The sequence below is a fragment of the Pelodiscus sinensis genome, chromosome 21, assembly GCF_049634645.1.
Source record: "Pelodiscus sinensis isolate JC-2024 chromosome 21, ASM4963464v1, whole genome shotgun sequence".
NCBI lineage: Eukaryota > Metazoa > Chordata > Testudines > Trionychidae > Pelodiscus > Pelodiscus sinensis.
Window position 1 is genome coordinate 17148509 of NC_134731.1, and position 142137 is coordinate 17290645.

Below are 142137 nucleotides of genomic sequence, written 5' to 3' on the forward strand. Positions count from 1 at the left end.
AGGACGAGGCTTTGCTGGAGAAGTCCAAGAAGGCTCCTGGTCTCCCAAAAGAGGCACTGACCAAGTCCTGAAGAACTTGACTGGTGAAATGGAGGCCAGGACTCTGGGGTTTGCTTTTGCACAGATCTGCATCTCTTGTGCTCTCTGAGGAGTAGTGCATTTGCTCTAGAACTCCTTTTGTACAGTCCATTGGCTCCAGCTGTCTGTCCAGGGAGGACAAATCAACTCGACAGCCCACGAGGAGTTCATAGAAGGGTTTGCTTACGTTACTGAGAGGCCTGCAGGGTGGTCGCCACCAGTCTGGGGGCAAAGGCTGGATGAGCTGTGGGGCCCCAACAGAAAGTCTGTGCCCAGGGTGAGGGATGTGGCCAGCGATACCTTTTATCCAGGCAGCTAGACACAGGAGGTGGCGGTTTGCCTGTGGGGCTGGGACCGGTTGCTGAATATGAGAATGAGTCTGGGCTGGCTTAGGATACAGGGAGGGGGCCTAGAGGGATTGTATGGACTACTTCTGGTTCCTGTGCTACCAAGTCTGTCCTATGCTGTGTCTCTGTGGACTAATAAACCTTCTGGTCTATCTGCCGGCTGAGTCACATCTGGCTACGGATGGGGGTGCAGGGCCTGGTAGTGACACCCACATTAGGAAAAACAAAAAACATCCCATTCTGGATGCCAGTTCTCACTTTTTCAGCACCTTCCATGGAGGAACTTCAGATTTATCATGCACTGTGCTCACTACTGTACCGAACGGCACTAAAACACTCCAGATTTTCTTTGATGTATTCTTCCATAGTGGAACGCGCAGGTAACCAAGCTCTTCCTTATGGTCTGCCTAGTTCCACAGACTGACATTTTTGTACTGTTAAGGGGTTGCAAAAACACTAGAGGAAGCTTAAGGCCCAGCATTGTAAGGTTTCTTCATCCTGAGGCTCTCCGTCTAGGATTTTAAACGCACTGAACAGGTTGTTTGTGACACTAGCTGAATTGGCTAAGAGACGTCTGTCCATTTGCTGGGCTCTAGCTGGTCAATCATAAAAGTACCTCACATTTGGTTTCTGAAGAGTGAACCTACTACAAAAATGCTAAATGGTAAGACCTGGGCAGCCATCGATAAACAAACACAAGCCATAGCTGGTGCTCTGCACACAGAACTCATGCAATAGAGGTTTGTGTCACAAGCAAGATCTAGGAGTAGAAGTGTTTAAACCAGGTAACCAACCAGTCTTTTGTGTGCATCCTAGAATCCGAGTCTAGACATGGTGCAGTATGGTCAAAACATTAAAACAAAGTAGCAGAGCTAACCACCAGCCATTTCAGAAGCCACATTGCTGCGATATAGCCCATGTAGGATTTATACCATACATATCACTGTAGTATCTAAGCACTTTCCAGTCATGCATTAAGTGGAGCGTTTGCTTTCCTTCACCAGCAGGGAAAAGCGTGTGCAGGGGAATGCTTGTTTTGTATTTTATAGTATATATGCAGTTGTGTGTGGGGTAGTGTGGCCAGACAGCCCGCCTCCATCACATCCATCTTATTTGCCTCTCTGAAGCATACAGGGCAGAGAAGGAGCAGTAAAATCAGCATAGTCTATGCTGGCTCATCTGATCCTGAGGAGCTGAAAACATAGATATGAGGAGAGAGCGATTAAGGCAATAAGCTGGCCTTGAGGCTGCGAGAACTGCCACCGGCTGGCACCTATGTTGATTCGAACACACACACAGTCCCTGGGGCCGTGTCCAGACTCAGGGGTTTTTTCGGGAAAAGTAGCCTTTTCCCGAAAAAACTTCCCCTGCGTCCAGACTCAAGCCGCGTTCTTTCGAAATTATTTCGAAAGAACGCGGCTTTTCTTTCGATGGCGGTAAACCTCGTTTCACGAGGAAGAACGCCTTCTTTCGAAAGTTCCTCTTTCGAAAGAAGGCGTTCTTCAATGTAAAGAGGCCGTCTTCGAAAGAGAGCATCCAGACTCGCTGGGTGCTCTCTTTCAAAAAAGCGGATTTCCTCTATCGAAAGATCCGCCTGCAGTCTAGACACGATCTTTTGAAAGAGGCTCTTTCGAAAGATGCTTTCGAAAGAGCCTCTTTCGAAAGAAGCCTGCAGTCTAGACATAGCCTGGGAGAGGAATTTCCCACTGAGAAAAGAATCCCCAGTAATTCCAATTTAGTTATCTCTCTTACAAGTGTAAATTAAGTTCACAACTCCCTTGTAAGAACTGGTCTCACAAAAGACAGACCAGCCCCATTTGGCATGACAGACAAGAAAGAGAAATACGTGACCCCATGAGTATATAAGATAGGTCCAGCACACACTCACTTTGGGTATGTCTACACTACCCCGCTAGTTCGAACTAGCGGGGTAATGTATGCATACCGCACTTGCTAATGAAGCCCGGGATTTGAATTTCCCGGGCTTCATTAGCATAAGCGGGGAGCCGCCATTTTTAAATCCCCGCTGCTTCGAACCCCGTGTAGCGCGGCTACACGGGGCTCGAACTAGGTAGTTCGGACTAGGGTGCCTATTCCGAACTACCGGTACACCTCGTTTCACGAGGAGTACCGGTAGTTCGGAATAGGACCCTAGTCCGAACTACCTAGTTCGAGCCCCGTGTAGCCGCGCTACACGGGGTTTGAAGCAGCGGGGATTTAAAAATGGCGGCTCCCCGCTTATGCTAATGAAGCCCGGGAAATTCAAATCCCGGGCTTCATTAGCAAGTGCGGTATGCATACATTACCCCGCTAGTTCGAACTAGCGGGGTAGTGTAGACATACCCTTGGAGTGTCATTCTACCCTCTACCTGCTGGTCGGGTTAGGTGTTTGACCTCCCGAGGTTCTATGGGGACGCCCACCTCGTATTTTCGTCTTTCCTAGGAATTGAGGGACCGGCCCTGGCCTGACATGCTGGAGTCGAGAGGCACAGAAGGGGGTAAAAATTGTACCTGGATGTGGTCCTCTGTCTTAAGTGTACACATAGAAAGAGTAAGCTGTTACTTGGTACCATTATTTCTATTTTTCTATCTTTATCTTCTTTGTAACCATTTTTAAGATCTATATTTTGCTAGTAGTTAAGAAATAGAACACTAGCCATTGCAACCATATGATTTATAAGCTTCCTCAAATAAACCTGTAACTGTTTAAGCTTTAACCTGACTCCTTCAGTTGCTGTAACAGAACCAAGCACAATTTAAAAGAACTTCAGCCGGTCTTAAGGGACAGATATAGGGAGCCCTGACCGTCGGCTGACAGGTAGAGATAGCAAGATTACACAAGACCTAAAACCTATCACCTTAATGTGAAAATTTGTGATAGAGCTTGGATTCTGCAGGAACTCATGCCACAGGCCAGGGTCTGTTCCCAAAAACAGAGTCAGTTCTGTAAGAAGGCTTCTTTGTCCTCATGGGACTAGAAAGGGAGAGTAATTCAGAAGCCAATTTAGCGGGTAGTTACAACAGTTATTAGACTGGTCTGAAATTGACCCTTGTGTCATTTCACTTCCCTTCACACAAGCCTGCCTGCTTTTTAAAGAATCAACACCTGGTTAGTATGTCCGAGCCCGGTTGGTACAGGAAATATATCTTTTCCTGCTTTGGGGATTATAGTAGTGTACTCAAGGATGGGACTACTCGATCAAGAGTTTGTAAGGCAATCGAGCAGCAAGTATTACCCATTCAGAAGATATGGCAGTATTTAATGTCTCTAAAGTCCTTGCAAGATTGCCCAGTGATTGCTGCATATTTGTAGAAAACTATTAACTGAACTGGCCCTAGCTTAGAAACTAAACTATTTCAGTAACCCCCTGAACAGCATTTTAGTTACTGCTACTCTGGAACTTTAATCAAAGACTTCAGCTACCTTGCTTTACAAACAGTTTCTTGGTTGCAATGCTCAGGACTAAAAACCTGCAGACCCAGACTTTTATATTTGCTACCTCACTCTGCTGGAGTAGCAAACATGACTGTTAACAACCACAGATTTGTTCAAAGCTGTAAGTCTGCCTCTGAAGGAACCATGCCAGTGACAGCAAGTGATTTTCTGAGCACATTCTTGTTGCCTGCTCCCTTTCAGCAAAGAATTCCGTTTCATTTCAGCCACCTTACTCAACAGATTCTGTTTCCCAGAGACCCTCACGGAAACAGAGAGTTGCATTGAATGAACCTCTCCTAGTTAGCAGTTTATGGATTGAAGAAGACTTCAATCCCAGCTTGCAATCCTGTTTCATATGATATTAGCAATTGTAAGAATGAGTTTTTGCTCTTAATATTCAGCAGGGTTCAGTTCAGAGACAGAGGTTTAGTGATAATTCAGAAAAATCAGTGCCCTGGTATATTTTGCTCTTCACTGCTAAGCCTCTCTCTGCTTTCCTGCTATTTTAATATTAGCTTGCTCTGCTTGCTTCCCCTGCACCAAACTTCCCTCTCAGCACCAGCATCTTCCAACCAGTCCTTCCCTCAGACACTAGTAGCCTCTGCTAATTTAGCAATCAGTCTGCAAGTGGCCTCTTTCCCCTATTTATAGAGCTAGGGAGGCACTGAATTACATTCCCCTGTGCTAATTCTGGATCACAAGGCTATGTCTACACTCGCGGGTTCTTGCACAAGAACACATCCATACGGCCATGTGCTTTTGTGCAAGAGCATCCATGGCAGTGTGGACGCTCTCTTGCACAAGAAAGCTCTGATGGCCATTTAAGCCATAGGGCTTTCTTGAGCAAGAAACTCCTGCCGTGTGTCCACACTTACATTTGTTAGAAAAGAGCGTAGCTCTTGCGCAAGACGCCTTCTCTTCCCACACTTTACTGTAAATCTTCTTGCACAAGAGCGGGTGGGCTGTGTGGACCATCTGCGGGTTCTTGCGCAAGAACAGCCATCAGGGGCGGCCCTAGACTAGCTGCCAGCAACTGGCACCCTAGGCTAACCATGCAATCGGCGCCTCCCCCCCCAACCCCAAGGGCAGATATAGACTGAGGTTTTTGGTTCTGTGGCTGGAGACTGGTGATGGAGTTCTGTGGCTTGGGACGGGGGGGCTGGGGATGGAGTTCTGTGGCTGGAGACGGGGGAGTGGGGGCAGGGGAGAGGGAACAGGGTGCCAGTGGAGGCAGAGAGTCCCCTGCACCCGCCTTCTCCCAGGATTCCCCACCCCAGAGGGAAGCCGGCACACGCCTCTCCCGGGGCGACCCCCCCTCCTGTGGCGCAGGGAAAACCAGCACCTGTCTCCCCTGGGACCGATCCCCCGTGCGCTGCCTCCCCCGGGGCCAACCCCCCCTCCCACGGTCAGAGAACCCCCGCACGTGCCTCTCCCGGGGCCGACTGCCCCGCTCGCAGTGCAGCGGAAGCCAGCACGTGCCTATCCTGGGGCCAACCCTTCTCCTCCCGTGGCGCAGGAAAACCCCTGCACGCCTCCTCCCCTGGGGTCGCCCCCCTCCATGTCCAGAGAACCCCCGCACGTGTCTCTCCCAGGGCCAACCCCCCACTCCCACAGCGCAGGGGAGGCCAGCCCGTGCCTAACCCGGGGCCGACCCCTCTCCTCCCGTGGCGTGGAGAAAGCCCCATGTGCCTGCTCCCCCGGGGCCGATCCCCCGTCCTGCAGCGCAGGGAACCCCCGCGCACTGCCTTCCCTGGGGCCAACTCCCCGCACTCCTCCTCGGGGCCAACTCACCCTCCTGCGGTGCAGGGAAGCTGCCGCACTCCTCCTCCGGGGTTGAAGCCAGGTGTTAGGGGAAGGGGAAGTGGCAGGGAATTTGGCACCCCATTTAACTCAGTGCCCTAGGTGGCTGCTGAGTTTGCCTATAGGCACGAGCTGCCTCTGCTCAGGGGCGGCCCAAGACTAGCTGCCAGTAACTGGCGCCCTAGGCGAACCATGCAATCAGCACCCCTACCTCCAAACCCCTCAGTGATATTGTGCCACCATTTGGTGCCCCATTTAGCTTAGCATCCTAGGTGACTGCCTAGTTCGCCTATATGGGCAGGCCACCCGACAGCCATTCTTGCTCAAGAACCTGCCAGTCCCAAAAGAGCTACATCCTTCCACAAAACAGCGGATTAAAAACACATCCCAGCTGGGAGTAGGCTTGGATTCCCTCCCCCAGTTGACTTGCTAGGGCATAGAAAGGTTGTGCAGCATCTATGTCATACATCAGGTTCAGAACAGTTGGGTAATTGACAAGATTTCTAAAGCTACCTGCTTAGTGCGCTGTGATCTGAAGATGCCTATGTGTTGTATGCTCACCGGTATTCTTGGAATCCAGTGTTCATTTCTAACAGGGGCTCAGGTTAATTTTTTACAAATTTAATTTACATTTTTTTACAAATTGTTATAAAAAAAGCATAGAAAGCTATTTTCTTTCTGCTTTCTCAGTGCCGGGCATTTCAGCAAGGAAGAAAGACCCAGCCTCTCAGAAGTATTTAGGCTGTACATTTCAGTTGAAATCAATGAGAGTTAGGGGGTCTAGATTTAAATGGGAGTTAGGCACTTAAATACCTCTGAAGATCAGGTCTAAATAATTAAAGTCCTGCTCATGCATGGGCTGAGTGAGATGCATACATGTAGCCTCATTGCAGGTGATGGGGTTACTCACTTGAATGAAGTGAGGAGGGCTAACTAAGGCAGAGGTTCTTAAACCTTTGTACTGGTGGCCCCTTTCACACAGCAATCCTCTGAGTGTGACCCGCCTTTATACATTGAAAACTCTTTATAGATTTACCACTGTTATAAATGCTGGAGGTGAAGCGGGGTTTGGGATCACTCCTTGTGATCCTTCCCCTCCTCCCAGGTAATAAACTCACAACCCCCTGACAGGTCCAACTCGCAGTTCCAGAATTTCTGTGCATTACAGGGATGGGACCAAGTGGCTGCACAGAGGAGCAAAGTGGAGGACTGAACCCAATGCTGCTAACCTCAACAACTGACACAAGAGGGTGTGTTGCAGGTGGGGGATCAGTCAGTTGCTAATTTCTTTTCTTACAGGCCTCGATTCTGCAGTTAATCACCGGAGTCCAGCTGTCCCCCTGCATAGATCTGCTTGCAGGGCCAGCTCAGGGGTCCCTGTTGCGCTGGCGGTGCCCTCTGAGCCTGTGGCTCTCGTGAGACCCTGGGCAGACAGGGGCATAGAAGAGCCACGCGCGTGTCGCTCCGCAGGGATTTCACAGGCGCAGGAAGGGGCCCGGGCCCTGGTGCGGCCAAGCGCGCGTGTTCCCGAGCGAGCTGCAGTGGAGCTTCCCCGCTGCCGGCAGGCGCTGGTCTCCGGCCCGGGTGCAGGAAGCGGAGTCAGGCCGGGACGGGAGAGGCGGGGCCGGTCTGTGCGGGGGGGGGGGGTCTGGCTCAGCCGGGGCTTCCGTCGTACGGGAAATGCTGCAGCGCCCCGGGCTTGTTCGGTTTCCATTCGTAATTGAGCGGCCGGGGGGGGGGGCTCTGAGCGGCCAGGCCCGGGGAGGGGCCGGGGGGAGGGGGGGCTCTGAGCGGCCAGGCCCGGGGAGGGGCCGGGGGGGGGGGGGCTCTGAGCGGCCAGGCCCGGGGAGGGGCCGGGGGGGGGGCTCTGAGCGGCCAGGCCCGGGGAGGGGCCGGGGGGGGGGCTCTGAGCGGCCAGGCCCGGAGGGGGGCCGGGGGGAGGGGGGCTCTGAGCGGCCAGGCCCGGAGGGGGGCCGGGGGGAGAGGGGGGCTCTGAGCGGCCAGGCCCGGAGGGGGGCCGGGGGGGGAGGGGGGCTCTGAGCGGCCAGGCCCGGAAGGGGGCCGGGGGGGAGGGGGCTCTGAGCGGCCAGGCCCGGAAGGGGGCCGGGGGGGAGGGGGGCTCTGAGCGGCCAGGCCCGGAAGGGGGCCGGGGGGGAGGGGGCTCTGAGCGGCCAGGCCCGGAAGGGGGCCGGGGGGAGGGGGGCTCTGAGCGGCCAGGCCCGGAAGGGGGCCGGGGGGAGGGGGGCTCTGAGCGGCCAGGCCCGGAAGGGGGCCGGGGGGAGGGGGGCTCTGAGCGGCCAGGCCCGGAAGGGGGCCGGGGGGAGGGGGGCTCTGAGCGGCCAGGCCCGGGGAGGGGCCGGGGGGAGGGGGGCTCTGAGCGGCCAGGCCCGGGGAGGGGCCGGGGGGAGGGGGGCTCTGAGCGGCCAGGCCCGGGGAGGGGCCGGGGGGAGGGGGGCTCTGAGCGGCCAGGCCCGGAAGGGGGCCGGGGGGAGGGGGGCTCTGAGCGGCCAGGCCCGGGGAGGGGCCGGGGGGAGGGGGGCTCTGAGCGGCCAGGCCCGGGGAGGGGCCGGGGGGAGGGGGGCTCTGAGCGGCCAGGCCCGGGGGGGGGGCCGGGGGGCTCTGGGACTCAGCCCGTACAGAGGTGTTGGAGGGGGTTACAGAGCGTTAACCGATGAGCCCAGCGTACCAGTTAGCCGTGTACACATTCCCCTCCCTTGGTCTGAGGGCACCGGGCTCTGCTGGTGGTGGTTGGTCTGACGGGGGTGCCTAGGAGCCCTGCCTAGGAGCCGTCACGCCATGCTGGCTTCCCCTCCACACATGCAGCTGACAAAGTGGGTCTTTGCCCACGAAAGCTCATGCTCCTACACTTCAGTTAGTCTATAAGATGCCACAGGACTCCTCGCCGCTTCTCCACACTAGGAATAAGGTCTCCCCCAGACTCCCCCTGGGGCCCCCCTGCAGTCACAACAGCTGCCTTTGGTCTGACCCAATAGGGCTGTTCTTAGGTACCAGATCCTGAGGGAGGCTTCATGGCATGGCGAGCCCTACAGTAGGCCCTACTCACAGTGCTGTCCTTGGGACGTGACTATAGCTTGGTTCATTAAGCTGGGATGTTTCAGCCAAGAGGCATGTGGTGGTAGGGAGAGTGAAGGGCAATGGCATTTCCGTGTCCCTGGAATATCAGACCCGCCCTCTTCTCTCTTGCACAGGGTCTGTGCCTGTGTGGCGCTCGGCCTCTCTGCGTGTAGCTCCTGTCCTCGTCCCCAGAGGGGCTGTCACGGGGACCCATGGCGATCCTCCGAGCAGGGCTCTGCCCCGGCCTCACAGCAGAGATGATCCAGGTTCTGAAAGCCAACAGCATCACAACAGGTAAAGGGGCAGCCTGGGGTCTTAGCACTGGGTCTCCCCCATTTCTGGGGGGATTTGGGGAGGGGGGTTGCCAGGGGAGGGCACAGAGCTCTCTTGTCTGTGCTGTGCGGCTGTGGGTAGTAGGGATGTTAGCTGTCGGGTAACTGAGTAGTAGTGGAACCGCATGAAATCTTAGCAGTCACATGACTGTTCGATAGTCCCCGGGGGTGGGGCCAGCAGCCAATGCGCTTCTAGCCCCACTGCCGGGGAGCCCCCTGCCACCCTGCACTCCTGCCTGCCACCACGCGTCTCTTGGCTGCTCAGCAGTGTGAGGGGGGATGTACCTGAGTTCCCATCCTGGTAAGGCAGCCACACATCACAGAGCTGCGTCTGCCTTGTCTCCGTGTCTGAGGCTAGGTCTGCACTGCCGTCTGCAGTGTGCATGGAGTACAGAGACCGGGCGGCTGGAAGAAGAATAGCAGTGACACAGCCGTGGCCACTGGAGACCTTCCTCAGGTTCTGACAGGGGATGTGAAATCCCATGTCATTGGTGAACCAGTTAACCAATTAAAGGGGGCACCGGAGGGGGGCAGCTGGAGTAGCCCCTGTCTGCAGCAGGCCCCCTGCGGGGCGAGAACAGTGGATGGATGAGTCCCAAAGGCCCTTCACTTTGCGCTCTGTGTTCTGTGGCAAACCTAGGAGTGAATGTGTCTCAGACTGGGCCTGTGGCATCTTCGATGAACCTTCCTGTGACTCGCCACGGCACTGGGAGTCCTGCCAACCACTGGCTGAGCGCAGTTAATACAGCTCGGTGTGTCTATGTGTACAGCGGTGGGTCAGGTTGCCCAGAGCTGGCGCTGGCTCTGGCTTGTGGCTGGGGGAGGCCAGGGCAGAGGAGCGTCATGGGGAGAGGTACCCGATGGGTTCCCTGGCATGTCAGGGCTGTTACGGTCTGACCTCCAGCTGCTGATCTCTGATTGTTCCTTGCAGTGGTGGACCTTGTCTCCTCGGACCTGGAGGAAGTTGCCCGCAAGTGCTCCCTGTCCTACAAGGTGAGAAGAGATTCCTTGGTCTGATGTTTTACCTGGGTGCTAAAGCTGGAGCCTGCTGGAGAAGAGCTGTGTTTGGCCCAGTGCTCTGGCATACGTTGTCTGTCTGCGGAGACCACTCCCTAATGCACAACTGGGCTAACAATGCATCGCCCACCCCAGTCAGCCTGTACGCTGCAAGCTGTAGACCTGACCCTTTGTTGCCTCGCTCTGTCAGTCCATCTGTAACAATTCCTTCTGTGGGGAAGTCAATATTCTTTGTACTGAGAGCGTCCCCTCATAGCCCCTGTCATGGACCACAACCCCGTTGTGCTTGGTGCTGTACAAAGCCAGTCCTTGTCCCACCATGTGCTCAGAATGCTTCGGTCTCACTGGGGGGGTGTCTCCCCACAGGCTCTGGTTGCCGTGAGACGTGTGCTGCTGGCGCAATTTTCAGCTTTTCCCGTCAACGGAGCGGATCTCTACGAGGAACTCAAGAGCTCTATGGCCATCCTGCCCACAGGGAGCGAGAGGTGAGAACATGTGCGAAGGGGCCCAGGGTTAAAGCGAAAAGGTTTGTCCCTTTGCCAGGAAACTGAGTTGGATTGTAAGTTTCCACCTGGAGATGCTTCAAGCCACTTGGCTGAGATCTGAGCTGACTCTTTGTCTGTCAGGGCTCTGACTGAGCTGGGGACGTTGTACACTGGGAAGCAGCAGGGTTGCCTTGAATAGATGGAGTTTCTGCTTTCCTGGCCATAGCATTAGCATAGTAGCGCTGGTCACCTGTTGCAAGCTGCCAGCCTACGCTCCTGCAGTTGAACCTTGCTCGCATCCCCAGATGTAGCCATTTTGCCCAGCGTCTGCTGGAGATTTGTATCCCCTTCGGCTGCAAAATGTTACGAGCATTTGCACAGGTGGCAACTGGCCCCATTAAGGAGGGTTCCAGCACTGGCACAGCTTGGCTTCAGGACAGCCCTGAGTGAGAGGTCTAGTATAGAAATTAACCACTTGATCCATAGTATCAGCTCCTCCCCCTTTCTCCTTCCCTGCTGGTTATAATAATCAAACGTGACTCTTTGGAGAAGCCCACTGGTCACCTTCATGTTGTATTCAAACCTCCAGAGCTTCCCCTGAGGCAAAGGCTTTCCTGCTGGCTGTTCCTGTACCTGCCCCACTGCGGCGTTTCCTCCCTCACCGGAAATGGAAAGAGGAGTGACGGGAAGGGGCGAATCCCTGGGGGTTAGATTCTGAGGTGGCCTGGCTGAGGACAGCGGAGCTGCTGATTTCCTGCCTTTGGTAAAACAAAAAAAGCAGTCACGTAGCACTTTAAAGGCTAACAGGATAGTTTATTAGGTGATGAGCTTTCGTGGGGCAGATCCACTTCTTCAGATCATATTCTGAAAGGCTGTGTCTAGTCTGCATCCCTTTTCCGTAAAAGGGATGCAAATTAGACACATCGCAATTGCAAATGAAGCGGGGATTTAAATCCCCCCCCGCTTCATTTGCATAAACATGGCTGCCGCTTTTTTCTGGCTCGGAGCTTTGCCAGAAAAAAATGCCAGTCTAGACGGGGATCTTTCAGAAAATAAAGCCTTTTCCGAAAGATCCCTTATTCCTTTTTTAAAGAAGAATAAGGGATCTTTCAGAAAAGGCTTTATTTTCCGAAAGATCTGCATCTAGACTGGTGCTTTTTTCCAGCAAAGCTCTGAGCCGGAAAAAAGCGGCAGCCATGTTTATGCAAATGAAGTGTGGGGGATTTAAATCCCCGCTTCATTTGCAATTGCGATGTGTCTAATTTGCATCCCTTTTACGGAAAAGGGATGCAGTCTAGACACAGCCAAAGTGAATTGGTGTGACCATTATATAACAGAAGGATACAATGAAAAAAGAAAAAAAATACAAACTGACAAATCAGCTACATAGACCAGAAGGTGGAGGGGGTGGGGGGGACAAGGAAAGAGGAAGTTGGTTACTGTAAGAATCAATAAGTGGCTAATCTGGGGTCACTACAAATATCAAAAGGTGGGGAGGCTGTCTTTGTAATGTGGAAGGTAATTATCGTCTAAATTAAAGCCCATTCACAACGTATTGAATTTTAGCATAAATAAAAGTTCTGAGGTCTCCCTCTGTAATCTGGTGTTAAAACTAATCCTGGAACTTTCCCTTGCAACAAACCCCATTGCCAGCTTTGTCCATATATTTACTCTGGAGACACCATCACTGGCCTAATCATGTCAGGGCTCAGATTCCTGTACATCCAGCAATGTGATCTATGCCATTATGTGCCAGCAATGCCCCTCTGCGATGTATATTGGACAGACTGGTCAGTCACTTCACCAAAGAATCAATGCTCACAAATAAGACATCAGAAATATCCACACACACAAACCTGTCGGCCAGAATTTCAATCAAATTGGTCATTCCCTTAAAGACCTGACAACATGCGTCTTACAGCAAAGAGACTTTAACACCATAAGCAATTTCCTCCTTCCTTGTCACTCCCGCTCTGCCACCTTCTGTTCTATGTAGCTGATTTGTTTGTATTTTTTTACTTTTTTCGTTATATCCCTCTGTTATATAATGCCAATTTGCTTTCAGAATATGAACTGAAGAAGTGGGTCTGCCCCACGAAAGCTCATCACCTAATAAACTATCTTGTTAGTCTTTAAAGTGTTACATGACTGCTTTTTTTGTTCAGACTAACACGGCTACCTCTCTGTGCCTTTGTTAGTTTAGTATGGTTGATTCTCTTTGTTGTGTGTTTCTCCTTTAGCCTGGATAAACTGCTGGACTCTGGCCTGTACACGGGGGAAGTCACAGAGCTCACAGGAGCGCCGGCCACTGGCAAGACACAGGTGGGCAGTTCAGGGGCTGACTGGTCTGTGCCGAAAAGAGCTGATGTTCTAATCCCCTCCCCCGCCTCCTGCCGTTTAAGGTGGTCTATCTTTACACCCCATCATCAGTGGCATCCCTGGGGACTGGGAGCGTGGGTCTGGTTTGTTGTTCCACCTTTCATTGTTTGGTGGTTTGTGCTCACTGGGGGATATTTACTACAGTTGAAGACCAATAAACAGCTGTGGCCAGACATCTGGCAAGAATCCAGACGACTCCTCTCTGTGGCCACTGATTTTCTCCAGTTAGTAGGCCCAAACTGATGCATCTTGCACCACGTCTGAAACTTGCTGAGGTGTGACCCAGGCCTTGCCTGGAGCACGTGGTAGTCCCCCAGCATGTCAGGGGCACAGGCCTGGATCTGTTTGGGGAGGTCTGACTGCGTCAGTCTCCTGGCCTGCAGAGGTCAAGGGCCCTGGCGGCTCCAGTGTCCTGTAACAGGACTTGCAGACAACTCCTGAGAGTGGTTCAGGTGTAACCTGGTGGGGGCAGTATGCAAACAAGCCCCTCTCCTAGAAACGAGGACCGGAACAGGGTGAGATCCACCCACCTGCTCTTCCGCCTAGGTGTGCCTCAGCATTGCCATGAGCGCGGCCCATGGCCTCCGGCAGAGTGTCCTTTACGTCGACTCCACGGGCGGGTTCACGGCCTCTCGCCTGCTCCAGCTGGCGCAGACCAGGATGGGAGGTGAGGAGGAGCAGGTCAGTGTGGCTGCATCATTGACCCTGACAGCTGCCGGTGGAGCTTGTGGCTGCTCAGCCGCTGCTGCTGAGAGTGGCCTGCCCTGACCCAGCAGGACGGGTGCCCACGACCCCCAAGAATCCGACTTTTCCTCGGATGGACTTTCAGGCATCCAGCCTTTGTCGTCTTGGGCTTCTCTTGGCTGCCTCCTGCACCCCAAACCTTTCTCTCCTGGCTCAGTGTGAGCTCAGTGTGCCCAGCGTCTCCTGAGAACCAGGCCCCATGTTATAAATGTAAGTTGCCAAACATTGGCCACCTTGGTTCAGTACCTCAGTTTCCCACCTGCGAAGTGAGGATTGTGGCGCTGCTGCATGGGAGCAGTGGGAAGGGATCTTTGGAGTGGATGGGTTGGCGGAGGATGCTGGGCCCCAGGTTTTACCTACCGTAGCCATGCTGGACTTCGCAGTGTCTTGTTCTGTGTGGACGACGATGCTGTTCCTGAAGAGGGTAAGGTTGAGTTTGAACCGGCTGTCTCTGCTGCTCTCTTTCGGCAGGCGGAGGCTCTGCAGCGGATTCAGGTGGCCCGGGTGTTCGATGTCTACGCCATGCTGGATGTGGTACAGGAGCTCCGCTGCAGCATGTCCCAGCAGGTGGGGCTCTGCTCTCGCTGGGACTGGGTAAAGATCCACCCAGTTAGCACGGTGGCCAAACCCTGGGAACCCCCGGGGCTGCTCACGTGAGCACACTCACGGGATTGGTCTGTTCACGTCTGGATCTTCTGGCTCAGTCAGGACTCTGGTCTTGTCCCAAAGCGGCTGGGGACCACGCGTCCTGCGCTGGCACAAACGGTCCTGCTGCCCCTCCGTGCCCTGTGCAGTCCCCTCACCCTCTGTGCTTCGCCCCCCAGGTCCTGAGCTCCTCGGCGCCGGTGAAGGTGCTGGTGGTTGACTCCATCTCTGCTGTGATTTGCCCGCTCCTAGGTGGCTGGCAGGCAGAGGGTGAGTGAGGGGCACCGCTGGGTGAGCAGGGTTGGAGGATTCAAAATTGGGTCTGTGCCGCAAAGAAACACTTGCTGGCCATGGTGTGCACAGAGAGAGGCTTCCATTATCCTGCCGCTTCCCTTTGCTGATGAGAATCCATCACTTACACACACACACAGTTCCCACTGAGGTGTGCGCCTGCGCTGCCGCACACAACAAATTCTCCCCCCACCCACCTCCTCTGGAGAGACAACATGGGCAGGGAGCCGCTGGAGCAGGGGGCCAGGACCTGCCACAACCTCGTGGCGGGCACGGCGGAAGGCCTGCTCTGGTGGCTGGGGCTGCCATGTGGCAGGGGAAGTCGGGGCATGTTCTGGTGGCTGGGACGGCGAGGAAGAGTGTCTGCTCCAGTGCCCGGGAACTCGTGTGTGTTAATAAATTGGGTGCCACTGTGGCACATCCAAACCAGCGCACATGACCTCAACATTGGTGCACAAACCAAAACTCCTTCCGCTCGTGGTTGGAAAATCTTAGCGGGACCCCTGCTTCCATACCATCCCGAGATGGGCGGGGATTGAAACAGACATGCCTTTGGCACAAAGGGCCCCATGCAAGGAGGGAATAGGGAAATCTGCTTCCGGTATTTCTGCTGGATCTGCTCGCTACCTGCAGCGTTTCCAGCTGGCATTCTGGGCTGTCAGTGCCCCCCATGCAGTCTGACCCATGAGGCTCCAGGATGTAGGGATGTGGGCAAGGAAATCTTTGTCGTTTGGTTTTGATGCGGGGCGATATAATGCCCTGTCTGCTTAGGATACAGCAGAGACCGTGCACATCCTGGAGACCACTTAACGATGTACCATTGAGGTACCCACTTATTTACTGCCTCCCAATTAGCCAGAAAGCTGATCTGATTTCTTACTTGGCAAAATGTGGTGGGGCTGCTAGCACAAGTACAGAGTGTTGCTGATTTCTAGTGAGCGGGGGCTGGGAGGGGGGTATCGTGTACGGGCAATTGCTCCTGGAACTGACTGGCCAAGGCTAAAACACTTCACACAGGTCGCTACTGACTTGGGCTGCGTTTGAGTGCACCTAGGGGTGAGGGATTCCCTTGTCGATCCCCGAGCCATGTGGCTTGTGGTTATTGCAAGTCAGTGGAGAAAATGCCGCCAGCAGCTGTCTGGTGGCCTGACGCAAGCAGGGGACGAGCAGTCCAGTTTCTAAGGGACAGGTGTGAATGCTCGGTCAGGCTCACAGTTAGGGCCAAGTGGGCAGTTTCGGCTGAGAGGCAAGGATCGAATGGGTCATGTGGCTTAGGGGAGGAAGACATGGTTACCTGGTGGTCAGAGCACTCGACTGGGACTTGGGAAACCTTGGATCTATTGCTATGTCTCCAACCGGCTGATGGGATGACCTTGTGCTAGTTACTTCCCTTCCCTGTGCCTTCGTTTCCCCATCTGTAAATGGGGACTGTTGGTGTTGACCGTTTTGGTAAAGCAGGGGTGGTGCACATTAATAATGTATGTGTTGGGGTGGAGGAGGGAAAGATGGAACGGCTGCTGCCTATGTAGGTTCATTGGCTGGCTAAGAAAAATCGGAGTCCAGGGACTGACCCAATAGGATGTATGAGCTGCACTAAGTGCACTCTCACCCTCTGTGCTGGGAATGGCTCCCGCTTGATTCTCTCAGGAGAGTCGGGGTCTCTAAGGCACTTGGAATGGAAGCAAGCCCTGAAATCCCCTTGCATTTGTCATCCACAGGCTTGGCCCTCATGATGCAGCTGGCCCGGGAACTGAAGATGCTTGCTAGAGAACTTAGCATGGCCGTGGTGGTGAGTTGGTTGGACTTTGCCTTTCTCTCCTTGGGCTGGGAGCAGGGATCTGGAGTCAAAAACGCATGGGGGGGCAGATGTTTATGGCAGAAGGGAATCCGTTCAAAGCTGCACAGGGGAGGGAAATGGGACTCCTGCCGCTCTGCAGGCATCGGTCACTTGGGAGCATACAATGAATTGAAGCTCAGCTTCCATCCAGCCCCCAAACACTTGTGGCTGCAGGGCAAGAACAGAGCCAGGCCATAGGTGGCTTTTATTAACTCTGCCATGTTGGCTTGCTGATTCAGAAGGAGCTGAGGACCGGTAGATGTTAGGGTGGTTGGCATTGATCTCTGATGCAGTAACTGCTGTTGATTCCTAAATAATTTCGGTGCCTAGAGAGCTGTCAGAGACAGAGTGGTCCTAGAGCCAGTTGTCTTTGGGTAGCTTCAAGGCATTATAAATGGACGGTGACTGGAAAGCCCTTTGTGCATTGTTCTTAGTTAACGCATTACAACAGCAATTTTTCCCTTCTCTTGTTGTTCATGTCTTCACACCAAATACTGTGAATGAGCCACTTTCACCCTGACTTAATTAGAATCATAGAGCTGGAAGAGGCCTAAGGAGTCATCAAATCCAGCCCCCTGCCCAAAGCAGGACCAACACCAACTAAATCAACCCAGCCAGGGATTTGTCACACTGAGACTTAAAAACCTCTAGGAATAGAGATTCCACTCCCTCCCTAGGGAACCCAGCCCAGTGCTTCACCACCCTCCTAGGGAAATAGTTTTTCCTTATCTCCAACCTAGACCTCCCCCACCGCAACTTGAGACCATTGCTCCTTGTTCTGCCATCTGTCATTACTGAGAACAGCCTCTCTTCATCCTCTTTGGAACCTCCTTTCAGGAAGCTGAAGGCTGCTATCAAATCCCCCCTCACTCTTCTCTTCTGCAGACTAAACAGACCCAAATCCCTCAGTCTCTCCTCCTAGATCATGCGCTTCAGCCCCCTAATAATTTTGGACACCCTCCGCTGGACCCTCTCCAATGCGTCCACATCCTTTCTATAGTGAGGGACCCAAAACTGGACACAATACTCCAGATGTGGCCTCACCAGAGCTGAATAAAGGGGAATAATCACTTCTCTACATCTGCTGAAAATGCTCCTCCTAATGCAACCCAATATGCCGTTAGCCTTCTCGGCTACAAGGGTGCCCTGTTGACTCATATCCAGCTTCTCATCCACTATAGTCCCCAGGTCCTTTTCTGCAGAACTGCTACTTAGCCAGTTGGTCCCCAGCCTGTAACAATGCTTGGGATTCTTCCCTCCCAAGTGCAGGACTTGCACTTGTGCTTGTTGAACCTCATCAGATTTTTTTGGGCCAATCCTCTAATTTGTCTAAGTCACTCTGGACCCTATCCCTGCCCTCCAGTGTATCTACCTCTTCCCACCAACTTTGTGTCACCTGCAAACTTGTTCAGGGTGCAATCCATCCCCTCATCCAGGTCATTAATAAAGATGTTGAACTAAACAGGCCCTAGAACCGATCCTTGAGATGCTCCACTAGAAACTGACCGCCAACCTGACATCGAGGCATTGATCACTACCCGTTGGGCCCAACAGTCTAGCCAGCTTTCTGTCCATCTTACAGTCCATTTATCCAATCCATACTCCCTTAACTTGCTGGCAAGAATATTGTGGGAGACCATATCAAAAGCTTTGCTAATGTCAAGTATATCACATCCACTGCTTTCCCCATGTCCAGAGAGCCAGTTACCTCATCATAGAAGGCAATAAGTTTGGTCAGGCAGGACTTGCCCCTGGTGAGTCCATGTTGACTATTCCTGATCACTTTCAACCTCTTCCAAGTGCTTCAGAATGGGTTTCTTGAGGATCTCTTCCAGGATTTTTCCACGGACTGCTGAGGTGAGGCGGACTGGTCTGTAGTTCCCTGGATCGTCCTTCTTCCCTTTTTAAAAGATGGGCCCTACATTTGCCTTTTTCCAATCGTCCAGGATCTCTCCTAATCTCTTGTAAACTTCCTTTTTGCATTTAAGCTCACAAAGGATTAGCTTCATTAACACAAGCAACATCTTCCACATATAGACGCCTGCTTCTGTAACTTCCACTCCAACTCACCTGATGAAGTGAGTTTTACCCACAAAAGCTTATGCCCTAATACATCTGTGAGTCTCTGAGGTGCCACACAACTCATTGTTGTTTTTGCAGACAGACTAACACAGTGACCCTTAGAGATAGAAATGTAGCCATGTTTGTCTGGTGTAGCTGAAACAAAAAAAAGTGCTACATAGTCCTGTTTGTTAGTGACTCTTCTGAGCCTTTTAATCATAGAGTCAAGGTTTAGCTCACCAGGTGGGACACGCTGCAGTCAGTTACACATTGGCCTTGCCTCGCTAGTCTGGGGCCAGCATTCATTTTAAGCCGGGGTGGGGGATCTTCTTTCGGGTCAGGGGCTGCTGACCCACAGAAAAATCAGTTGTCGGGGACTGCACAAAAATGAATGGGGAAAAAATCCCCGCACCTCACTGACATAGCCCCCGACTGCAAAGCAAAAAGATGCTCCCCACGTTCCTCTTGTACACCAGAGCCTAGAGGGGCCGGGGCTAGTAGATTTTGTGGGCCCTCCAGGCTCTGGGGCTGCTGGGAAGCAGGCTTGTGTTGTGAGGTCTGGGAGGTAGGAATGTGTTGGGGGTTGGTGGGTCTGAGAAGGAGCAGGCTGGGAGTGGGGGGTCTGGGAGGATAGTAGGGTGCTGACTCTTCAGCCCCATGGAGGGAGTCACGGGGGGCTGCAGGGTGGGGCGCCAGCGCTAGCTCCTTGATGCTGTGGGGGAGGAGGCCCAAGCCTTGGGAGCCTGATCCGGGCAAGCTGGGGGCCATATTTAGCCCCTGAGATGGAGGTTACTCACCCCATTTAATCCAACGCACGGGTCTTACCTCAACAGTCTGTATCCCAGGCTAACACCTGGGGCTTTTTAACTCCCTCTATTGGGGGGGACCATGTAAAGTGGATTGAGTCTAGTTGGGCTAACAGAATGTGGTGCTTTAGCTCATGTAGTAGATGTTCATGCTTCTAAGACGTAGATCATGGTGGCCATGCAGGGACTGGAGCACATGTGCGGCACACAGAGCCAAACCGTGTTGCATTTAGAGGGGCAGCATGGCCAGTCATGGCAAGGGGCAAAGGCGGAGAAGAATACAATTTGATGGAAGCCACTGGTGCATGCACTAGCTCCCTGATGGGCCCCATGTGTCATTGAAGGAGTAAGGAGTATTGCTGGAATGAGCTGTTTTGTGGCGTTGCAGGTGACTAACCACGTGACCAGAGAGAGCAGCAGTGGGCATCTGAAACCAGCCCTGGGTCGCTCCTGGAGTTTCGTGCCCAGCACCCGGGTGCTGTTAGAGAGCAGAGCAGGGCCAGGGGGAAACGCCAGCACCCATCGTGTTGCTACCTTAACCAAATCGTCCCGGCAGGTGAGGCTTCCCTGGAGAGCCCAGGTGGGACTGGTGAGGGGATTAGGATGCCAGTCAGAGACTGAGTCCTTGAGGGAGGGATGCAGGAGTTCTGACCTCATCCAGGAGTCGCTGGCAGGCCACTGTGATGGATTTGGGGGATGAGAACAAAATGCAATCGATCTATAAATTGTGGGATGTGCATGCATCTCCTCCCCTTTCTAAAGGGCCCATTTAATATTTCCATGTGCAATAAATCAGTTGCACCTTTTCTAACTTGATTGATTTACTGGTTTCACTGATACACTCCTGACTATTCATGATCATTCAAGATCCCGTATCATGTCTTGCAAGAGGAAGAACATTGTCCTGGTTGCTTACTAATGTGGGAGGCTGTCATTTTCTTCTCATGGCCGCTTCAAATTAGATATTGTGGACGAGGCCCTCAGATGGTGTAACCCAGGGCTAATCAACTTTGGAAGCCCCGGGGACCACAATGATACTCACAGCACATGTGGAGAGCTGCAAGATTGCAAATATATGCAAATAGCTTCTTTCACACTGATGGGCATGAATACAAAGCACTTCCCACAATGTCCTGGCACTCCCAGCATCTCATCCCTGGGTGCTAGAAATGCCGACACCCTGTACCTGTACGTTCCAGCCAAGCCGTCTGCTTGCATCTTTCAGTGCTCATGCCACTTGGGAGACACCGCGCCATTGTAGAGTGTGTTCCCAATGGAGGCAATGTTCAAAGGATCACACCAGCGGGCTGCGTGTCGCGCCCCGCATTAACCCAAACCTCACTGCAGGCCACAAACATGTGGGCCTTGGGCCACGTGTTGAGTAGCCCTGGTGTAATCCATGTAACTCCATTGAAGTCACTGGATCTGTGCTGATTTACGCCACCTGAAGATCCGCCCCTATAATCTGTTTCCCTTCTGAGACAAATGGCTGTCGACTGTATTTTGTATTGCAGTAGTATGACAGCAGTTCAAGTACCTAAAAGGGTGCTACAAGGAGGAGGGAGAAAAATGGTCCAGAAGCCCGGGCCTCTGAGGAGAGGACAAGAAGCAAGGGGCTTAAACTGCAGCAAGAGAGGTTTAGGTTGGACATTAGGAAAAACTTCCTGCCTGTCAGGGTGGTCAAACACTGGAATAAATTGCCCAGGGGGGCTGTGGAATCCCCATCTCTGGAGATATTGAAGAGCAGGTTGGACAGAGACCTGTCAGGGATGGTCTAGATCAGTGTTTCGCAATCTTTTTTTATAAAGTGCCCCCTTTAAAAAATGTTTAATAAAGTACCTACAGTTTTCGGACACACACATTTTTCTGCCATTGCAACACATTTGTTTAAACAACTTAATTGTAGCTGGGTGGGCGATGAAATTTTTGGGTGTAAAAAGTACAAAAATAATAACGCGCTGTAAAACTTAAAACAAAAATTTAGTTTTCTCCAAACTTCAGTTGTGTTGACGTACCCCCCAGACTTCTCTCGAGTACCCTGAGGGTACTTGTATCACTGGCTGAGAAACACTGATCTAGATGGGGCTTGGTCCTGCCACGAGGGCAGGAGACTAACTTGATGACCTCTCGAGCTCTCATCTAATTCTAGTATTCTATGATTCTAGTGTCCAGAAGCCCAAATGAAAATCAGGACCGTATTTTACTGGACATTGAATAAAAGAGAGATGATCCCTCAATGTACCCTTAAAGATGCTTAGAGCTTGTCCACATGACATGTCAATCAAATTTTACTAAAGGCATTGAACTGGATTTGTTAAACCACATTAACTTCCTTTGTGGATTTACTTAATTAGCGTTGGAAGTGAATTAAGACAAAATGAATTAAAGCCACTTTAATTCTGAATGAGTGTGTTCACAAAGGGATTTAATATGATTTTGCTCCTCCAGTTCAAATTCACACCTTCAGTTAATTCGGATTAATTTTTCTGGCTGGAATAGACAAGCCCTTAGACATGTGATCTTAATTTCCTCTTGGCTTTCCTTACAGCCAACTGGGATTGAGGTGGAGCTGGACATCGGAAGCTGTGGAGTATTGGAAGAGAGCCCAGCTGCATCTGCAGAGGGACCCTGATGGAGGGTGAAAAGCGGATTACAAGAGCTTCGACGGTGGGCATCTTTGCAGCCAATGTTTCTAAAGATTGCGGAACCAGATCGCGTTTGCCAGCCGGGGCAAGGAGAGATGCTCAGAGTCTCAGTGGAAATGGGGTGGTTTCCTATGGCACCAGCCAAACTCTCATCCTGGACAAAAGAGGGTTGGGGTTCCATAGAGATCTCAGAATAAGGTTTCTGAGTCAGACAGGTGATGTCTGTGGCTGTAGCATTTTTCTGGAGTGCATTGAGACCACAGAATCACAGGCCCTTTCCTGGGGGCTTTGTGGATTGTCAAGGGGAAACGGTCTTGTGGCATCATGAGATCAGAGGGAATTTTGCTGAATTCTTTGATGGGTAAATGTGTTGGCTGTATAAACACCCGACTGTTGGTCACGTGGCTTTTTATAGCCAACTGCTGCCTGCTCCCAGGACCTCCAGCTCTCTAGTGAGGGGCCCCTGGGAGGGACACCATCAAGATCTTCAGGACACTATCTATAGCAGCTGTTAGTCATGGTCCTATTGTACCTTTTAAAGGGTCATCACTACAGTGGTGTTCAGGCCTGGCTCCCATTCTGCTTCCTCCATAGCAGGACTTGAGTGGACACAGGCTGCTAAAAGGAAACCAAGTGGCACATTCTCAGAGAGATTTATCGACATGTGTTTGCTTCCCAGAGTAATCATGGCAATTTGGCAGGGGATTTTGATGTTTACTGCCTGGAAAGTTGTTGCTACCTCATGGAAAAGGATCTTTGGCCAGATCCTTAGCTGGTGCAGATTGGCGTTGTAGGATCTACTTCTGTGTTTATGCACTTTTTGGCTGATGTATTTGGTGTCACTTGCTGTATTTCTCTTCCTTTGCCTTTTAAAACAATATTATAAGGAATATTGTGCTTGGAAACCAGGAACTTTATGTTTTAATGCGGTTATTCTACACCTACTGCTCTGCCTGCAAATGATCACAATTTCAGGTCAGACCAGACGGACACTAAATCCAGGGAACTGTACAGAAAAATACCCACCTTCTTCAGCAGAATCAGTGTTTACATCAATTAGGTCATTAGTGTAGCCAATGCTCCGATGTCGAAATCCATTTTTACCATCAGGTTGGTTAACCTGCTTTTCCTTAATGCTGCTATATGAATGAGTCCAGCTTCATTCTGTATCACAGGTCCCATTTGTGCCAGCACTGTTGCGGTCAAACTGCTGTTGCACACAGTCAGAGTTTTCATCCACTTCTCCAGAGCAGATCTGGGCTTACAGGGTTCCATTTTTGTCTCTAGACAAATGTTCCTGTTAATGAAAGCAGCAAATAAACACACAAAACAGATGTGAAATCGCTGTCTAATCACCCTAAGTTGCAAATATTTCAGAATTTCCAAGGAAACAGCAGGAGATCTCGGTTTGGGTACCAATAGACTTTGTTTCACTCACCTATGTTTTGCTCCAGAACTCGTGAAAACCTGAGGTCTCTATTTTCTTAGGGTATGTCTACACAGCAAAGTTAATTTGAAATAACAGCCGTTATTTCAAATTAACTTTAATAGCGTCTATACATGCAAACTATTTCAAAATTATTTGGAAATAGCAGAGCGCTTATTTCGAATTTGGTAAACCTCATTCTACAAGGAATAATGACAAATTCGAAATAGCTATTTCGAATTAAGTGCTGTGTGGACACTTAATTCGAAATAGGGGGCCTCCAGCCCTTCCCGGGGAGACCTGGTAGCCACTCTGTGCACAACCAGGAAAAGTCCTCTCCCCCAGACCAGGTGCCCTTAGGGTACATCTAGACTACATGCCTCTGGCGACAGAGGCATGTACATTAGACTACCTGGCATAGGAAAATGAAGCGGCGATTTAAATGGCTGCCACGCTGAGCCAATCAGCTGTTTGTTGGCTCAGCATGCTAGTCTGCATGCTCCGCGGTTGACATCAAAGGCATTTGTCGACCTCCCAGGTAAACCTCATCCCAGGAGGCATACCTGGGAGGTCGACAAATGCCTTTGATGGCGACTGCGGAGCGTCCAGACTACCGTGCTGAGCCGACAAACAGCTGATCAGCTCAGCGTGGCAGCCATTTAAATTTAAATGAAGCGGCGATTATTTAAATCATCCTTGCATTTTCCTACACCGGGTAGCCTAATCTACATGCCTCTGTCACCAGAGGCATGTAGCCTAGATGTACCCTTAAAGGGGTAGAGTCTGGCTACTGGGCACGTGCGAGCCAGAGGCCTGCCTGCAGAGAGCCAGCACTGCCAGCCCCGCACCCAGTGGCCCCGTCATGAGCTGGGCAGCCAGTGCCAGCCTGGTGTCCCCCGCCCAGCTCCCGGGGGCCGTAGACAGCGTGTGCCCACCTGGACTGGTGTGGAGATTGTGGACCTCATTGAGGTTTGGGGGGAGGCCCCCAATGTCCATGATCTCCACACCAGGCGGAGGAACGTGGCTGTCTATGGTTGCATAGTGGCCAACATGGCCAGAAAGGGCCACAGGCACACTCAGGAGCAGGTGCGCCTCAAAATAAAGGAGCTGCGTCAGGCGTACGCCAGGGCCACCATGGGCAGCGCCGTAGCAGGGGCTGACACCTGCCCCTACTTGTCTGCCCTCAACCGCATCCTGGGGGGCGGGACGGTCCGCGCTACCCTGGGAGGCAGTGAGCCGGGACAAGAGGGCCCTGACCTGGGGCCAGCATGGAGGGTGCAACGTCAGCGGGACCCCCGAGCTGTCCCGGCACCCGAGTCAGCAGGGTCGTCAGGGGAAGCCACACCAGGTAAGTGCCATCACTGTCCCCTACCCAGGGGGAGGGGAAGTGAGGAGGGAGACCAGGGACCGTGCGCAAGGGCCATGCCTCCCATGGATCACGCAGCCACCTGTGCATGTGCTGGGCAGGTGGCTCCAGCTGCGTGCCACACGGGCTGTGGCCTGATAGCCACATGCATGTGTGAAGAGACCTGACATGCTCCCGACCCTGGGGTGGGACCCAGCAGGATGGCTTCCCTTCACACCCCCCTGTACACCCCTGTCCTCGGCCACACTATGCACAGCACAGAGGCCTGGGTGTGGTCTTGGGGCAGCTCCCACTCCCGGGGAGAGCCAGACATCCCGATCATGGCCTCTGTCCAAGCACGACGGCTCTGATGGTGCAGGGCACGGTTGTCCTCACCTTGCAGGGGGCGCTGGGCATCATTCACTGCCTCCCCAGGGAGAACTGACCACTGCCCTTCTTTCTCCACAGCCGCTCCAGCTGCACGTGCAGGGCACACCACCCCACCTGGGACAGCCTCCTGCACCCAAAGGCTCCTCCGGACCACCAGCACGCAGCAGGGGTACCGGGACCAGCACCTGGGGGCCCTGTGAGCCCTGCACTGCACCATCCAGGGCAGGGTGCAGGAGGACCTGCAGCTCCCCCTTCAGCAGCTTGCTCAGGGCCGTGCCATGTGCTCACACCTGCAGGCCCTGGTGCAGAGCGTGCTGCCCTATGCCGCCCCAGCACCTGCTGCCCCCCCAGCTACTGTTCCTCCTCCCACCTTTCCCTCCTCAACCTCCACACCCCCCACCTCAACCTCCACACCCTCCTCCCCATTCCTCCGCGGATGCCGAGGCCCCCTCCCTCACGGTGCTGGGAGGCAGTTGGCCCAACGAGACCCCCCACCCCTGAGCGCTGAACTTCCCCTCCCCCTTCTTCCCCTCGCTTCCCCCTTCCAGCTCCCTCCAAGTTTTCCTCTCCCCTCTCCCACTACCCTTCCCTGGTCTCCTCAGAGGTTCATCTCCCCCCCCCCCCCCCCCCCCAGTTTTGTATAATAAACCCAGTTCATATTTTTGAACATACGTGTCTTTTATTTGACACCAGGAAGGGGGGGCTAGGGGAGGGGTCAGTGGGAGGACGTGAGGGAGGAATGGGGCACGAGCCCCTGGTGGGGAGGACCGGAGAGGCTCTTAGTGCTCCTTGGTGTGGATGCTCTCCCACAGGGCCTCCTGGACTTTGACAGCCCCCACTGGACTCCCTGCATGGCAGCCTGCAGCGAGTGCAGCCAGGCTGATGGCAACGACTCCACGGGATGCACCGGCGTGCCCAGGGGCAGCTCTGGCTCCATGTGCCTGAGTGCTTTGCTGTCCCTCATCAAGGTAGCAGGAAACCCTGAGAACTGTCTGTCCGTGGTGGGGGTAGGGTCCCTTTAAGCAGAGAGCTCAGTTAGCCTCAGGCAGCAGCCCCACACACTAAGTCCTAACCTGATGCCCTGCCGTCACTGCTTCCGGCCAGCCTTAACTTTGGTTCAGGGTCCACTCGCTATTTTGAAATAGGTTTTGTGTATAGATGCGTTATTTCAAATTAGCTTATTTCGAATTAACTATTTCAAAATAAGATAATTCGAAATAGCACTGTAGTGTAGAGTTATAGAGATATAATTTAAACAAGAAGATGTAGAATACTTCCCATCTAGTCAACCAACAATTGAAGGCATATGCATTGCTGTGTAAGACAAAAATAAGCACAATAGTTAAGGCATCACTATAGCAGGGATGTTAAATTTAGGTTAATTGGCTATTTGAATAGATCATGCAATTTTCATTGACTATTCAATTAGTTGATAAGGGCACCTCCCCAGAGCTGTTGCTACGCTTCAACGGCAAAAGCACTGCGGCAAGCATGGGGCCAGCAAGGGACTCAAGCAGACCCCCACTGGCCCTGTGCGGCCCCTGGCATTTCAAAGTGGCAGCACTGCATGGAGCCCGGAGTCAGCTGGGGACTCTTAAGTAACCCAAATAGCTATTCTGTGTCTTTAAACACTCCCATTATTTCGAAATAAGGGGTGTGCTATTTTGGCATCCCTGGAACGTTCCATGAGGATGAAGGGACTTGTCAGAATAGAGCTTTCTACACAATTGAAATTAACAATTGAACGCAACTTTGGCATTAAACCGTTGACATGTGCCTGCAACTTTAACCTCACCTCACCTCACCAACATTTTGAGAGTGCTCTATTCTGTGTACTTTGAGAGCGACTGTTAGTCTTCTAGGGATCTGTGCGCTGTCACATTTTCCAGGGCTGTAAAAGTCTTTCGGGTAGAGGTGCAAACTTTTAGAGGTGGAGACCAATTTGTTTCTAGGGAATTGCTGTACTTTGCCTAGCCATGCCCAGGCCAATCAGAGGAAGGCATCTGAGGTGTGAGTGGAAGAGGTGAAGTGACTTGGTGGAGGGGAGAGAATTACGGCTAACTGGTGCAAGGCAAGAGAAAGAAGGTTCTACAACTGGAAAGGATCGACAGAGGGGAAGGACTGGGTTGGGAATTAGGGGGAGAATGAGGGTGGACCCAAGGAGCTGTGTGAAAGACCACATCTGAATGTCGGGTAGCTGTTGTCAATGGGTGGAAAGCAGGCAGAGAGCTAAGGGGACTTTGGAAGAGTTCAGTGAGTACCTGTGGGGGTGGGAGTGAGTTTATGGACTGCACTGAAAGTAAGAGTAACTTGAAATATAGACAGCACAGGCACTGAAATTGCTTGCAAACAGCAAAACCGTCTATCGCAAGGCACCAAAGAAATACAGAAGGACAAGTCCTAGTCCTAAGGGTGCAGGAGATATGTGGCCCCTCTCCTTCCTTTCCTGTCTCCTTCCAAACTCCCTACACTCTGTTGTGATAGTTTTATTTCCCAGCGTCTGCGACTGCGCACCACAGATCACTGGAGTGACTCAGCTGGGGTAGAAGGTATGCAGATGTTCAGAAGCAGGGAAATGAAGAACAAACTAGACAACGGCTACTGCTCAGTTTCTGTTTCACAATCCCGGCCTATGATGCAAAAGATTTGGAGGAAATGGCTAAGAAAAGAAGGCTTAAACCCTGCTGAGCCAAGCTTTTCTGCTACAAGCTGTCAGTCCTCATGCTTCAGGGCATAAGCTGCTCACTGGAAGGGGTTAGGGAGAAATTTCTTTCCTGGATTGTGTCCCACACCTATTTGGTGTTTCAGGCTTTCCTCATGCAGGCAGCTGCTGACAGCAGAATACTGGACTAGCTGGATCTTCGCTTGGGTAGGGTAGTTCGTACCTTCCTGATGTTGGCTGTGAGGTACACAAGGCGAGGGAGGAGGTTCATAACACAGATAATGTACCAAATCTGCTGGCTGCATTTCAAGCACTTGGAACAGGGAAAGTGTGATCTAAGGCACCTGCATTGTTGTATCAGTGATGTTATGATGAGAGGGTCTTGCTTGTAGTCAAAAGGTAAAAGCAGGGTAAGAAGCAGGGCACTGAGTTCAGCAGGCAGATCCAGTGTGGCAAAGGATGACTTCCTGCCAAAACTGCTGTTCCCTACCTTTGCAGCGAAATCCTGGTGGAACGTGGCTCATAACCCACATATGATAATCTGGCACGGCTTCCCCTCCATGCTCAAACCAGCCAGTTCTGAGACTTATGCATTGTGTTCCCTGTACACAGTGAGATAAGGCACCTTCCATAGGTTCCCAAATTCAGGAGATGAGATTGAAAAATATCTTCTGAGACGTCTATCAAGTGAAGATGTCCCATTTTAAGAGGGATAAGGGATCTTTCGGAAAAGGCTTTATTTTCTGAAAGATCCGCGTCTAGACTGGCGCTTTTTTCCGGCAAAGCTCTGAGCCGGAAAAAAGCGGCAGCCATTTTTATGCTAATGAAGCGGGGGAGATTTGAATCCCCACTTCATTTGCAATTGCGATATGTCTAATTTGCATCCCTTTTACGGAAAAGGGATGCAGTCTAGACACAGCCGTAGTGTGGTAGTTTCCTTTTTGTGCAAAAACTCCTTTTTGCACAAGATCGGTATACCTCCTTTTTTGAGGCATAAGGATCTTGCGCAAAAAGGAAACGTCCACACTCCCTGTTTTTGCTCAAAACCCCTAGGGAAAAAACGGATTGGAAGAGAATATGCAAATGAAGCGCAAGAAAATGCTAATCCACACTTCATTTGCATTGCCTCTTCCAGCAAAACTTGTAGTGTAGACATAGCCTACATCAGCTGGATCTTGGGGTCAGGACTCTGCTGGGGAGCATTCAGATTTGATCCTGAAAGGGGGCCCTGACCAGAGCTATGAAACTCAAAGTTAGGCTGTGCCTGAGAGTTTGCTCCTGGAGCCTGGGAGGGCAGGGATTCACATGCCATGGTGCACCTAGGAGCACCTGAATACTGGTGCCAGGCCGCTGTACAGGGTGAGGGGATGTTGTGGCAAGGCCCCGTTATGGGGGGAGGGGACACTAGTGCCACGCCCCACCTGGGGTAAGGGCAGGGTGATCAGAGGCTTTGTCTTTCATAAGGAGCTCTATCCCCCCCTTGAACCAAGCTCACACTTGCTACGTGGTCCCCCTACGGAAGGGGACCCTGGGGCACGCCCCTGCAGGTGTCGGGCGGGATTCGAACTCACTGCTCCCAGGGCTAATTAGCCCCATCCTGCTGGTCTATGTACCCCCCCCAGCTGCGCTGTCCCCGCCCCCCCGCCAGAGGGAGCTGTGGCGGCGCGGCCGGTAGGCCCGAGGGACCGCTCTAGCCTTCCTCTCGCTGGCTCCCGCCGCTCTGGCCCGCCCGTCTCTTTGGCTGGCTCCCGCCTGGGGGGGCAGTTGCCATAGCGCCGCGGCCGCGCCGTGCGGGGTTCGGTGCAGCCGCCCCCGCCTCGCCCGAGGGAAGGGCCCGGGCCGGGGGACGCCGGAGACACCCCCCCCGGGAGCGAGGGGCCGCGCAGGTGAGGGGGCGGGGCTAGGAGAAAGAAGGGGGGGCCGGGCTGCCTGGGGGGGGGGGGAGGCAAAGAGGAAGCTGCCAGGAATGGGCAGCCCGAGGCTGTGGGGGCTGGAGGATGGGGGAGATTGCCGGGGGGGGGGGTTGATGGCTTGTTTGGGGGTGTCGCTGGGCTCTGTTCTCTTTGGGGCAGGGAGTGAGAAGAGGCTGTATTGTTGCAGAGCAACTGGGGAGGGGTAGGAGAGCCAGGTAACCAGGTCTGCTGGGCAGGGCAGAGGGCTGCCTGAGATTGTGGGGGCTGGGGTTTAGGAGCTGCTGTATTGCTAACTCTTTCTTAAGTGTAAGTCCTCCCCCCCTCTGTGTGCCTCGCTTTCCCCATCTGACCAATGGGTACAGTGACACGCCCTGCCTCCGCTCAGCTACTTACTATGTGTAAATGCTGAGCGAAGGTATGGTAAGTGTCAATCCTTGTTATTTTGCTTAAGCTGTTTGCTCTCCAGTGTGCTTTAACAGGTCCAAACGGCCTTGCTCAATGTCTGTGGCACCAGGATGCTGTTTTTTGATGTAATGGAGCCAAGCTAGTTTCTCAGTGAATAACTTTACCCTTCCTGTTTCTATGTCATGCATAAACAAAATTGAACAAAAGTGGAAATATTTATCTTAAAGTGTAAATAATGTTGGAAATGTAACAAGAAGGCGAAGGGGCATTATCTGTGAGTCAGGTGACAATAAAAGGTAGTTTGACTCTTCTTCAGAGGCTTTTTCTTGTAAGCTAACCCAGTGTTTCTCAAACAGTGGTAAGGATATGCGAGAGAAGTGTGGGGGGTACCTCAACACAAGTGAAATTTGGCAAACAATGTCCAGGATATTGCCCTGCAAAGGGGGTCGGGGAGGGGGCGGCGACAGCACGTGCCTGTCAAATTGAACATTTGGAGCCGTGCGCCCGGACATTAACAACTGCTCTGCACACATGCCCCTGCGCCTGGTGGGAAAAGCGTGTGGCTGCAGCGGCTCTGGTGAGACTCAGGACAGTTCCAAGATGGGGGTCAGGTTTGGGCGGGGAGGAAAAAAAAATCATTTCCATGGCTGCCTCTCCTAGTTCGTTTCCTCTCTGGCAGGCTCTCTGGGGTGCTCCAGCAGGGAGAACCTGGAGACAGGCATTGCCTCCACCCCCACCCTCACCCCCACCAACAGCTCAGTACAACGCATCCCCATCACTCCTTCCCCATGGTGCTGCAGAGAGGAGCTAAAAGGCGGTGAAGTAGCACAATAAGCTTTGCTCCAAAGGACCCCCCCCCTGCATCAGTGGCATAGTGGGGGGGCTCTGTTGCCCACGGGCGCCATGCTAGGGGGGGTGCCAGGCTGGGGTGGGAGCGCACAGCCCCACGCAGCGAGTTCGGTGCTGGCGAGCCACTTGCTCCCTGTAGACAAGCCACTGACGCAGGGCCAGGCAGTGGGAGTGGGCACTTCAAAGTTAGGGTTACCATACGTCCAGTGCTTGTGGGGGAGGGAAAGGGCATTGGGTTAGAGTCTGGGGGGGGGAGGGACTGGGGGTGCCTGGCTCTGGGGAAGGGGTGGGTGCATTGGGTTAGACCGGGAGCCTGGAGATGCCTGCGGCTTGGGGTGCCTGTGTCTGGGGGAAGGGTGGGTGCATTGAGTTAGAGCTGGGGAGGCCTGGCTCTGAGGAGGGGAAGGGCATTGGGTTAGAGCAGAGGGGCTGGGAGTGCTCGGCTCTGAGGGTACAATAATTTTTTTTAAAGGGTTACTTTATAAAAAAAAAAAAAAGGTTGAGAAACACTGAGCTAGACTAAGTATGTCCTGTGTTGGGGAAATTATAACTTGCCTTGTCAATGTACGCCTTAAACAAACATTGCAGCATTCTGTTTAATTGTAAATAAGTTTGCCACATGGAAAATTCACACATGGTCCAGTCTGCAGTTGTAAAGATCAGGCATGTTTGGGTTGAGAAGAGGCATGTGCAAATACTTTGTGTTTTGATAATGAAAAGGCTCTGTATTTTGTAGCAGTCAGTTCACGTATCTTAATCTTATTCATCCTGATGATAGCAGAAGGCACTCTAGTACTGTAGAGATGAGCATGATAAAATAATTTAGGATTTAGCTTTGCAGTTAATAGATTCTAATAGTGTGCAAGTTGATGTTCTTTAATCTGCTAAGAAATATGGAAATATGTTCATTTATGTAAGACTCTGCATTAGCACTAAGTTTTTTTCACAGAGTATATAATATATATAATGTGTCTTTGAGCATGTTATGCAATTCTTAATTAGATTTTCTCCTTAGAGAACTATTACGCTATTGTGTATTAAGTTGTGTTACTCAGTCTTTCTCACTTGACTGGATAAATAAGGAATTGGACTAAGGAAAATCCTCTAGTTTCAGCACTCCCTTTCATTATGCTGGTGATTGGAAAGTACAGTAATTATGTATTTAGGATTACTTTTCTGTAGGTGTGAAGGCAGTGGGATATCCTTTTCTTTTAATAACTGCAAGTGGATATGGCATAGATGGCTACGTTAATCCTTTTTGGTTTTGTTTGAAATATGCTAGTTGTCATTTTCATTAGTACCATCTTATTTTGCTAAATCCAATTAAATTAAACCCATATAAGTATTAGCAGAAGAGTAGTGGGAGTGAACTATTTGTAAACAGTATTTTTATATTATTTCTTGCATATTCTAGACCAGAGGTTCCCATCTATTTACCATTGTTGGCCACCTATGCAGCTTTCTGTGTTATTTGGGCCACATGCACACAATATATAAACTGCCTGTATGGCCCTGAATGTCACATGGGCTGCAGCTATATACTTGATTATACTATGGGCTGAGAACCTCTGTTTTAGACTCTCGCGTCCCCACATATTCAAAAATATTATGTCCCTGTAACAACACCTGTGTTCACTGTGTTGATGTTAAGAAGTATTTTGTGGTTATAGCAGCAAGCTGCCCTATGGATAAACATAATTGTCTTTAATGGGACAACTTGATCCACCTAAATACATTATCTTACCTACCCATAGGCGAATGCTGGCTGCTTCAGGGTGCATCCTGTGGGAGGTTGGGGAATTATCTAAATATAGGGTAATATGGTTAGGACATTTTCTCTGTCAAAAATAATCCAACTCTAATGAAGGCAAAGATATCTTCCATTGTGACTTATGTCTGTGAATAAATGTTTATTTACTCAAACCTTTGCTGAGGTGAAATAAATTTACAAGAAGTCAGGTTTCCACAGGAGTTACTCCCTTTGAACGGAGTGTCCCTGTACCCTTCCTATATTTGTAGCATTATAAATAAACTTAAGGCAGAAAGCTATGCAATATTTTACAGCAATTTCAGGCTTGTTAACATGCTAGATGCATTTACTGTATTTTGTCAATCTAATTCCTTTCTGCCTTCCCCACCCCAAACCTGTATTCCTTCTTTGTTGTCTGTTTTTAATTTTTATAGGTAAAGATTCCTCGTAATATTGTGGCCTTGTAATGCAATCCACCATTTTTTGTTTTCATTTTCTTACAAGCTATACTAAATTCATGGGGGGGCAGGGACTAATTTAAATGTTTGTTTGGTTTCTAAATATTTTGGAAGGAATATTAAACCTAATGTTTCAAGCCTTAAGCTAGTCTTTGTAGAGATCATAATGAAACCTCATATGGAGGCATGCTGTCCTGTGCAGGGATCATACACTTCTACTCCTGTATCACCTGGTTAGATATACTCAGTTTAGGGTTGCCATCTGGTGGGGAAAGTTGGCAACCTGAAGTCAGGTTCTCTAAACTGGGGGTGAAGCTCATCCATCAGTGATTCCTGGAAACGCCACGTTTTTTTCCCCAGAAGATACATTTCGACATTAGTGATTTTCAAATCTTTAGAAACAATTGTTACTGTAGTGACATGATGCATCTTTTTCAGTATGTCCTAATATCTATTGAGTACATCCCATAATTTAACTGCACTCGGGTTTCTCAATTTGCTCTAGAATACTAATTAGATTTCCTTTTTTGGTAATGTCTCACTGACTTCTGTGTCAGGTAACATGAATGGGAATTGATGTGCCTACAATTTGTTTACCTTGCTCCAAGAGCTTAAACTATGTAAGCTGGGCTGTAACCTATGTAAGCCTGCTCATGCATAAAGATGCATCAATTTAACTACATTAGTGCAATATCACATCTTTAGGTACATGAGTGCAACTTATATGTGTAGACCCAAGCCTAAATTGACACAGATTTTTTCACTGTCAGAACAATCTGACCTAATACCAATAACTTTGTGGCATCAGTAAATCCCTGATTTGAATAGTGGCCATCTTTAAAAAAGGGAAGAAGGACAACCCAGGGAACTACAGATCAGTTAGCCGTACCTCAGTCCCTGGAAAAATCATGGAGGGGATCATCAAGGAATCCATTTTGAAGCACTTGGAAGAGGGGAAAGTGATCAGGAATAGTCAACATGGATTCATCAAGGGTAAGTCGTGCCTGACTAATCTGATTAGCTTCTATGATGAGGTAACTGGCTCTGTGGATATGGGAAAGTCAGTGGATGTGATATACCTTGACTTTAGCAAGGCTTTTGATATGGTCTCCCACAATATTCTTGCCAGCAAGTTAAGGGAGTATGGATTGGACAAATAGACTGTAAAATGGATAGAAAGCTGGCTAGATTGTCGGGCCCAATGGGTAGTGATCAACGGCTCGATATCAGGTTGGCGGTCAGTTTCTCGTGGAGTGTCCCAAGGATCGATTCTAGGGCCGGTTTTATTCAGAATCTTTATTAATGACCTGGATGAGAGGATGGATTGCATCCTCAGCAAATTTGCAGATGACATTAAGCTAGGGGGAGAGGTCGATGTGCTGGAGGGTAGGGATAGGGTTCAGAGTGACCTGGACATATTAGAGGATTGGCCGAAAAGAAATCTGATGAGGTTCAACAAGGACAAGTGTAGAGTCCTGCACGTGGGACGGAAGAATCCCAAGCATTCTTACAGACTGGGGACTGACTGGGTAAGTAGCAGTTCGGCAGAAAAGGGGGATTCCAGTGGATGAGAAGCTGGATATGGGTCAGCAGTGTGCTCTTGTAGCCAAGAAGGCTAATGGCATATTGGGTTGCATTAGGAGGAGCATTTTCAGCAGATGTAGAGAGGTGATTATTCCCCTTTACTTGGCTCTGGTGAGGCCACATCTGGAGTATTGTGTCTAGGTTCTGGGCCTCCCACTATAGAAAGGATGTGAATGCATTGGAGAGGGTCCAGCGGAGGGTGCCCAAAATAATTAGGGAGCTGGAGCGAATGACCTATGAGGAGAGACTGAGGGATTTGGGCTTGTTTAGTCTGCAGAAGAGAAGAGTGAGGGGGGATTTGATAGCAGCCTTCAACTTCCTGAAGGGAGGTTTCAAGGAGGATGGAGACAGGCTGTTCACAGTAGTGACGGATGGCAGAACAGGGAGCAATGGTCTCGAGTTACAGTGGGAGAGGTCTAGGTTGGATATTAGGAAAAATTATTTCACTAGGAGGTGAAGTACAGGAATGGATTACCTAGGGAGGTGGTGGAATCTCCATCCCTAGAAGTTTTGAAGTCTTGGCTTGACAAAGCCCTGACTGGATTGATTTAGAAGCTTCAGGGCGTAGCCAAGTTAGTCTGTACAGGAAAAAAAACAACAAATGGTCTGGTAGCACTTAATAGACTAATAGAAAATGTGTAGACTGTATCATGAGCTTTTGTGGGCACAGCCCACTTCTTGAGATGGTCAGATGAAAGCTTGCTAATGAGAGATTATTTATAGTGCTTCCTATTTATGTGCAATGATGACATGTTTTGTAGCCTTGCATCATGCATTCATAGTTTTGTTACACATTCACATCAATATTTCTTTGGAATGTTTTTCTGTGTAGGTCTCTGGGGCTCAGACTCTGCTGAACAGTGCATTTCTTTGGATGTGGAAAGGGTGGTCCATAGCAAGTTAAAGTTGCATTGTATTGTGCAGTTAGTGAATTCTCATACAACACATCTGATAACCCTGTCCAGTCCTCCTTTCTATAAAGAGTTGGATTGGTGGAACCCTTTGTCCTATAAATGCTTTCCGATTAACTGCTTTTATTCAATGCATATCTAATGGGCTTTTCTCAGGTATCTGGTTTTGTAATTTTGAACACAAAGGGGTATTGGAGTCCCTACATAATTTTAAAAATGATCTGTATCTCTTAATTATACAAAGAAAAATGGCTTCTGTGTTTAGATAATTCGCATTTTTTATGTGAATCCAGTAAACTCTTCCCATACGTACCTGACATTCTAGGCTAATTGCAGAGATGGGTGAAATGTGGAGTGAAGCTTAATAGATTGTTGGAGAGGGGTTTTTGTTTTTGTTTTGTTTTGAGGGGGTTGGTGGTTAACCAATAATCAAACTGTTAGATGCTTGCAGGGAAACACTGCTGCCTGTTTGTGAACTTTGAACTGGAGAAAGTTTCAATTGTTCCAAGCAGAGTTAGCTCTAAAGTGTGGCTGCTGTGACTGCTAGTAGCATAGTTGTCTAAATTACTGGTTCTCCTGAGGCCATTACACAAGCATTGCAAAATATTTTTGGAAACGGTTTTGTTTTTCTCATTGTAAATAAAGCTGTCTAAAATGTCTCTTCCTGCTATATAATCAAAAATCTAGAAATTGAGGCAGATAATTCTTACGTTTTTTAATTCACAGAATACTGCAATTAAAAATTTAGGTCTTTCAAACTGGAGACTGATATTTCCATAGTTCATGCCTTGTAGTTTTAAAAGAAATTTAAAAAATTCTCAGTTGCATGCAATCATTTTTTTCCTTGTAATATCAGTCAGCTTCTGCTCTGTTTTGCTGTTTCATATTCATTTTGTGCACAAGGACCTCCCTTACCAAAAGTAAATCACTTTTGAATGTTCACAGTATACTCCTTATGTCAGTGGTGCACATCCTCACTAGCAGTGCAGAGAGCAGTGTACTATCTGTAGCCACCTCACCTTGCAATTTGTTGCACTCTTGGGCAAGTATTCTGCTATGGTTTGCAGTGCTTCACGTGGGCCATCCAGTCACACAAGGCTGACTGGAACATGGTGCAGTTTTCTCTGTCCCATAATTTTATCTGCATCCCATAATGTTTCACAACTTTTCAGAAGACCCACAAACCTATACACTACATCCAAGAGCTTGCATTGTTGTGGTAAGTGTTGCGAGCACAGTGCACCTGATCCTGCAGTACTTGCAGAACTGTCAGAGGAGCGGTAAGGAGCATGATGACTCCTTGGAAGCTAGACTGCAGTGGGACGTAGAAAGAACCAGTTCAAGATGGTTGTTGGCATTGAGCAGCTGCAGATGGTTTTGGACTTGAGAAACTTTAAGACAGTTTCCCAGGTGCCCCAGGTCCTGGGGAACTCTCGCCCCCCATTCTGCTAATACAGAGACAGAGACTTCTTGGCAACTGGTCAAGGTCTGTGGAATTCCTTTCCCAAGGAACTGTGGATGACTACAAAACTGTTCAGTACTGAATGCAAGCCTCACTCCTTTACCAAAGGCTTCTTGCATATATGTTTTATACACACAGATGCAGAGCAAGGTCACATGCTTACTTCACTGTTTTGCCTTGTTTAGGATTGTCGGTGTATGGGAAAAATACTGCAGTATTCCCAGCAATACTGCCTTCTCCACAGTATTCTCTTCTCTCTGTGCTGCTCTCTTTGTATGCTTATGTGTTTTTGTTGTTATGAGAGGGTGGAATAAATCTCTAGATAGTGTGGTTATATTAGTGCAGGGGTGGGCAATCATTTTTGATATAGCACCACTCCAAGATTTGGTAAATGGTCAAGGGCTGCACTTTTCTATGGTGGGGGTGTGGGAAGGAAGTAAGCAGAAGGGAGCTCCGAGTAGGGGACTAGGGTGCATGAAAGGTCTGAGAGGGAGTTTGGGTGAAGGAGGAGGTTGTGATCTGGGGCAGGGTATTGGGGTGCAGAGTCCAGAAGGGGTATGGGTGCAGGAGAAGATTCTGGTCTGAGGGAGAGGTATAGGAGGAGGAGCAGGGTTTCGAAGGGAGTTGGGTGTGGGAGGAGGTGGGGTGCCAGAGGCAGGTTCGGGCTAGGAGTGCTTTCTTACCAAAGCAGCTCCCGGCCAGCAGCACTCTCAAGGAGGCTTCCTTGCCTGCCCGCTGTGCCATGTGGCTTTCTGCGCTTGAGGGAGAAAGCGGAGGGTGGGAGGGCTTTCCGCGCTGCCCCCGCTCCCATCAAAATCTCTCAGCTGGCCAGTGGGAGCTGAGAAATTGTTACACTGCCCCAGCCCCCAGCAAAATTTCTGGTCCCATTAGGAGCAGAGAGATTTTTGCTGGGCGTGGGGGCAGTACATGAGGCCTTACCTCTTGCCCACAGTGCAGAGAGTCAAAGGGAACATGCAGCTTCCCTCAGTGACACTGCTCTGTACTGCAGGGGTGGACATGCTGGATTAAAAGACTTGGTGGGCCAGATCTGACCTGTGGGTCGTATCTTGTCTGCACCAGTATACTGGTATGACAGGATATTTCAAAGGAACAGTTTGCATGTTTTTAAAATATGAATGATTGAATATTCTCCTTAATATTGTACAAATTTGTGCCGTGGCGCATTCTAGAGGAGAAGAAAGGAAGAAAACATTAGAGGTGATGGTGGTGGAATGAAAGAGTTCAGTGACATAAGGAAAAAGGCAAGACTAAGTGAAATAAGCCAATTTTATTTAAAACTACTCAGATACAGATAATTGCTCATCTTTAGTATTTTTTGTATGTTTGGAATTAACTTGCTCAAAGAACTTCATTGATTTGTAAGAATATGGCAAATTTTCCAGTTTCCGGTATTTGAGATGTCCAGTGACCCTAATAATGACTAATAGCAAGAGGAGTTCTCTAAAGATTTCTCAAGATACAAAACACAACTTCAGTTTAGTAAACAATTATTTGATTCAAATTAGAAAAGTTATTCTTTCTGCTTTTATGCATCTTTTGTTCTTCACTCAGACAAGGCTACAATTTGGGTATTGTCCAATTCCTTCTTGATTTTTTTTTTTTAGACAGATACTGCACAATAGGCAGTTCTTGCAGCTTCTCATTTTTCACTCTTTTTTTTGTACAGATGTTTCAGTGTGTGCCACTTAGGAAAGTGTGCAAACCAAACATTTCAGACATGTGATTTAAATATCAACGCCTACCTTGTTTTCTGCAGAATCTAGCATCAGCTTAAGCCTTCTGTTGTATTTGATTCTCCAATAATTTAAAATTCTTCTTTCACTGAAATGGAGGAGTAGAAGGATCTAAAATATGTCCACCCAAGCAGCTTCTTTATTAATACTTCCAGCTGTTGCTAAAGCCTAGTCTAAGCACAGTGTTATGTTGGTTTAATCAAGGATGTAATTTTAAACCATATTAGTTTAAATGGATTCAGCTGTGTGTGTGAATGCTCAATAAAACTAAATCTGTATATCTAGTTTTAAACTGATATAAATATTTCCACACAGGCATTTTGCACCAGTTTAAATGGGGTTTAAATGTACATTAAACCAGTGCAACTTCTGTGTGTGGTTGCTAAGCCTCACAACTTCATTATTTGCAGTAATATCATGTTTTGAAAATGAAATCAGTAGGAACATAACATTAAAAATCATAGACTCATAGACTTTAAGGTCAGAAGGGACCATTATGATCATCTAGTCTGACCCCCTGCACAGTGCAGACCACAGAATCTCACCCACCCCTCCTAGAATAATCCTCTCACCTATATCTCAGATATTGAAGCCTTCAAATACTTTGAAGACCACAAGATGCAGAGAATCCAGCTGTGATCTGTACACCATGCTACAGAGGAAGGCGAAAAACCTCCAGGGTCTCTGCCAATCTACCCTGGAGGAAAATTCCTTCCCGACCCCAAATATGGTGATCAGCTAAACCCTGAGCATGTGGGCAAGACTCACCAGCCAGACACCCAGAAAGTTCTCTATAGTAACTCCTATCATCACATATGTATTGAAACAAATCTCTCTTACTATTAACATATTATATAATTAAAAATGGAAACATTTTAAAGATCCAGCTTTCTTTTCACAGAGTTTTTTGCTTACTATTTATATTTCATTCAGTTTAGGCTATTTAAAATATTTCTACTAGATTTTGTAAAATCTTTTACAAACAAAAAGCCCTTAATTCAAAACTTGGAGCCTAAACTACATGGTGATGTCCCCTTTTAAAGAAAAGGTTTATCATTTAGTAACTTAGAACTCTGGTTTTGCTTAAAGTCCAGGATGAGATCTACTCCAGGAATTGGTGAATTCCTGCCAAATGGCAAGGGTGTAACCTTTTCTACTGCTAATGTCCTGTAACTGGTTCAAGGAAGTAGGTCAGTATTTTATGAACACTCCTGTGCTTTCCACTTTGTCAAACTGGTGAAACTTGTTTTAAGACATATTACAGGTATAAGAATAACAAGCCATGGAAGCCAAACTGTGAATGTGAGCTACAGATCTTAGGCTAAATAGGATCAAAACCAAATAAAATCAGCTGGTTTACTTAGACCACAAGATTTTTTGACATGGCCTTTATAATTCTACATCTCTCAAATGTTTGACACATCGTTGCTGCTTTGTTTAAAATAATGATGGCTTTGCTTTTCCTGGTAAGCCCTCTAATAGCACAAAAGGTAAGTTGTAAATGCTCCTCTAACAAAGTTAAATTCCGACTTTTAAACACTGGGAGAAATAGTCTCTTCTCTCTCTCCAGCACTGAAGGAAAGGGTTTTGTCAAATGTCATACCCTGTGAGAATGAATAAAGAAAACTGTTTTGTTTCAACTTGGCCTTTAAAAACAAAACCACAAGCTACCCAAAACTCCCAGCTCAGTGTATGTACATAACCTTATGATTGATAAATAGTGGAAAACTTAGGACTGACTTGTTACTCCCATCTAATTCAGTGGGAGCAGTAGTAGACCTCTGGTTTCTCATAGCTATACTCACTCTGAAGTATAACTTTATTCTGGCTACCAAAAGTCCTTTTATGACGTGGCCTTTCTTACAATTGTTGTTTACATATGCATACAGAGCAGGGTGTAACTTAAACCAGTCTGTGTCTCAGTAAACACTTTCAAGTGAGTGCTTTTCCCACTGGTTCTTGCATATCTCACCTACAGTGAAGATTGGGCTGAATATAGAGGATCCTTTAAAAAAATTGTACATAAAATATAGCTTTGAGGTTTTGTCTGTGAAAATTTGTCCATGAGTTTTTCTGGAAGTCATGTTAAACAGAATCTAAGCATACTAAAAATGACTCTGTGTGTGTTTTTTTACAAATCATCATGTGATATTTTATCTAGCTCCTATGATTGCAATGCAATTGTAGCTGTCCCCAAAACATGACAGAACACGGACTGAAAGGGAAAGGACTGTTAGACTTGATCAATATATGAGTGCTTAAATAGTCTTAATACATATTAGTTTCTTTGATTAGAGGTCTAATAGACATTCTGAGATAATATGGCAGTTTCTTATGAAAATAAGCGTTTCTTTTATTTATAGTCTTTGTTTAGCTGATGTAAATAGATATAATACTAATGAAAGTATCTAAAGTCTGTTTTTTGGCTAAAACTGGTTAATTGCCCTTTTAAAGAACTAATCTGATTGGGACAAATGAGTGCATCCCCATGTTACCTGTTCCTGTTTCAGACAATCTGTAAACCTTCAGAAGTTTTTTTTACCAAATCACTAGAACCGTAAGGAAGACACTTCTAATTCATAGTACAGAGGAGAACACTGGAGCCACTTTTCACAATCAATTTGAAAACGTGTACTCACCTTTCAAACTGCTGGGTTATGTTGATGGGAGACGCATTGTTACAAGACAGCATCACAGTAAGAGAGTATGACTTACCTAAGGTTACCATCCAACACTGCAAAACTAAAATTGGAGGGCAAAAATTAATGTCCAGCAGGCGTGGAGAGCTATTCGGGGTATTGTGTAATATATATAAAGTGGAAATCACTGAGTTAACTCTGCACTGTAATTTTAGCATGAGTTCTGAGTCATTGTACTATGCAAACTTTAGTCTGGTGCTGAAATAATATTTGCCAAAGATATGTCACCCAGTCACTCAGCTGGAAAGCAGCTGGATGTTCCTCTCATGATGCAGTAATCTGAAAATGATCCCAGAATTCTTTGTATAGATAATTTAGCAGACGCTTACCCACAACTTGCACATGTTTTGAAATTTAAAATTAACTTAACATATTATATTCTTTATGCCAATTTAATGTACTTTTCTTTCTTTAGTGCTTTTCTTTCCTTCCTTTTGTACTGGTGCCTAGCAGTATATCTAGAATAGCAAATCATGTAAGTTTAGGCAAGTTCACAGAGAAGATACCTGCTACTACAGGGATTTTAAAGGTGGTAAACAAAAGGGATACCAAGATCCAATGGCTGGAAATTGAAGTCAGCAAAGTTTGAACTGGAAGATATTTTTAACAGAGGACAATTAACCACGGAAGAGATTACCAGTGGAAGTAGTAAATTCTCCATCAGTTGGAGTGAAAACCAAATGTTTCTATTAAAAAGTATGTGTTAATTCAATCACAGGTTAATTGAGCTTAATGCAGAAATTATTGGAGGAAATTCTGTGGTTGGTGTTATGCAGAAGGTCAGTCTCTGGAGATTATAATGTGGTGTCTTCTGCCCAGGAATTCCATGAAAAAACATGGGTAACTGGATTCTAAGTTTAGTTACTATACATACGATGAATTATCAAGTTGAAAATTGCACCTTATCTGTGGAACTATTTTAATGCCGGCTGGTTTGTCTGTCAGTGTCCCAGCAAGGGCAAATGTTCTTCACTTCCGTTTTCCCTTCTTTTCTAGTTCACTATTGCTTGGAGTGTCTAGGTGGTGATGTCTTCATCGGCAAGTTATATCTTACTTTATTATCCCTTAGTTCATACACAAAGGGGTTTTGTATTTCAAAAGTTGCATCATGTTTGGATAGCTGCATCATTCCTTTTTGCTACATAAACAATCTTTCTTCTAATTTTTATATCTATTTCAGAGATTTTTCTTCCACCTTTTTCATAACTCTTTGTCTAAGTTCTGAGTGGTTTAAGTTGTATATGCAGAGATATTGAGCATAAAACTAATTTACCCAGAAGATTAAGTTTATAATCTTAGGAATCTGTAGCTATCTGTGTGTGTATTGGAGAGCGTACCCCATTGGGAGTATTTTTTGTTAGTGTATTAATGAAAACTTCAAACTAGGGGCTTGCTCTGTTTCGTGGCTGAATATAGTCTGGAATAGTAAAGTTTACAGAGAAAACCATCATTCTGCCCATTGGAAAAACAGGTTAATTTCATAGTGAGTGATAAGACTGTGCACCAACTGACTTCACCAGTCAAGACTTTTTTCTAGTCTTGAACTTGCTGCCCAGAGCTGCTGCTACTGTTTCAATTTATAAATCAAAATGGAAGGTTCATTAATTTTCCTTAGCTTCTAAACATTTGTGTGGAAATTAATATTCTTTGCAAAATGACTTGGGATGTCTTGGCAGGCAAAGGCACTGTAAAAGCATTTCTTGGGCAGCTATCAAGAGGTTACATGCTACTGAACCTATATTCCACAACTTGCGGCTGAAATATCCACTCTGCTAGCTTAAGTTAATCTCTCTCTATATTTTAGAGTGCATCTGTCTGTGCTTCTGTCTGTGAATCTTTGTTCAAGAACTTCTTCTAAATGGTAAGAGCTAGGACCACCAAATTTGGTATGCAAATTTCCTCTTACGCTAACGTAAAGCAAGGTTAGGGTTTGGTTGTGCCAGGAAAATGGGAAGTGCCAGGAATGGTACAAGCTCCAGGGGGTAGCTGAGTTAGTCTGTATAGGATAAATTTACAAAACAAAAACTGGTAGTGCTACCAGACCAGTTTTTGTTTTTTAAGTTTAGGAGTGGGACTATTTTTCATAATTTGAAAAGGGAGGGGCAGAGAGAGGAGATATGATACTCTGAGTGGCCACTGAGGGCAGCGAACCTGCAGCGGAGAACTATACTGCAGAGTGACCACTGGGGGCAGCTGCACTAATGAGAGACTGGCCAGCTGGGGACAAGACTCTGCCCCAAATCATTGCCTGCACCCCTCAACGCATGCCCTCACTCCTGCACCCCCACCCCATGCTCTGAGTCCCCCCCATCTTCGTTCCCCTGCCATGAGCTCCCCCAGGCACTGAACCCTCTTCCCTGACTCCAGACCCCCATCCAAGCCCCTGCCCTGACTTCTGCACCTTCACTCCCTGTCCTGAGCCACCCCACTTGAACCCTGAGGCTCCCCAGCCTTGGCCCTCACTCCAGTACCATTCACCTCTAGCCTTAATCCCCCACACCTCCTAGCCCCCTGCCCTAACTCCTTAACCCTACTCCTTGCTCTGAGCCCCACATATACCCAACCCTCTATCCTTCCCATCACCTGCCTCTATCCTTCCCGTCACCTGCCGTGACTCCTTCACCCCCTCACCCATGCCCAGAGCCCTCCTAGTCCCCTGTCCTGACTCCTTCACCCCATCCCCTGAGCCCTCTCCCATCCCCTTGTAATCAATCATGTAAATATTGTATGTTCATTTTTCCTTTTAATTAAAAAACCCCAACAAATCCAAAACATTACAACAGTTAAGAACCTGAGCAGCACTGGGATACATGTGCTAGTTGAGTGTAAGTTTGAGTTTTCTGCACATTGTAAGGGTATTGGTCTGCTTTGTTAAATCATAGAATACTAGGACTGGAAGGGACCTCGAGAGGTCATTGAGTCTTGTTCCCTACCCTCATAGCAGGACCCAATACTGTCTAGACCATCCCTGACAGACATTTATCTAACCCACTCTTAAATATCTCCACAGATGGAGATTTCACAAACTCCCTGGGTAATTTATTCCAGTGTTAAGGTTTCCATCTTGGTAGATTCAGAATTCAGAACTACTTTGAATTCTATGGGAGCATCACAGAATCATAGAAAGGCTGGCCTAAAAGGAACCTGAGACGGTCATCAAAGCCAACCTCCCATGCTGAAGCAAAACCAAGTAATTCTAGACCATCTCTCGCAGGCGTTTGTCCAACCAGTTCTTAAAAACCTCTGTGACCTCCATCGTGAAGATTCCATGACCTCCCTTGGAGGCTTATTACTGAGCTTAACTGCCCTTAGAGTGAGAAATGTTTCCACTCTTTAACCTACATTTCCTTTGCTGCTGATTAAGCCTCTTACTTTTAGTCCTGCTTTCAGTGGGCATAGCGAACAGGTGATCACTGTCCTTTTTATAATGGCCCTTAGTATATTTGGAGATTGTTACCAGTCTTCAGTAATCTTTTCTCAAGACTCAATGTGCCCAGTGTTTTTAACCTTTTCTCATAGGTCACATTTTCTAAACTTTTTATCATTTTTGTTGTTCTCCTCTGGGCTTTTTCCATTTTATTCATATTTTTCCTGAAGTGCGGCATCCAGAATTGCATAAGAATCAGCTGAGAGTGTCTGTGTTATTTGGTGGGGTTTACATCTGGCCTGCTGGAGTTTCAGAAGTTGTTTAAAAATAGTCTCCTCTCTTCTCCCTTTCGAGTTTGACAGGTAGGTTCCTGAAGATAATTTTCAAATACTGCATTTTTTCTAATACTTTCCTCCTCTGATCTCCTTTGCAGGGAAGAGAAACGTCTTGCCTTCTTTGAGGGCAGCCTGTCTGTTTCTTTAAAAAGCCAGAATGTTTCTTGCTGCTTATTGTACTCTTAGCTTGCTACTACTAGGGCCTAGGGTTACCAGGTGGCTTCAGAAAAAAAATACTGGACACACTTGATCTTAGATGTGGGGGAGGACACCGGCTGGGAGGAGAGTGGGGCTGGCCAAGAGGATATGTGTGGGGGGGGGGGGGGGGGGGACCAGCTCGCAGGAAGCAGGGCTGGCGGGGGGAGACCGGACAGTGGGAAGCAGGTCTGGCTGGGAGGGGATCAGGGGGAGCGGAGCTGGCCAGGGGAGATCAGGAGGAGGAGAGGGAGGAGAACCGGCTGATGGGAAGCAGGTCTGGCCGGGAGGGAGTCGGGGGCAGTGGGGCTGGCCAGGGGAGATCGTGTGTGTGTGGGGGGTGGGGGGGCGTGACCAGCTAACGGGAAGTGGGGCAGTCCGGGAGGGAGTTAGGAGGAGGGGCTGGCTGGGGGCAGGGAGTGGGGGGAGAGAATCAGCCTGTGGGGAGCGGGACTGACCCAGGCGCTTGCAGATCCCGGGATGCTTCCTGTCCTGTGCACAGTCCTGGCGAAGCACGAGCGAGTCCAGCCCTGGGGATTCCATCCCGGTCCGGGGATTCCAACCTGCCCCTGTCCTCCCCTCCCCTCCCCCCCCCCGCCTTCCCCCCCCAGCTTAGTTGCATACTGCCTGGCTAGTAGTCACACTCACGCAGCATGAGCGTGTCTACCAGCCAGGCAGTTCGCAACTACATACTGATATCCCTAATAATAATAATAATAAAACTTACCTAATTAGAAAATACTGGACATTTTATGTGTCCGGTATTTTCTTAATTTTTTCCCTGGATAGAACTCTCAAATACCAGACTGTCCGGTTCAAAACTGGACACCTGGCAACACTACTAGGGCCAGTGAACTTACCATTTTGCAAACATCTGCGCAGCTGTACCTTCTGGTCAGGATTGGTGTAGGAGTTTTGTAACTCCCTGTCGGGTTATTTTTAGAGGACCCTGGAAGTTTCCTAGTGTTTAATTTACCCAGTAGGCTAGGAAAGCATTGCTCTTTTCTATCCTGTTTAAACTAAAAGCATACTTACATGTTTTTCAGTTTTGATTAATACATGTTTTATAACCTTGAGTTTTTTCTTTAAAAACATAAATCCCCCAAATGACCTTACTGAAGATCAATTAAAACTAAAGACAGCAGAGTTAAGGTTTGCCCTCATTCTGTACATCTCTTTCTAGGATTTTCTTGACATGGTCAAGATCAAACAACATTTAGAGATCTGCAGTGTTCAACAATCTCTTATTCATGCAACGGAGTGTCTTCATTTTATGTTGCAGGGCCGTATTAAAACTGCAAGATTGGTATTGTTTATATATGGACTCTCATATGGTAATTTATAAAAATATTTTTCAGGAATTAATTATGAACATTTAATGAAATAGAGATCGAAATGCAGTATTTGGGGGGGGAGGACCCTTTTATGTGTATTTTGTGCATCTCCCTTATTGGAGAAAATTATATTTTTCTTATGGTAAATTTGCAGCGAAATTAAAACTCTTGTGCTTTCTTATAATATTACTACAATTGATGGAAATCTATAGCCAATTGTCACTATTTGTTATATTAATGGCTGTCATTTAGTCTGGAGTGTTCTTATTCATTTCTCTAAAATCTGGAAATCAGTTTAAGGACCTTGCAGGTCCTACAGACCTACAGTAATTAATTTTTGCTCAGTTTGCAAGAGTAGTTTCTATAGCAGCTAAGCAAGTTTAGGAATCTCCTGAAATCACATCTGAGTCGTCTTGTCAGCATTCTGATAATTCCAGAACAAAATGTAGGCTTCATAATAATGATCTTAGTCTTTGTTTCTTCTGAAGCAAAATGCAGGACAATGTAGCACTTTAAAGACTAACAAGATGGTTTATTAGATGATGAGCTTTCGTGGGCCAGACCCACTTCCTCAGATCAAATAGTGGAAGAAAGTAGTCACAACCATATATACCAAAGGATACAATTTAAAAAAAATGAACAAATATGAAAAGGACAAATCACATGGCAGAACAGAAGGGGGATGCGGGGGGGGGGGGGGGTGGGAAGGGGGAGGAAGGAAGGTAAGTGTCTGTGAATTGCTGATATTAAAGGTAGGGAGAGTGGGATGTTTGTGAGTTAATGGTATTACAGGTGATAATTGGGGAAACTGTCTTGGTAATGGGTGAGAAAGTTCAAAGACTTGTTAAGTCCTTGTTGGTAAGTGTCGAATTTTAACATGAATGACAGTTCAGAGGATTCCCTTTCAAGTGCAGATGTAAAAGGTCTTTGTAGCAGAATGCAGGTGGCTAAGTCATTTAGAGAGTGTCCTTTCTGGTTAAAGTGGCAAGAAACTGTTTTCTCTTTGTGATCTTGTCTGATATCTGTTTTGTGGGCATTAATCCTTTGGCGAAGTGTCTGAGATGTTTGTCCAATGTACATAGCAGACGGACACTTTCGGCACATGATAGCGTAGATTATATTTCTGGATGCGCAGGAATATGTGTTCTTGATCTTATAACTCACTTGGTTAGGTCCAATAATGGTATCAGCAGAATGAATATGTGGACAAAGCTGGCAACGGGGTTTGTTGCAAGGGAAGGTACCAGGGTTGGTATTAGTGTGGTATGTCCTGTGGTGGTTGGTAAGAATCATCTTGAGGTTAGGTGGTTGTCTATAGGAGACTATGGGTCTGTCTCCCAGAGCCTCTTTGAGTATGGTATCCTGTTCCAATATAGGCTGTAGTTTATTGATAATGTGTTGGACAGGTTTAAGTTGGGGATTGTAGGTGATGACAAGTGGTGTTCTATTGTTGGTTTTCTTGGGTCTGTCTTGAAGTAGATGGTTTCTAGGTATTCATCTGGCTCTTTCAATTTGCTTTTTTGTTTCTCTGGGTGGGTAGTTGAGATTTATAAATGCTTGGTAGAGATCCTGAAGCTTCTGGTCTCTGTCAGTGGGGTTAGAGCAGATGCGGTTGTATCGAAGGGCTTGGCTATAGACGATGGATCGTGTGGTGTGTTCTGGATGGGAGCTGGATGCATGTAGGTAACTGTATGAGTCAGTGGGTTTTCTGTAGAGAGTGGTGTCTAATTTTCCATTGTTGATTTGTACGGTGGTGTCCAGGAAGTGGATCTCTCGTGTAGAATGGTCCAGGCTGAGGTTGATGGTGGGGTGTAGGTTGTTGAAATCTCTGTGGAATATCTCCAGTGTTTCTTGGCCATGTGTCCAGATCATAAAGATGTCATCGATGTACCGTAGGTAGAGGAGGGGTGAAAGGGTACGGGAGTTGAGGAAACGTTGTTCTAGGTCAGCCATAAAGATGTTAGCATACTGTGGGGCCATGCGTGTACCCATGGCTGTGCCGCTGATCTGGAGGTATAAGTTGTTCTCAAACCGGAAATAATTGTGGGTGAGAACAAAGTTACATAGGTCTGCTATCAGGTTGGCAGTAGTGTCCTCTGGGATAGTGTTTCTAATTGCTTGTAATCCGTCTTCATGTGGGATGTTGGTATATAGAGCTTCTACATCCATGGTGGCAAGGATGGTATTATTGGGGAGGTTATCGATGTTTTGTAGTTTCCTTAGGAAGTCAGTAGTGTCTCGGAGATAGCTGGGGGTATTGGTTACGAAGGGTTTGAGAAGAGTGTCTACATAGCTGGATAGACCAGTAGTGAGCGTGCCAATACCAGAGATGATGGGACGTCCGGGGTGCCCAGGTTTATGGATCTTGGGAAGTAGATAGAACAATCCTGGTCGGGGGTCAGAAGGTGATTCTGTGAGGATTTGTTTCTTCTGGTTTGTCATTCCTTCTTTGCAGCATCCAAACTGGTGCAAAGTTTGAGTGAGTTAATGGACTACAGCCTCTCCCTGAGTTACGGACCAAACTCTTGGCCGTAACTCAATCTGTTCATAACTCGGACCCCATTGAGTTACATAGCGACTGCGCTGTTCATAAGCGCAGGTCGCGTTTGTAACTCAGAGACCGCCTTTAAGACTGCTCCATGGAAGCTTTGGTCATAAGTGCGAACGGTCAAAACTCGACTGTTCGCAACTCAGGGAGCAGTTGTATTAAAAAAAAATCAGGGCAAACCTTTGTATATGCTGCTCCTGTAGGTGGCCTCCATAAGGCCTCCTGGGAACTGGGCTTAATGTGGATATAGTTTTCATCTCTTGTGAAGGTTGTTGAATGCTTTCCCACTATTCAGCGGCTTCATTTCTTCAGTCTTAAACTTTGGGATCATATAATCTCTCTCAAAGCAGTTTAGTCATTCCTTAAAATAGATAGTGGAAAAATGCTCAATTTCCAAAATACGTCATTTTTAACAGAAATGTAATGCTCTGAAGTTAAAATTTGGAAAAAAGCATAGTTCAGATCCGGTTCTAAGTATTCATAGTATGTACGTTTAGAGCCATTGTCCCAAAATTATTTGCTATCTGGGATATGCCCCCTCTGTTTCCCATTGTACTTTCCCATTTGAAATATCTGGGCAGAAATAAAGCAGACTAGCCACCTCAGCTTGTTTCTGAACAGCTCCAAATGGGGTAGAAATAAAGTCTGTGCACGTACACAAATAGATTTCTGTGGAAGTTAAAAGAACAGGCTTTCAGCACAAGGTAATGTATATAGATGTAAGTGTAATAGGCTATTCAGTTAACCTGAAAAATTAAAAATAGCATGCATTCACTTTCCTTCTAAGGTTAGAAGTCCAATTGCTGCTTGAAATGTGTAATTCACAGTGTGACACACTGTATGAACTGTTTTTCCTGTGTCATCAAGACTCTTATTTCCTATTTGAACATAAAAATTGGCTGAGCCTGCAAGTTTACCATTGTTATGCTCAGGCATGTGTCTACTATAGTGACAGTGGTAACTTTGACAGATTGAATTCATCTAGCTTTGAAAGGACTAAAGAATCCAGTGAATCTGTAGATTAGTGGAACTGTACCAAACTGCAAAAGCCTCCCTGTTTAAGTATATCAACCCATATTCAAATCTATATATTTTAAAAATGTGCATGTCTGTCTGTCTGTCTGTGAGTCCATTTGTTCAAGAACACCTCCTAAACAATAATTTACATTTGAATTGAAACAGACATTCCACAGAGATTTTAACAACCTACACCCTACCATCAATCTCAGCCTGGACCATTCTACACAAGAGATCCATTTCCTGGACACCACAGTACAAATCACCAATGGAAAATTAGACACCACTCTCTACAGAAAACCCACCGACTCATACAGTTACCTACATGCTTCCAGCTCCCATCCAGAACACAACATACGATCCATCGTCTATAGCCAAGCCATTCGATACAACCGCCTCTGCTCTAATCCCACTGACAGAGACCAGAAACTTCAGGATCTCTACCGAGCATTTATAAACCTCAACTACCCACCCGGAGAAATAAAAAAAACAAATTGAAAGAGCCAGACGAATACCTAGAAACCATCTACTTCAAGACAGACTCAAGAAAACCAACAGTAGAACACCACTTGTCATCACCTACAGCCCCCAATTTAAACCTGTCCAACACATTATCAATAAATTACAGCCTATACTGGAACAGGCTGAGAGGCTCCGGGAGACAGACCCATAGTCTCCTAGGGTATGTCTACACTACAAAGTTAATTCGAACTAACAGCCGTTAGTTCGAATTAACTTTCATAGGCGCTACACGTACAAACCGCTAATTCGAACTTAATTCGAACTAGCGGAGTGCTTAATTTGAACTAGATAAACCTCATTCTACGAGGACTAATGCCTAGTTTGAATTAAGTAGTTCGAATTAAGGGCTGTGTAGCCACTTAATTCGAACTAGTGGGAGGCTAGCCCTTCCCAGCTTTCCCTGGTGGCCACTCTGGGCCAAACCAGGGAAACTCTTCTGCCCCCCTCCCGGCCCTGGAGCCCTTAAAAGGGCATGGTCTGGCTACAGTGCTTGTGCCAGGTGCAAGCCTGCCAGCACCTAGCCAGCAGACCCTGCACCTGGCACGGCATGAGCCAGCCACCCGCTGCCACCTAGCCCTCCACCTCTTCCCAGGACCGGGCTGGCAGCTCCCAGGAGCCTGCCCAGGGCCGCAAGAGGTGGGTGCTCGCCTGGTCTAGTGCGGAGATCATGGACCTCATCCAGGTTTGGTGGGAGGCCTCCAACGTCCACGACCTCTGCAATAGGCACAGGAAAGTGGCCATCTAGGGCAGGATAGCTGCCAGCCTGGCCACCAAAAGCCACATGCGAACCCAGGAGCAGGTTTGCATGAAAATCAAGTTGGTCCAGTGAGTCCCCTGAGCTAAGAACATAAGAACGGCTGTACTGGGTCAGACCAAAGGTCCATCTAGCCCAGTAGCCTGTCTGCCGACAGAGGCCAACACCAGTTACCTCGGAGGAGATGGACCGAAGACAATGATCAAGCCATTTGTCTTGTGACATCCGTCTCAGCCTTCCACAAACAGAGGCCAGGGACACCGTTCCTACCCCCTGGCTAATAGCACTCCATGGACACAACCTCCATGACTTTATCTAACTTCTCTTTAAACTCTGTTATAGTTCTAGCCTTCACAGCCTCCTGTGGCAAGGAGTTCCACAGGTTGACTATTTGCTTTGTGAAGAAGAACTTTCTGTTATTAGTTTGAAGCCTGCTACCCATTCATTTCATTTGGTGTCCTCTAGTCCTTCTATTATGGGAACTAATGAAGAATTTTTCTTTATGCACCCTCTCCACACCACTCGTGCTTTTATAGACCTCTATCATATCCCCCCTCAGTCTCCTCTTTTCTAAGCTGAAAAGTCCCAGTCTTTTTAGCCTCTCTTCATATGGGACCAGTTCCAAACCCCTCATCATTTTAGTTGCCCTTTTCTGAACCCTTTCCAAGGCCAAAACTCTCTTTTGAGGTGAGGAGACCACATCTGTACACAGTACTGAATATATGGCATACCATAGTTTTATACTTCCCCTCCTCCTCCTTCCCCTGGCTTCCTCCTTCCAGCTCCCTCCTCCCAGGTTTCCACCTCCCCTCTCCTACCTCCTTTTCCCAGTCTCCCCAGAGGTTAATCCCACCCCCCCAGTTTTGTTAAATAAAGAGAGTTTCTATTTTTTAACACACGTGTCCTTTATTTTTTACATCAGGAAGGGGGGCTAGGGAGGGGTGAGTGGAAGGAGGTGAGGGAGGAATGGGGTACGAGCCCCCGATGGGGAGGACTGGGGTGGCTCTGCGGGCTCCTCGGGGTGGAAGCTCTCCTGCAGGGTCTCCTGGATGCTGACAGCCCCCTGATTGACCCTCCCGGATGGCAACCTGTGGCAAGTGCAGCCGGGCTGATGGCAGAGTGCTGTGATGTGCCGAGTGTGGGCACTCAGGGCACTCCAAGACAGGACTGCTTTGCTGTCCCTCATCGAGGTAGACAAGCAAGCGGGGAACCCTGAAAACTGTCTGTCCGGGGTGGGGGTCAGGTCCCTTTAAGCACAGCCCTTGGCTAGCCTGAGGCAGCAGCTCCACGCTCTAAGTCTTAACCTGATGCCCTGCCGGCACCTGTTCCGGCCAGGCTTAACTTCGGTTCAGGGTCCACTCAATGTGGACATGCTAGTTCGAATTAGCAAAATGCTAGTTCGAATTAGTTTTTAGGTCTAGATGCAGTAGTTTGAATTAGCTTAGTTGGCATTAACTAATTCGAATTAAGTTAGTTTGAATTAGTGCTGTAGTGTAGACATACCCCTATAGACAACCACCTAGCCTCAAGATGATTCTTACCAACAACTACAGGACACAGCACACTAATACCAACCCTGGAACTTTCCCTTGCAACAAACCCCGTTGCCAGCTTTGTCCACATATTCACTCTGCTGATACCATTATTGGACCTAACCAATTGAGTTATAAGATCAAGAACACATATTCCTGCTCACCCAGAAATATAATTTATGCTATCATGTGCCGAAAGTGTCCATCTGCTATGTACATTGGACAAATGTCTGACACTTCACCAAAGAATCAATGCCCACAAAAGAGATATTAGACAGGATCACAAAGAAAAAAGTTTCTTGCCATTTCAACCAGAAAGGGCATTGTCTCAACGACTTGATTAACTGCATCCTGCTTCAAAGACATTTTAATACCAGACTTGAAAGAGAATCCTCTGACTCATTCATGCTTAAATTTGACACTTTACACGTAGGTCTTAACAAAGACACTAATTACCTTATCCATTACAAAGATAGCTTCTCCAATTATTACCTCTAATAGCATTAGCTCACAGACATTTACCTCCCCCTTCCATCCCCCTTCTGTTCTGAAATTTGATTTGTCATTTTCATATGTGTTCATTTTTTTGATTGTATCCTTTGGTATATGTGGTTGTGCCAATTTTCTTCCACTATTTGATCTGAGGAAGTGGGTCTAGGCCATGAAAGCTCATCACCTAATAAACCATTTTGTTAGTATTTAAAGTGCTACATAGTCCTGTTTTTTGTTTTAATAAGAACTAAGAACACCAAATTTAGTATGCGGGTTTCTCTTATCCTAACTTAAAGGAAGGTCAGGGTTTGGTTGTGCCAGAGCAATGGGATGTACCTGGAGTTCGATTGTTTCTCATAAAATGGAAAGGGGTGGGGCTCTAATAGAAGGAGTTGTAGTGTGGAATGACCTCAGGGGGGCAGCAAACGTACCAGCAGGAAGCCACTGGCGTTGGTGAAAAGCCTTCATGTTCTCTCCCCACTCCACCCCAGGGGTGAAGCCAGCAGAAGGCTGGTGCCTGTCCCTGGGTCAGCCTCTCCGTTCCCAGGCCTGCCTTGGGGTGAAGCTGGTGGCCAAGGTGTGCAGCGCCTCCCCCCCCCCTTCCTCTGGGCCTTTTCTCTGGGCCAACCTGGGGAGAAGCCAGAAGCTAGGGTGCACAGCCCCACCCCAGGCTGGACCTGAGCTATGCCAGGTAAATCTTCCAGAAGTGCATATTTTCTCAGCGCTTTTATTGATGGATAGGTTTCCAAAGTATGGTTTAGTCATGTTGTAGAAGGTTACGTAGTGAACATGCATGAACAGCCTTGCTGAGAAGAAAAAGGCTGACACCATTGATTTGGAAGATCTGAGCAATATGGATACCAATGGTGAGGGGCGGAAGCTCACTGTTCCTACTGTTCCTACAGTTCCTACTGCCATTTCTCTTGTGATGTGTTCCCTTTGCCTCTTGGTGGCTGGCAAAGTGATGCCTCTTTGTCACCAGTCCCAGTGGTTGGAACACATGCTCCTGCCCCTCTCCATGGGCTAGGTGCCTATGCCAGAACCTCTGGTGGCTGGTAGGAGGGGAGAAAAGAGCAGTTCTACTTGCTCCCTGGCAGCTGGCCTAGTTCTCTTTGGTCTGTTCACCAGGTTCTTCTCTTGCCTTTATATATTGGGGCAGAAGTATACCTCCCCCTTCCCCCCCAGTATTTCCATCGTGGCCCCCCTGCTCTGTCCCTGGCTTTCTCCGTCCTGCCGCCTCTGGACAGAAGAGACCAAAAGATTTGTAAAAGCGTTTAACTGCAACATGAATGCCCTGTGTTAGTTAAGCGATGACACCTAGCACAGGCTTTGAGTGCCCAGGGAATGTATTCATACCTGTGTGCATAGTAGATTACTGTGGTGTTTTAGATGTTGCTTGTAATTATTAGAACTGGGAGCACTGGCTGTTGGGAATCTGGAAGCACAGGAGACAGAAAGGAGGAGGGAGGAGATGGGCCAGGCCTGAGTGAGAGCTATAGAGGGGAGCAGCAGCAGCTTTGTAAAGAGGTTTCACCTTTGTTAAATAAAGATCTGTTGAAGTTTGTTACTACCTTGCTTGCATGATACAACATTTTGGCGACGAGGATGGATCTTCTGCCTCTGAATCCACCTGCACCCTTTCTGCAAAGGCCAGGTGAGCCTCCAATTGCTTTTACTGCCTGGATCCTTATGTTTGAGACTTATCTGCTTGCATTCAGTGCTACAGAGATGTCTGAAGTAAGAAAGCGTGCTCTGCTAATCCATTGCCTTGGAGCAGAAGGGCAGTGTGTATTTTACACTTTTCCCCTTGCAGATGATAAATATGAGACTGCATTAAAGAACTTTTTTGTGCCAAAAGTGAATGTAGTAGCTAATCGCTACAGATTTTGCCAGCGTGAGCAGAAACCAGGGGAGACTAGAAGGCAGTATATTGCTTCTCTGAGAAGTCTGATGTTACTTGTGACTTTGGGAATATGGCAGATGAGATGATTAGAGACCAGCTCATTGAGAAGACAACCATGCTTCGTGTAAGGGAACGCTTGCTTCTAGAACCACAACTTACACTGGAAAAAGCAATAACCATTGCTACCCAGACTGAGTCAGCTATATCAGAAGCCAAAATAATGAGCATGGATACAGGAGGCCCAGTCCAGGCTGTGACTCCTTTGCAGAAAAGTCCACTATTGCTGCAGACAAACAATCATAAGGGGAAAACTAATGAAAAACCTCAGAATCAGCAAATTCAAAGCACAGCAAAAGCATGCTTTCGTTGTGGATCACCACAACACCTTGCAAGCTACACAAGATATCCTGCAAAAGAAGCTCAGTGCAATCATTGCAAAAAGATTGGGCATTTTGCTAAGGTATGCTGCAGTAGCCAGTCTAATCAACAGGTGCATGCAGTTACAATACCAGATGTTACTGTGCTGAGTGTTGACAAATTCACTACAGGCAGTCCCCAGGTTACGTACAAGATAGGGACTGTAGGTTTGTTCTTAAGTTGAATTTGTACGTAAGTCAGAACTGGTACATATTGTACCCCAGGTGTCCCCGATTCAGCCGCTGCTGAAACTGACCAGCGGCTGACTACAGGAAGCCCGAGGCAGAGCTGCTTTGCCCCAGGCTTCCTGGAATCAGTCGCTGATCAGTTTCAGCAGCAGCTGACTTGGGGACACCTGGGGTAGAGCAGCTGGGGTGCTGCCAGGTTGGTCCCCGCAGCGCCGAGGTGCGGCGCTATGAGGACCAACCCGGCAGCGCCCCAGCTGCTCTGTCCCAGACGTCCAGATTCAGCTGCTGTTGAAACTGACCAGCAGCGGCTGAATCAGACACGCCTGGGGCAGAGCAGCTGGAGTGCTGCTGGGTTGGTCTGATAGCGCTGACCCTTGGCGCGGCAGGACCAGCCCGGCAGCACCCCAGCTGCTGTACCCCAGGCGTCGGCGAGAAAAGCCTGGTCGGCTGGGGGGGGGGGGCACACTAGCTGTGCACCCCCCAGCAGACCAGGGAGACGCGGAGCGGCTTTTTTGCCGCGGAGGACGCGGGCGGCGGGACCGCGGCGCGTCTCGGCAGTCCCGCCGCCCGCGTCCTCCGCGGCGAGAAAAGCCGCTCCGCGTCTCCCTGGTCTGCTGGGGGAAGCGCCCCCCGTGCCACCGGAGGCTGCGACAATGGGGGAGGCACACCGCACTAGCTGCGCCCCCTCCCTCCGTTGGTAACTAGGGGTCCGACTTACGTCGGGTTGATATAACCTGGGGACTTACTGTAGTGCACATATTCCAGAACAGATAAGATGCACTGTAAATGTTTCTGGCACACCTTCACATCCTATTCAGCTAATGTTGGACACTGGTTCATCAGTATCTATACTACCTGATTCTGTCTATTTGCATTACTGTAAAGATGTGCCTCTTACTGAACCCAAACTTAACTTGGTGTGCTATTTGAAAAACCAAATTCCAGTGCATGGCTGCCTGCCAGCAACAGTGACTTTTGGTGATTGCTGTGTAAATGCAGAGTTCTAAATTGTTCACAAAGGCACTCCTATCCTTGGCAGAGATTTATTGGCTGCTTTAAACCTCAGGGAAGTTAATGGACAAATTGATCTTCCTCAGCAAAGCACTTTTGCAGTACACACACCGGTTTCAGCTGGGACCCAAGACCAGGTTGAAGAGAAACTTGGCTGTGCTTATGGGTTTGTGCGTAAAGTTAAAATGCGACATAATGTGATGCCTGTACGACAGAAGTTATGGCGCTTACCATTTTCAGTCAGGGAAGCTGTGTCAGAGGAACTTAAAAGACTTGTTCAAAAAGACATTATTGAAGAGATTGACTCCTCGGAATGGGTTTTACCTATAGTAGTGACAGAAGAAGGATGGAGGCATTTGCCTTTGTGTGGACTTAAGGGAGCCAAATAAAGTTATTGTGATTGACAGCCACCCTCTTCCTCACATTGAAGAAGTATTTGCAGAGCTCCTTGGAGCAAAGAAGTTTTCTACTCTTGACTTGCAGAGTGCAAACCACCAGGTTATGTTGCATGAAGATAGCAGAAACCTCACAGCATTTATTACACGAGAGACTATTTTGTTTTAAACGGGTTCCATACGGTCTTGCATCTGCCCCAAGTGTTTTCCAAAAAATGACATCATTGATTCTGAAGAATCAACATGGATTTCAGTGCTATCTGGATGATATTATCGTGTTTGGAAATACTTCTGAGGAGCATGACAATAATCTGCAATCTGTACTAAACTGCATCAGCACAGCAGGCCTCAAGCTCAATATGTCTAAATGCAAATTTAGACAAACAGAACTCTCCTTTCTGGGGCATACAATTTCACCGGCTGGACTAAAACCTGATCCAGATCATATCCTAGCAATTTCAAATGCTCCTCCTCCATCAGATTTGCAAACCTTATGTTCCTTCTTGGGTCTAACCTCCTGGTATGCAAAATTAATTCCCAATTATGCTTCTGTCATTGAACCGTTACGAGAATTACTACGGAGAAGTTCAACATTGGTGTGGACAATGGATGTACAAGCTAGTTTGGAAACTGTGGAAGACTTGATTGTACATAGTCCAGTACTTGCACTATTCAGTCCTGCATTGCCCACAATTGTGACTACTGATGCTTCTGATTATGGACTTGGGGCTGTCCTCACACAACTTCAGGAGGACAACACAGAGAGGACTGTTGCATTTGCTTCAAGGCCACTGAGTAATGCTGAGAGAAAATATTCTACAGTTGAAAAAGAAGCACTTGCTTGTGTCTGGGCTACTGAAAAATGGAGAACTTACCTGTGGGACCGCACGTTCAAGTTGTGCACAGACCACAGCCCTTTGACAACTTTGCTAAGCATGAAAGGACTGGGAAGAGCAGGGAATCGTATTGTTAGATGGTCTGCAAGACTACTCTCTTTCAATTATGAACTGGAATATAAGCCTGGAAACCAAAATGTGATAGCTGATTGCCTTTCTCACCTGCCTTTGTCTTCATCAGATGGTCCACCACTGCACTCTTACTGCAGTAATGAGAGCAATTCCAAGCTGCTTGTTCAGCATGTCCAATTCAACAAAAGCTACGGGAATCTCTGACAAAGAGATGGCCCAGTAACCCTAAAAACCTTGACCCAGGTTTGCTGCCTTATTTTAGAATTCGGGATGAACTTTCTTTGCTTGATGGCTGGGTGCTACGAGGTACACGCCTGCTACTTGTGCCAGAAGAATTACAGCCAAAACTCATGCAACTGGCACATGATACTCATCAAGGTATTGTCAGAACCAAACAACGACTATGAGATCTGTATTGGTGGCCAGGGATGGACTCTCACACTGAAGCAATCATAAAATCTGGTGTCACTTGCCAAATGCATGATAAGACAGCAGTGACATGTATCCCACCATTACAGCCTGTTCCTCTTCCAGATTCTGCATTGGAAAAAGTTGTGATTGACATCGTAGGACCCTTTGATACTGCTCCAATTGACTGTCGTTATGCCATCACTTTAATAGACTATTTCAGTAAATGGCCTGAAGTGGCGTTTATATTGCATATTTCTTCTGCTACAGTAATTAAGTTTCTCTCTACAGTTTTTAGCAGGGAAGGTAACCCCAAAGAACTGGTTTCAGATAATGGTAGTCAATTTACTTCTGTGAAATTTGAAACTTTTGTAGTAGAGAGAAACATTTTACATAGAAGATCGTCCCTGTAATTACCCTCAAGCCAATGGAGAAATCGAAAGGTTTAACAGAAGTTTGAAAGAGAGTTTGCAAATGGCTAAACTGGAAGGGCGCTCATGGATAACCTTCCCTATTGACTTCTTGCAAGCTTACAGGGCTACATGACATGCCACAACGCAAAGATCACCCACAGCATTACTGCATGGAAAACCGATGAATACTAAACTGAACATTGCTGGATTGTTAAAGACAAGATCTGATGCACCAAATGAGGATGCTGTGAGAAAAACAGTTGAACAGAAGCAAAGTATAAAGCTTTCACAGACAAATGGCGGGGTGCTAAGGAACCTAAGTTTGAGTGTAGTTCCTTCGTTAGAGTAAGAAAACCTGGAATTTTACACAAAGGGGACCATAAATTCACATCTCATCTTAAAATCATAGAGAAAGGACCTTACACCTATCGACTTTCTGATGGGTGGGTATGGAATGCTTCTTATCTTGCACCTGCCTATGCACCAAGAGGAGATGATGCCAACACCCAGCCCACGTTGTATGACTTCACCGTAGCACCAACACAACAAGACATTGCACTGGAACCAGGGTTTGAGAGACGGTCTGTCAGACCTAGATGACCACCAGTCTGGACTAGAGATTGTTATGTAGTATTTACAGTGTTTTCAGTGTAATATTTCTGCCAACAGTATAGTGTCTTGTTCCATATTTGTTGCTGTGGTTAGAACAACAATGTTTATTTTATAATTGGGAGAGCTTCTTAAGAGAGGAGGGAATGTGGTGTTTTAGAAGTTGCTTGTAATTTATTAGAACTGGGAGCACTGGCTGTTGGGAATCTGGAAGCACAGGAAGGAGGGGGAGGAGATAGGCCAGGCCTGAGTGAGAGCTACAGAGGGGAGCAGCAGCAGCTTTGTAAAGAGGTTTCACCTTTGTTAAATAAAGATCTGTTGAAGTTTGTTACTACCTTGCTTGCATGATACAACAATTACAAATAGGTAATGTAGGTATAAAGCACCACCACATTGTGGGAACGTTATTGAACTAGTGATTTTGCTCCAAAAATATTGAGGAAGCATTCCCCGGGCTCCTCTCTCTTCCTCTGCCTCCCAGTCTCCCTCCCACTCCCCCAACTGAAACTGTTTCCTCAAGGAGTTTCAGTAAGAGTACCTGTCCTACCGTCCTACCACTCAGGGCCCAAGCAACTAGATCTTCAGAAACATCTTTTATGTCTTACCATTTAGCTCTCCTATATTCATCTGATTTCCTAGAGGTCAGCACTGATTCATTGTATGGAATCTTATAGAGTGAACAAGGCAAATTATAGGACTATGTAGCACTTTAAAGACTAACAAGATGGTTTATTAAAGTGCTACATAATCCTGCATTTTGCTTCAGCTAAACCAGACTAACACGGCTACATTTCTATTACTAAGGCAAATTATGGCCTCTGAGTTGAAGGGGCTCCACCATGGTCTGTTATCTGTTTACAGGCCTGCAGCACTAACTCACGTGGAGCCAGTTTGTAGAGGGAAACCAGCTACTACTGTGGTGTTGATCTTACATCAGCACCAGGCAAGAGAGAACAGGAGACTCTCCCTCCTTTTTTAGGGAGAAATTCCAGTGCCTCTTAACTTTCCCTTACTCCCTACTGCAAAGTAGCTGAAAACTGCTTCATTTGGTTGTTGCTAATTCAGTACAAATGACCATGCTGTGATCATATAGCGCTGAACAATTGAATTGATAAGTAATGGGGTTTTCTGAAAAATGCCAGAAAAATCCATTCTGAAATTCTGTCTGTGGGTTTTCATTAAGGCCATGTCTACACTGCAGAGAAGATAGACTCATAGACTTTAAGGTCAGAAGGGACCATTATGATCATCTAGTCTGACCCCCTGCACAATGCAGGCCACAGAATCTCACCCACCCCCTTCTAGAATAAAAGCAGCTGCTGTCGATCTTCCAGAGTTTGAATTGGCGGGTCTAATGAAGACACATTAGTTCGAACTGAGAGGGTGCCGGTAGTCCTGCTTTTACAAGGAGCAAGGGAAGTCGAAGAGAGTGTGTGCTCCCTTTGACTTCCCACAGTGTGGATGGCACCAAAATTTGAGTTAAGATACTTTGATTTAAGCTACGCAATGAATGTAGTTGAAGTTGCGTATCTTAATTCAAACTTATCCCCTAGTGTAGACCTGGCCTAAGGATTGAGCGCATGTTTTGTGTTACGAATATGTACACTTTTGGCATATGCTTGCACTTTGTAAGAAAAGATTCAGGCCACTGCTACTTTGCTGTCAAGTAGCTTAGTTAATGAAGAAGCATAAACATTTGTTTTATGCCTGGCCTTCACTTATGTCTCCAGGCTGTTACTTACCTTATGTTTTTTCTCACCCTTTTAGTTACTATGTGGGCAACCTGTTGTAACTGGTTTTGTCTGGATGGACAACCTGAGGAGATGCAGCAGAGGCCGCAGCAGGGTGCCAGACCCCAGGCATATTCCAACCCTGGTTACAGCTCCTACCCTTCTCCTACAGCTTCTGAACAGAACTGCAAGGCGTGCGGGGTGCACTTTGAAAATTCCTCCAGGAAGGTAAGTGGAAAATTCCTCCAGGAAGGTAACTGAGCCACTGATTTGTGCACCCATTTGGTTTGACTGACACAAATGATCTGGGAATCAAATTATATATTTAGCGTGTCAGTTTCATGAGTCTGTAAAACACACAACCAAACAAGGAATCCTTTGATTTCAGGACATAATATACAGCAGAAAACGACTTGCTTTCCTTTATTTCTTCATCACAGTTAGTGTTCCCTCTAAGCTGAGCACTTGGGTGGCCGCCCAGGAGAGATTCCAATGTTGCTCAGCTGATTAGCAGAGTTCCCACAGCTGGGAGCAGCTGGCAGCATGTTTTTCTATTGGTGGTGCACATCTGCACATGCCTTAGTGCACATAACAAAATTTATTGTGCACATGAATGGAAAAAATTAGAGGAAACACTGGTCACAGCTGGCATGAATGAAAGTAACCCGTTGTTTAATGGCTTAGCACACTTTACTCTTGGCTGTACGCAATGCTTTAATAAAGGACAGCTTACCATTAGTTAAAGGCTACTGTTATTGCAGTTACCACCTAGAATTACTGAGTTCATTTCTAGATTATTTGTGAATTTGACAGCACTTTGTGTTATATCATCTGTTTTCCCTGGTTTTCTTGTGGATCTTTTTCACAGTAATACATGAGAAGAAAACATTTTAAAAACAGGAAAATGTCACTACAAAGCCACAGCAGTCAGGCAGGTGTAATACCTAAAATCAGCATAACTCATTATTTTGGAATTGATTAGGTTTGAAGGCATGTTCCTTTAAGAAGCAGGTAGGGTAGTAAGCAAAATCCATCATGCTTACAATGGAAGAAGAGCCAACTCTTTAAAATATTAGTCTTCATGTAAAAAGCTGTAACTGTAGGGAGTGAATTGTCAGTTTAGCATTCGTTCCTGAATTTGTTGCTAAAAGAAGCACAATCTTCCAATTTTTTGTGTTTTACTTGTTGTTCTGTTTTGTGTACTGGATCCTTATGCATTGTAGCTGCCAAAACTATTAGTGTCACGAGATTAAAAACTAATCAGCTGTATTTGGCTAGGGAAATGATTTAAGTAGGGAGTTTCCCACACTGCTTCATGAAAGCATTTAGGAACTGATTAGAATCCACATTCCATGACTCAGCCGGTATCTTATCTGTACCATATTCTCAGAATCAGGGTGATGAATAAAGAATGGAGGCATTTGACCTGGATAAATTAAAGTTTTAAATAGCTCTATTTTAAGGTGCAGCTTCATGACACGTAATAAGAAAAGCCAAAAAGGAGTTTGAAGAACAGCTAGCCAAAAACTCAACAGGTAATAACAAAATGTTTTTTAAGTACATCAGAAGCAGGAAGCCTGCTAAACAACTAGTGGGGCCCCTGGACGATTGAGATACAAAAGGAGCACTTAAAGATAATAAAGTCATTGCGGAGAAACTAAATGAATTCTTTGCTTCAGTCTTCAGGCTGAGGATGTTAGGGAGATTCCCAAACCTGACCTGCCCTTTTGTAGGTGACAAATCTGAGGACTTATCACAGATTGAAGTGTAATTAGAGGAGGTTTTGGAATTAATTGATAAACTTAACAGTAACAAGTCACGGAGACCAGATGGCATTCACCCAAAAGTTCTGAAAGAACTCAAATGGGAAATTGCTGAACTATTAACTATGGTTTGTAACCTATCCTTTAAATCAGCTTCTGTACCCAGTGACTGGAAGATAGCTAATGTAACACCAATATTTAAAAATAGCCGGTGATCCCGGCAATTACAGACCGGTAAGTCTAACGTCAGTACCGGGTAAATTAGTTGAAACAATAGTAAAGAATAAAATTGTCAGACACATAGAAGAACATAATTTGTTGGGCAAAAGTCAACATGGTTTCTATAAAGGGAAATCCTGTCTTACTAATCTGTTAGAGTTCTTTGAAGGGGTCAGCAAACATGTGGACAAGGAGATCCAATAGATATAGTGTAGTTACACTTCCAGAAAGCCTTTGAGAAAGTTCCTCACCAAAGGCTTTTACATAAATTAAGTTGTCATGGGATAAGACGGAAGATCCTTTCATGGCCTGAGAACTAGTTAAAAGACAGGAAACAAAAGGGTAGGAATAAATGGTAAATTTTCAGAATGGAGAGGGGTAACTAAGGGTATGTCTACACTACAGCGCTAATTTGAACTAACTTAGTTCGAATTAGTTAATTCAAACTAAGCTAATTCGAACTAACGCATCCAGACTAAAAAACTAGTTCGAATTAGCGTTTTGCTAATTTGAACTAGCATGTCCACACAGAGTGGACACTGAACCGGGGTTAAGGATGGCTGGAAGCAGTGCCGGCAGGGCATCAGAGTAGGACTTAGAGCGTGGAGCTGCTGTCTCAGGCTAGCCGAGGGCAGTGCTTAAAGGGACCCGACCCCCACCCCGGACAGACAGTTCTCAGGGGTGCCCCGCTTGCAAAGCAGTCCTGGCTTGGATTGCCCGCAGTACCCACACTGGGCACATCACAGCACTCGGCCATCAGACCGGCTGCACTTGCCGCAGGCTGCCATCTGGGGAGAGGAGGCAATTGGGGGGCTGCAGGAGAGGTTCCACCCCCAGAAGCCTACAAAGCCAGCCCAGTCCTCCCCATCGGGGGCTCGTACCCCATTCCTCCCTCACCTCCTTCCACTTATCCCTCCCTAGCCCCCCTTCCTGATGTACAAAATAAAGGACAATTGTGTTCAAAAATAGAATCTCTCTTTATTGAACAAAACTGGGGGAGACTGGGAAAAGGAGGTGGGAGAGGGGAAGAGAGAGGGTGGGAGAAGGGGTTTGGAACAGGTCCCATATGAAGAGAGGCTAAAGAGACTGGGACTTTTCAGCTTAGAAAAGAGGAGATGGAGGGGGGATATGATAGAGGTCTATAAAAGCATGAGTGGGGTGGAGAGGGTGCATACAGAAAAGTTCTTCATTAGTTCCCATAATAGAAGGACTAGAGGACACCAAAGGAAAGGAATGGGTAGCAGGCTTCAAACTAGTAACAGAAAGTTGTTCTTCACAAAGCAAATAGTCAACCTGTGGAACTCCTTGCTGCAGGAGGCTGTGAAGGCTAGAACTAGAACAGAATTTAAAGAGAAGTGAGATCAAGTCATGGAGGTTGGGTCCATGGAGTGGTATTAGCCAGGGGGTAGGAGTGGTGTCCCTGCCTGAAGTTTGTGGAAGGCTGGAGAGGGATGGCACAAGACAAATGGTTTGGTCACTGTCTTCGGTCCATCCCCTCCAGAGTCCCTAGGGTTGGCCTCTGTCGGCAGACAGGCTACTGAGCTAGATGGACCTTTGGTCTGACCAGTACGGCCATTGTAAGCTCAGGGCTCAGGGTTGGGGGTCTCACTGGACCACCTTGATTTTCATGCACACCTGCTCCTGGGTGGCCAGGCTGGCAGCTCTCCTGCCCTAGCCGGCCACTTTCCTGTGCCTAGTGTGGAGGTCGTGGATGAGGTCCACGATGTCCGCACTAGACCAGGCGGGTGCCCGCCTCTTGCGGTCCCGGGCATGCTCCTGGGAGCCGCCAGCCTGGTCCAGGGAAGAGGGGGAGGGCTGGGGAGCATCGGGTGGCTGGCTTGAGCCGTGCCAGGTGCAGGGTCTGCTGGCTGGGTGCTGGCAGGCTTGCACCTGGCACGGGCACTGTAGCCAGCCCGTGCCCCTTTAAGGGGTCCGGGGCCGGGAGGGAGGCAATAGAGTTTCCCTGGTGTTGGCCAGAGTGGCCACCAGGGAAAGCTGGGGAGGGCTAGCCTCCCACTAGTTCAAATTAAGGGGCTACACACCCCTTAATTTGAACTAGTAAATTCGAACTAGGCTTAATCCTCGTGGAATGAGGTTTACCTAGTTCGAACTAAGCGCTCCGCTAGTTCGAATTAAGTTCGAATTAGCGGAGCGCTAGTGTAGCGCCTATCAAAGTTAATTCGAACTAACGTCCGTTAGTTCGAATTAACTTTGTGGTGTAGACATACCCTAATGGTGTTCCCAAAGGACCAATCCTATTCAACATATTCATAAATGATCTGGAGAAGGGAGTAAACAGTGAGGTGACAAAGTTTGCAGACAATACTAAACTGCTCAAGGTAGTTAAGACCAAAGCAGACTGTGAAGAACTTCAAAAAGATCTCACAAAATTAAGTGATTGGGCAACAAAATGGCAAATGAAATTTAATGTGGATAAATGTAAAGTAATGCACATTGGAAAAAATAACCCCAACAATGCATATAATCAGAGCTCGACAAACTGCGGCGAGAGCAACTCACCGGCCCCTCACCACTCATGCGCCAGAACGGCAGTGTGCATGTGCGCAGCACTGGTGAATGGGGCGCACGGAGCGACTGACTGAAATCTACTTGCCACGGGCCAGTAGAAACAGCAGTTTGTGGAATCCTGCATATAATATGATGGGGGCTAATTTAGCTACAACTAATCAGGAAAGAGATCTTGGAGTCGTCATGGATAGTTCTCTGAGGGCATCCACGCAGAGTGCAGTGGCAGTCAAAGCAAACTAGATGTTAGGAATCATTAAAAAAGAGATGGAGAATAAGACGGAGAATATCTTATTGCCCTTATATAAATCCATGGTACGCCCACATCTTGAATACTGCGTACAGATGTGGTCTCCTCATCTCAGAAAAGATCTACTGGCATTAGAAAAGATTCAAAGAAGGGCAACTAAAATGATTAGGGGTTTGGAACAGATCCCATATGAGGAGAGATTAAAGAGACTGGGACTTTTCAGCTTGGAAAAGAGGAGACTAAGGGGGGATATGATAGAGGTCTATAAAATCATGAGTCGTGTGGAGAAAGAGAGTAAGGAAAAGCTATTTACTTGTTCCCATAATATAAGAACTAGGGGCCACCAAATGAAACTAATGGGCAGCAGGCTTAAAACAAATAAAAGTATATTCTTCTTCACACAGCACATAGTCAATCTGTGGAACTCTTTGCCCAAGGAGCTTGTGAAGGCTAGGACTAACAGGGTTTAAAAGAGAACTAGATAAATTCATGGCAGTTAAGTTCATTAATGGCTATTAGCCAGGATGGGTAAGGAATGGTGTCCCTAGCCCAGGCATGTCCAAAGTCCGGCCCGCGGGCCAATTGCGGCCCGTGTTCCGGTTTAATACGGCCCCACAGGTAATTTGGCAATATCTATCTTTTATGGCCCCCAACGAATCCATATGTATTGAGATGAATACATTGTAAAAATCTCAGTTAATGTCAGTTGGTCTAAATCAGTTATAAATATATTTGGACACAACATGTATACTTGGTGTTATGTTCCTATTCATATTTTTTGAACTTAAAAGTTGACAGACAACCTTTATTACCAATAATATGTAATGTACTTTACAATGTTCCTGACATATATTTCAGCTTCCTGGATTTTTTTTTCATCTGGCCTTCAGATATGAAAGGCAGAGTGATTTAACACCTGTTTAGATTTGTCATCCATGTGACGAAATGAAAAGTATGCCGTTTGCACTAAACTTTGCATAAAATAGTTAATTTGCATTTAATTTTAATGGTTCAAAGAATGTCAGGCAAAATGGTCGGCCCTCACGCTTGTTCACTTCATCAAATCTGGCCCTCTTTGAAAAAAGTTTAGGCACCCCTGCCCTAGCCTTTGTTTGTCAGAGGGTGGAGATGGATGGGAGGAAGAGAGATCGCTTGATCATTACCTGTTCGATTCACTCTCTGGGACACCTGGCATTGGCCACGGTCAGCAGACAGGTACTAGGCTGGATGGACCTTTGGCCTGACCCAGTATGGCCATTTCTTATGTTCTTATGACATAGTCTTCAAATGGAGCTATAAAACTTTCAATAAACGTCATAACTGCTAAGGAGTCAAATTAGTTTTGGTTTTATCTCTTTTTGGGCATTGGAAAATTTGGACTTTTTCACATTCATCCACATTTGGATGCTCATATGTCTGGGAGAAGATAACTTCTGAGAGCTGCTTTACTAGTCTATCCCTAGAGACAACGTAGATGTGCCTATTTTTTGTAGTGTGAGAGTCTTGCATTGTTTAAGAAACTATTTTAAGGATTGATATTTTGGAAATAAATGTTTCTCTCAAGCAGGATTCAGGCACCTATATATACTCAGAACTCTGTTCTGAAAGTATACATTGTTCCCAATCAAACTTTGACTCTTTCTGCAACAGGGAATAAAAGGTGAGGAACTGGTGACTTTTGTCAGCACAGTGAAACATGCAGTAGAGGCATAGTCCCAAGTGGGGTATATTATTGGTAATAACATAGACCATGCAAAAATCTAATGCAAAACCAATATAACCCTCATTTTTTAAAATGTGTATTTTAATAGAATCTTTCCTGAAAGTGATGGGCTACTACATGAGTCATCAATAGCATCCCAGAGTTGGTGTCAAGTTTACTGAAGGTAGAATTGTTTATTGATTCGCACTTCTTGAGTTATTTAGTTTCTAGAGCAAGACTGTGGACTGTCCGCTTACACCATAATTGACTCAGATTTATGCTTCTAAGTAAAACTAATAAGTGTGTGTAGTTTGAAGGATATATTCATTATTTACCAATCTGTGATTAATGTTATACAGTTTAACGTGATACCACTTTAGGCCACCATCAGGGAAATTAATTAAAGGACATAATAGAATCTGATTCTACTGCAACAAGATCACAGAAAGCTCTGTATTCTATCCTTGGATGGCTGAAGTAGTTACTTTGAGCTGTGATACCTAATTAATATTTAAATCAAGCCACTTGTATATAAAACAGTAGCAGACTTATGTGGCACTGCCTGGGTCCTTTAAGGCAGGCCCTTGGGGATGTGGAGGGGTGCAGAAGGCTCAGGGCTTGGGGTCTGTTCTACCCTTCCCTTACCCCCTGCCTACCCGCCATCAGGCCAGACCACGTGGGGCCTGTTCTTCTCCAGTCTGCCTGGGACCTGTTGTCTTACCCTGCCTCTCTCCCTGGAGCTGTGGCTAACAGGTAGGGGGGAGGGCGGAGGGAGAGGAAAAAGGTTTGGGGCAAGGTGGCTACTTACCGGTGTGGCCACTCCGTTGGTGGTATGGCTACCTGACACTCAGCAGGATAGCTCTCCAAGAACCAAACCCTGGTCTTGCTTTAAGTTGGCGGAAGAGGAAGCTGCATGCAGAATTTGGTGGCCCTAGATCTTACCGTTTAGGACTTCTTGAACAAACCTACTTGCAGACAGACAGACAGATTCTAAAATCTATCTACATAACTAATATAGAAACAAAATCTTTCAACTGGGAGGTCATACAGATAAATGAGTTTGCTTAAAGTGAGATTCAACAGAATGTTCACCTTTCAAGAAATATATTGTAAAAATTGGAAAACGCAGATAATTTTTAAAAGGATCAGGGCGGAGAACAGTGAAGGTGTTTGAAATGAAATAAGTGTGGAGATTTTCTTTGTATCAAATAAGATGCCTTTATATAATTAATGAAGCATCTTTAAAAAACATTAAATTGTTCTCCAAGCCAATTTCTGATCCTGGCTTCTTGTATTCACAGGATGATCATTAATTTAAGTCAGGGTTTCCTTATTTTTTCTGTGTTTAGCAAGTTATTCCAGGTACTTTTTGGGACAAGGTCAAGTTCTTGCCCCCTTCTACCTTGCTCCCAATAAAGATTTAAGTGTCTCAGACATTGGCGAGCACTTCCAGAAAGACTATTTTCTCTGAAGCATTACTTACTGAAAAAGCTGGCAAGCTCCAGTGTGAGGTACAAAACAGTAGCTCTAGTTCAAGCTTGAATGTTTGTATTGACTCACTTTTGTCTCAAACACTATGGTGAGCCAGATGAATTGAAGAGACATTCTAGAATCTGTGATACTATATATTTGTGTTAGTGTCTATGGTCTCACAGGACTATTAGTTGTTTTTAAAGTTACAGACTAACACCCCTCTGAGACTTTTCAGCATCTGTGAGTGAAAACTGGACCTTTCACAATTTACAGTGTGCTAAGATTAAATTCTAGGCAGGGTTTTGATTAAAATATTACGAGATTAGCTGAGACATTTGAGACAGATATAGCAATTTCCTGCAATATCCTTGAAAAAATATTGAATTAAATTTAAGTATATTTGGAGTCTTTTGCATTAACATATTATTCAGGGGTGGGACTGTATGTAATTTCTGTACAGGGGACGTGAGATAAGATCTGAATGATCAAAGGACTATATTAAATGATATGTGCACCTGCCAGGAATGGAATTTGGGGACAGTAAATGTGAAATGGATTTCCTGGGAAGTATCCACAGAGGGGTGAATGGAAATTCTTTATCTCCAGTTATGCAAAACCTGGCTTTTAGAAGGTTCACCCCTCAGGGCATAGTTTTGTCTGCTTATCGTCTTTTACATGAAGCTGAGATCAAAGACCCAAGCTGTATAAAGGAAAGACTGGTTGTTCTGGTTCTGAGCGAAGGCTGTTATGAACTTGTAGCCCATTTGTGGGGTTGGAAGGAGTGAGCCCTTGTAGGAATTGGGGGCTGATCTCTGCTAGGTGTTTAGGGTGTGTATTGGTGATTGTATTGCTTTTAATGTACAGGCAGTCCCCGGGTTACATACAAGATAGGGACTGTAGGTTTGTTCTTAAGTTGAATCTGTATGTAAGTCGGAACTGGCGTCAGCCGCTGCTGAAACTGATCAGTTTCAACCGCGGCTGAATCTGGATGCCAGTTCTGACTTACATACAGATACAACTTAAGAACCCCAGGCGTCCCCAAGTCAGCTGCTGCTGAAACTGATCAGCGGCTGATTCCAGGAAGCCTGGGGCAGAGCAACTCTGCCTGGGGCTTCCTGTAGTCAGCGCTGGTCAGTTTCAGCAGCGGCTGACTTGGGGATGCCTGGGGCAGAGCAGCTGGGGTGCTGCTGGGTTGCTCCAGTAGCGCGGCTCCTCGGCGCTACTGGAGCAAGCCAGCAGAACCCCAGCTGCTCTGCCTCAGGCATCCTGATTCAGCCGCTGCTGAAACTGACCAGCAGCGGCTGAATCAGGACTCCTGGGGCAGAGCAGCTGGGGTGCTGCCGGGTTGGTCCGGAGCAGCGCTGCGGGACCAACCCAGCAGCCCCCAGCTGCTCTACCCCAGGGGTAGGCAAGAAAAGCCTGGTCTGCTGGGGAGGGGGGGCAATGGGCTGCCCCGGAACCCCAGCTCCTCCGCGGCTTTGCAAAGCCGTGGGGGAAGCCGGCGGCGGGACATCCCAGGCGCGCCTGGGCTGCCCGGCTGCCCGAGCCCCTCCGCGGCTTTGCTCCGCGTCTTCCTGGTCTGCAGACCAGGGAGATGCGGAGCAGCTTTTCTCGCCCTGGAGTACACGGGCAGCGGGACCGCGAGGTCACGCAGTCCGTGTCCTCCAGGGTGAGAAAAGCCGCTTTCGTAACTGCGGATCCGACGTAAGTCAGATCCGCGTAAGTTGGGGACTGCCTGTATTCTCTCTAATGCTTTTGTCATAAAAGTAAACAAGTTTGCTTAGAAAGTCTGTGTGGTAGCTTGTAACTGTTGGTAGTTACAGCTGTTCAGAGGCTTCAGAGAGCACAGCACAGATGCTGGCCGGTTCGTGCAGTCTGCTTTGCTGGGGAGCTCAACCTAGGTAGGTAACTGCAGCCCTGGCCCAGATTGGATGAGAGAGAGACGTGAGTGTCCGTCCGCCCACGAGAAGTGATGGCTGGGGAATTGGGAGCCTAGAGCAGGTGCCCTTGAGGGACTGTGGAGGGGAATACAGTTTCATTTGCCCTGAACTGTGACTTACCGCTGCTGATTCCTTGCTGAGATAAATTAGATGATGAATCTTGTATCATGCCCACCATTGTGGTATCTGAATATCCTGCACTCTGGAGTGTTAAAAGCAGGAACATGCTAGGTGAAGGGTCGTTATCTATGACATGTGGTCCTTTTGGTGTTCCTTCTTAGTCAGTTTGGCAGGGTTGAGGCCTTGGCAAAAGGCTCATCTTTTCAGATACGACTTCCAGATGCTTCTGAACTAGAGCATTCTATCTTTTCTGATGGCTGATTGGTAAAGGTCTGGTATTGACCACAATAGACATTCTCCAGTGGTATTTGTTTCATGCCTCCTGATGCCCCTGTGATGAGCTTACTGTAGGTTGTTTAAAAGGTTTCTTTGCACAAAGAGCTTTCTTCATTAGTCTAGACCACGCACAGAGAACAGTCCCCATCTTTGCACTGAACGTTAAAGTGACTAGATTCCTTCAGGAATCCCGTATCCAACAAATTAGACAAGCAGTAAGATTTTATATTAACAAGTTATATTAACAGCTTGGAGTTAACGGACTTATTTTTGTCTTGCATAGGAACAGTTTTCTCCTGGGATGGATTGCGTGTTTTGATGAATAGGACTCTTGAGACTGGATTTACAATCTGCACTGTTTATGTGATAATCTCCAGATAGGTATAAATGGGTGTACATGATTCTAATGTAGAAATATTTATGGGAGATTTTGCATCTCTCAACTGACCCCCCATTAACAGGTCTTTTATGAAGTTCCAAAACATTAATAGATATGCAACAGATGTCACTGACCAGGGATTCACTGACCCTTCAGTAGGGTAAATGGAGCAGCAGTGATCTAGGCTGAGAGGGACCTTCAGTCAGTGAGTCTAGTAGTTACACCTCCCAAGGTGTTCTGCATAAGAGGAAAACCTCTGCAGAGATCAAGATAAAAGCCCACACCCAGAATTATTGTTCGTAAATAGCTGACTAAGAAGCGTTTGACCCTATAAATCTGCTGTTTGAATTTTGTGCACAGTGGAGTAGAAGTGTTTGATTCTATAAATCTGCTTTGAACTTTACGTACAATGAAGTTGAAGATTTCTCATTTGCCATAAGTAATTCATAAAACAGAGATTTTTATCCTTGCTTTAAGAGTTTACATCTTGTCTCGAGTCTGATTTTTGATTCCTTATTGCATAGCTCTGAAGAGTGTGGATGATAGTGCAAATTGATGATGAATTCTAAAGGAAGAAGGCCAGTGACTAAATGGATGTGGGAATCGGGGGATTGGAGTAGAAAATCAGTCCAGGTTTATAGTGATAGAAAATGATCTGATGGCTGATTGGTGGCCTATGCACAGGGGGGCTAACAGATTTGCTGGGCATCTGAACAAGGTGTGTGTGTGTGTGGGTGGGTGGGGGGAAGGGTGGGTCTAGGGTAGCCAGACCTCAACGTCGCCCAGACCACGCTGTGGCTCTTCTCTCTCCCCTCCCCTGGCAGCCCTGAGAGGAGCCACGCGGAGCGCACCACCTAGTGCGCCGGTGGTGATGTAAAGGGTCTGGGGCTCCAGCTGCCTCGGCAGCTATGGCCGGGAGCCCCAAGCCCTTTTGAATCACAGGGCCCCGGGGCAATTGCCTCTGGCACCGCCCCCGCTCTCCCATCTGCAGGCCTGCCTATGTATAAAACATTTGGTCTCTGCCAAAATCTCCTTCGGGACTGGCAGTCTCACGAGAAGGGCAAAGTGCTGAAGTGCTTGCTCAGTCACACCCTAGAGGTGGTCTCTGCAGAGGTTGGAGGGAAAGGACAGCCGTTTGGACCGTTACTGCGTATGCCCTCTCTCTTTTGCAGAGGGGAATTGTCCCAAGTACTGTTGATCTGGCACATTTTACTAATACTGAGTCCATACACATTCCTGTGGTGGGAAGAACACCTCAGCAGTCCAGCACCCTGGCATTTAATTTCAAAAAGGGGAATTACACAAAAATGAGAAGGTTAGTTAAACAGAAATTAAAAGGCACAGCGACTAGAGCCAAATCCCTGAAAGCTGCATGGAAACTTTTTAAAGACACCATAATAGAGGCCCAACTTAAATGTATACCCCAAATTAAAAAACATAGCAAGAGACCTAAAAAAGAGTCACCGTGGCTTAACCACCATATAAAAGAAGCAGTGAGGGACAAAAAGGTATCTTTTAAGAAGTGGAAGTCCAATCCTAGTGAGATAAATAGAAAAGAACATAAACACTGTCAAATCAAGTGTAAAAATGTAATAAGAAAAGCAAAAAAAGATTTTGAGGAACAGCTAGCCCAAAACTGAAAAAGAAATAACAAAATGCTTTTTAAGTACATTAGAAGCAGGAAGCCTGCTAAAAAACCTGTGGGTCCCCTAGATGATCGAGCTATAAAAGGAGCAATCAAGGACAATAAAGCCATTGCGGAGAAACTAAATGATTTCTTTGCTTCAGTCTTCACGGCTGAGGATGTTGGGGAGATTCCTGAATCTGTACCGTCCTTTGTGGGTGATGAATCTGAGGAATTGTCCCGGATTAAAGTGTCATTAGAGGAGGTTTTGGAACAAATAGAAAAACTTAATGTTAACAAATCTCCAGGACCGGATGGCATTCATCCAAGGGTTCTAAAAGAACTCAAATGGGAAATTGCTGAGCTATTATCTGTGGTTTGTAACCTATCCTTTAAATCGGCTTCCGTACCTAATGACTGGAAGGTAGCCAACGTGACACCAATATTTAAAAAGGGTTGTAGAGGCGATCCTGGCAATTACAGACTGATAAGTCTAACTTCAGTACCGGGCAAATTAGTCAAAATAATAGTAAAGAATAAAATTGTGAAGCATGTAGAAGAACATAATTTGTTGGACAAAAGTCAATATGGTTTCTGGAAAGGGAAATCCTGTCTTACTAATCTGTTAGAGTTCTTTGAAGGGATTAACAAACATGCGGACAAGGGGGATCCAGTAGATATAGTATACTTAGATTTTCAGAAAGCCTTTGACAAGGACCCTCACCAAAGGCTCTTGTGTAAATTACATGGCCATGGGATAAGAAGGAAGGTCCTTTCTTGGATTGAGAACTGGTTAAAAGACAGGAAACAAAGGGTAGGAATAAATGGTAAATTTTCAGATTGGAGAGGGGTAACTGGTCAGTCCTGGGACCAATCCTTTTCAACTTATTCATAAATGATCTGGAGAAAGGGGTAAGTAGTGAGGTAGTAAAGTTTGCAGATGATACAAAACTGTTTAGGATAGTCAAGACAGAAGCAGACTGTGAGGGACTCTAAGAAGATCTCACCAAACTGAGAGATTGGGAAGCAAAATGGCAAATGAAATTTAATGTGGATAAGTGTAAAGTAATGCACATCGGGAAAAATAACCCCAACTGTACGTACAGTATGATGGGGGCTAATTTGGCTACGACAAATCAGGAAAGAGATCTTGGAGTTATCATGGACAGTTCTCTGAAAACATCCACACAGTGTGCAGCGGCGGTCAAAAAGGCAAATAGGATGCTAGGAATTATTAGGAAAGGGATAGAAAATAAGACCCAGAATATCTTACTGCCTCTGTATAAAACTATGGTACGCCCACATCTTGAATACTGTGTACAGATGTGGTCTCCTCACCTCAAAAAAGATATTTTGGCCTTGGAAAGGGTTCAGAAAAGGGCAACTAAAATGATTAGGGGTTTGGAACGGGTCCCATATGAAGAGAGGCTAAAGCGACTGGGACTTTTCAGTTTAGAAAAGAGGAGACTGAGGGGGGATATGATAGAGGTATATAAAATCATGAGTGGTATGGAGAGGGCCGATAAAGAAAAGTTATTTATTAGTTCCCTAAATAGAAGAACTAGAGGACACCAAATGAAATTAATGGGGAGCAGGTTTAAAACTAATAAAAGAAAGTTCTTCTTCACACAGCGTGTAGTCAACCTGTGGAACTCCTTGCCAGAGGAGGCTGTGAAGGCTAGGACTATAATAGAGTTTAAAGAGAAGCTAGATAATTTCATGGAGGTTAGGTCCATAAAAGGCTATTAGTCAGGGGATAAAATGGTGCCCTTGGCCTCTGTTTGTCAGAGGCTGGAGAGGGAAGGCAGGAGACAAATCGCTTGATCATTGTCTTCGGTCCATCCTCTCTGGGGCACCTGGTGCTGGGCACTGTCGGTAGACAGGCTACTGGGCTAGATGGACCTTTGGTCTGACCCAGTACGGCCGTTTTTATGTTCTTATGTAATAAAACAAAAAGAAAGTCAGGAGAGAGGATGAAGTGAAGTGACTCTTGGTGACAATCTTATTGTAAGTACAGGTTGAACCTTGCTGGACCACAGGTGGTCAGTATTGTCTAGCAGCATTCTCAACACTTCCACTGCTTACTGGGCTCTTGGAAGACATTTGTGGTAAATTCGAGCTAAATAACAGCACAGAACACAGAGCCAGGATTGGTGGCTGTAAACAAACTTTATGGGACTGTGGGAAACTTGGCCGCACTCATAAGTGGACATCTGGCTCACTCAAATCATGCTGGACCACGGATGTTGCCGGACTAGAGAGGTTCTTTCTGTACTCTCCCCTGACTTTCAGAAGTGCTGAACAACACTGTTCTAGCTGAAGTCGGCTGGAGCTGCGAGTGTTCAGAACCTCAGAGAATCAAGCCCCTGTGCCCAGGATGCTGAAGGTTATAGAAGAACTTAATTATGAACCAGTAGAACTTCAAGTCTGTTTATGTGCCTGAAGCTGGCTGGCTCTTGCAAGAGCTCAGTTTTTCCAAAATGTTCAGCACCCAGTAGCTCTCATTGTGACGTTGAAGGTCAGATTCTCCAGAACCTTTTTGTCAGTGTGCTGGGCTCTTTTGAAAAACTTATTTTGATGCCTAAATTATTTTGTTAAACTGGCTCCTGTTGTAAAAACTTGCTCTTATTTCCTTTTCCTTGTGGTGGAGGTGTCCCTCAGGAGATAAGTTATAAATGTTTAAACCAGCACACAGACCTGATGTATTGCTAGGTCTGTTGTATTTCATCTGGGGTTTAATGGGCCAGATGGGTTCAGACTGTATTACTGGCGTTTGTTGCAGTGGTGGTGGAATTCATTATTGTTTAAAAACATTTTTGTGATCTGTATTGCAGATGTTATCTGAAGAACTGTGTGTTGAACCCAACCACATGTCAGAAATTCTTCTGATAATTTTCTTTCAGTCAGCAGCGCGTGTTGTATGCTTGACACATTTTTCATAAATAAGGTTTGATTTGTCTAGGACATGAAGTACAGTGTATATTATCTCTAGTTTACATGTTGTGTTAACCCCCCCAATACTGTTCTATAACCACTCTAACACTTTGTATCTTGTCTCTCCCCCTCTTCTCTTTGAGCAGCACATCTGCTTTGACTGTAAAAAGAATTTCTGCACTTCCTGTTCAAGCCAGCCTGAAAACAGTCCCCTTCTCTGCCATCTCTGCCAGCGGTTTCAGGCAACAGCGTTTCAGCGGGAGGAGTTGATAAAGATGAAGGTGAAGGATCTCCGAGACTATTTGGCACTCCACGAGGTTTCCACCGAGATGTGCCGCGAAAAGGAAGACCTGGTGTTTCTGATTCTTGGCCAGCAGCCTGTTATCACCCAAGAGGATAGAATACGAATCTCACCATTAAACTCTGGCACATCTGGACAGCAAAGCTTCACTGTTCTGCCGCAGACCAGCACAGCATCTTCTACCTCACATGATTCCTCTCCAGTGTCTGCAGACTCTGTCTTGAGTCCTGTAACTCAGGAACATCAACAGGTAGAACCAGTCTCTGGCTTGAAGCACCTTTCGTGTACTCATTCCCTCTCATGCTCAGGTTAAATATTGAGGTGCTGCTTGTGTCTTTCTCATCAAAATTCTGCGCATATCTTTTTGTTAAAGATTAGTGCATAATGAGCATGTAGGGCTTCTATTTACTGCAAAATTACAGAGTGCTTCAGCTGCATATTACACATCTGCTCTCCCCAAGTTCATGACGAAGCAGAGTTCAAAGAGAGAAATCTGAGGTCCTTGCTTAGGCAAATACCCAGAGACATCAGTGTTTGAGTGGGGCCTCCCTTAACTGTAGAACAACTCAGAAACGAAAGGACTTGTTTACATTTCCATTCTAGCCTGTGAATTTCCTTGTTGCTGTTCATCAGTTGTGGCATTTGTCCTTCCTGCATGAATGGAATTAATTTTTTTTGGATATCCTTTAGTCCGTATTCTATGGCAGTGTGATCATTGCTTCGTGCTCAGCCCTCATATCAGCACTGTGACTAATAAATCACATGGCTATTTGATACCTGTACTGATGCTAAAGCATATTTTACTTCCTTTTCTAGCCAGAATGTTGCTGTCATACTGACAACTGCAAACAGCTGTTCAAATGTGACACTCTCATTTTGTATTTCCTTATTTCTTGTGTCAGAAGGCAACCAAAATGAAGTGATGCTGGAGTTGAAACAGCAGGGAAGGAGAATGGAAGAATGTCAAGGATGTTCCCCACTCTGGCACAATGAATGCAGAAGTGAGGGGGCCCACAAAAGCAACCCAAAACCTGATTTCTGCAGGCTTTGGTATAAAAATTCCCCCCCAAATCCTAATACCCGGATTTTGGGGAATCCGCTGCCACCATCAAGTGCATTTGAACCCACAAACAGGGGTGGACACTTGAAACCAACCCCAGGGTAACCCAAGCTCTTTTCTTCAAAGAGCTTGAAAAGAAATGAGAAAATACAAGCTGCAATCTGTGATTGCTGTCCCCTCATCAGAGGCATGCAGATATCCAGAGACTGATTTTCCAGGACACAGAAATGAATCATTATCAGGTTAATTAAAAAAAAAAGAACTTTTATTATTAAAACAATACCCCAGTTACAAGTGTAGTTGGAATGGCTAGATGGTAAGAACCACCAATTAATATACTCATGGAGGATTCCCCCATGGGCCAAAACTTAGTTGTAAAAGAGGAAAAAAAACCTTTCTAACAGCACAGACATCAGATCCAAACCGGAAAACAATAAAACCTGACAGATTTATCTCGACTTTACCCTACTTACACATTATGAAGAGTCTTTTTCTTGGAGAGAGACATGTCTTCTGTCTCCCTCAGTATCTAGAGAGCAAACTGGCTCCGAGAGAAAGGAGGGAAAACCCCAAAATTCCTTTGTCTCAGTTTGACATCCCTGTCTGCATTTCTATTGCCTGACCGCTACTTGGCTAGGTACAGGGGACTTAGTTAACCCCTTAGTCCCCAGGCTGCTGGCCATCCCTCATGGCCATGACAGAGAAGATGGCTAAGGAGGCTGCTAGAGATTTGGGTCTGCAGAAATGCTTTGACTGAGACCAAAAATGATTAGCCCTGGCATTGATGCTGCCGGAAACTGTCCAGCTGAACTCTGTCAGAGGCAATTAGTAAGCTGATCATTTATGCTGCCTTGCTTTGTCAGTGGCTTTCTACTGACTGCTGTGGAATGTTTTCTTAGGGCTTTTCTATACACACTCTGAGTTCACAGAAAGCTGGGGTGTAACTGTACCTCATGTTAGCCGGCCTAATGCTCAACATTCCCTGTGTGGTTTAATCTTCTCCCATTTCCGAGTGGGACAGATCAGAGCGCACTAATGAACTTCTGAGTGGATGGCAGCAGGGTCCATGCAGAGTCTGTGCACAGATGCTTCCTGTGAGCTGTGTTTATGTTACAAATCCTTACTGTTTAACATGCACTCTGGGCCTTCCTGGTGGGCTTCGTTCTCAGTGCACCTCTTTCTAAGGCATGGGCTCTTGTTTGAAAATGCAGTTATTCTGGAGGCATCTTGCACAGGCGTAGTTGGAAGGGCCTTCTTGATGCCTGAATTCCAAAGTTTTCTCCAGCAAATTTCAGCCCTTGGCTTGACGTCTGTTTTCATTGTCACCTTGTGGGGATTCTCAGTAGTATCAGCTCTTAACATGCATTTCGCTTTCCTAGGGTTTTACAGATACTGACTAATCACAGATCCCATGAGTAGCAGGGGCACAGTCTCTCCACGTTTACTTAAAAGGCAGTCTGAAGGGAGAGGCTAAATACCATGCCCGAAGGCACAGAAGGGGGATCCTATGAACGGGGATTATGGCTCAGTTCCTTTCAGCCAGTGCTGTGCTCAGAACTCCTGCCCCCCTTCCTCGCTAGCTGACATTGCTGCTCCACTACTGCCCCATCCCTCTGTAGCTCCTCAGTCCCCCCCCTCCCTGCTGCACAGTGCTCTGTTCTAGGGAAGCTGCAGGCTCCAGAACACTGTGAGGTGGCATGCTCCCCAAACCTGCGTGCGGTGCCGGCGGCGGGACGCCAATAATCCCTCACCAAGCATCTCCACATGCTACGCCAAACCCAACAGCAGTGTGCAGGCAGTGCAGTGCCATGATGCTCAGCAGGAAACTGACCTAAGCAGCCTTCGTGCCATCCAGCAGGCTCATAATGAGCAACACAGCACAAGTTCTGGATGTGTTGTAGTGATTGTGCTGTCATGACATCACCCTTCGATGCCACCTCACAATGAAAGGTTGCAGAGCAGTGTCAAGACTTCACGTCCTGATAAGATTTGTGCAGTGCCATTTTGAGCGTCCACCCTCTGTCTCCTCCCAGTCCAGACTCGTAAGCCCCGCGACTACAACATGTGCGGGTGTATAGCACATCAAGTCTTCTAACAGGGCTCAATGTACAATAAGGTGGGACCTGAAAGGGCCCAATAAAACACTCAAGTGTCACACTGAGTAGTGTAAGTTTGAGGAATGTGGCAGAAGAAACATACTTTCTCCCTTTTGTCCTGTAATGCATTTCATAATTCCACAGTGATGTGCATGCTCTGCTGCCAAACCTGTCTGTGCACAGGGATATTCGCTGATGGTGAAAGATTTATTTCCTCTTCTAGGCAAATGGGCATGTGCCTCCAAGCCAAGACGAAATGACAGGGATTGAAAATGCAGCAGAAGCACCAACAGAGGAGGAGACGCAGGTTTGTGTGTGTGCCCTAAACTCAGACAATAGAAATGAGGGGTTTTTATTAGGATTCTCTTGTCCATCACCTAGCCAGTACAGAATTGCCCTATTGAGGATACTCCACAGCACCACCATGGGACACTTTCCTGTTTACGGAGGACAGCAGGATGACCATACATGCAGAGAACTAGGTGTCACTTACACAAGTATCCTCCATAATGCAGGACATTATAGGTATCTTTATAATAGGAGGAGATGCTCTTACCTCCTTCCTCAAAGAACCTTGTGTTCCTTATGTCTCCTCCAGATTTCTGGGGTGAAGGCAGCTTTGCAGCATGGAAGGATGAAAGATCTTGTGCCTCCATGGACGAATTCCTACTATTAAATCTAAGAAAACCCTAAGAAAAGTGGCTTTGAATTCTGTTCCCATTGTGAGGCCAAATGTCATTCATCTCTCTTTGTTCCCTTTCAGTCTGTTGATTCAGAGGATAACCTAGTGCAGGGGCGGAGGGCCTCTCTTTCTGACCTAACGAGTGTTGGAGACATTGATGCGCTGTCTGTGCGACAGCTGAAGGAAATCCTTGCTCGCAACTTTGTCAACTACAAAGGCTGCTGTGAGAAGTGGGAGCTGATGGAGAGGGTGACCCGTCTTTATAAAGAGAAAGACCATCAACATCTGGGTAAGAGATGGAGAAACTATCAATTTGCCAGGCTAACTGTCTGTCTTAACTCTCAGTTTTGGCGTCAGCAATAGCAGGCAGCAAGTCAAAGGGAGAGAGGCTTTGGTCTAGTGTCTCTTCAATTGCCGTCCTTTCTGCCTCTGCTCTTTGCAAGAGAGAACTGGAACAGAAGGCAGCATCAAGAACTAAATGATACACTGTTGCCTTGGTTAGGGTGAGTGATATGCTTAGGGTTACAGAAATAATATGGGTGAGGTAACATCTTTTACTGGACCAACTTCTGTTGGTGAGAGAAGCTTTGGACCTGAAGAAGAGTTTTGTGTAAGTGCAAAAACTTGTCCCTCTCCCCAGTAGCAGCTGGTCCAATAAAATGTATATTACCTTGCCCACCTGGTCTCTCTAATATCCTGGGGGAAAACATGGCAACTCCACTTCATATGGGTAGACACGGCAGATGTGTACTTGCATTGTCTAATTTCAATAGTATTGCTTGTATTTAAACATTGTTGTAGATGTTTGTCAATTTAAATATTCACAGTTGCAAGATATGGCTGGAGGAAGTCAGGAAATTATTTACTGACATGATTAGGTTCAAAATGTTAAAGATTCATAACTGCTAAAATACAGATTGTCAACAACACATGCCAAAATATACAAAGTAAATCTCCTTAAATCAAGCTCTGAATTGTAAAGCAATGCTATCTAACTTTGCTTACATGTACATTTTGATTATTGAGGGAAATATTTTTTCATCATTTTGTTTGTATCATGAAATCTCTGATTACCGATAATCTAACCTGCCAGGCCCATGGTTTACTATTGCATGTGCTTAATCACGTTAGAGCTTTGTTAGTGTGAGTGAAAAGCGACTACTTGGTTGTGTATTGAGAGTGAGAGCGATACCTTCCTTCCTCTCCCCCCCCCTGCATCCCCCTCCTGTTCTGCAATGTGATTTGTCCTTTTCATATTTGTTCATTTTTTTTAATTGTATCCTTTGGTATATATGGTTGTGACTACTTTCTTCCACTATTTGATCTGAGGAAGTGGGTCTGGCCCACGAAAGCTCATCATCTAATAAACCATCTTGTTAGTCTTTAAAGTGCTACATTGTCCTGCATTTTGCTTCAGCTACCCCAGACTAACACGGCTACATTTCTATCACTGATTCTGATGAGTTCTTCCTGCTTGATAGCCCTGCAGAGCCAACATGCCTATGAAAGGTTGAGCTACAACCAGCGTAGGTCAGATACAGCTCACATGCTGAATCTGGCCTGCCAAGCTTTTGAATCTAGCTCACCCTGCCGGGACCCTCAGACAGGGACCAACCCCAGGCCTCTCAAAGGCTGCTCCATGTGTCTCTGTGCCAAACCAATTCCGGCCAGCGGGAACTGAGGGATTTTGCTGGGAGTGGGGCCAGCATGCAAAATCTCTCCGCCTTCCCCCAGTGCGTGGTGCAGAGAAGCACATGGAGCATCCTTTGCTTTGAGCAGTCTGAGGTTGCGGCGGGCAGGGAGTCTGCTTGAGGATCCCGTTGGGCTGCTGGCTGAAGCCTAGGTAGGTAAGCACCTCCTGGCTAGCATCTGCCACTGTCACTCCACCCTGTCCTGCACCCCAGTTCCCTGCTTTGGGTCACCACCCAAACTCTCTCTACACCCCTGCCCCCAAATCACAGCTCCCTCCCAGACCCTGCTCCCTCTCCTATTGTTAATGTAACCATTACAAATCTTAGCTTTGCAGTTCCTTTGTTCCTGGGGGTGACTTGTAACAAGGAAAGACCACAGCTTACCTCTCCCAACTCTGGGTGAGCAGTTGGAAACCATTTACTTGTAAACTGAGACTCTTCCTTGTGGAATCTGAGAGGAGATAAACATGGAAACCCACTATGCTGATTGTTGAGACTCCTTTAAGAACAGAATCCCATTATAACCCTTTTCAGGGTTAGAGCTGTATTTATTCATTTATGAGGCAATATCAAGTTAAACCAAACCTCTCGGAATGTTGCCACCTACTATCTTCACAACTAAAGAGCCAGATGCTTTTTTTTTCATTTTGTTTACTTCCAACACTTTGCACATAGTCACTCAGTTTCCCTCATGTGAGGATCTTTCACACCACAGTACGGTGAGAACAACATTAGCAATGGAGAAATTGTGTAAAACCACAAAAACTGGCGTTCAGGTGATGTCTTTTTCTGTATGTTATAAATAATTTGAGAGCCATTTTGCTTTGTAAGGTTTTAAATGAAGTGCACTGGAAGGAGGCAGTCTATTAGCTAACTCATAATCCTCTTCCCCTCTCTTTTTACACTGCAGTTTCTGACACGGACGATCAAAATGGTAAGTGATTTGTTATTCGTTCAGTAGTCTCCTCACAGAAATTCTCAGAGGTAGTTGTTGCTGTGGTGTTTCCGTAGAGGGTTGTAGGCAAAATTGTGCAGCTCGTTCCCATACAATCCCACATTGGTACTGATGCAGGATCAGGGGCAGGCTTGTTTGCAAGTCTCCAGTTGTGTTTACTACACTGTAAAAAATGGGGCTTGTCAACCTTAATCTCACGCAATTATATATAATTTGATATTTGACACTGAAGCCACTACTACTATATGTCTGTGTATTAGATAACACGGACGCCCCTCTCCTAACATCATGTCACTTCCTTAAATCCAACTGGTAAAACGCTCTTTATCTTTGCTTTCCTCAGGCAATGCTGGGCTCCCTCGCACGGAAGAGAATCTCTGCAAAATCTGCATGGATTCACCCATCGACTGTGTCCTGTTAGAATGTGGCCACATGGTCACCTGCACCAAGTGTGGAAAGCGGATGAGTGAGTGTCCCATATGCAGGCAGTATGTGATAAGAGCTGTCCATGTCTTTAAGTCCTGAGTGAGCATGAGGAAGCCCTGTGTTGCCTTAAAGCCTCATCTGCTGTTAGAGATGATCAGAATCTCTACTGCTGGGCCAGAGACTGGCACGTAGGACCTCACATGAACCCTGGAGCTCGTGGGCAAGACAAAAGAAGGAAACTTGTAGACTTGTTCTGATTCGAGCCATTGACTGGCTGTGCCCTTCACACCACAGTGCTTTACCCTGCAGTGCCTAGGCGCCCGGGCGCCTGCTGTCAGTAGCAGACAGAAATACCCAGGAGCTTGCAGTCTGGGCTAGCTTGGGCAGCTGGTGAGGGGACAAAGAATCGCTTGACTTTCCCAAACTAACACCAGATTCTGAGGCTTGTTATTTCCTCCGCAATAATAAATGAGGTGGACTGAGGCTTTGGTACAGGACATTTTCCTTGGTTTTGCTGCTACTGAATTCTCCCAGCCCGATTCCCTCTTCAATTTGATCTGTGCCACGCTACACCTCCAGGGAACAGAATCTTACTGGGCTGCTTCCCTCTCTCTGCTTTTTGCATTTTTTGTTTTTGAGCATGTAACTTTTATTTTAATCTCTGGTTCCTCAGGCTTGCAGGCCAGGCTGAACTCTCCTCCTCTCATTGCCGCTAGCTGTTTCGTAGTTAGAGCTGAGTTAATCCTAGCCCAGCAGATCATGGTGCAATGTTCACGCCTGCTGCAAATTAATATGGAAAGGAGGCAGGACCCCCCACTTTGACAGACGCTCTGGCTCCATTTCAAAGGCAGAGACAGTGAAGTGGCCTAAGGCTTGAAGCTTACCCGGCCGGAGGCAGCATTTGTCTCCCCTCCCACCCACAATTTGCCTTCCCTGGGTTATTCTTTGTTATAAGCCCATCGGCCGGTGTATTGCCTGCAGGGGATGCAAGTGTAACCGATCTGGCTCTAGTCAACCTCCTCCCATGACTAACAAGCTGAGACCCTAAGGCACTACTCCCCTGCAATATCTGCACTGCTTGAACACTATGGAAAAACCCACTCTGGCCCTCCTACAGTGATTTGGGTCTAAGGCTGCCTACGCTCCCAAGAAGGCTTGTTGAGACAGTCTGTCATGTCAACCCCTCAAAGATTTATTGTGCTCTCCTAAAGCCTGGGGCTGAAACTGTCAAATCAAAAGAGACTCTGAAGTGTGGAGGAAAGTGCAGGAGGGCTCTTTCCACTGTGAACCACTGCAGCTCAGTTGTATCTTTTCAGTCTTAGGCCTTGCTCTTACGATTTGAGGAAGACAGGGGTGATCAGTTCCCAGTCTTCCTTTTCTTGTCGGTTTACCAAGTCACTGTCCCACATCCCTGAAGAGTTGCCAAATATGCAAAGACTATTTGCTGAAGAGCACAAACGAATGTATCCATTTTCCTTTTATGGGGACGAGGCTGTACGTTCACCCTCGCAAAGAATTCTCCACGGTAAATGTGGAACATCAATCACAAGCTGTTGATGACATCTGCGATTTAGAAAGTCCCACTGGAAACCGGAGTATGATTTGTTTTATTTTCCCTTATGGAGTATTAAGGAGGGGGAAAAAACCTTCTATCCTGGAAGAACTCCATTTTGAACTGCCAGTAAAATACTGTTTCAAAATAATCCTTTTATGCCTTAAATAAGATTTTTTCCCCCAGCTAAATTATAGTTACACTAATGTCTTATCTTATCCTATCCCAAAAGACTACTGAAGCCATTTATGGCTTACCATTTGCTTCCGACTGTTTCTCACACATTGCTGTAGGACTTACATGATGATCTGTATCTTCAGTTCTTACAATATTACAGGGAGTGCTGGGGTATTCAGAACAAACCTTTGTGCACATGCATGGCATTGGGCTAGGAGCAGAATCTATATACAAAAAGTTGTCTAATAGGAGTTGACATTTCTTGGCTCTGCAGAACTAGATGCGTACAAGTAGCTTCTACTGTTGTATCTATGCACACTCTTGGTAACAGCTGTCTTTGCAAATATTTAACAGTGCTATCCAACAGTAGTAATGCCTCTTCTCCAAGAAATGCATGTTGTGTGTGTGTGTGTGTGTGTAGCGGGGTTTGTCTTATGGAGAGAGTAAACCATTCATGGAAGCTGGAAGTATCATTTGTGTATGGAGATTTAAAGGAAGCTTTACCTTTGTGCTGAGAGCAGCAGCACCTGCACATAAGAGGAGAGCCCTTTCCTTTTTGGATGGGGATTCCTGTAAAGATATGACAGGGATCTAGCCTAATCTCATGTCCCTCTTCGTTTCATAGTCAGAGAGCTGCTGCTTCTGGACTGACTGACATCTGCTTTATAATCTCTGGCTCAAGGCCTAGCCAGACTCTCTTAAACAGAGGTGCACTGACATGCCCTAGGTGCCAGCAGCGAAATTCTCTGAAGTTAAATTATACTTCCCCCCTCCCCATGTAAGTAATTTTGAGGTTACCACTGAGATGTTTGATTATGAACAGGAAGAGTTTGTTTGCAACAATCTCTAGGTCTGGGCCAAAAACTTATGAACCCCAATCTAGCAAGTTCACTAGAGAAAAAGATGCACGTAATCATGTTCATTAATAATCCTGCTCAGGGGGCTTGACGGAGGAAGAATTTCCCTATTCAGTAAACCAGTTTACCTAACTACTGCTCGCTGTTGTTCTGCCTCTATTCTGCAGCATCAAAGACCCTTGTGCAGCTCAGTCTCTGTAGGGATGATTTTAAGAAGTACACACCCACCTCAGCCTTGCAGTTTGCCTTCCTAGTTTGGTAGTGACTAGCTTTCCCATTGCTGTGGGTGTGACTGATAGCATTTATTGTAAAGTGAAACTTTACATAAGCCAGAGGAAACTGATTCATAATCCAAAGGAATATACTGGTGTGAACTAATAAGTGTCTGAAAATATACAAGTGCTTTATGTACATTATAAAACATGTTCAAATATTTTGAAAGTTAATGTTTACTTGAAATGGCTTCTATTAAATTCTTTAAATCCTAGTTGATAGTTAAACGACTAGTTTTGGTACAGAGTTCTGCTTTATAATTTTATAATAAAGTTAAAATTTGATTTATCCAGCTAAAGCTTTCCAGGTCTCTCTTGTTTTGGGAGCAGGGTAAGGATGGACAGAGATGCTTCATTGACTGATACTTTTAAAGCTTAAAAGATAAGCCTTGAACAAAACTAGAATTCAGAATTAGAGATTCTAAAATACTGCTCTGAGTGACATGACATAACATTATATTCAGGCTAACTCATCCCCGCGTGCCCGCCCTGGAGCTGTTCTTTCTCCAAAGTCTGAGGAAGAAAAGATGGTGAAAGCTCAACTCAGGAGTAGAATTCTTTAACTTACTTTAGCAAACCAATTGCTTTTGGGATTTACTTCTGCAAGGTTCTGAGCACCCTTAACTCCCACTGAAGTGAGTGGGAGGCACTCAGCACCTCTTGCCATTGCTGTATTACATGTTTGAGGCAGAGTGGTGTAAATGCTGACAAGACAACACCGCAGGTACAAAGCAATTTGTAACTAATGTGCCCAGTCAGAATACGTCTTAAAGCTTAAAGTCATCAATAAAGCTCAATAAAAACATGCTTCAGTGGCCTCATGGTTCAATGGGAAGTCATTTTTGAGTAGCTTATTAAATGGATTTCAAGAAGCCTTTTGAAATAGGAATTCTGAGTAACACAAGAGTCTTCCTGAGCCAGGTTAACGCCTTTTGGAAGAAGTTTGCTGAGTTGCTTTATGTACTGCAGAGGTGAGTGGCAGGGGAGCTGCATGTGCTCATCACACCTGGCAATCAGCTCCATCAGCCCCTATCTCAGGAGGCCTTTGGAGAAGCTGTTTGGCATGTCAAGTCCTCGTGCACTGGAACTGAATTTCAGACAAAACTCTGACCACAGCCTCACTTGAGGGAGAGGGAGCAAATCCAAATGTGCTGCTAAATGTGGCTGACACATTCGGGGAGAACTTTGCTTCATGCTAGAATGGAAAAAGTCCCTCTGCTAGAGGTACTGCCTTGAGAAGCAAGTTATAAAAGGAACTGGGGTGGGGGAGTGTGGGAGGAGGCGTCAGCCCACCACTAGAGACCTGTGTGGATACAAATTTCTATCCACAAACAGAAATCAATATCCACTGAACTGCAGGGCTCTCTTCTTGGGAGCTGCAGCAGCCAAAGAAGAAAAAGGTTCCCCGGCTCTTCCACACAGCTGTTTCTCCTGTCAAGGTCAGACAGCTCTGCTGAGGGTGGTACAGCATTAAGGCCAGGAGCTGCTGCTACAGAGCTCTGGCTCCCAGGAACAGTGGCACCATGGTCTTTTCCTTTGGCTGCTGCAATTCCTGGGAGCAGAGCCCTATGGTTCAGCAGATACCGATTTCTATCTACTGATATCCACATCTATGGATAGAAATTTGTATCCGCTCAGAGCTCAACCTACCACATCTACATACTTCCACCCTGTTTTCATAAGAGCAGCCAGACTGGGTCAGAGCAAAGGTCCATCCAGCCCCGTGTCCTGTCTTTCAGCAGTGGCCAATGCCAAGTGCCCCAGAGAGAATGAACAAAGCAGGGAAACATCAAGTGATCCTTCCCTTGTTGCCCATTCCCCAGCTTGTGTCAAGAGGGTAGGGACACCATCCCTGCCTATCCTAACTAACAGCTATTGATAGACCCATTTTCCAGGAATGAATTTAGTTCTTTTTTCGACCCCTCTTAAAGTCCTCGTCTTCACAATATCCTTTGGCAAGGAGTTCCACAGGTATACTATGCATTGTGCATTTGTTTTAAACATGCTGCTATTTAGTTCGTCTGGTGACCCTTTGTTCTTATGGAAGGGAGTAAAGTTTTCCTTATTTTCTCCCACCAGTCATGATTTTATATACCTATCATATCCCCTCTTAATCTCCTATTTTCCAAGCTGATGTATCCCAGTATTATTAACCTCTAATCATAAGACAGCTCTTCCATACCCCTAATAATTTATTGCTCTTTGCTGTACCTTTTCCAATTGCAATATATTTTTTAAGCTTAGGTGACCACATATGCACACAGTATTCAAGATGCAAGAGTACTATGGATTTACATAGAGGCAATAAGATATTTCCTGTCTTTTGAATTTCATCTGCCATTTTGTTACTTACCCAGTTTTGTGAGATCCTTTGAAGCTCTTCACTAATTAGCCCTTTCTCCAGATCATTTATGAATCCATTGAATAGATGCAGACCAGTAGTTACGTTTCTCCATTCTCAAAACTGACCATTTGTTCCTACTCTTTCCTATCTTTTAACCAGTTGTCAGTCCATGAGAGGACCTTCCCTCTTATCACACCACTGCTTACTTTGCTTAAGAGCCTTTGGTGATGGGCCTTGTCAAAGGCCTTCTGGAAATCTAAGTATACTATATCCACTGGATCCCCCTTGGCCACATGCTTATTAACTCCCCTCAAATAATTCTAGTAGATTAGTGAGGCATGACTTCCCTCTACAAAAACCATGTTGGTTCATCCCTAAAGTATGTTCATCTGTGTCTTGCAATTCTGCTCTTTACTATAGTTTGCCCGATATTGAGGTTAGACTTAGCCTTTTTAAAAATTGGCATCTCACTAAGCTATCTTCCAGTCATTAGGTACAGAAGCTGATTTAAAGAATCAGTTACAAACCACAGTTAATAGTTCTGCAATTTCACATTTGAGTTTTCAGAACATTTGGGTGAATGCCATCCGGTCCTAGCAACTTATTACTGTTTAGTTTATCAATTTGTTCCAAAAACTCTTCTGATGACACCTCAATCTGGGCCAATTCCTCAGTTTTGTCACCTAAACTGACTCAGGTTTGGGACTCTCCCTCACATACTGAGCCGTGAAGACTGATGCAAAAATTAATTTAGTTTCTTTGCAATGGACTTATAGCACCGTGATTGTCCAGTGGCCTCACTGGTTCTTCAACAGGCTTCTTGCTTTGGATGCGCCTTAATTTTTTTGGTTCTCCTGCTATGGTTTTTAATTTGGGGTATACATCTAAATCGAGCTTCTATTATAGTGTCTAAAGAATTTCCAAGCAACCTGCAGCAATTTCACTTTTGGCACAGTGCCTTTTAATTTAACTTTCTCCCTCATTTTTTAGTAGACCCGTTTCTGAAACTAAATACTACAATATTGGGCTGCTGTATTTTGCCCCCCAAGGGATGTTACATCTAATCATATTATGGTCACTATTACCAAGTGGTCCAGCTATATTAATCTTTTGGAATAAATCCTGCACAGTGCACAAGCCTAAATCAAGAATTGCCTCCCCTCATGTAGGTTCCAAGACTAGCTGCTCCAAGGAGTCATTTAAAGTGTCAGACTTTATCTCTGCATCTCATCCCGAGTTGACATGTACCCCAGTCAATATGGGGATAGCTGAAATCCCCATTGTTTATTTTTATAGCCTCTAATCTCCCCAGGGCAGGCTCTAGGTTTTTTGTCGTCCCAAGCAAAAACCTTCCCTCCCTCCTTTTTTTTTTTGGTCTGGGGAGGGTGTGCACGCAAATGCACTTTGCAGGGCTTGCTTGGGGTATGTGCGCATATGCAGCTTCATGGGGGGAAGGAGGGCTGCGCTCTGGAGGGAGCCCAAACCCCAGGGCATTTTCATCTCCTAGTAGAGTGCCAGGGACTCCCCATGTGAGGACAATGGGAGGGGAGGTTCATCCACATCAAGTCAGTTAAAGACTTCCAAAGCATGCAGCTGTTCACATCACCTAGTGCTGGAGTCCCGGCCCCACACCTCACTCTGCAAAGGGAGTTTATTATTAGAAGCCTTATAATCACTCAGACTCCACCCCCAACACATAAGCTGAAATATTATTGGTATCCATGGACAAGAATCAACCTCACTATACAATGAGACAGTTCAAAGGGATTAAGAAAATTTGTTTCAACTCTCCAGCTCAACTGTCCAGAACAAGACAAGTACCAGACAACAAAATCCCACTAGCCTAGGACCTATTCCATGAGCACAGCCCTGTGCTTTCTCCTTCAGGGATGGACCAAACAGCCTCTGAAGCAGGGTGGATTAATTTAAATAGCTTTGATTTAAATCTCTAATTTTAATCATGATTTAAACTGACAAGCAGAAAACCTTGGGTTAAATGAGCAATTAATCATTTAAATTATACTTTTAAAATATCTTCCTAAAGGCTGCTTGAGTCTTATTTATTAGCAACCTTTAAAACATGTTGATTTACAACTAGATATAAGTTTTATAACTAAATACAAGTTTCTATTTACTAACCAGGAGAATACACTCAGTACAGCTACCAACTAAATAAATGCCTAAATAATTGTGTAATTTACATGGAATCAGATTCTTAATTTTTACATTTTTATTCTATTACAAAATGGTGTGTAATAGGAACACAGAGGTTTTACCCCCATTTATTATTTGCTAAGTGGTGGTTACTTCTTTTAACATACAACTTGCATCTACTTCTGTCAGCACGGAAATTCAATTTAAAATAAACCAAACCAGCATTTAATTTTTGTATGAAATAAAACTGCCTTAAATGTGAAGGACACAAAAAAGCATCCAAACACATTTTGCATCTAAAATTCATTTATTAAACAAAGGAAATATCCATAGTGAATTTAACAGATAAATTCTAGTCATGTTCAAGATGTCAGAACACTCTCATAACCAGTTTTTTACTGAGAAGAAGAAGAAAACAAGTTTTTCTGCTTCGTCAACTCTCGGTTTTGCAATGGTGAATGAACTAATCATTGAATTGAACTAGCTGAATAAACCAAAGTGATAAAAACATTCTCTCTTCACCTACAGAAGAAGCTGCTGCTGCAGTAAACACTGGTTCTGAGTACTTACACTAGTGAACTGATAGAATTTCTTTAAAAGTTGACAGGACACATTCTGTTTAATTTTTAAATATAATTCATACCTTATTTATGATAAATTTAGGCCGTAATTTAATTGTAAAGGTAGATTATTTAAAACAAAGCCTATTTAAATGGGATCACAATTCCAATTTTAATAAAGCTCTCCTGCCCAGACAGGAAGGGACTTGGGGACATGGGCACACCAGAGTTCCCCTTCCTCAGACAAAGGGGGAGGGAGAATCACCTGGAGCCCAGGCAGGGGTGAGGTTGTCAGGACACAGCACAAGGGGGCTGGGTTCCTGGGCACATGGCTGTGGGGGGGGCGGGGGGAGAAGGGTTCAGGGCCCCTAGAGTAGGGGGATTGTTTAGAGAGCCAGACAGGAGATGGGGATCCAGGAGGGTGGTGGTGGGGGGGAAAGAGCAGACGGGGTCCTAGCAGGGTTTCACTGAGTCAGGAGGTGGGGTGTGGGGCTGCTGGGCAGAGGCAGAGCAGAAGGAGATGGGGAAGGTAGCGGGGGGGGGGGGGGGGTTGTGGGACAGTGGGCAGAGGCACAGGTGGGGGGGACAGCTGGGCAAGGGGGGTTCACAGGCAGGGGAATTGCAGGGGAGAGAACACAGGCACAGGGCCAGCCGGCCATGGGAGGGTACACAGGTGGGGGGAGGTGGGAGAGGGCCAGGCAGGGAGGGAGGATATGGGGGGGGGCTGCACTCACTCGAAGGCGAAGAAGAGGCCGCCGGGCTCAGTGTCACCAGCAGCTGCGGCCACCCTGCCTCGGGGCTGCCTATGCTGAGCTCCCAGTGCCCGGGCCAGGGGATCATCTGAAAGCACAGGATGAACACTGACTGGCACAGGCTCCAAGCAGCTGGGTGCAGGGCTGCCCACCTGCTTGTCCTGTGGACCAGAATGCTGCCCATAACATGTGCTTCCTTTGCTGGTGCCTAGAGCAGGCCCTGAATCTCCCTGAGCATTTTACAGTTATTATGCTGGTCAGGAATAGAGCCTGGTTGTTATATTCATATTAGAGCAAGGAGTTACTATCTGTAAAAATTCTATGGAACAAATTGATTCATTATGATTTTACTTCGTTTCTAATGCTTTCACACACTGCCACTCCCCCAACAAGCACAACCTACTCTGTTTCCTGCTGTTACTGTGTCCCACTGATTAATCTCATTCCACCAAGGTTCTGCACTCTGTGTCATTATCCTCAGTCCAAAAGCACTTTCGTTCACCCATCTTATCTAGACTTCTAGCAGTTGTATAAAAGCATTTAAAAAAAACCTTGTCACCTTCCAGCCATCTACGATGGTTGTAGGAGACTTTCATTTGACTCTCAGATCTTTCCCATATTTTATCTTCCAGGCTCTCCTCCTTGCGAGGCCAGATGATCTTCATTAATAGATCCTCCTCTAAGGGATGTCTGTCTAATCCATGTGCTCCTCCACTCCATCACCTTTTCCCTTAGTTTAAAATTACAAAGGTTGTAGAGCACTTTAAGCACTAGAAATCTGATTCCATTTTCATTTAGGTAGAGCCCATTCTTGTATAGGCTCTCCCGGCCCTCAAAAATGTCCCCACTTCCTAATAAATCTAAGCCCCTCCTCCATAAACCATTGTCTCATCCACTCTGCTTTTCTGCTCACCCTATGGGTGGAACACAAAGGCTACGTCTACATTGGCATGATTGTGCGCAAATACTGTTTAACGCAAAAGTTCTTGCGATTTGCACAAGAGAGTGTCTACACCAGCATGTGCCTTTGCACAAGAGATGTGCTTTTGTGCAAGAGCATCCGTGCCAGTGTAGACGCTCTCTTGTGCAAGAAAGCTCTGATGGCCATTTTAACCATAGGGCTTTCTTGCATAAGAAGTTCATGTTGCTGGTCTACACTGGCCTCTTGCACAGGAACAGTTGTGCAAGAGGGCTTATTCCTGAGTGGGAGCATCATAATTCTTGCGCAAGAAGCCCTGATTTCACACATTAGAATGTCAGTGTTCTTGTGCAAGAACTCGGTGCCAGTGTAGACAGGCAGCAAGTTTTTTGTGCAATATCGTGCAAATGTAGACACAGCCAAAGTGTTTCAGAGAATGATACCATGGCGATCCTGAACCACAATCACTTACCTAGCTGCCTAAGTTTGGGCTCAGGGACTTCTCTACCCTTCCGTTATTGGTACTTGATGTACCATGACTACACAATTCTAACTAGAGCAGGGGTCTCAGACTTCTGGCCTGCAGGCCATCCCCAGCCAGAGTGATTGCACAATCCATCCTGGGCCCCCAAGTCCACTCTGAGCCCTGAGCCCCCCATGACACTGACCTCAAGGACACTGTTTCAAGGATCATCAGCTGGGCCTGGCTTGGTGCAGCAGCTGCAGTTCCACCCCCTCTTGTCAGCAGGAACCGCAGGGGATGCAGAGCACACTGGGCAAGTGCACTTGCTCTACTCCACTCTGTGTTCCCACACCTCCTGCTACCATGAGAAGCGGGGGAACAACTGCTGCCACTGCGCCTGGCCAGCCCCCCACTGAGGACAGGGGAGGAGAGGGTTATGCAAGGGAAGGGGAGGAGCTTGGGGGCCATAATGGAACCCCCAGCCTGGATTGCACAATTGCTCTGGCTGGGCATGGCCCACAGGCTGGGCGTGAGACACCCTGATCTAGTTGTCTTGAGATGCCACAACCCTTGCACCAGGCAGGCAAGTCCTTATATGGTAGTTCTGGGCATTGCAAACCCAGGTATCTGTGTTTCTAATGATCGTATCTCCTGCCACTACAGCCTGACCAGTCTCTCCCTAAGAACTAAAGTTCCCTTCCTCAGAGAGCTATCCTCAGTGTAAGGGGTACCCGACATCCTCTGGAAGGAGGGTCCCAACCACGGGATTGTTTCTCTCCTTTCAACAGGATGCTTCAGGGAACAGCCAAGTTAGTCTGTACAGGATAAACTTAAAAAACCCAATGAATAGGCTGGTAGCACTTTAAAGACTAACAAAGCATGTAGCTGGTCATCTGAAGCAGTGGGCTGTGCCCACAAAAGGTTCATACCACTATCTACATGTTTTGTCAGTCTTTAAAGTGCTACCAGACCATTTGTTTTTTTAAGTTCAATAGGATGGTCTCCTTCCCTGAGACTGTCTTTCCTCAACAGCACACAGGCTCTGACCAGAGGTGGGAAAATTCTACTGTGTCCTGAAAACGTCGTCTCTTCATACTGCCCTGCCTCCCTTAGCCACCTAGCTCTCCAAAGCCTGTACGTAGTCCCTGAAGGCCAGGAGCTTCTTGCTCAAAATGCATATGTACACCACTAACCCATGCATGCCACATAGGTGCAATCAACTGGCTAGGCTTCACGCTGTTTCTGGGCTTGGGCCGGCATTCTCTTTGGTCCTGGGGCTTGCTACTGTCATGCTGACCTTTGTATTTTTAAATCAGGGGGGTTTGCTTTTAAGAATGTTAAATGTATCTAACCTCTCTCACATTGCTCCTCTAAGTCCCTTGCAAAACCCATTAGCTGCTCTTGTGCACTAGCTCCTCTGGTCGCTTAGGAGGGGGCTTTCCAAAGCTCTAGTCTTCCTGCCTAGCCCTGTCCTTTGGTTAAGGGCTAAAGGGATTAGAGATTTAAGCCTCGTTAAGAAGCTCTCAGCCTTGCCTTGCAGACTGCTGGCCTCAATACACCATCCTCCAACCAAACCGGCTCAACAGATGGTCCTCCAAATAAACAGAGCACCCAGTACCTTTGTCAACCAGCACACTGCACACACTACAACTGACCACTTACCCCAACGGTCATCCTTTACCTGGAGAACTCCCTTGCAAAACTCCTGTTAGCGATAGGAGCAGCTATCACTCAACCTGACCCCACAGCTAATGGGGTGACTGTTATGAGCCAGCCTTGTCTATTACACCCCCAGGATTACCAGTGCTAATACAGCAAGGCTGTGTCTAGACTGGCAAGTTTTCCGCAAATCAGCTGCTTTTGCGGGAAAAGCTTGCCAGCCATCTACACTGGCCGTTTGACAATCTCATGTAAGATCGTCAGTGTTCTTGCGGAAATACTGTGCTGCTCCCATTTGGGCAAAAGCCCTCTTGTGCAAATCATTTGCGCAAGAGGGCCAGTGTAAACAGCCCAGTACTGTTTTCCGCAAAAAAGCCCCGATCGTGAAAATGGCGATCGGGGCGTTTTTGCGGAAAAGCGCGTCTAGTTTGGCCACGGACCCTTTTCCGCAAAAAGTGCTTTTGCAGAAAAGCATCCTGCCAATCTAGATGTGCTTTTCCAAAAATGCTTTTAACGGAAAAGTTTTCCGTTAAAAGCATTTTCGGAAAATCATGCCAGTGTAGATGTAGCCCAAGGTTCTAATAAAGCACTTGGACTCCCACATCCGTTATTTTTACTGTCCAAGTTATCGACTCCCCATTCAACAGCTAGCTATTCTCTGCAATCCTGCCACATGTGTGTCTTCCTACTGGGTAGAACCATGCAATAGGCTGCAGGATATTTAGAGGGAATAAAGCTATTTTAGGACATCCTGGAATTATTTTGGCAAAACTTGCAAACAACTCCATTTGTACCTTTCATTCTTTGCAATGGGAGAAGAAGCAGATTATATTTCCTCTACATGGCACTGACTCCTACTGGAATAGTCTGGTATTGAGAAAAGTGCCACACGAATGGGAAAAGATTGGAAACCATTCTGGATATGGAGGGTGATACTGGACTACAGATTAAGGGATGATGTGATCAGTCTAATAAGCACCTACCTGAGGAACAAACGTTTGATAAGGGGCTCTGATTTAGCAGATGAAAGACTCCTGTGCCTAGAAGTTGAGGTTAGACAAACTGAGATGGAGAGAGGCACAGAGGTTTAACTGTGAGCGTAATTAACCACTGGAACAACGTACCAAAGGCTGTGGTGGACTTTCTACTGCTGGCCATTTTAAAAAAGTGGATTTTTTCCTCTAAAAGATCCTTTGTAGTTGCAAACTGAGGAAAGTCCTAATCTTTCTGCTCGCTTCTGGCTTATCTATGAATTCCAGGAGACTATATTGATTTAGCTCTTCACTAACCTCAGACTCCAGCAACGTGGCTGTGACAAAAGAACAGCTTGGTAAAACAAGTCCTTAATGGAAGTTTATTTGTCTCAACCATGTGGGACTGCTGCCATATAGCTTTGAGTGTTAAAACAGGTTAGCCAGCAAGCACCTTAAAAACGGGAGAAAATACCAAGCAGTATAAATGGCAAAGAGTTTAGACTAGGTCTTTACCGGTCTGAATGATAGTAGTGCACCAAGTTCATACTGGTAATATGGCTAGAGAGTTACACACCCCGCCAGAGTCTGTCTTCTGTTAAGATACAGAACAGCCTGAGAGGAATCTGTGTCTTTTCTGGAAAGGAGCAGACATGCTCTAGTTCTTTTATTTATAAAAATACCCAAACTCTAAAACAAAAGAGAAGAAACAAGCACCTAGATTGAATGGATTGGTTCAAGTGATGGGACGAAAGAGAAATGGATTCCGATAGTGCCACCTTTTTGTGAGCTCTCTGAATTCATTCCAGCTGGCACAGATAAAAATTGAAGTGGCTGCTATGGATCCTTTGAGCCCTGCTTTGAGGACCTCTGGGCATGTCACAGAGATGTGGGTAGAAAAGCAAAGGATCTCAGCTTCTCTTCCCCTCACCTAGACTCTGCTGTTCCCTTAGGGAGTTCCTTCCTAGATGTTGGGCCAGGCAACGGTCTTGAGTTTTTAACAGGGGGCTACTAGCCTCCGTTTCCGGATACACTCCCAGATCCAATCAGGAGAGACACGCTTGGCTCCAGGGTTCTCCTCAACGTCCCCTATTATGTGTGTTGCTGAGGAAGTGTCAAACTCTTGCACAAGGTCTCCATCGTAGGCCACAAAGTACCGGCGGATTTTGCTGAAGTCCTCCACAGAGGGCGGCAAGTACAGCTTCACCCCTGTAAATATGTCCAGCAGCATCTGCAAATTGTGGAGAAAAATAAGCTGGTGAGGAGAAATGCGAGGGAAGAAGAGTTGAGCAGTCACGGTACTTTCCGAGATTAAGTGCTCTTTAGGCCTGGACTGTCTGCGTACAGCACCTGGCAAACGGGGCTGACGGTGGGCCTGGGGTGCCACTGACGACGCGGCTCATTGAATAAAAACTTTGGGAATGGGAAAAAAACCACAAACTTGGGAACAGACTATTTCCTGGAGGCTGGAAATGTTCCAAGTGGGCCACAAGAGGGGCTCAGCCAGCAGGAAGTTAACGGGGAGCAGGCTGAGGAAACAAGATGCCTCCCAAATGCAGACAGGGTGGGTAGCATGGGGCTTTACCTTCCAGCTGCCACTGGCCAGCGTGAAGCTGTAGCATGTGACAACTCTTCGGAGCCACCCAGCGGTGGATTAACAGATGGTGCTGCAGGTAGAGGCATGAGGCCAATAGACTCCCTCGAGCGGCCCCTGTCCAAGTGAGCCAACAGCTTCCCATGCCCCAACCTCAGCTCTTTGGAACTACGTGGCAGGGTCCAATCTCGAGTCCCTCAAGGACACAGTCCTGTGCCCTAATGCGATCAGAAGATGGGCTGCGAACCAAGCTCAGTTTGGAGGCTCTTACCTTTGTGAATCCCTCACTCTTTGGGGGTTTCAAATACTCCATCTGCCTGGGGTGCCTCCCACACGGATGCACTCGTGAGAGAGTCAGATGCTGAACCGAACTGTGCGCCCACAGCCAAGTACCTTGCCAAGAGCTAAATGGCCACTGTAATAGCACCGCTGCTTTCTCTAGCTGTCTGCTCTCGGGACCCAGAGCCCAAAACATGCCTGCTGCCGAGATGCCCCGTGCCTTTGGCAGCTGCTTCTCTGCTTGTGTAGTGCAGAACGGTAGCCCTGGGAGTTAGCACTTGCTATTCCCACTGAGAGTTTCAGCCTACACACACCCAGGGACTGCGCCCCCTGCACCATCTCCCCCCAGCACACAGAGCGAAGACGTGGCTTTACTGCTTCTCTCCAGGCAAAGGCACAAAGCGCGCTCCCCACTCAAATCTTCCACACACAGCTCAGCAGGGCCAGCCCGTCTGCTCCGGTAGCCCATCCACTTGCATTTGGAAGGCAGCCCAGTTTTCCAGCCCTTGTTCCGAAGCGGCTCCTTGTCCTCACCTGCAAGTTCCTGACCAGCTCTGCCTGCATCTCCTGCTGTCCTAGCTCCTCTGCCAGTCTGGCCAGGCACCGCATGGGTGGTTCTGCTTCCTTCTGCACCGTGCTCTCTGCAGGCAACAGCCCCCCAACTCATCCCTAATACGACCGCTCTCCTGCAGCCCCACCGTCCCAGGATTCCCAATGGCTAGGGCTGCAGATCTGACAATTCACAGAACTCCACCATCCTTTCAGGTGATCAGGCCCCGTGGCCCCGTCCTCCCACGAGCGACTCCCGGAAGCAGCAGTTCCACTGCTTAATGCAGAGCCCAGAATGGCTCAGAAGGGGATCCCCAGCAGAGATCAGGACAGGTATTTCGCCCCCGCTGCACCCTGCAGGGTTGCCCCACCAAACAGATGCAGTGACAGGGGCCATGTCTTCTAGCACAGCCCACTGCTGGGGTCAGGGCGGCAGAAGTCCCATGATCTCAGCCACTTAAAGAAGGGAAGGCCCAGCCTGTCCCATAGACTGAGGAGCTGCTTTTCCAGGTCCCTTGGCTGAGTTTCTCAGGCTGGCCTACAACCAGTCCCAGGGGCTACTACTGCCCAGGAGGACGGGCAGAGGTGGACTGAATGCCACTGACAGACACCAGGCTCACCACATCTACCCAAAGCCCCGTCCTCTCCTGCGAGCCCCCTGCAGTCTCTTGTGCCACACGAAACGCCAGTCAAAGCAGCAGGCTTTGCTGGTCTTTAATGACTAGCTGCTCTATAAGGGGGGCTGAGGAAGGCTTTCGCTCTTCTCCACGCTGGTCGGCTAGCGCCTTCCTGGGGGCACAGCGTGCCGGCCGGTTCTCCCTCCGCCAGGCCTGCTCTGCAACAAGACAGCCACTCTGAGCACCAGGCCTGCTGGGTTCTGCATGGGCCGGGGGAGCCAAAGGCCATGGAGCATATCACAGCACATTCCCATTCTCCCTTCCACACGGCAGCTCGCCCCCCTCCCCACCTTCCTGGCATCTCCAGACTGACGGGACCTTCTGCTATCCTGCCTGGACTGTGGGCCTTGCTGGAGATGATACGGTTCTGGCAGATCTTCCTCCCCCGGCTGCTCTAGCTCAGGTTCAGGCAGGAGCGTTAAACGGGCCCATCTCCACGTGCCAATCCGCAGATACTGCAGCACAGCAACCCTCAGCACGGCAACCCTCAGCACGGCAACCCTCCTTTCCCAGACACGCCAGGGAATCGGTCTCTGCCTGTCCCCACGGCACCTCCCATCCCACACAACCACACGAGAGGCAGCTCCGGAGCCTTGTTTCCCAAGGGCTCTGGGTGCCTCGGGTCCTGGGCTGGACGCAAGGTGGCAAAGCTGGAAGGAGTGGAGGACAGTGGTGCCCCTGCTTGGCAGTAGCATGCTCCAGGAGAGCCCTGGCCCTCTTCCCCAGTTCCTGGCTGGCTACTGCTGGCTGTGCGGGCCATGCTGGGAACAGCCACTTTCCTGCTCACCTGAGACTACTACGGCCACCCATGGCTCAGGGGAAGGTTACACCAGCCTATCACCACTGTGGCAGGCCCCTGAACAGCCTGGCTGTCCCCTACACAGCCTCTGCTTCAGATTAGATCTGGAACATTCTTCCACTGTCGCTGTCCCCACCTTGATTGCCCCGCAGCTCCCCAGCCTGTCTGATGCCATCTCCACTGCCTTTCCTCACCTTCTTCCTGCTGGCGTCCGGCTCCGCCGCTTTGCGTTTCTCCCCTCGCTTCTCTTCTGCCTTCTGGGGGCACCTCCCCACTGCTTTGCTGCCTGTCAACAGGAACGGCGGCAGTAGTGCCTTTGGCAGAGACTGGTGTGTTTGAAAGCAGATTTGGATGCATGATGGAGAGAACAGAGCTACATCGGCCTGGTTTCCTCCTCTCAATTCCAGGGAGCGTCAGAGCCATGGCCAATCGCTCTGCGCTGTGAATTCCAACAGCCAAACCACAGGCGCTCACAACTGTGCGACTGACATTAACCATTACGTACATGGTGCTGCAATACATCAGCATCTGCCATCAGCCAACCAAAGTTCGACCACCAAACGTAAATCCCCAGAGGCCTTTACACCCTGTGCATGGTGCAAACTTACCTTCTGGCGTTTTGGCTTTTGCAGGTGACTTGCTTGGGGGGGTCTTAGCAATTTTGTGGGGTGTAGAAGACCTTGAATTTCCCTCATTCTCTCCACTGCTGCTGGCTGTGGACCCCTCCTCCTCTGCCACGATGATGCTGAAGTCCGATTTCTCTTTGGAGAGCTGGTACAGCTCCTGTCTCGCGAGGAAACAGACACTGCCTGCTAGCCACCATGAAATTCCCCAGCAGCAGAGTGACAAATCGGGACACCTGCCCTCTGACACCCCTTCCTCACTCTGTCCACATCCCGAATTCCATCCCGGAAAGCCTAACAGCTGCTCCACTCTTGGAGAACGCAAAGAGCCATGGCTGAAGGCCAGCCAGCGACGGTCAGGCTGAGAACAGAGCTGACCAACAGCTGACTGGGAAAGGCAGCCCTGGAAGCCATTTCTACCCCTCAAGGAAGTGACACCTGCAAGCAAACATTCAGGCTGCATACAAGGCAGATTCTCATTCAGACCTTACCGTCAGCCTATGGCCACCTCTCCCCAGATGTCTCCCCATCCCTTATGGGGAACTGGCAGAATGTCGCAAGATTGGCAGAAGTCAGGGGCTGGAGGTTACCCCTTTCAGAAAAAGGGCTTCCCCCCTCAGACTGTACAAACTAATCCCAGCGGCAGTGCACAAATGCAGCCTGCCCCCAGCAAACGTCTTGTAGGCACCATGCAATTGTGATCTGCCTCTCGCTGTGCAAAGAGGTTTCCCTGTGGACTGACGCCCTTCTCGATATATTACAGGTCTCACCCGGAGCTGAGGCAGGTTGGTGGCCGTCTTCCAGTCTTTGTCATCTCGGATCCGGGTACAGCGCGGGAAGCGGATGGAGATCCCTTCTGCCGTGTGGGCTTCTGCTTTAGAGAACTCAGCACCTGTAATCTCCCACACTGGGGCTTTCTAGACAGAGAATGTTGGAGAGCCATCAGCAAGGAAGCCCTGTATTTCTCTTTGTAATTCTCATATCGACTAGCCTGCAGTTAGGGTATCAGAATCCTCCCGCCCCTTTCACAGCAAGAGACTGAGCTGAACCCGCACAAGTCAACCCTTGGATTGTTGCCATGAGACCTTCTACCAAACACCAAGAGGCAGCTGTAAGTAGTAGCCTCGTGGGGTTTTCAATATGGCCAGAAGTATCAGACAGTGTGTACATGTGTGTCAACCGTCAGGATAAATGCCAGATACAGGGCACACATGCTCCTGCGAAATTATGGAGCAACAATAGCAACTTTGACGCGAAGGCTGCAACTGAATTTCAACCAGCCCTTGGACTCAGCGAAGCTCCTTTCTGCCTGACATTTCAGGCAAGGGCCCTAGCGAGCATGGACTTGTTAGGAAGAGTGAGGTTGCTTGGATCAGGCGTTTGAGAAACAGGATTTCTGCAGAAATCAAACGAGTCCTTTACAGGTTTCTGTCAATCCAGCTCTTGGCAGCAGCTCGAGTTGGAAACCTCAATTAACAAAACATTAAATCCTAGATGAGGTTTGATGCACCAGAATATTTCCCCAAGAAAGGCTCCAAATGCAACATTTAGAAGAAGGGTTTCCCCTAGGTGCCCCACTGTGGAAGCTCCTTCGCAATGTAGAAAACCTTTACGAAGGGATCAGCCTCATGCAACCCTGGAAACTGATCTGTCAGGGGAAACTGATCTGTCAGGGGAAGCACTTGCCTTTGGGTCTGGAACAATGAAGTCTGGATAATAGATCTTGTTAATTTTCAGCCAGCCTGGAATTTTACTGGGGTCCTGGAAGACCAAGAGAACAGCTAAAATGCCAAAGAGGTGATTCAACATGCCTGGTAAATAGGAAACTGCTTGGCAGTGGTAATGTGCTGAAGGACGCTAGCCTGATGGATTAGCGGCAGGTCACTGCATCGCTACCGCTAAGGAAGCAAGGCCCCCCCCCCCCCCTCCCCGGACAGCAGCACCCCTGGTAGACTCTAGAGACTTGGCTTCCCTCTGCACGTTCATCCCGCATGTGAAAAATCAAGTGGTTTAGCTCCAACACTTCAATCTGCAGAGAGGTGCCAGGCTAAACCAATTCTCAACCTTCTAAAATGCCAGACAAATGCACCAAGCCCCCTATTTGCAAGCTTGGCATTTAACACGCAGCACCCTGCCTGCTTTTCAGCGCTGACAACCGCTGGAGATGCAGGCATCAAAACAACTGAGTTTGAAAACTGACTCAGCATGTGTGATGCCAGGCTCCCATCTAGTGGGTAGTCGGGTTAATCGCAGCAAATCCAACTCTGCCAGCTGCTGCTTCTCATCAGAATGTCTGGGGCGGATGGGAAGGGAATGGACAGCGGCCTCCCAGGATGTGCTTGGATTCAGTGCGTGGAAAGCGGCACGCCCAGCTCAGTGCTGCCTGAGGACAGGCCCAGTCATTCCCAATGGCGTTTTAGCCAGCTCCTCCATCAGGAGCCAGTTCAATCCAGGCAAAGCATTTCCACTCTCTGGCTAGCCCCCTGCTCTACTCAAGCCCTGGGGAGGGGCGGGCTATCCCGAGCCCTTTCCTGAACCCCCTTCCCCTCCCCTAACTAGGCACATGCCAGAGCCCCCTCACCTTGCTGATCTTCACCATGTCCAGCTCCTTCTGCAGACGAGCCAGAGTGGCATCATCGTGCCCACCAGCGCACTTAGTCACCGTGCACCACTTCTGGCTCGTGGGATCAAAGCAGCCCATGAGGAAGATGGACATCATCCCACCTGGAACAGGGGAAGGGGCTTCAGTCACCCATCGGAGGAGCCAGCCAGCTGAGCACCGGCTCCCAGTCTGGGATCGGTGGGACTTCAAGCTTGTGATGGGATTCCAGCTCGGTAACCCCCAACCAACTAAAACTGAGCAACCTGTCCAGCAACCAGGTGCCTCTAGTCCACAGTGGAGCTGGGCTGCTCCTGGTATTATGGAAGTGGCAGGCAATAGCTGATACAGGTAAGAGCATAAGTGCCTGGTACCAACGAGCCAGAGATTTTTCTCCCAGCTAAAGGAGAGGTTATAGCCTCACATTCATTCCAGGAAACACACCTTTACTGCCTTGTCCATAGAAAGCCCCCAGAACCACCAGGTCTGCCGTGTCAGCCATGGCACCTTCATTCAGATAATCCTTTTTCACCTTTAGCCAGTGACGTTTTCCAGGCTCATAGATACTCTGCACCAAACAAGCAAGAACTCTGAATCAGAAAAGAATGCGTTTGGATTTCTGCAAGGAACCAAAGTGGCCCAAGACTTCTATTTGAAAGACAGCTCTATTACGGTGTGACCAGGCCCAGAGATCTCCCTGACAGTGGGTCTCAATCTTTTTGATACCAAGGATCACTTAAACACTCCAGTTCAAAGGAAAGGGTTAGACTAAGGCCTGGCGTACGCTAGGGACGTTAGTTTAACTGATTAACCAATAAGCTGATGCGTAGCGGTTAATGGTATCTATTAAACTCAGCTGGCTCCCGGGGAGGTGGTTTCGCTGCAGGCTCTGCAGCATAAAGCTAAGCTGCAACTCCCTGGCCTGCAGCAAGCGTAACCGTGTAACCGCTACGATTTTTTAGCAGCTACACGGTTACCGTATTAAACTATTTTTAACTGACCTAGTCCACACTTGGCGCTTAGGTCGAACTTAACCGCATTAGGCTGATTTTTCTAAACAATGATTTTCTAAACCCCTTGCTGATGAACAGGTCCCATGCTTACCCTGCTGCGGTGTCTGCTACTCTGCTTTGGTGCATGGAAAAAAGGGTGTAAAAAGATTGTTTGCTGTTGCTTTCAAGCAGGCAGGAGGTAGGAGATGAGTGCATCGTGGGACACTGATGACATGTACCCAGAACCACTCTCTGCAATGTTTTGGTCCCATCGGGTACTGAGGCATAACCCAGAATGCAAAGGGGCGGCAGGAACTATGGGATAGCTATCCACAGTTCATCGCTGTCAAAGTCGATTGTATCCACTAGGAATGTGACTGGGTAATTGGTTACCCCAGTAAGCATCACCCTAATCAGTACCCGCTGGGGAGGCCGAACTGGAGCAGCCCCCCACTGAGATCCTATGCTTAATCAGTTAACCAGTTAAACCTAGCATTTAACCGGTTAACTGATTAACTGAGATTTTACATCCGTAGTATCCACCCCACTGGGGATGCACTGCTTCAATCTCTTGTGCGTAGTGAGGTCATGCATCTTTGACTTTACAAAACTGGGTGCTTAAAAAAAATAAAAAAAATTGACCGGACTAAATTCAACCTTATCTTGTAGTGTAGGTCAGTGGTGTGCAACCAAGGGGGTTGCGGATGTCTTCCCGGGGGGTTGCAGTGCATAAATCTGGCTGGCCAGGGGCTGGGCCTGGCAGTTGGCAGCCCCCGCGGTGCCTAGATCTGATCACAGAGCAAAAAAGGTTGTGCACCACTGGTATAGACCAGGCCTTAGATTTCCACTGTTCATGAAAACAGCACCTACCAAAATCCAGCAGGCTAATCAATGAAAATGCTACATGTTACTTGTCCACAGGTTTCAATCACTTTACAAAAGGGGCTGAAGTATCTTTATCCACATTTTACAAATGGGGAAACTGAGGCACCAGGCAATGTAGTGACCTGCCAATTGTCATGCAACCAACCAGTGGCAGAGCCACAACTAGACATGTTTCTCAACTTGCAGTTTAGTGCTCTGCCACTAAGAAAGCCACACGGGCACAATGCAGCCCTGTGAGGGACACATCACATGGACTTAGATAGCTTCCTGCCATCTGGTCTGCTGGCTAACACGTGAGTGGGGAAGGAAGGGAGACCAGCACTGAAATTCAAATGAAATCCTCTAAGGCAACAGCCCCATTCTTGGCATAGTTCAAAGGCTCTTATCTACATAAGAGCAGAGTTCGAGCTCAGATTAGATTACAACTGAATGTTATATGCAGGGCAATCTTGTCCTGAGAAACTGTTACTCCAAGATTGCAGAGAAAGCCTAAGCCAGGAAACGTGGACATAAGCAGACTTGCCTTTAGATCTTTGAGCACCAGTCCTTCCAGCCCCTCCCGGATGACTCGATTGATCATGTCTGCCAGATCGGAAGCTTTCTGGAAGGCAAAGGAAGCCGTTAGAAGGGCTGTGTTCATGGGCATTTCCTGTGACGACCGTTACAGCTATCAGGCAGGGGCAGAAATGCCTCAAGGAAACAAAGTGTCTGGGAAATGAACAATCGGGTTTCAGCAAACTGTCAAAGAGGGTCAAGTCCCACTACTTGCTTTTTTCTATTGTCCACTGTGTGTGCAATGCCTACTGCCACCCGCTGAAACATCTCAGATCTAGCATCAGGTGCTACCTATCCCCAAAGAAGAAAGGCTAACATTAGTAAAGCCTCTTCCCTAATGCACCTCCTTCCACTGCTCCAGGACTTGAGATCCACTTGTTTTAACAGAAGGAGCTGGGAAGGAAGGAAGCAAGCAAGCAACTAAAACTGGATGGAATACCCCTTGTTTCTTTCTGGGGAGCCTGGACTCAGATCAGTGGTTCTTACAAAGGAGAAGGAATGTGATTGCCAGAGGGGGAAAACAGAGGCACAAAGCTTGGAATGGCTCAAGAATGGTGTCAAACTTGCTGTGAGGTAGTCCGGGAGAAAGGCAGAGGCCCCGTGTGCCAGAACCTCTTTCTCCCTCAGTGGCTCTCAAGTCCTGTGGCTTGTATAGTAATAAGCAGAAGGTCGCTAACTGGTGACCCTTTGGGATCTGGCTTGCTTCCTCCTGAAGAGCTGGGATGCAGACTCCAAATGAGTGGAGACAGGCTCGAATTTTTCAGGGATTCATTAGTAAATGCATTAAACAGGCCACAATCCTCAAATGGAAGGTCCTCAATTGTCATTTGGTCTCCCTCTTTCAGAATCTCCAAAGATGGGAGCCATGAAGCCATGCTTATGTTGATGGAAGTAGCCACTAACAGAGTTGCTGCATCTGAAGCATCTAATGCAGCCACTAGTGACGCCTGGACTACTCACTAACTGTCCCTCACTTGCAGCAGACTGCAGCTGCTCCCTGTTCTTGCAGGAACCTTTTAATGAGCCCAGGGACCTTTTAATGAGCCCAGGGAAAATCGCTCCATGGAAGAAGACGCTGCAAGGCTTCTACCCTGTTGCACTGGCAGTCCGATGTTGAAGAAAGGATGGGCCCACTCTGCCCTGCTCTCGAGCGAGGGAATGTGAGGGCACGTAGGGTGCAGGTGCAGCCCCAGACACGGAAGGCTAAAAGAATCTGAGCACTCCAGACATGAATCCAAAAGGACAGTCAGATAAAAGTCACCAAATCATAGAATCCCAGGGCTGGCAGAGACCTCAGGAGTCATCGAGTCCAGCCCCCTGCCCAAAGCAGGACTAAAACTGGATGGAATACCCCTTGTTTCTTTCTGGGGAGCCTGGACTCAGATCAGTGGTTCTTACAAAGGAGAAGGAATGTGATTGCCAGAGGGGGAAAACAGAGGCACAAAGCTTGGAATGGCTCAAGAACCAACCCCAACTAAACTATCCCAGCCAGGGCTGTCAACTGAAGCACTAACTATACTGCTGCTGCATTAATCTGAGGAACGCAGATGCCCCATTCATAGGCCCAGAGATTACCATTTAAAATGTCTTTTTGCTAGTTGAAACTGAACTCACTGTGACATGCTTCATCTCAGAGAATAGTATCCGATTGGGGATTTCCACCATGTTATCATGGAGAAACTTTCGACGCTCACACAGAGGCCTAAGAAACAGCACAGAGACATTAATCAAGGAGAAGCAAGATATCCCAACAGATACTAAGTCACACAAATGTTCAAACAGCATTTAGCAAATGTCTTCCTACATTTATTCCTACACAGAGAAGTGGAAAGTTCTGTTTTTCACAATAACTTGCACTTACAATACAGGCAGTCCCCGGGTTACATACAAGATAGGGACTGTAGGTTTGTTCTTAAGTTGAATCTGTATGTAAGTCGGAACTGGCGTCCAGATTCAGCCACTGCTGAAACTGACCAGCGGCTGACTATAGGAAGCCAGAGGCAGAGTTGCTCTGCCCCGGGCTTCCTGGAATCAGCCTCTGATCAGTTTCAACAGGCTGAATCTGGACGCCAGTTCCGACTTACATACAGATTCAACTTAAGAACCCCAGGCGTCCCCAAGTCAGCTGCTGCTGAAACTGATCAGCGGCTGATTCCAGGAAGCCCAGGGCAGAGAAACTCTGCCTCGGGCTTCCTGTAGTCAGCGCTGGTCAGTTTCAGCAGCGGTTGACTTGGGGACACCTGGGGCAGAGAGCTGGGGTGCTGCTGGGTTGCTCCAGTAGCGCCCAGAGCGGCGCTGCGGGACCAACCAGCAGCACCTCAGCTGCTCTTCCACAGGCGTCCGGAGACAAGCTTGGACTGCTGGGGGAAGAGGGGGGCATACTAGCTGCGCCCCCCCCCCCCCAAGCAGACCAGGGAGACGCGGGTGGGGGACTGAGATGCACTGCGGTCCCACCGCCCGGGTCCTCCGCGGCTTTGCAGTTCAGCAGACCAGGGAGACGGGGAGCAAAGCCTCTGAGGACGCCGGCAGCACGACAGCCGTGGCGCGTCTGAGCTGTCGCGCTGCCGGCGTCCTCAGAGGCTTTGCTTCCCGTCTCCCTGGTCTGCTGGTCTCCAGCAGACCAGGGAGACGGGCAGCAAACCCCGTTCGTAACTGCGGATCCGACTTATGTCGGATCCGCGTAACTCGGGGACTGCCTGTACAAGGATTTCAAAATGCTTTGATAACACCGAGCAAGCCTCAATTGGAGAATGCCGAATTCACAATTACACGTTACGTATTACATATACATTGTACAAAAACTATGGCACACAGGAACGACTTGCCATAGTTCACAACATGAATAGCTAGTGGGAGAATTCCAAAAAAAAAAAATCAAGACGTCCTATCTTCTACCATTTTGCTCTTAAACACAGACCATAATAGAAGCAGCGCTAAGAATGCAGATTGGTATATTGTCTTCTTAAATGTCTGGCTGGAAGTCTGCCTAGGTCTTATATTCTATTTGCCAGTGTGCCAGCCAGAATTTTGGGAAGGAAAATGTTCCTTCAGGTTAGGGATGATATTTTCAAATGTCCCATTTTCAAAAAGGACTTCAGCTTACATCTCAGTCTTCCACTGTGACTTCGGCTACTAAATGCTTAAGTCACTTCTGAAAATGTAGCCTTAGTGCTTTTGAAAAAAATGTTGTTCTAGACCTATTTCTCCACCTTGATCATCAATGAAGCTATGTCTGTCAAACACACCTGTCCATCAGGCTGGTGTCATTGAAATAGATGCAGTCAAACACGAACAAGCAAACATTGGCATCCTGGAAAGCCGCTTTCTGTAAGACAATCAAGACCATTTAAAGAAATCTTTTTAGCATCAAAAGCTATTATGCAAATAGGTATACAGGAGAAGTGTGACCATATGCAAAGTGCTCTCAAGCATTCAAAAATTAGTAACAGACAAATATTTTCCACTTTAACCTTTCAGGCTAAGTTTGTATTTCTGTAACAGCCCCAAGCATTCTTACAGAAATCTGATTTAAATTTACAGTGTCTCTTTACACAAAAAATAGGAAAATAAAACAAGTTAATAATTTCCTGGTAACTTGGTAATAAAAGCTACCTGGATATTAATGGCTTAAAGCAACCCTAGCATAAGATACGAGGCTCCTTAGAAATCAGTAAAACAACCCAATTTCATTTTCAGTTTATGGCCCTATCTTCACCTTAGTTTACCACAGGTCTGAGTTTAAAATCATACTTACATGGACCTAAAGCTCCTATCAGTCTCACTCTGGCCTTTTGCACCTGCCAAACAATGTGGCAAATGATGCTGAATATTCAACGGCAGAGAAGCCTGCAAGTGACATTTTTTTCAGCAATCATTTTTCATGCAATACACAGTCAACCTGTAGAACTCCTTGCCAGTGGATGTTGTGAAGACCAGGACTTTAACAGGGTTGAAAAAAGAACTAGATAAATTCATGGAGGACAGATCCATTGATACTTATTAGCCAGTATGGGCAGAAATGGTGTCCCTAGCCACTGTTTGTGAAAGGTTGGGAATGGATGACAGGGATCACTAGCATTCACCACTGTTGGAAATCTATCCTGCGCTGAAGTTCCCCAAATATCTGAACCACCCCTGGATCAAATCATCTGGTAAACTGGTGCACTGCGTGTCTCAGCTGTATCCAATTTACACTACAACATCCTTGGCCAGGGACCAGATTTTCCTCTAAAGCTCAGTTCAGCACCAGGCAGATCAATGGCTCTAAGTTATAATAAAATGCATGATAAAAATGTTTAGGTTGATAGCATTTAACTAACCAGCTGCCACAGTCTGAAGGTGCAAGCAGTACATGGCAAGAGCCCTCTTTGGTACCTTATGCACTCCCAGGGTCCCGAAGGGTAGTGGTTTGCCGGTTTTGTTGTCAATCAGAAGAACTTCTGCATCCAGGATCATACTGTGTCCACCAAGGAAAGCTTGGGGGATGAATTCCTTAAAATGGGCTACCTGAAAAAGCACACCACAGAGATTTCTTTTACGTCTGCCTAGAGGTCTGTCTCACACTTTCAGCAAAGAGGAGGTCTCTGCTCCCCACAAAGTCCAAGGCAGGAAAACCCACAACAGCAACAGGCTCAATGTTTTCCTTTCTGAATGCAGTGTGCTTGACTAGACAGCTTCTCACTCTGCCGCAGAAGCAAGCAACTGGGCAGATGCATAAGCCATAGCTCACTGAATCAGAGCTATAAACTCACGCCGACCACAGCTGGAGTGAGTGAGTGAGTAGGGCTTTGGCTCAAACCTAAGTCAAAACTGTGCAAGAGATTAACAATGAATTCTTCCCACAGTGGAGCTTTTAAAATTCCAAGACTAGCGGATACGTTCCACAGGAGCCTGCCACACAAACTGGGCTTGCTGGTGCCGGGCACTGCTGGGGGAAATCAGTGGATCTCACAAGCCTGGAGGGGACAAGAGCAAGCCAAAGGCAAGTGATAAGAGGGGGCTTAGGACTCAACTTACTTTGTGAGGGAGGACGGGTTTGAGGCTTCGACTGAAGTAGCTGAAGTGATCTCCGTTCTTGTGGACCTGCACTCGCTCCCCATCGTATTTGATCTCTGCATACATCCCATTAGGGCACTTCTTCATGGCATAGTCGATGGACTTGCAGGCTTCCGCCTTGCAGAAGGCAGGAGAAAAGGAGTTCATGAAAATGTCTCTTGTCGTGGTATTGACTGACGTTACTCTGAACTCGTTTCATGCTGACAGTGCCCCTTTAAACAGATTGTGCTGCCAGGGAACATCTGACCGCCAGACCAAGTTCTTCTTTTCTTAATTTAACTCAATCACATTTAGATCGGGTTCTCACCCTATGGAACTCCATGTCAGCGTTCACCTCTTTAGAGCCTTACCTATCTTCCTCCCCTTTAGTGGCCACTCAGCCAAAATATAAATATGGAGTCCTCTTTTGATCCAACAATGGGCAAACGAACTATCTGAACCATCATGCTCAAAACATCCAAAGATTTTCTATAAAACTTCCCAAAGCAAAGCCAGAAGAAAGGAGTCACAGGGAGAAGTTTTTGCTCATGGTGCATCATGACAATAACAATTTTACAACCCACTTGGAGCAGGGCTCTGCACAGAAGAGCAGTTTAAAGCCACCATCTCAGTACCTCACACCCCACCTTGCATAGCCCTGTGTGAGTGTCTACTGCTTGCTAAGGGTAAGAATCACAGGAAAGTGTGAGGATCCTGGTCTCTCCCTGTGCAGGATATGGAGGAAATTCACCTTACCAGCATGGGCTGAACAGGGGTCATCAGGGAGGCCTGCACGCTGAGGGTTCGCTTCACACCTGGCAGCTTCTCAGCCTCCTGCTGGTTCCTCAGCACTCGCTCCACCACATTCTGGAGGTTGCGTGAGGCTTTGAATGCCTCATAGGCATTAGGATCCACAGCATCCAATCTTCGAACAATTGAGGAGGAAAAAGAAAGTCACTCAAGACAAGTTTCTCTGTAGGCAGCTAAGGAGGCTGTGGCCTGCCCCCAGTTTCATTTCTCATGCAGTAAATATGAGACTCACACATGTTTTGCACCAGCATTCATTTTCAGATCATGCTTGATTAGCCTGATGATGCATTTCAGGTCATTCCCAGTGCACCTAAAAATGAAAGGAATATGCAATCAGCAGATGTTCATCTGGACTCCTCCCATCCCACGAAAACCGGGAAAGGAAACTGCTCCAAACCTCAGTAGCAGGGGTAACCCCCCAGTCGAGTGAGAGCAGAACTAAACAGAACCGAAGTTAAACATGGGACTCCCCTGGTCCTTGAGATTGGAGCCTCAGAGGGGTGTTTAGCTTATTGGTGTCACTGCAATAGCAGTTACACAACCCACTGAGAGTCTCTCTGCAGAATAGTGGCCAAAAGCCGTGCCACAAGCCCGTCAGTCACTGCAACAGTGACCAAGGGAATGGCGCTCCCATCCCTTTCCTGGGAAGGCAAAGCGTATAATCAATCTCACTGTTGCACGTGTGTTACACAAGTTGCATGGCAGAGGGTGCAGGATGTGCACTGTCTGCTGAAGTTGGTGCAGATGCAAGCCACACCCACAGCAGGTTAAGGTGTATAGTATTGACTGGGGGGGTTAACCTTTCACATCCCTATTGAGAACATACAGAATGTGGGAAAATGGAAAAACTCAAGAGGGTCTCGCTGTAAACGCTAAGGAATTAATTCTTTTGGCATTACTATCGATACAAATACGAATATTTGCAGAAGCTAAGAAATGAGCATTTGAATGTCGCCATTAGGAAGAGCAAACCGCAAGCTGGCCACAGTGGCGCTCTTCTCACACCTCAGTTAAGAAAAAATGGATGATGGCAACAGTTCGGTCTCGCTGACTGACAGGCCTGTGTCAGCCCAGCAGGTTAAATAGAGCTTGTGTAGCATTCCTAGCCACAACAGTTGAATCAGGACCCAAGTACAGATGGAATGATGCATTAAATGCTTGCCTTGGGAGAGAGGAGTGATACCAAAGCTCATAGCTCAGCAAAGTAAATATCAGGGCCAAAATTTTTAAAAGCAAATTTGGTATCTTTCAAGAATCTGATTTTCAGAAAGCGTGGCAAATCAGGTTCCTTTAAGAGACATCAAAAGTTACGCCTCCCCAAAAATAAGAGATAGTTAAAGTCACTACTCACACTGGACCATCTTGGAATTATTATTCCGTTCTGGGAGGATCAATTCACAGGCTTTATTACACTCAACAAAAACCAGAATTTGTGAGATTTTACACTGATAGGCAAAACAAAACAAACAAAACAAACAAAACAAACGGGCTTGAAGGACTTTACAATGCCCTTCAAAGTTAATCCTAAAGATAATTCTATTTTTTCCTACACTGGAGTTGTAGAAAGATAACTAACAAGTTCATTTTGAGAATACAGTATTTTTAGTTTACATACATTTGTTAACTGGTCCACAGCCTGAAACCTATAGGCTACGTCTACACTGGCATGATTTTCCGAAAATGCTTTTAACGGAAAAGTTTTCCGTTAAAAGCATTTTCGGAAAAGCGCGTCTAGATTGGCCGGATGCTTTTCCGCAAAAGCACTTTTTGCGGAAATGCGTCCGTGCCAATCTAGACGCGCTTTTCCGCAAAAAAGCCCCGATCGCCATTTTCGCGATCGGGGCTTTTTTGCGGAAAACAGTACTGTGCTATCTACACTGGCCCTTTTGCGCAAAAGTCTTTCGGAAAAAGACTTTTGCCCGAACGGGAGCAGCATAGTATTTCCAGAAAAGCACTGACGATCTTACATGAGATCGTCAGTGCTATTCCGGAAATTCAAGAGGCCAGTGTAGACAGCTGGCAAGTTTTTCCAGAAAAGCTGCTGATTTTCCAGAAAAACTTGCCAGTCGAGACACAGCCATAATGTGACTGCGCAAGATCACATGACCAAGCTCCTTAGGATTTCGTTCCCCGCAGTGGCTGAGAACAGCAGCCTCACAGGCAGATAAGTCACCACAGAAACATCTGATCCATTTGCTTAGTGCTGGTGCAAAATACTGACTTGATAGCCAAGACTAACATTCTTTACACGCAGCATGAGCAATTTAACTCAGCCACTGAAGGACTCTCCACAGACACAAGTAAAGAGGTTAGTTTGTATGGCCCTTTCAGTCCACAACAACTGCAGTAACAGTTTCTGACAACAACTGCACTAAGACATTTCATTTAGACTACCAAAAAGCCAGAGTGCATGCATTGTCACTACCAATCTAAATGTAAGAGACTGCTCTTTATCCCATAAAAATATACCCAGAACCACTCACTGGTTTGCGTGTATGGCCTTCCTTAGTCAGATTGATCAGAGCCTCCCCTTACCTGCTAGCAATATCCTGGAGCACACTTTGCTGGTCGTCCTCCTTGGAAAGCTTGGAAAGCTGGGTGAGAAACTCATCCACTTCCTGGATGGTAAGGAGACTTTTGGCAGCAGGAGGGCAGGATTTGCTCTCCTCGAAGAAGAGGCGCACGGTTTCGGAAACATCTCCCTGTCTCCAAAGCAAACAAAGCCAAGATCAAATCTTTGGCAGGCAACTAAATGAAAAGGGGGAAGGGCATGGGGGGAAAAATATAACTTAATAACGAGTAGGACCATACATATGGTCCTACTAACCTTAGTAGGAGGGAGGGGAGGGAATTTAATGGGGAAAGCAAGGAAGAGCAATTCTGCCACCACACTGGGACTTTCCAACTAGCCATTTCTTTATGTGGTACAGCTACAGACAATACCAGAATGTCCTGTTATAATTTCCATCTCTACAATATGCGGAGCCTTTAATTTCATCGCCATGAATCTAATCTTGCAGTTTATGCATTGTGAACTCAGGCAGAGTTCACTGGAAGCTAGTACACTCTAAGAGGCTACAGACATAGACCCATTCCTTGGATTATAATTTTGCCTTTTTTTTTTTAAAGTAAATTTTTGCAAACAGTTAAATGGGAATAAGGCAGACCAAACAACCCCTGAGGTTGCTGCAGCAAAGATTTCATGGTGTCAAGGTGAGCATTAGCACAGGTTTAATCTGGGATGCTAGGGGTTGCTTGATGAGTCTCACACCACTATCCTGTATTCTGTTAGAATACCATTCCGTAAAAGGCCCACTTTGAGGCAAGCTCCATGATCAACTGCCAAGATGAAGGAGACCCACCAACTCCAGCTCTGGAAGCTTATAACCCTTTCCAGTGAAGAAAAAGGTGCATGGTTTCAGTATCAAGGGGCTGAACAGTAAAGTGCTGTCTCCATCGCTTTACTGACCTGCTCCAAGTCCCGGACCATCTCCTCCTGGCTGCAGTTGAAAATCCTGCTGAACAGCTTGACAATCTGCTTGTCATTCAAGTTGTAAACACTTTTAATGACACCTGGTAATAGCAGCTTAACAGTCAGGTACAGGTCACCCCGGAAGCCATCTGGAAAAGAAGGTGTGCATCATTAGAAACTGTCAGACTCTGATCTCAGCTACGGGCTCCAAGGCCCTGCTGATAATTATTACCTCTACAAGACAACAACCCAGCAACGGCCCACCATATGTTGTGCCTATGGGAATCTAGTTTCCATTCAAGGGTATTTCCCAGTTTGTCCTCCGTAGCTAACCCTGGTAGTACAAATCTAGCCCCAGCTACAAAAATTCCCCATGATCCTACCATGGGAACCAACCTTATTGAACTTACTGCCTTGATAATTACTGAACAGATGAGCGCATGGCAGCCTCCACGTTAGGCACTGACCACATCACAACAGAGATAAAAGTGGTGCAGTGCAAATAACGTGAGCTGTGTCTTACTGATGGACTGGACTGTCTTTCGTGCCCATCCCTGACAAAAAGCTGGGTGGCGCTTGCTGTTCATTGCCTTCCCATCACAGACAAATGCCAGGCAGGAGTGACACTAACCTCCCGCCGTTCCTTTTTGCAAGAAGTCCTGAATGATCTGCGTTTTCACGTTATAGCTGGGCTTCTCGGCAACCATAGCACACAACTTCCTGAACTCCCGCAGCAAGCAGTCCTTATGCTTTGGGTCACACTTCTTTGCAGAGAGGCTAGACTTGTGGGAAGAGCTCGCAGGGGCTTCCTCAGAATTGCATGGCTGAGCTATACAAATGGAGACAGGACATGCATTTAATGGTTTGATAAGCACGCTGGGATGATACTGTACACTTCGAAGATCAGGTCACTACCGTCAGGGAAAATGAACAGCAAGAACAATCCCAACAAGCTGGCACAGCTACAGATGTAAGCAATGAAACAATGAGATTTGGAAAAACCAGGATTACAAATCAGAGTGGACATTCATCACAAAAAATTAAACTACTTCAGTATGGACTTGCACTCGGAGCACATGAGAGTTTTCTGGAGTTCATGAAATAAAGTTAAAATGTCAGTGAAAAATTACCATGCTGATTGATCCTTTCATTTGATTCTCAATGTATAGGCAATTCTCCATTCTAGCACCAGGTTTCCCGAATAGTGTAGGCTGTGCCTACACTGGCATCCCTTCCAGAAAAGGGATGCTAATGTAGCACTTTGGAATAGGCAAATCCACGGGGGATTTAAATATTCCCCCGCGGCATTTGCATTAACATGGCTGCTGCTTTTTTCCAGCTTGGGGAAAAGCTGGAGAAAAGCGCCAGTCTAGACGTGATTCTCCGGAAAATAAAGCCTTTTCCGGAGGATTTGAAAGTAGGAATAAGAAATCCTCCGGAAAAGGCTTTATTTTCCAGAGAATCACGTCTAGACTGGTGCTTTTCTTTGGCTTTTCCCCAAGCCGGAAAAAAGCGGCAGCCATGTTAATGCAAATGCCGCGGGGGATATTTAAATCCCCCGCGGATTTGCCTATTCCAAAGTCTACATTAGCATCCCTTTTCTGGAAAGGGGTGCCAATGTAGACACAGCCTCACAGCAAAAGGCAACCAACAGTGGAAGGAAAATGCTGGACAAAGCTGCAGGCTCCCTTACAATCCTTCCTAACCAGTTTTCATTTCTTCCCACTCAGCTTCCAGAGGCAGGTACCAAGATGGAACCCATCCCATGAGCCACAACCCCAATCTGGACACCTGAGGTATAATATGATCAGCTGATCCAAATAAATCAGAGGACTTGGAATTTGGATTAACAGGGATCGTCACTAAGCAAGAGATGAAGTTAAGGGGACAATCCAACTGCAAACAGATAAACTAGGTAATAATGTAATTACTCTGTGTAACCAGTGAGCCTGTTTATCTTGATGTTGTAGTGACAAGAGGATCAATACTTTTAGCACTAATGTAACTATTAACAATGAACTAAACCCATCACATCCACGCTTCTTTCCTGCACAAGATTCAGGAACTAAGCTGGAAATGCTCAACTCATTGCAGAAGCTTTCAGTTAATAGGATCCCACTTGGGAGGGACTGAGATACCTGCACAGCTTCAGACAGTTCTATTCTGAAAACCATGAGAAATTTATTTCTCTACTTGCCAACTTTATGGTTTCCCTTCCCTCACCTAAGAGAAAGATGGAAGCTCAATTGCTTAGGACTAAATTAGAAAATAGCATAGGACAGAATCCTACAGTGACTGGGTGAAGTAATAGTCTTTCCATCTCTAGTTTCTGCCACACAATTCTGAGCACAATGAAGTAACCTACAAAAATCAGAGTTTGTCTGATATAGTAAAACATTTACTGAATTTCCATTTAGAAATGAAGTTTTTTTCCCCAGTGGTACCAAGGCACAGAAGGGCTGTGCCCACAATCTTGTATTATTTCACATATCTAAAAAAGATTTAGCTGTCCAGTTACAATAGTGCATTTCTGCAGTTTTCAGGAAACATTATTTTACTTTAACAAGTGCCACAAAATATTACAAAAAAATTCCAGATGTGTTACTTGGTTTATTTCAGCCTCTCTTTATGTAGAAAAAGGTGCAGTTTTCCAAATCTCAAAGGTCTTTCAAAGAACCAGCCATGTAGCCAAGGTAAGTCACTAAAAAAAAAGCTTTCCACTTCAGTTACAGGTTTCAAAGTATTGTCATTGTTTATGCATATTACTGAGTCCAGATTCTGCTCCCCATCAGGTCAATCAGAGCTTTTCCACTGATGTAGAAATGAGCAGGTCCTTGCTGATTCCAGATAACTGAAGTCAACATTCAGTCTAGACCAGTGGTTTTCAATATGTGGCCCACAGGTCCCTGGGAATCCACAGACTATGTGTAAGATTTTCAAAGGGTGGGAGGTAGGTATTTTTGCAAATGCAAAAAGACTGAAAACCACTGATCTAGACTCAAATACAATTCTGCAGTCCCCTTATTTTTTCTGGGCAGAAGATTTGGTAGGCTTTATCCCTTTTGTACACATCACCAAAAGAATGCAAATATCAGTTATTTTATGACTGACAGCTTAGAAAACACTGAACATTTTTTCTACAGATAGTAAAACAAAATATCACGTTTTGTTAGCACAATCATTTCTTATTCACTTAATATAAACCACTGGGCTGCGTCTAGACTGGTATGATTTTGCGCAAAAGCGACTGCTGTTGCGCAAAAATCTTGCCGCCTGTCTGCACTGGCCGCGAGTATTTGCGCAAGAACACTGACTTTGTAATGTACAAAATCAGTGATTCTTGTGCAAATACTCTGATGCTCCTGCTCAGGGATAAGCCCTCTTGTGCAAGTATTCTTGCGCAAGAGGGCCAGTGTAGACAGCAACGTTAATTTCTTGCGCAAGAAAGCCCGATGGCTAAAATGGCCATTGGAACTTTTTTGCGCAAGAGAGCATCTACACTAGCACGGATGCTTTTGTGCAAAAGCAAATCTTTTGCACAAAGGCACATGCCAGAATAGACGCTCTCTTGCGCAAATACTTTTAATGGAAAAACTTTTCCATTAAAAGTTTTTGCGCAAAATCATGCCAGTCTAGACACAACCCTGAGGTTTGACTCAAACTCCACTGATGCTATTATAAGAACGGGGGCTCCCCTAGCATCAGTGTAATATATCTCACCTGTGAAGCCAGAGAATTTCTTTGGTGATGGATTGGGGGCAGCTGGTAGCTCCTTCTTGGGAGTGGTTATCTGCCCACTGGGGGAGAGCTTGGCTTGGACTGTTGCTTTTTTCTTAGGTGTGTTTGCAGCCTTGGAAGTAGCCTCTGTGGAACACAGTAAGAGGTAAAGCATCTGCATAAGTGATCTAAGACAACCTGTAAACCCTCAACAACAAAATCAGGTAAGTAACTTACAATACTTTGAAATAAGCAACTTTTGTCAGAACTTACAAATAGCCAACACACGGAGAGAGGGGATAGGTAGTTTTATTTGTAAAATGTCTACTAGGAGCTCAGTAATGAGCCCCAGCTCAAACAGCAAAATAGAGCTGACCAGGGCTCCTAGTGACTTGCACTTACAGCCTACTCCATTAGCCTTGACACTAATTGATAGGGTTTTTTCCTCTCACCTCCATTTCTTCCCTCTTTTTCGGCTTTATATTTCAAAATCTATGCCCTTTGCTCCATGATATGTCACCTGAAGAAGTGGGTCGTGCCCATGAAAGTTCACGATACTATTTATATATTTGTTAGTCTCCAAGGTGCCACAGAACCGTTGTTGGTATTTAAGTTTCATTAGAGAGTAGGGCTTCCTCCCTCCAGCCTTCCAGTGCTTGCATTCTGAGAGCATGTCTTAATTGCAGAGTTCACTCAGGCATTGGTTTAGATGTTGCCTCTAGCCCCCTCCCATCTGCACATAAAACACTCTCATGATCTTATTTTAAGCCTGGGTTTAGTTAGCCCAGCTGAGGGGATAGGCTAGACCAGGGGTGGGCAAAAGGGCCTCCTTAGGCCAGATCTGGCCGATGGAGGCCCTGCTGCTCTCCTGTCCCCAGGCCAATGAGGGCCTGGGGAGCATGCAAAGCCTCCTCCTGTCATGCCAGGAGCAAATGGTGCTTTGAAGCAAGATGGGGGCAGAGCGGAGGAGGCTTCATGTACTCTCCCACCCCCAGGCTCTATTAGGCCTAGGGGCAGGGGAACGTGGGAAGTCTCCTCCCATGCCAGGGGCATGAGCTACCTAGGGGCAATGTGGGGTAGCAAAGGCAGTTCCTCACCCCCAGACCAATCATTGTCTGGGGGCAGGGAACTTGGAAGTATCTTGGCCCCATCCCTTCCTGTGTGACATTTCTGAAGTGGCTCCTGACAAAAAAATTATTGCCCACCCTTGGGCTAGATCCTGGGTGCTACTTTCACTCCCGCTGGTAAAATATTTAAAATCTCCATACATTTTAAATATTTTACCAGCGGGAGTGAAAGTAGCACCCAGGATCTAGCCCAAGGGTGGGCAATAATTTTTTGTCAGGGGTTCTCTGATGATGACCTCTCAGGTGTGTATCAGAGAACCCCTGACAAAAAATTATTGCCCACCCTTGGGCTAGATCCTGGGTGCTACTTTCACTCCCGCTGGTAAAATATTTAAAATGTATGGAGATTTTAAATATTTTACCAGTGGGAGTGAAAGTAGCACCCAGGATCTAGCCCAAGGGTGGGCAATAATTTTTTGTCAGGGGTTCTCTGATACACACCTGAGAGGTCATCAAGTCCAATCCCCTGCTTTCGCAGCAGGACCAAGTACCATCCCTGACAGATTTATCCCAGATCCCTAAATGGCCCCCTCAAGTAGTGAACTCACAATACTCAAACCACTGAGCTATTCCTCCACCTAGTTTTCAGTAAGGATGCAGGCTAAGCTACTTCAGGCAGGGACTCTCTATTCTTTGCTGTTCCATGAAGCGACAATAATAAATCATGTGCATGCCGATAGTCCTGCAATGCCTTCTTACAGTTCCTTCCCATTGCATTCAAGGACAGACAAGTTCTCTCAACTCACTGGGGCTGTGTCCAGACTACAGCTGCGTTCTTTCGAAATTAAATCGAAAGAACGCGGCTTTTCTTTAGACGGCGGTAAACCTAATTTCACGAAGAAGAATGCCTTTTTTCGAAAGAGCTCTTTCGAAAAAAGGCGTTCTTGAATGCAAACAGGGCGTTTTTGAAAGAGAGCATCCAGACTGCCTGGGTGCTTTCTTTCGAAAAAGCAGCTTGCTTTTTCGAAAGGACTGGCTGCAGTCTAGACGCTCTTTTTCGAAAGAGGTTTTTTTAGAAAGATACTTCCGAAAAAGCCTCTTTCGAAAGAGGCTGGCAGTCTAGACATAGCCTGGGAAAGACTCATAGCAGTTTTTGGGATGCAGAGAAAAAGACAACTGCACTCATCACAAACCACTGCAATGCCCTGTGTGCAATGCCTCTATGGAGTAGAAATCACTGACGCCACATTTCCTACTGTTACAGCTGATAAAGGTGCAAGGCACAGTGGGTCTCCCTCTAGTGTCTCACCTGCGATGTGCTGGCTTATCATCTGTTTCTCTTCATCTTGGAGCATTTCCCAGCCCTCCAAGTCCGTGATGTCCTCAATCTTCTTCGTCGTGGCCCGAGCCCGCTCTAGTTTCTCGAAGACGCACTTGACGTGGTACCACTCCTTCATGTCGCCCCCCGACTCCGAGAAGGGGTTGGGCACCACCTTGCCGATGCGCACCATGCCCTTCAGGAGCTTCTCCTTGCACTTCCTGCAGCCGGCGGTGCCGCGCTTGGCGTAGTCCACGCAGAACCTCTGCTCCGCCATGACCGCGGGGGCCGCGCAGAGCCGGCGGGGCCAGAGGGGCGCGGCTGAGGGAAGAGCCCGGTGGCGGCTGGCGGGAAGGGGCTGACCCAGGAGCGCGCTGCCCGCGCGCAGGCAGAGCCCGGCCCGTCGGCTCAGCGCCCGGGCGGCCGGCGGGAGGAGGCGCTGGAGGGCAGCGGGCATGCGGCGCGCGGCCCTCGGGGACAAGGCCCAGCGCGGAGCCCTCAGAGCCGCGTTACACCGCGGGGGAGGGGCGGGGCGGGCCGGGGGCGCCCCTCAGAGCCTCGCGGCTGTGCCAGCGGGAGGGGGCAGGGCTGGGCAAGGAAGGGAGTCCTCGCTGCGGGCTCGGAGAGCGACCGGCCTAGGCCAAAGCCGCGTGCGCCGCGTCCCCTTTAAATCCGGGACTCGCGGCCGGGGCGGGGCCTAGGATATGGCGCATGCGCACGGGCTCGTGAGCCACGGCGGCTGGGCCGGTAGCAGGGCCCCGCCCCTCGGGCCCCGTAGCGTGGTGGGCCGCGCCTCGCACGGAACAGAGACCCCGCCCCTCAGCAACTGCCTTCCCAGAGACCCCGCTGAGAAAACCCCGCCCCTCACGAGCCCCGCCTGTCACCACAGACCCAGGCTAACCTCGTTCCCCTCACCACAAGCCCCGCCCCTAACAACAACGCCCACCCCCTCCCAACAAGCCCTGCCCCTCACCTAGTCACCCTGACAACAACCACGCCCATCTCTAGTGACCCTGCCTCCTCCAGGCAACCCCCCATCTCTTCACAACCCCTCCCTTGAAAGTAACCTCATCCCCTCAGCACAGACCCTGCCCCTCACAGCAAACCCCTCCCCTCAGCACAGACCCTGCCCCTCACAGCAAACCCCTCCCTCAGCACAGACCCTGCCCCTCACAGCAAACCCCTCCCCTCAGCACAGTCCCTGCCCCTCACAGCAAACCCCTCCCCTCAGCACAGACCCTGCCCCTCACAGCAAACCCCTCCCCTCAGCACAGACCCTGCCCCTCACAGCAAACCCCTCCCCTCAGCACAGACACTGCCCCTCACAGCAAACCCCTCCCCTCAGCACAGACCCTGCCCCTCACAGCAAACCCCTCCCCTCAGCACAGTCCCTGCCCCTCACAGCAAACCCCTCCCCTCAGCACAGACCCTGCCCCTCACAGCAAACCCCTCCCCTCAGCACAGTCCCTGCCCCTCACAGCAAACCCCTCCCCTCAGCACAGACCCTGCCCCTCACAGCAAACCCCTCCCCTCAGCACAGTCCCTGCCCCTCACAGCAAACCCCTCCCTCACCACAGACCCTGCCCCTCACAGCAAACCCCTCCCTCACCACAGACCCTGCCCCCAGACCCTGCCCCCATAGAGACCCCCCCTCAGCATCATACACCTGGCCCCTCACCACAGACCCTGCCCCCATAGAGACCCCCCCCTCAGCATCATACACCTGGCCCCTCACCACAGACCCTGCCCCCATAGAGACCCCCCCTCAGCATCATACACCTGGCCCCTCACCACAGACCCTGCCCCCATAGAGACCCCCCCCTCAGCACAGACCCTGCCCCCATAGAGACCCCCCCTCAGCATCATACACCTGGCCCCTCAGCACAGACCCCATCTTCCTTATAGCATGAAACCTCCCCCTCTTCACCAGAAGCCCTAGTCCCTCATTCATATGTAACCCCTTTTTCCTCCCTGGGATACTTGGGAGCAGGTCACAGCACAGGGCCTGATGGGCTTGACATAAAAGGAGATCCTGAGTACCCCAGTGGTGATGTTGTTTGGTTGGGGAAAACCTCTCCACCCCCTTGCTGCTGTCCCTTGCTCATAAAGAATGTACAATGGTGGTGCCTCCACCTGGCTGGCCCTGTACACACGGGTGTGCCTTGGAAGCCTCTAGGAATAAACTTATTCCAGCAATAAACTGGATCTAACTCCCGAACAACAATTACAAATCATAAATAATATACATCTAATAGATTGCATTAGAATGAACAACCTTTACTTAACTTAAAGAAACAGGATTTAACAAATTAACAGTGAATAACATTAATTAACAAAGTACACAAAAGTAAAATGAACTTATCTAGCTACCAATATTTATCCCACCCCAGTGTGCACACCCCTGGACTCAGAGTCCCAAATTCTTGCTTGCATGGGCGCGCTTGAAGAACTGCAGCTATAATGGAGATTCTCTGTAGGTAGTGTGTATGTGGGTCCAAACTATGCCGCAGCTCTGGTTCACTGGGTTGGCCTCTCTCCTTCTCTTTGAACCCAGAGTTAGTCTGAATCTCTGAGGTCTGTCCCAGGCAGCATTTTCCCAAAGATGCCCAGTTACTCACAGTCTCCTTTTATGTGCTGGATGCAGAGTAGCTGCTAGACACAAGTACAGCCAAAGGACCTCCTCTCTTGGGCAATCAAAAGCAGCCTGCTAGATCCCAGTTCCAAAGGCTTGCTGTCCCAGTCTGTAACTGCAACATAACAGCTCCTGAACTGTATCAAACTCCCTGGCTCCCTTTCTGGTCCAAAAACAGAGGGGCTGTGCCTACATTAGCATCCCTTTTCCGGAAAAGGGTGCCAATGAGACAAGTCGGCATTGCAAATGCCGCGGGGGATTTAAATATCCCCCGCGGCATTTGCATGAACATGGCTGCCGCTTTTTTCTGGCTCGGGGCTTTGCCAGAAAAAAGCGCCAGTCTAGACGAGATCTTTCGGAAAATAAAGCCTTTTCTGGAAGATCCCTTATTCCTGATTTTAAGAGGAATAAGGGATCTTCCAGAAAACGCTTTATTTTCCGAAAGATCCCGTCTAGACTGGCGCTTTTCTCTGGCAAAGCCCCGAGCCGGAAAAAAGCGGCAGCCATGTTCATGCAAATGCTGCAGGGGATATTTAAATCCCCTGCGGCATTTGCAATTCCGACTTGTCTCATTGGCACCCTTTTCCGGAAAAGGGATGCTAATGTAGACACAGCCAGGGAGTCCACAGACTGCTGAGTCTTTCTCCACACACATGGAGAGACTCAGCTCTCCCCATCAAGAGTCCTTCCTTCCTGTTTTTCCCCAGGGCTCATGGGAATTGTAGTCTGTGAGGTTAGATTGCCACACACAGGGTCTTCCCAGAAAATAAGCAGAAGCACCTTTAGTAAGGTGACTACACATAGATTCCAGCCCAGAGCAGTCCATTGTGATCATTGAGTCTGGTCTCCTAGTACAGGCCAAAGACTTGCCCCAAAATAATTCCCAGAGCAAATCCTATAGAATCCTGATTTAAAAAAAGGGTCAGTAATGAGACTCTACCATGATACTTGGTAAATTGTTCTAACAGCTAATTATTCTTACTGGGAAAAAAATGCCTTATTTCATATCTGATTTTGTCTACCTTCAGCCTCCAGCCACTGGTTCATATTAGACCTTTCTCTACTAGACTGAAAAGCCCCATTATCAAATCTATATTCCCCACATAGGTACTTACAGACTGTGATCAAGTCACACTTCAGCCGTTTCTTTGTTAAGCTAAACAGATTCAGCTCTTTGAGTCTATCAGCATAAAGCAGATTTTCTAAACCTTTAATCGCTCTTGTGGCTTTTCTCTAAACCCAGCCCTCTCCAATTTATCAACTTTCATCTTGAATTGTGGGCACCGGCACCGGGCATGGTTTTGCAGCACCAGTGCCAAATACAGAGGTTGAAATAACCTCTCCCTTCTTTCTTGAGATGCCCCTATGTATGCATCCCAGAATCTCATTAGCTCTTTTGGCTACAGCATCAAACTGGGAGCTCATGTTCAGCTGATTATCAACCATGACCTTATCATAGAATCATAGAGCCATAGAGCTGGAAGAGACCTCAGGAGGCCATCGAGTCCAGCCCCCTGCTCTAGGCAGGACCAATCCCAACTAAATTAACCCTGCCAGGGCTTTGTCAAGCTGAGACTTAAACACCTCTAGGGATGGAGACTCCACTACTTCCCTAGGTAACCCATTCCAGTGCTTTACTACCTTCCTAGTGAAATAGTTTTTCCTAATATCCAACCTGGACCTTTCCCACCACAACTTGAGACCATTGCTCCTTGTTCTGCCATCTGTCACTACTGTGAACAGCCTTTCTCCAGCCTCTTTGAAACCTCCCTTCAGGAAGTTGAAGGCTGCTATCAAATCCCCCCTCACTCTTCGCTTCTGTAGACTAAACAGACCCAACTCCCTCAGCCTCTCCTCATAAGTCATATGCTCCAGCCCTCTAATCATTTTGGTTGCCCTCCGCTGGACCTTCTCCAATGCGTCCACATCCTTTTTGTAGTGGGGGGCCAGAACTTGGCTACAAGGGCACACTGTTGACTCATATCCAGCATCTCATCCACTGTAACCCCAAAGTCCTCTTCTGCAGAACTACTACTTAACTGGTTGGTCCCCAGCTTGTAACTATGCTTGGGATTCTTCCATCCCAAGTGCAGGACTCTGCATTTGTCCTTGTTGAACCTCATCAGATTTCTTGTGGCCCAAACCTCCAATTTGTCTAAGTCACTCTGGACCCTATTTCTGCTCTCAAACGTATCTACTTCTCCCCGTAGCTTAGTGTCATCCTCAAACTTGCTGAGGGTGCAATCCATCCCCTCATCCAGGTAATTAATAAAGATATTGAACAAAACCGGTCCTAGAACTGAACCTTGGGGCACTCCGCTAGAAACCGACCGCCATCCTGACATCGAGCCATTGATCACTACCTGCTGGGCCCGGCCTTCTAGCCATCTTTCTTCTAGCCATCTTACTGTCCATTTATCCAATCCACATTCCCTTAACTTGCTGGGAAGAATATTGTGGGAGACCGTATCAAAAGCCTTGCTAAAGTCAAGGTATATAACATCCACTGACTTTCCCACGGCCACAGAGCCAGTTACCTCATCATAGAAGCTAATCAGATTGGTCAGACACGACTTTCCCTTTGTGAATCCATGCTGACTATTCCTGATCACTTTCCTCTCTTCCAAGTGCCTCAAAATGGATTCCTTAAGGATCCCTTCCATGATTTTTCCAGGAACCGAGGTAAGACTGACTGGCCTATAGTTCCCTGAATCGTCCTTCTTCCCTTTTTTGAAGATGGGCACTACATTTGCCTTTTTTTCAATCGTCCGGGATTTCTCCCAATCTCCACAACTTTTCAAAGATAATGGCCAAAGGCTCCTCAATGACATTTGCCAACTCCCTTAGTACCCTCGGATGCATTAAGTCCGGACCCATGGATTTGTGTACGTTTAGCTTTTCTAAATAGTTCCTAACCTGTTCTTTACCCACCAAAGGCTGTCCATCTTCATCCCATCTTGCGTCACTTAGCGCATTAGTCTGGGAGCAGACCTTGTCCGTGAATACAGAGGCAAAGAAAGCATTGAGTACTTCAGCTTTCCCCACATTATCTATCACTAGGTTACCTCCTTCATCCATTAGGGGCTGCAAACCCTCTCTGATCACCTTCTTCTTGTTAACATGCCTGTAGAAACCTTTCTTGTTATCCTTCACATCCTTAGCCAGTTGCAATTCCATTTGTGCTTTCGCCTTCCTGATAACCCCCCGGCATTCTCGAGCTATACATTTAAACTCCTCCCTGGTCATTTGTCCAAGTTTCCACTTTTTGTAAGCTTCCTTTTTGTGCTTAAGTTCACCAAGGATTTCCCAGGTAAGCCGATCCGGTCTCCTACCTTAAAATCTTTTTGGGTATGTCTACACTACAGCACTAATTCGAACTAACTTAGTTCGAACTAAGCTAATTTGAACTAACGCATCCAGACTAAAAAACTAGTTCGAATTAGCATTTTGCTAATTCGAACTAGCATGTCCACACAGAGTGGACCCTGAACTGAGGTTAAGGATGTCCGGAAGCAGTGCTGGCAGGGCATCAGATGAGGACTTAGAACGTGGAGCTGCTGTCTCAGGCTAGCCGAGGGCTGTGCTTAAAGGGACCCGACCCCCACCCCGGACAGACAGTTCTCAAGGGGTGCCCCGCTTGCAAAGCAGTCCTGGCTTGGATTGCCCGGAGTACCCACACTGGGCACATCACAGCACTCGGCCATCAGACCGGCTGCACTTGCCGCAGGCTGCCATCTGGGGAGAGGGGGCAATTGGGGGGCTGCAGGAGAGGTTCCACCCCCAGAAGCCTACAGAGCCAGCCCAGTCCTCCCCATCGGGGGCTCGTACCCCATTCCTCCCTCACCTCCTTCCACTTAGCCCTCCCTAGCCGCCCTTCCTGATGTACAAAATAAAGGACAATTGTGTTCAAAAATAGAATCTCTCTTTATTGAACAAAACTGGGGGAGACTGGGGAAAGGAGGTGGGAGAGGGGAAGAGAAAGGGTGGGAGAGGGGAGGGCAACTAAAATGATCAGAGGTTTGGAACAGGTCCCATATGAAGAGAGGCTAAAGAGACTGGGACTTTTCAGCTTAGAAAAGAGGAGATGGAGGGGGGATATGATAGAGGTCTATAAAAGCATGAGTGGGGTGGAGAGGGTGCATACAGAAAAGTTCTTCATTAGTTCCCATAAAGAAGGACTAGAGGACACCAAAGGAAAGGAATGGGTAGCAGGCTTCAAACTAGTAACAGAAAGTTGTTCTTCACAAAGCAAATAGTCAACCTGTGGAACTCCTTGCTGCAGGAGGCTGTGAAGGCTAGAACTAGAACAGAGTTTAAAGAGAAGTGAGATCAATTCATGGAGGTTGGGTCCATGGAGTGGTATTAGCCAGGGGGTAGGAGTGGTGTCCCTGCCCGAAGTTTGTGGAAGGCTGGAGAGGGATGGCACGAGACAAATGGCTTGGTCACTGTCTTTGGTCCATCCCCTCCAGGGTTCCTAGGGTTGGCCGCTGTCGGCAGACAGGCTACTGGGCTAGATGGACCTTTGGTCTGACCCAGTACGGCCATTCTAAGCTCAGGGCTCAGGGTCGGGGGTCACAGTGGACTACCTTGATTTTCATGCAAACCTGCTCCTGGGTGGCCAGGCTGGCAGCTCTCCTGCCCTAGACGGCTGCTTTCCTGTGCCTAGTGTGGAGGTCGTGGACGAGGTCCACGATGTCTGCACTGGACCAGGCGGGTGCCCGCCTCTTGCGATCCTGGGCAAGCTCCTGGGAGCCGCCAGCCTGGTCCCAGGAAGAGGGGGACGGCTGGGGGGCATCGGGTGGCTGGCTCAAGCCGTGCCAGGTGCAGGGTCTGCTGGCTGGGTGCTGGCAGGCTTGCACCTGGCACGGGCACTGTAGCCAGCCCGTGCCCCTTTAAGGGGTCCGGGGCCGGGAGGGGGGCAATAGAGTTTCCTTGGTGTTGGCCAGAGTGGCCACCAGGGAAAGCTGGGGAGGGCTAGCCTCCCACTAGTTCGAATTAAGGTGCTACACAGCCCTTAATTCGAACTAGTAAGTTCGAACTAGGCTTAGTCCTCGTGGAATGAGGTTTACCTAGTTCGAACTAGGCTTAGTCCTCGTAGAATGAGGTTTACCTAGTTCGAACTAAGCGCTCCGCTAGTTCGAATTAAGTTCGAACTAGCGGAGTGCTAGTGTAGCGCCTATCAAAGTTAATTCGAACTAACATCTGTTAGTTCGAATTAACTTTGTAGTGTAGACATACCCTTTCAGAGTTGCTGCTTCCCAGAGTATAGGTCCCCATCTGTAAGTATGGCCTATTCTCTTTGTTCCCAGATGTATACCTTTCCATGTAGCCATATGAAAACACATATTGTTTCCTTGCATGCAGTTTACTAAAGCCATATTCACAGTACCAGTTTTGTCAACAAAACATATATGTTGCTCTGGAGTGTGAAGCCCTCCCCCTAGGCAACATAAGTTCCCTTCTCCTCAACACAGACCCGACTTTCTCATGGCAAATCCCTCCATCTCTGCATGGAGTCCACTACCTTGTGGCAAACCCCTTCCCATATGTTAAATCCTGCCCAGATATTTTTGGGCTTTAACTGCTGGGAAATTCCTGGCCTGGGGATCATAACTGCTGTAACTAACCTGAAAAATGTAGAAGTGTAAAGAAAACATAAATAGTTAACTTCTTACCTGTTGGAAAGTTAGACACCTGGACTGGTTGTTGCCATGGATATAAATAGGGTTCTTTTTATATGACTAGCAATCTAAGACCAGTACAAGAGCCAATCGAAAAGCAGGACTTTGTTATCAACATTCCATTAGCTTTATAATGGAAGGTAATGACCAGGGCTCAGATCTTTAAATCCTAGGATTTGGTCCAATTTTTTTCACACAGAACAAATTTAGTTGTTTGTGACGGGCTCTCCGAGGCCCGCACTGAAACTGGGGGCAGCCTGGTCGGCCAACCGCCCAAGGAGTGGCAGCCGGCAAAGCTGCGAGGACATGGCCAGCGGGTTTTAGGACCGCGCCTCCATCAGGCGGCCGCAGCCCGCAGAAGTGGTGGCCCGCCGCACAGCCAGTGTACGCCTGAACAGAGGGACGTGGAGAGGGTGGAGCGACGCCCTGTGATGCCCGGCGGCGGGCCATTTAAATCGGGCCCAGGAGAGAGCCAGAGGCGGAGCGAGGAGCCGAGCCCTCACCTGGGCAGCCAAAGGGGCTCCCCCATGACCCTGCAGAGGAGTACTCCGTGGACCTTGGGAGGCAGTAGTCACGCCAGGTCTGAGCAGGAAGGCAGAGCGGCGGTAAGACCCGGGGAACCCCCCTGCGAACCTGGGAAGCCAGAGGGGGTTAGGAAGGAGCCTGGGGCAGAGCGCTTTTGGCGCCCATGGGCTGGCGAGCTTCGGGTTGGATCCCCGTCAGCTGGGTAGGGGTGAACACCCCCACCCTTAGGGCCCCGGGTTGGGACCCAGTGGAGAGGGAGGGCCTGGGTCCCCCTAAACCTCCTCCTCCCTCAGCGTGTGAAGCCAGGACCTACGGCGGCCCGCTCTTTCGATGGCCCCACAGGCCGTTACTGACGACCTTGGACCTGCATAGGACTCTGACTGGAGGGCCAAGGCCCCCTTGAGGTACTTCTGCCCCATGTACTGAACAGGCAATGGGCTCGCAGGGCCCTGTCCTCGGACTGGAGTGCGAGGGCTCATGCCCATAAAGCCGCCTCTTGGGGGAAACTGAGACAGGCAGGGGGCTCGCACCCAGGAACCTGTTGTATTTATGATACAGTGCTGGGGAGATTATCAGACCAAAAGTTCACCCTTTCCACATCTTCTGGGAATCCTTAAATGGATAATTTTTTGGTCTGAAATTAAAGACTTGGTGCAAGACTTATTTCAGAGTTACATTCCAATGAATCCAATCTTCTTGGTATTGAGAAAATGTCAGGAATTACACTATATCAAATAAAGGGAAGATGTTTGGAATTTTCATAACTACTGTGAACAAATGTATCTTTTTTCTGTGGCTGCTAATAAGGTACTGAGTCTGGGCATTAATAGGAACAAGATAAGAGAACTAGACTGGATTACCAAAACCAAGCATGTGCATGGAATTATAATTTGAAGAAAGGTAGAATAATGGTGGTCAAAAAAGGGATCAAACAGCTGTATAATAAGCCTATTCAGCTCAGTGTTACTTATTTGCATATATATAGCACTTATTTGCCAAGAGGGTTTATTCTGATAGGGTGTAGAAAGGAAAGTCTATTTCAGCTCTAATAGGAGAGTCACAGCTAGAATGGTGTGTAGACATTCACTTTGAAAGGGATTTGTAATTTTTTTTGTGGGAAAAGTGATTTCCAAGATATTGTCAGGCTCTGAGGTTAGACAATGTGTATGTTTGAATGACCCTCCATTCATTTTTTCCCATGGTTATATCTGTTTGGGTGAAATCACCTCTGAGTAGAAGGCTATGTGTCACTTAAGTTCCACTAGAAACCTGTCTTAAATGGGATTCATGAAGTCTAGAAGTTTGCTACTCCTCTGCAAGGGGCAAATATAATCTGTTGAGGACTCATAGACAAAGTTCACTTTCATTCAGTTCATGTGCAATCACACAGATAGCCAGTGGGTTCTCTGGGACCAAAAGCGGGACTAGGCCTTGGTTTAAGGTGCAACAAAGCTCTCATGAGAAAAAATTTCCTCTGCTAATGCACAGGTTATAACAATTATTATGGTTCGATCCATTGCCCAATCATGCCAATGAAAAGAATCCTGTTAACTGCAATGGGTTTTTGATCAGGCAGATTACAAAATTGAATAAAAGTTTGGAGTTTAACTCCGTTAGACTTCAGCACTCACTAACAGGCAGCTTCGGCCGCCCTTTTCCAGCAATACAGTGTCCAACTCTTTCTTCTGATGCAGCAATGGAATTCCAATTTCAAGGAAATTACCGCTTCCACTACTGGTGTCATGGTATCATTTAAAAAAAAAAAAACCCTAAATATCAAGGCCATAAGATTGAGATACCTCTCAAAATACAACACAGGAAATTTTAGAGACTTTGTTTTGTTTTTGTAATGATTCACAGGCAAAACTGAACCCTAAATGAACAAGGCCTTTGAAAACCCATGTTTAAAGAAAATAAGTAATTTTAACAGAAAGGGAGCACTGTGTTTTCCAAAACTCCCCCAGGCTTAGTGTTGCCAGATACTTTCACAAAAAATCCTGATCATGGAGGGAGAAAAATTGGTTAAACAAAAAAACGGGGGACCAAACTTGTTGAGCAAAAAAACCAACCACGCCCACGCTCCCCCCGGGAATAACAGAAAATTTCAGACATATTTTTTACCAGACAAGGGCACAAATGGACTCTCCGGGTGAAAACTGGACACCTGGCAACCCTACCCAGGCTCCATCCTAAATAGAGTATGTGGGCAGAGTGATATACACATACTGAATATGATACTGAAATGTTAAAAGGAAGCATTGTTAAATCACAGGGTTAAAAGCTTTGATAGCTGTATTTTAATAATTTGTACTTAAGGATAGTGAATGAGTTTAGATAAGGTAACACTTAGACCAGGGCCTTGCTGACATAAGTAGTTTTGCCATTTGGTATTTTACATAGAATTGCTGATTGGTTTAAAATGACTTTTTGCAGTCAGCAATAATGTCACATGCTCTGCTGGAAGTCTGAGGTAAAAATACACAAACCTGTAAAAAGAAGTCTCTTTTCTGGGAAGACCAGTAACAGGGTGACACAAAACATAAGGACTTAAAAACTGCACAAAAGACAAGAAAAGTGTAAATGGAAGCTTGCATGTGTGTAATATATGGGTTGCATAAAACCCAAGTTTGATGTGCCAAAAACTGATTGGAGACAAGTTAAGGAATATGGATTGTGGAAATTCATAAAAATCCAAGCAAATAAGGCTCAAAGCAGAGAAACATTGGACCAAAACTTGAAGGATGAGTCTGAAGAATCAGGCACCACCTCATCCTATCTCTAGCTGCCTCCCAACCCCCACCCTAGCTCCTTGTTCCGGTTTATTTGCCCTGCGAGTCCCTGTTCCTCCCCACTACTCACCCCTGACCCTGATCATATCAGGTTTCTTTCTCCCACCTTTCCCCCCTGCACTGATTCCTAGAACCAACCTTGTTGTCCAGCCAATTGTAGTTTCCTCCCTCTTCTCAGCTCCTCATCTGATTTCAGGGTCCCCTCCTCCCAAACAACTGCCCTCACCTCCAGTTTCCACTTCCAACTCTGGCTCCCAATCTCTTTGTCTATTCATTGCTACAAATGATGTCCTGTCTGTCAGGAAAGCTCACAATCTTATAATGCCCAACCACTCAAACTCCTAATCACCATTTCTCTCCCCTCACTAGACTCATCAATCTACTGTCTTTTGTCCTCTCTGCATTCAAATCATATTGCTTCCTCTTTCTTGCTGCATTGGTGCCAGAAGGGGGATCACTGAGATCATGGAAGACATTGGCTCTCAATTCTCTGTTCCAGAGCTGGCCCAGCCTTGGTTCTAAGCAGCTGGGAGCAGTCATTGTAGGGTGTGTTTAAGGTTAGTTTCCATTGCAGAGTAAGTCTATTTGAGTCCTGGGGCTGGAGCAAACTCAATTGGTCTGTCGGGAGGAATGGCACCTGTGCAGCTTGGTTAGTACCATGAGTTGTAATGGGCTGGAGGATGCTCAATGAGGATGGAATTTTCTGAGATTTTAGCTGTTAAGTTCTCTACTGAGAATGTATGAACTGTAACTATAACTTGATCAAATCTAAGTGAAAGATCACAGGGACAACAAAAGATACACCCCCAGCATAAAGGCCACCCTCCTGCTACTTTTCAATCCCCTGCTCCTAAATTTAGGGGTGCTAGAGCTGTTCAGAGAAAAGGCCTTGAGAATACTTTAACAAAAATGAAACAAGATATTTTCCTTTGCTTCATTTTCAGAAACACATGAACCATTTTGGCTGAAATTTCCCCAAAACAATTAGTTTGAGGCAGATACCCAGCATCAAAAATTTCAGCTCCAAGGATTAAAATTTGGCAAAAGTGATAAGCAACTGAAAACAGGGTCTTATAATGGTAAAATGTTGGGCAACCCGAAAGATAGTGCTGCCATCCCAACCTATAATAATGTCATCTCAGTCATCGTCTTTGCTGCATTGCTGGTCAGTCGTCTCCATAATGGTGTGCTTCCTTAGGATGTGTTTTATAGTGGCAGAGGTATGGTAAGCTAAACATGGCTAATTTATGATTATACATTGTCAATGTTATTTTTTAAACATCAGAGTGTAATGAAAATCAGCTATAAAAAAACTATGGCAAAGTGCCTGAAATAAATACAATAGAGACAGCTGTGTGCTGAAATAACTTTATTTAAAACAAAATTAAAAAGAATCTCCATCCTGATCATTTGGTTGTTTATTTGGAGAACTCCAGACTGCCTGAGCTGTCTCTTTAAGAAAAGAATACTGTAGCTTCCTTGGAAGCCCTGTGTGCTTCACTTATGATAAATTGGACATTTTGCTAACTCACATCATGCCAGGCTATGGAAGTTGCTGGACCAGAGTGTGCCAGACTAGAGAGGTTCAACTTTCTGCCTTCAGCTGTATGTAGCTACACTGGCTGACTGGAAAAAAAAGATAATTGTTTTGAGCCAGTCCCCAGGAACAAGACCAATATTGAGATCCTGTTTAGCCTGAAAGAAAATGTTTAGCATGCCCATTGGTCAGTGCGCCTTTGGATCAAAGATAACAATTTCCAGCATAAAACTCAGACAGAGGACTTATAGCTACAATTTCTCCTTGAAACTCATAGACTCATAGACTTTAAGGTCAGAAGGGACCATTATGATCATCTAGTCTGACCCCCTGCACAGAGCAGGCCACAAATTCTCACCCACCCCTCCTAGAATAATCCTCTCACCTATATCTCAGATATTGAAGCCTTCAAATACTTTGAAGATCACAAGATGCAGAGAATCCTCCAGCTGTGATCTGTACCCCATGCTACAGAGGAAGGTGAAAAACCTCCAGGGCCTCTGCCAATCTACCCTGGAGGAAAATTCCTTCCCGACCCCAAATATGGCGATCAGCTAAACCCTGAGCATGTGGGCAAGACTCATCAGCCAGACACCCAGAAACTAAATGGGAATAAAAAAGACAAGGTGAACATTCTGCCTTCAGCTGTATGTAGCTACACTGGCTGACTGGAAAAAAAAAGATAATTGTTTTGAGCCAGTCCCCGGGAATGAGTCCCATATTGGGATTCTCTGAAAGTGTCAACCAAATAGTTAATAGAGCTTTTTGTGAAACCAGTCACAAACTAAATTAAGAGGTTATTAAGAAATGGGCAACATGAGTGGATGAATTCAATGTTGACATGCAGTATCTGGAAGGGATGTGAACTATTTATACACCCTTTTTAAGGGGTCCTTAAAAGCTCAGTGGGAGATAGGGGTCTCATTGTAAGCAGTTCACTGGAGACTTTTGCTCAGTGTGCAGTAGTGTATTGTTTTTAAAAGCAAATCACTTAGAATGCATACTAAAAGGAGATTAAATGTTACCATGCTGCTGTATAAAGCAATTGTAGGCCACTTTGACTAGAGCTAAAGTAGCTTTCCCTCTCTATCAAAAGACAGAAAGGGGACTCAGATGTGGCTGAGTGATTAAAAGACCAGAATCCATTAAATACTGAACATTGGGACTAGTCTTGGAGAGGAGATAAGTAGAGGAAACATGGGAAAGGTATACAAAATGAATAGCTAGAAGTTTCTAATCTACCTTCCTGTATTCTTTAGAAAGGGTAACAAGCTGTTGAAATCAGAGTGGCAAATTTAAAACTGAAAGGAAAATTTTCACACAGTGCTCAGTTGGCCTGTGGAACTCATTGCCACAAGATGTCACTGTGGCCAAGAGCTTAGCAGGATTTGGAAAATGTGGATGATGGGTTTTATCAATCCCAACATATCAAAAGGTAAAGATTAAAATCCCTTCCAGGACTCCGGGTTTCTCTCATAACTGTCTCTTGCAACCTCCTCTGAAGTGTCTAGTGCTGGCTGCTGCCTGATAGCTGGCAGTGCAGCAAATTAAAAGGACTGAAGAGCAGAGCTACAAACCTTTCCTGTAAGTCTGAGACCCCTGTTTTTGAGTTGGCTTCTCTGCAGTCTTGGAACTCATTTTCCTCCTTGAAAACTTCACTCTAGTCATAATACAATATGACAGATTTTTTAGGCGAGGATCCTAATATTTCAGTTCAGCCCCTCCCCTCCCCGAACATTGAAGTACCCTGATGCTCAAATAAGCAAAAAGCAAGTTTATTTTAGCTTCCAGTGACAGCTGGTTGCATTCTAAAGGCGCTGCTCTCTTTTTTATCACTGGAAATTGAACAAGTAGTGGCTGGTCTCCTTCTGGGTATAGACAATAAGCACAAACTCCTCCTAGCAAACATAGTGTCTTTGGAAAAGGAACCTGATGTTGAGACTCATGAAATGATATAGTGTATTGTTGGGGGTTTCTTTGCCCCATTACTAACAGTCGGCTTTCTTTCCTGAACACGCATACTGTTCACATTAATCTGTGTAAAAATAAAAGAAAATGGATAGACCTGAAGGCTGCTCCCTGCATTACAGGAAACAAGCCAGGGGGTAGATATTGTCTTGAATGCTACAAAAGAGGGTAACTGCATAATCAGTGTCTTGCTCATCTGAATTAAATCTGAATGTCAGTGTAATTTCTTGGCAAGCCATTCTGATGACGTTTTTACTAATCTCAGAAAATGATACCATACTGGGAATCCTATTTCCATTTAGTATTCTGCCCTTGACCATCAATGCTTGATCTATTATTTTTCAAATCATGTTAGTGGTGCCTTTAACTCCTTTCCAATGTCTTGATGCAGGAGTTACCATACAGCTTTAGCCTTCTCAGACCATACTATGTTGCTTCATGACTAAATCATTGGGTTATTCTAGCAGACATGGTTCTCCCATTTCATTTTAATATCTTAGAGTTACAGGGTCTCATAACTTTGATCTATTCACTTCCCATTCTTTTATAGCTGCCTATAAAATGTCTGATCCTTAAATCTGACTACTATGTCCCCAGGATGACTATTCTTAATGTGTAAAATATTGCTACTTTCCATCAAAGATCTAGCAATAGAATAGAACTATATAGGACCAATAAAATAACGTGCCTGTGAATCAACTTCAAAACACTCTTTAACTTCAACTGTAGCTAAATCTGTCCCAAGTCCTGGAGAAACTAAAAAAAACCCCAATCTCTAACTAGAACAACTTTTCCTAATTCAGGAGGGGGAACATGAATTTCACTCTACTATGCAGGATAGTGTATGTAAGAAGCCATCCAAAAGGAAGTTTCCCAGGTAAAACTAGAGGGTTTTTTTCAAGTAGCTATCACAAACATTTGGCAGAAGACTGACTTGAGCTGTCATTGTGCTAGGTCTTGCAAATACTGCATTGCACAGAATATAATTTGCATTATGGCAAGGGAGTAGAAAACCTGTATTTAAAGTAGATCTGTGCCCCATTATAGAGGACTTCAAGCCACTTCTGGCTTTTCTTTTTAAAGGCCCATGAGTGTCCCAAAAACTCAACATATGTAACCCGAGGAAACAACCAGTTTGGGGCTGAAGATAAGCTTTCAATGGCTTCACTTCACAAACTTGGAAAGTCAATGCTAGTATTTGCGTTGACTGCGGCAGGTGATAAAGGCTTATAAAATAAAAACAGCAGAGGAGCCAGGCCTGGACAGAATGGCCTGGAGGTGCGCTGCTCCTATAAAACAGGGATACTAGCCAGGCATACCAGCAGGAGATGCCAGCAAGTGTTGCATGGCTCAACGATTGCCAAGCACTTGACCATGAGATGGCACCCAAGTGTTGAGCATTCATAGATGGTTCTGTCTCAAAAGGAGGGACATAAAACTAATTGAAATGCCCGTATGACCTACCCCATCTTTAAAGGTAAGATAGCTTTTTGTATTTTTATGCCCAGTAGTGAATTACCAAAAAGAGGGCTCACATTCATCTCTTCCAAAAGGCAAAAGGCTGTTCCCAACAGCCTTCCCTGGCCATGTCCTGCATCTGGTGGCTGATATCTGACAAGATGATTGCTGCGTGCTTAAGGCCTATATTGAAAAGTGCCAGAAGCAGAGCAAGCTGTGCTGTTGCCATCCCTTGGTATTCACTTCCTGGCACAGCTTGAACAAGTACACTGCAAGGAGACGGGATGGATACATTTGCATGATGTGCAGCAGCGTGTGCTGGAAATGCGAACTGTTTCACCATTGATGGGGACATGTCCCATGTCAACAATGGTGAAGGGAGCTAATTGCTAACGCATGCAGTGAGGCAATGCCTTTAACAATCGCCATCCCTTGCTTACACGAGTGGTTGGGTCCCTAGACAGTTAAACGGAGCAATAAAGGTTCAGTGATTATCCATTGGGGAGACTTCTCACTGATTCATTCTGTCGAACAGATGAGATGCATTCAGACTCCTTTTACATGCAGCCTTCACTGAATGCATCACCAGGTCGCTTGCATTCCTAACAGGAATGAGCAAAGAGCCTCTGGACACTTTCTCTGCTAGGCAGGTGCATCTGGTGCTAGTAACAACCCCTTATCTTGCTCAGATCCAAGAAATGACAATGATTCTGTTTCTTATTACAAGGTGGCAGCTCTTGCACTCAGCACAGCACATTCCTGAGCTTGTGGGACCTCTTTTCTTTAAAAGGGGGCCAGGGTCAACTCATGATGAGCCCCATTAGACTATCCCCAGGCAACTCTAATACCAGAGTTGAGGAACCATCTGACATTTTGCTTCTTGGGAGGGTAACATTTCTGGAGTAAGTTCTGTTCTAGACAGCTTCATTCCCAGACAGATAGTGCAACTCTATAATAAAGATATTAAGAGTCTAATGTACTGTGAATGTAGCCAAAATTAGCTGCAAACAAATGGCAAAGGGTTAATTTAGGGCTGTCAAGCGATTAAAGAAAAGATCGTTAATCATGTGATTATTTGCACTCTTAAACAATAATAGAATATCATTTATTTAAATATTTGTGGTGTTTTCTACATTTTCAAATATTGGTTTCAGTTACAACATAGAATTCTAAGTGTTACAGTGCTTACTTTCTATTTTTGATTACAAATGCCTGCACTGTAAAAATATTTTTTAGTTCACATAATACAAGAATTGTAGTGCAATCTCTTTATCATGAAAGCTGAACTTACAAATCTAGAATGATGAACAAAAAACTGTCTTCCAAACCAAAGCAATATAAAACATGAGAGCTTATAAGTCTACTCAGTCCTGAAAGTGAGGGCATGTATTCGCATGGAATTATTGTAATGGGCATTGCAAGATATTTGTGCTAGATCTGCTAAAGATTCATGTGTCCCTTCATGCTACAACCACAGTGCAGAGGACATGTCTGTGCTGAGGGCAGGTTCTGCTCAAAAACTATTCAAGGCAGAATGGATTGACACATGTTCAATTTCATCTGAGTCTGATGCCACTAGCAGAACGCTGATTTTCTTTTCTTTTTTTTCGTGTTCGGGTTCTGAGGTTTCTACATTAGAGTGTTGCTCTTTTAAAGCTTCTGGAAGCTTGCTCTACACCTCATCCTGCTCAAATTTTGGATGGCATTTCACATTCTTTAACCTTGCACCAAGAGCTGTTGCTATCTTTAGACATCTTGTACAGGTACCTTCTTTGTGTTCTGTCAAATCTGTAGGGAAAGGAGTCTTTAAATGAGCCACAGATCATCATCTGAGACTGCTATATCATAAACTACATGTGGGTAAAACAGAAAATATGCAATTTCCCCTTAAGGAGTTCAGCCACAAATTGAATTAACAAATTTTTTTTAAACAATCAGCATTAGCATGGAAGCATCTCCTCTGCAATGGTGGCCAAAGCATGAAGGGGCCAAGAAAGAAGAGGAACAAGCTTGCACATCTGCTCCCAGATGGTGGGGATGGCTCTTTGACTGACAGCCCTTGGGTGAGGACAGGTGGCATGTTCGATTGTAACTATGGTGTTAGGAGCATAATCAGTGTAACTGAGCCAGGTATAAATGTTTCAGCCTCTCTAGGATTAGAAAATCCTGTCTCGGAAACAGCAAAATCAAGAGGATGAAAGCACACTCGAGGCAGGTGAATAGATCAAGGGAAAGATTAAAGGGAGCAAAGGGAGCAAATAGGTGTGTGTGTGTGTGTGTGTGTGTGTGTGTGTGTGTGTGTGTGTAATAGCCGGGGCGCCAGAGGTAATGCAGCACTGAAACACAGGTCTCTCCAACGGATGAATCAGCAGGAAGCACTTCAGTGTTTGAGTAGATGCTAAATTATGGCAAAATAATTAACAGACCCCTCTAGCACCAGCCTGCTTTCCAGTTTCAAAGCTGACGATTTCACACTAGAGCAGAAGGCGCAGGCTAAAGGCAGTTGTAGTTGCTCAACCAATACAGGTTTCATTTGTACAAAGATGAATGTGAATACATAGGCACCGTATCTGCTGCGCAGGGAGGGAGTGGGCATTTGTTCAGAAAAGCTTGTTTTTTCTCTCTCTTCTCACCTATCTCCAGATCCATCTCCTGGCACATCTGTATGCATGCTGTGGGGTCTTCTTGTAACCAGAGCTGCTGGAGCTGGGATGTGGACTCCTGCTACATGACAGGGCCAGGAAATAAAGATCAATGTCCTACCTCAGAGAAAGCTGTACAGAACGTTGGAAAGTTGGCAGGTCCCTATGGCACATGATATTATTAAACACATAACATAGTTAGATGAACAGGGACAGCGCTCCAACATTAACCAACCCTCTGCCTTCTGAGGTACAGTCCAGACTTGAGAGTAGCTGTCGCCCCTGCCCTGTAAATGAAGGTGCCATCTACACTGCTGTGCTGCTGTAGCCTCCAGCTGGGACTGCTCGCAACAGCTGCCAGAGTGGAAGTTACTTCCGGCTCTGTCTGTGGGAGAGTTACCTTGTCCAGGGACTTGACACCATGTCCAGGGAGCACATCCCTTTACCAGGCCCTGCTGCCACTTCCCAAACAGCACCGCCCGCCCTGGCTCAGGGACAGCTAGTATTGCCCCGCTAATATGCCCCATCTGCTTCGTGGGGCATGGTAATCGGCTCACAATCGTAAATGAAAGTTGCCAAACTGGGGGAAAGCAGGGCCTGCTTCTGCACCTTGCCAAGCAGCATTCGTTGCCATTTTCCTGTTGGTGATAGGCAGGAGCAGGAGTGAGGGGGGTTGGTACCAAAGTTTGCTTCATTATCCCCGAGGTGCCATAGCTATTTGGTCCCTGGGCTGCTCAGGACGATAGAGGCGCTTGTGGAATCGTGCATGTAATAAACTGGCTCCTGCCTTTGGAGGCTCGGTGCATCTGTTGTGCTGGGGAAGTGAGCCGTTGCTCTGAGCAAGAGGCATGTCACTCGCTGATTTCCCTGCTGCTGATTCCTGCCAAGCAGTGCTGGGTGCAAAGTCCTGGCCGTCGGCAGGGATCTTCCAGATCTCTTGGATTTACTTGGAGAATGGCGCCTGTTCCAAAATATTTATAAGGAAACGCTAATCAGCTTGAGTGCAAGCAGCGGCTGGGTGGCAACACAGCTCATCAGGCTCTCTGCTGCTTTATACCATGGGTAAAATGTCCCCCCTTGGAATAGTCTACATCTACCCCCCAAAGCTTTAAAC

General features: G+C 47.1%; 3 protein-coding genes and 1 long non-coding RNA gene across 14 annotated transcripts; 3 read left to right on the top strand and 1 right to left on the bottom strand.

Annotated features, from left to right (window-relative positions):
- Window positions 1-7158: 7158 nt before the first annotated feature.
- RAD51D (RAD51 paralog D) lies at window positions 7159-22883 on the top strand. 5 transcript variants are annotated; one of them, XM_014571772.3, is made up of 11 exons: window positions 7159-7288; window positions 8871-9030; window positions 10000-10061; window positions 10452-10570; window positions 12811-12892; window positions 13496-13630; window positions 14165-14260; window positions 14518-14608; window positions 16348-16418; window positions 19722-19889; window positions 21882-22883. In XM_014571772.3, exons 2-11 carry the CDS (start codon window positions 8949-8951, stop codon window positions 21963-21965), a joined length of 990 nt encoding a protein of 329 aa, XP_014427258.2. In that variant the 5' UTR covers window positions 7159-7288; window positions 8871-8948; the 3' UTR covers window positions 21966-22883. The 5 variants fall into 5 exon arrangements, with proteins under 5 accessions (XP_014427258.2, XP_014427257.2, XP_075761127.1 ...); XM_014571771.3 differs by having other exon boundaries at window positions 7246-7377; XM_014571770.3 differs by lacking the exon at window positions 7159-7288 and having other exon boundaries at window positions 8235-9030.
- A 10801-nt stretch (window positions 22884-33684) lies between these two features.
- RFFL (ring finger and FYVE like domain containing E3 ubiquitin protein ligase) lies at window positions 33685-87292 on the top strand. Of its 3 annotated transcripts, none has more exons than XM_075905010.1 (7): window positions 33685-34169; window positions 61762-61952; window positions 77077-77481; window positions 80611-80694; window positions 81151-81358; window positions 83671-83694; window positions 84059-87292. In XM_075905010.1, the coding sequence occupies exons 1-7, from the start codon at window positions 34085-34087 to the stop codon at window positions 84238-84240; spliced, it is 1179 nt and encodes a 392-aa protein (XP_075761125.1). In that variant the 5' UTR covers window positions 33685-34084; the 3' UTR covers window positions 84241-87292. The 3 variants fall into 3 exon arrangements, with proteins under 3 accessions (XP_075761125.1, XP_006119676.2, XP_075761126.1); XM_006119614.4 differs by lacking the exon at window positions 33685-34169 and adding an exon at window positions 46664-46817; XM_075905011.1 differs by lacking the exon at window positions 33685-34169 and adding an exon at window positions 54959-55336.
- Window positions 87293-91721: 4429 nt separating this feature from the next.
- On the bottom strand, window positions 91722-122571 carry LIG3 (DNA ligase 3). 4 transcript variants are annotated; one of them, XM_075905007.1, is made up of 20 exons: window positions 121783-122571; window positions 119410-119553; window positions 116321-116518; window positions 115687-115838; window positions 114753-114919; window positions 112450-112527; window positions 112164-112332; window positions 111390-111545; window positions 110748-110879; window positions 109619-109698; window positions 107988-108075; window positions 106342-106419; window positions 104386-104509; window positions 103924-104066; window positions 103029-103103; window positions 102113-102259; window positions 101328-101502; window positions 100914-101005; window positions 99229-99335; window positions 97918-98052 (listed from the first exon to the last, which is right to left on the bottom strand). In XM_075905007.1, exons 1-19 carry the CDS (start codon window positions 122246-122248, stop codon window positions 99270-99272), a joined length of 2730 nt encoding a protein of 909 aa, XP_075761122.1. In that variant the 5' UTR covers window positions 122249-122571; the 3' UTR covers window positions 97918-98052; window positions 99229-99269. The 4 variants fall into 4 exon arrangements, with proteins under 4 accessions (XP_075761121.1, XP_075761122.1, XP_075761123.1 ...); XM_075905006.1 differs by lacking the exon at window positions 99229-99335 and having other exon boundaries at window positions 91722-98052; window positions 121783-122570; XM_075905008.1 differs by lacking the exons at window positions 97918-98052; window positions 99229-99335 and adding an exon at window positions 99941-100078.
- Window positions 122572-129717: 7146 nt separating this feature from the next.
- On the top strand, window positions 129718-141817 carry LOC112545210 (uncharacterized). Of its 2 annotated transcripts, XR_003088677.2 has the most exons (3): window positions 130044-130709; window positions 140320-140444; window positions 141025-141817. It is a non-coding gene; the product is annotated as an uncharacterized LOC112545210 (long non-coding RNA). The 2 variants fall into 2 exon arrangements; XR_012897122.1 differs by lacking the exon at window positions 140320-140444 and having other exon boundaries at window positions 129718-130709.
- Window positions 141818-142137: the final 320 nt, after the last annotated feature.

Bases quoted from the DNA above. Each gene is read 5' to 3' on its own strand.
- RFFL (XM_006119614.4), top strand. From the start codon at position 46,679: ATGGTCAAGATCAAACAACATTTAGAGATCTGCAGTGTTCAACAATCT. The intron at 46,818-61,761 runs GTAATTTATAAA...TCACCCTTTTAG, and splicing joins TATATATGGACTCTCATATG to TTACTATGTGGGCAACCTGT. The intron at 83,695-84,058 runs GTAAGTGATTTG...TGCTTTCCTCAG, and splicing joins TGACACGGACGATCAAAATG to GCAATGCTGGGCTCCCTCGC.
- RAD51D (XM_014571772.3), top strand. From the start codon at position 8,949: ATGGCGATCCTCCGAGCAGGGCTCTGCCCCGGCCTCACAGCAGAGATG. The intron at 13,631-14,164 runs GTCAGTGTGGCT...CTCTTTCGGCAG, and splicing joins TGGGAGGTGAGGAGGAGCAG to GCGGAGGCTCTGCAGCGGAT. The intron at 19,890-21,881 runs GTGAGGCTTCCC...CTTTCCTTACAG, and splicing joins TAACCAAATCGTCCCGGCAG to CCAACTGGGATTGAGGTGGA.
- LIG3 (XM_075905006.1), bottom strand. From the start codon at position 122,248: ATGCCCGCTGCCCTCCAGCGCCTCCTCCCGCCGGCCGCCCGGGCGCTG. The intron at 112,333-112,449 runs GTGAGTCTCATA...AATTGTTCGAAG, and splicing joins AATGCTGGTGCAAAACATGT to ATTGGATGCTGTGGATCCTA. The intron at 104,510-106,341 runs GCAAGTCTGCTT...TGTTTGGTGCAG, and splicing joins TGGTGCTCAAAGATCTAAAG to AGTATCTATGAGCCTGGAAA.